Source organism: Arvicola amphibius, chromosome 5, assembly GCF_903992535.2.
Source record: "Arvicola amphibius chromosome 5, mArvAmp1.2, whole genome shotgun sequence".
NCBI lineage: Eukaryota > Metazoa > Chordata > Mammalia > Rodentia > Cricetidae > Arvicola > Arvicola amphibius.
The window spans coordinates 101,686,781-101,816,551 of NC_052051.1; the positions used below are offsets into that span (position 1 = coordinate 101,686,781).

The window sequence follows — 129,771 nt, forward strand, 5'->3', positions numbered from 1 at the left end:
CTATTCATGAAAAATAACAGACGCCCTTAACATATACAAGATATTTCACAAAGTAAAGTACCCTAAGTTGTCAAAAGAGACAAGCTGGGGCTGGAGAAACGGCTCAGCAGTTAAGACCATTTGCAGTCTTCCAGAGAACCAGTCTATTCCCAGCACCCACATGGAGGCTCACATCACCTGAAACTCCAGTTCCAAGGGACCCAACGCCCTCTCTGATCTCTGTGGGCACTGCACACACATGCCATATAAACAAAGACACACATGCACATACATAAAAATAACAAAGATAAATATTTTAAAATGAGGACAGAGGGGCCTGGAAAAATGGCTCAGAGGTGAGGAACACTTGCTGCTTTTGCAGAGCCAGGGTTGTGTTCCCACGCACAACCACTATCACTCCAGTCCCAGGGGCCCCAACGCCCTCCTCTGGCCTCTGCCCTCAATGCATGGTACCAATAAATGCGCAGGGAAAACATTTATAAACATAAACAATAAACATTAAAAAAAGAGGAAACCCCGACTTTGAACCGGAGTCTGTTTGAAGCAGACAGGAGCGCCCAAGGCACCGCAGCTTGGCTTTGTGCAGTGACTAGGGCTACAGAGGGGACGAGGCGTGGACTGTTACTGCTTGCTGGTGCATTCATTAATAAGTTCACTCTTGTCAGAGATCACGAAAAGCCGCTGTCATGGCAGGAAAACATGAATAGGGAACTGGGAAACCGGGAGAAAGAGAAGGAACTGACGGGACAATGCAGCTGGCCGGTGGAGGCGGGAGAAAGACCCCCGTGTGGGAGGGGCCTGCGAGCGAGCGGAAGGGGCGGGACGGACGGAGGCAGCCACGCGCGAGCGGAAGGGGCGGGTACGCGCCGCGGGTCTTTGTGGCTGCTGTGCGCCTCCGAGGCTGCTCCCGCACGGGTGCCAGGTCGGAGCAGAGGCGGTGGCCCGTCCCGTCGAGGCCCTCGACCGCCGCTTTCCGCGGGACAGCCCGGTGGTGCCCCTAAGGCCCGCGCTGACGCTGTGCTGTAACCCGGAAGCGAAAAGCAGGGTGAGAGCCGCGGGCTGCCGAGGAAGCCAGGTTTGTGGCGGGTGTTTGCTTAGCCTGGACGGCGATCGGCGGTGTCTTCGGCGCCTGGGGTCCCTGCCCACGGAACCGAGGTGCAGTGAGAGAGCCCCGGGCTACCGGGCGCGGCAGACAGTGAGGGGCGAAGGGAGTTTCAGGCTGAGTTTATGGGTGGCCCGTGCTCCGTTACCCACAGGGAACGGCAGTGGTGTGACTTAGGATACTTGTCAGGGGTTGGGTTCTCTGTTAGGCATGGGGCTGGGTTGATGTGTAAGCTGGGACACAGGACGGTGCGCTCGCCGCCTCCGTCCGGGTGGGGAGGGGGCTCAGGGCCGGGTTTTAACAATTAAAGGACATACAGGTCTCTGCATATGCCCGGTCCAAACACCATGTCCCCAAATCTAGAACGTGGTTACTACCATATTTTGATTGAATTTAGAATACTCAGCTTTTGAGAACTTAAATTGACTTTTTGCATCCATAATAGCATGTTTTTTTTAACCCAAGCCAAGTATTTTACAGTTACTGAATTTCTCACTAAATTCATTCATAAGCCAAACCTTTCCATAATACTAGTTCAAAACAAAGCCCACACACAGTAAGTGCCTCCTATTCGCTGAAAACTTAAAACGGCAAGTGTACAGCAATATTTATTTAAACAAACTCATGTTTGGTGCAAATTTTTAAATGTTTCTACCTTAAACGTAGACCAACACTACGTGCTATAAAAAACAATAAAAAGAAAATTAAGCTAGCATTATATTCTGCCAAACGCTGGGCATATTGTTACATGCCTTTAGTCATAGCACTGCAGAGACAGGAGGATCTGTGAGTTCAAGACCACCCCAATGTACATAGCAGGTTCCAGGACTACATAGACCCTGTCTCAAAAAAGGGGGGAAATTTTTCCCAAGTATTATTATGCATGTATTTATTAAAATTTTCTGTGGCTGGGGATGTAGCCCTGTGATAGAATGCTGTCTCGCATGACAAAGGGCCTGAGTTCAAGTCCCAGCACTGTCAAAGGGGGGGACAAGGATGCGGCTTAGTAGCAAAGTGTTTGTCTGCTATTCATAAGACTGTGAGTTCATTCCCAGCACTGAAAAAAGTTCTGTTCTGCTTTATATATGGAGTAAAGTATTTAATCAGGACTGAAACATGACTGAAAAGGAAGTAATCTCACAATGTAATTCATATTAATATTGCATTCTTACACTTCTAAGCATTTTTTTCTGTAATTAGGAGTTCTACACAGTAGTGGTATGATCTTAATTCTTTGTCGAGTTATTTAGTTTAAGCCTGTTTCCTTTCAATATTACAAGTTTTTAGAGATTTTTCTTTCTATGCTATTAAGTTAATAGTGTTTTCATATCTTGTAGGATCCTCCCCCAAGCACAAAGCTCAGTTATACTAAGGTTTCTATAAGCTATTTCAGCCCAGAATGGCTATGGAATCCGGAGCAATTTCAACTTTAAAACCTCAGAATCATCAAGAAGAAGAATTAATACTAGTAAAAATAGAAGATAGCTTTTCTTGGAGTCAGAACTGTAAACAGAATGGAAGCACCCAATCTTGCCAAGAATTGTTTCGCCAGCAGTTCAGGAAGTTTTGCTATCATGAAACACCCGGGCCCCGAGAGGCACTATGCCGACTCCAGGAACTCTGCCATCAGTGGCTGATGCCAGAGCTGCACACGAAGGAGCAGATCCTCGAGCTGCTGGTGCTGGAGCAGTTCCTGAGCATCTTACCTGAGGAGCTGAGGGGATGGGTCCAACAGCACGGCCCAGAAAGTGCTGAGGAAGCTGTGAGTCTGCTGGAGGATCTGGAGAAAGAGTTCGATGATCCAGGGCAGCAGGTGGGAACAGAGATACGATGCTTTGTTGGGGTGGGGGGATATACAACCTCCATTCTGTAGTATCTTATCTGGTTAAAATGTCTCTCAGGAACCACAACCTTAATATAACAATAGCACATAACTAGTTCTATCACCAATCCCTTCATCTGTGACAGTGACCTCATTAACCTGTTTGAGGTTTTTACTAATCATATTTTACTGGTTTCAGGTCCCAGATAGTCCACAAGGACCATCAGTGTCATGGAAAGATATGACATATCTCAGAGAATCCCAGGATTCAACAAGCATCCAAGTCCGGCCTTTGAAGACACAGCTAAAATCCTGGAAACCTTGCCCTTCCTCTAAAAGTGGTAAGAATAGAAAATCCTTAGATTTATGTAAGTGAGGTCTCTGGTTTTGAAAATGCAGACTTGCATTTATAAACTTGTTGCATGTGAATATCACTTGTATTAATCAAAACCAGAAGTGCTCACTTCAGCAGCTGTGACCCTCATGAATTGCAGTCATCTTCCTTGTATGACCCTGTCATTGATTTACTTAATTGTTTTATAACTTTGAAGACTGCTAAAAATGTCAAATACTGTGGTAGATCAGTTTCTATCTTCAGGTAACTTTGAGGTCTTCGTGAGTGGTTCCCACAGAGAAGAGCAGATGCAGCCTAGTGCAGCAAATGATGGAATGCACGTAGGCACTGTGTGGGTACTGTGGCAGCACATAAAGTGACTCCACACCTAATGTGAGATTCAAGGAGGGCTGGAGAGTTGGCTGCTCTTGCAGGGGACATGGATTCATGGCAGCTTACAACCATCTGTAACTCCAGATCCGACACCCTTTACTGACCCCTCTGGCACCGTATGTACACTTGGTACATAACATACATACCAGCAAAACACCCATACACATAAAATAATAAATCTTTTAAAAAATTAAATATTCAAGGAATACTTTCTGGAGGAAGAAACATCTAAGCTGTAATTTGAACTAGAGTAAAGAAATCCAGGTAAATAGGTAATTAAAGCCATCAAAGTGAGAATACAAACCATTATGGAAATTATAAGTACTTTAATTTGATTGGAGAATTAATAAGGGAAGGTATAATGAAAGACACTCTGAAGGAGAAAATGAGGCACAGTTGTTACAGTCTTTATGTCACACTGGTCCAGATCCTACGTGTAAAGGGGTGCAGCTGAAGGGTAGTGGATAAAGAAGCATAGTTTATGCTCAGCTGTGGAGTATAGAAATGATTTGAGAAAGGCAAGACTAGAAGCTTATTAGACACTTGGCATCCAAGAGGCTATAGTGAATGAGGAAACCTATGCTACTCTGAGGCATAGAGAAGATTAAAGCTGAATCGTATTCCTCAGCATTGAAAGTGCATTACAGTAGATGAGCATCATTAAAAGCCAATCATGAATGAGAATAATCTGAATGTGATAAAGTTTCAGTCTTGGATGACTTGGTTAATAATGGTACTGTTTGTAAAAAAAAAAAAAAAAAAAACTGATGTATTTGATATGGTATGTTTGGGTATAAATATAAGCAAAATTTCAATATGACAGTCTCCAGGTAAAATTGAAGATCTGAGAAGACATAAGCTTAAGTGCAAGTACTAATTGAAATCTAGGGTAAAGTTTCAATAGTAAAGCTACAGAAAACCCAGGGTAGACTCTGAAGGAGTGTAGTTTTTAAGTCACTAGCCCTGAAATCTAAAACAATAGGGAGAGAAGGAAGGCACTCACATTTCTACTTCCAGCCTTTAGATGTCTGTAGGGTTGCCCTTGGTTTGAGGCCAGCCTGCTCTGGAGAGTGAAACCCTATCTTAAGAAGAAAAATAGAACAATGGGAGGTATGGCTCTCAGTATCGTGCTACAAAAAGACTAAGATCCAGAAGTACCCATTCAATTTATCCAGTTATAAAAGTGGTGACCTTGACAAGAGTACTGCCTAGGAGCAGTAGAGCTCAAGAGAAAGGCAGACTAGAAAGGCGGGGTGGGAATGATTCTAGACAAACTGTTTCAGGAAATCTTACTGTAGATGTGAGGCTGCCCAACAGATACATAGGCAGAGAGCTTGGTTTTTGAGGAGGGCGGGAGTGACTTGCGCTTAAGCTGGTAAGGGGATTGTGTTAGGTTCTTTTGGGTTTCTATGGTAAGATATCCTGGCTAAAGCAACTTAAGGGGAAAATGGTTTGTTTTACCTCATTACAGATTATATTGCATTGTTGAAGGACAGTTAAGACAGCAAGAACTTGAAGCAGCTAGTTACATCCACAGTAAAGAGCAGAGGAAGGACGAAAACATGCGTGCCTGCTACTATACTCTTTCTCCCCTCTTACACAGTCCAGGACCCATATCCAGAATTGATATAGTCCACATGTGCTGGGCCTTTTCACATCAATTAACATAAGACAGTTTCCCCTCTCCCAGACACGCCCACAAGCCAACCTGATCCAGACAGCCTCACTGAGACATTCTTCCCAGGTGACCCAAGATTGTGTTGGGTTGACAATTAAAAACTAATCATTACAGGAAGTCAATTTAGAAAGAGACTGAAAATAGTAGAAAAGTAATGAACAACTGTCCAGCTGATGTCTTAACAGAAAGAAAAGGTGAAAGTTAAAGGAAGATGTCGGCTTTAGCAATGGGAAAGAAAAGATCCTAGGGGACAGTGACATCTTTCTAAGTGGACCCTTAGAAGGCTCTATTTTCCCTTACATAAAAAGTAACTTAAGTTAGCCATAGTGAGATGACATATGATCCCAACGACTTGGAAAGTTGGGTAGGAAGAATCCTTTGAGACCAGAAGTATCAGGCTAACCTGCGGAACACAGAAGGACTTGAGAGTAGCTGAAGCAATGTAAATTCTGGAGTTTTACTAATTTTATTTTGTTTTGTTTTGCTTTTACCATGTCAGATTCTAAGAATAATGAAACAACAGCAAAAGAGGACATTTCAGAAGAAAAATCACCGGAACTTTCTTGGGATCCTTCATTTAGAGGTGTTAGTGAGCACAAAAGCAATTTAGAGTGGCAGCAAAGAAGTTCCCCTCTCCATAGGGGTAGTTTTAGTCAAGTGATCTTCACACACAAATCCTTAGCAAAGAGAGACCATGATGAATCTCAAAGATGCTTAATTCTAAGTACCAACTCTGTAACGTGTCAGAAAGTGTCTCCAGAAGAGAGACCTTACAGATGTGATGTATGTGGGCACAGCTTTAAACAGCATTTCTCTCTGACACAGCATCAGAGAATCCATACTGGAGAAAAGCCCTATAAATGCAACCAGTGTGGGAAGGCCTTTAGTTTGAGGTCATATCTCATTATTCATCAGAAAATCCATAGTGGTGAAAAAGCATATGAATGTAATGAATGTGGAAAAGCCTTCAATCAGAGCTCAGCCCTCACTAGACATCGGAAAATTCATACAGGTGAGAAAGCTTGTAAATGTAATGAGTGCGGCAAAGCATTCAGTCAAAGCTCTTATCTAATTATACATCAGAGAATTCACACTGGTGAGAAACCCTATGAGTGTAATGAGTGTGGGAAAACCTTCAGCCAGAGCTCAAAGCTTATTAGACACCAGCGAATTCATACAGGAGAGAGACCCTACGAGTGCAATGAATGTGGAAAAGCTTTCAAACAGAGCTCAGAGCTGATCACCCATCAGAGGATACACAGCGGAGAGAAACCCTATGAATGTAGGGAGTGTGGAAAAGCCTTCAGTCTGAACTCAAACCTCATCAGACACCAGAGAATTCACAGTGGAGAGGAACCCTATCAGTGTAATGACTGTGGCAAGACCTTCAAAAGGAGCTCAGCCCTTGTTCAGCACCAGAGAATCCATTCTGGGGATGAAGCTTATATATGTAATGAATGTGGGAAGGCTTTTAGGCACAGATCAGTGTTGATGCGCCATCAGAGAGTCCACGCTGTTAAGTAACTTAATACAATGATTTATAAATAGTATATTTTTCTCTATATTAGCCAGAACGTTGACTTTGGAGCAGGATTCCACAAAGATAGTTTTAAAAAAACAAACGGTCTTTAGTCAGTCTAACTTGCTGTGTGTAGCACTTCCCGATGCCACTGCGAATTTTCTTTGAGACTTCCTGTGATTGACCAGAGCAAGATAAAGGACCATTCCTTTGAGCTTTGCTCTTAACATTAGGAATACTCAGGAAAATAAAAAAAAAGTAATGTAATATTGAGACCTCATTTTCTATGAGAACATCATGGGAAAAGGCTTCATCCTGTCTGTCACTACATCTGATTGTCTGTATCAGATAATGTGGATGGCATGAGAGACTGCTTAAGAAATCCAAAAGTTTTTTACTCAACAGTAGCCAGTCAACAAGAAAGTGAGCAGTTTCATTGATGATTTGTTGATCCCAAGACAGGCCCAAAATAAACTGAGCTTGAGAAGAAAAAGATACAAATTAGTTTAGACAACCTGAGGGCCCTGTCCATTCCCCACCCATGTGCTGGGTATTGAACTTAGGGCCTCACATGCTAGGCAAGTGGTCAGTTCTGTTATTTTTTTATACCTGCTTTGTGCCAGTGACTAGAAATAAAATGAAAAAACATATTTCTACAGTTTAATGGCCATTACCAGTCAGGTAATGACACTTTAGTATGGTCACTCTATTACAGCTTTTGGGGGTGGAGTTCGGTTTTCTCTGTGTAGCCTTGGCTGTCCTGGAACTCACTCCGTAGACCATGCTGACTGGCCTTGAACTCAGAAATCTGCCTGCCACTGCCACTGCACACCAAGTGCTAGGAGTAAAAGGAGTAAAGGCGTGTGCCACCACTGCCCTGCACCTTCCCCATTTCCCTCTTGTGAAGAACTCTGGATAAAGGATATTGAAATGGCATGAAAAATGAGTTAACTAGGAAGGAAGGAAGGCCAGGTTACAATGAAAGAGATTGTTTTGTTTATCACCAGGAACAAAATATGGAACATTACCTATTGAATTCAAGATTGGCATCCTTTCTGTGAGATAGGATTCCAGCCAGACTCTCAAGCACTGCATATGAGCCTATGAAGTTTCTATTAATAAATTAGTAAAAACTTAGAGTCCTTGGTCAGTGTGGCCTAATGGTAAGGGCTAATCAGTAGTTTCCCAGAACAACCTGAGACAATGTTTAAACTTCTACAGAGAGTGGGAGGAGTCCAATATATAAGAGAACAGCCTAGAGCAGACTCTTTGGGTTCTTTAGACAATATTGGAGTTGCTGTATTAAAAGATGCCATAGCAGCTGTTTGCAATGCTGCCATTTCTCCACCTGAGCACAATCTGCCTTGTGCAGGTGCTTAGAAATTCTCCTTCTGGGTCTTTGGCTTTTTCTCTAGTTACCCTGCACATACTTTGTCTTATGTCAGCAATATTTAGCAGTATCCTGAACATTTTAAGGGCAATGTTAGAGCAGTGAAGACGCTGATTTTGTTGGGCCTTGTCCTCTTCTGAGGAGCCCTGCAGGAAGAGTATCCTATTGCTGGTGCACGGTGCATCGTGGAAAGCTGATCAACTCCTGTCATCCCTGCGGTCTCAACAGTGAGACAAAAGGCATACATGGTCGGTTTAAGCTACATGATGGGACCATCTCAAAAACACTGGGTAGAAAAAGTCAATTCAAAGACATAGTTTGGAGGAATAATATACCTTAACAAAAATCAAATCTATGTAGAAGCAGAAAAATAATTTTTACAAGGATACAAAAGTAATGCTGTCTTGAACATTTATAGGTGAGTATGTACTAACCAATAAAAATAACAAACTAAATGCCTGATGTAGATGTTCAGTAGATAATATTAAAAAAGGGAAATACCCTAGAGCTCTTACATAAGATCAGAAGGAAATGTAATGGGTATTTGTCAAGGGTTTTGCGTATGTTAGTCATTAGTACAAATCATATTGTACACATAGGAAATGGAGGTTATCATAGCTAAAAGGTCCAGAGTTTTAGCTCAGAACTACAATTTTATATGCACTTTATACGATCCATGAAAAAGTCCCACTAACATTTAAATCACAGATGTGCTAGTGAACAATACACATATGTCCAGTCATAGAAGTTACAGTCATGTTGGAATAGGAGTGAAGGTGGTATTTATTGAACATATTAGGACTCTTGCTGCTAATGAGCTGTGAATACATTACCTCTGGCAATCAGTACCAAAACCCTTCAGCACTGCATTGGACTTTGACATTCTACCCAGAAACATACTTAAGGAACCATGAATATGCAGCCTTACAAGCTGTTAAAACATGTTAAAACATTCATGATATATTAAATACACATTATATACAACATGAACCTATGTAAAACATTACGCATTAAAAATAACAGACATACAATGTCAAGATGGTTACTTCTGGGCGGTGAAGTTACAGGTAATGTGCTATTTTTGTATTTAAAGTTTTACTGCAAAATCTAGCACTGCTTATAGAGGGAGGAGCAAGAGAATATAGTTCAGCTGTAAAGCATAAATTTACCATGTTTAAGGCCCCAGGCTTAATCCCTAGATCCCTAGCCCTAGGCAGAGCAGGTAGTGAACAAAAGCCCAAAATAGTGAAAATAAGTACTTGCCTTCTAAGACATCCCTGTCTCATGTTTTAATTAACTCTGATCTTTCATTGTTGACCAAATCAGTGCAGAGATACTTTCATAATATTCAAATTCTAAATTCCTGTGCAAGTTAACTTTCATGCATGAAGATTTATGGCTCAGAGAAGCAAGTGGTAAGTATTTCAGAGCTCCTGTCATTAGTGCTTCCCCATGAGTTCAGCAGGCATAAACAAGTGAGCTCATCTGTGTTCTCATGTTGGAGGAGCTGAAGATGACCTTACAGTCAGTGTCAGTCTTTATGAAACGGAGTGGACACCCACAGCAGCTGAAAGGAAAACAGCCAGTGCCCCTCTCTCCGCTCTGCTCTTCCTCTTGCTCCAGGGACAGTCTGTAAAGCAGTGCTTGCCTCACATGGAACCTACCTTCCTCCCTCATGCCACAGCCTGCAACTAGATCTGAGAGGACAGAGTTTCCAAGTCATTTGACAGTGACCTAATAACCTACTTCTGTTTGTGAACCGCTGAAGAGGAAGTCACACCTCGGCCATAAGCTTCATATGAAACCGTCTCAAAATTACCCAAAACATGGGTCTAGAGAGATGGCTTAGAGCAGGAACTGCTTTTGTAGGAGACCAGAGTTCCATGCCCAGCACCCACACTGGGTGGTTTACCTCCTGTAACTCCACTCCAAGGGGATCCAGTGCCCGTTTCTGGCCTCTGGGCATTTGCATTCACATGCACATAATTTGATGTCATACCAAAGGTCTTTCTCAGCATTTGGCACTGCTGAGGGAGGCTATCTTGGTGGATTTAGTAATGTATGAATTTAAAAGGGTCTTGATTTTTCACTCCAGTACTCCAGCAACTCAAAAGTCTAGCTATCTCAGCTTCGTGCTGTTCCACTTAATTCAGGAACTAGAAATTAAGTGTGCTACTTCCCTTTTGTCTACACTCCTTCCTACCCTCCAGCCTAACTCCACTCATACTGTGTTTTTACCTGAATGATTTAAAAGCAAAATTTTAAAATTTCAGTTTTATTACAATACATTCCATTACATGCTGATACTAAGCAACTGGAGTGCATATTGAACATAAAAATATTATAAAATTAGACTAGAGATGTTTACCAAAAATATTAGAATTACAGAAAAACAGGAAGTAGTTCAAAAATTAATTTTGCTATGGGTAACACAATTATGGATGAGTTATATTTCTCAATGCTCACAATTAGAAAAAGGGTTAAATGATACTTAAAACATTGACTCATTCACTTGTCACCTATAGGAAAGGCAATTCACTGCCCATTTGAATTATCCCTTCAAGTCAGATCTTACATAATTGCACATCCTTTGGAGTGAGAACCATATCCGTTTTTATCTCCTCTACTCACAATAGCTATTACCAAGTCTTCCAAAATGGTGCATTTTCCTAAGTAAGAATTACCATCAGCAATCGTGGGTTAATTAAAACTGCCAAATTAAAGTTTTGAAGAGTCTGAGAGATTGACTCAATATGTACTTCCCTCAAGTGGCTTATCATCTGCAAGCATAATGCTGAGACTCCAGACTCCAGTGTCCCTCAGCTTCCAGGGTATGCTGTTTCCTTGGTATACACGTCTGACTTTACGTTAGAAACACTAGTTACCACGCTAACTGAATACTTCCAGATCATAAAAGTCTTGTGATCTGAAACAGGCTATCCAACTCAGGCTACTACAAATAGCAAAAGAAATGAACCTGGCTTCTGAACTGGAATCAAAGAAAATTCCAGCAGGAATTGAAGAAACAGGAATGTCTCCAGATCCTCTCTTCTCATCATTCCATGTATGTATTATATAAACTCTGCCTCTGTTCTGCCATTAGCTTGGCTAACTTCTGTATTTTAGGTCTCAAATGAGATATCACACCCAAGGAAATATTTAGTTAATTTGTAAATCAGGTAAAGCATCTCTGAATATCTTCCAACAGAACCCTATATCTGGCAGTTATTGCCACACTCTTACCAGAATTACTTGATTAATAAATTTGTATATTCCATTAGCCCTAAATTTTGAGGGGGCAGTGATCAAGTCTGTTCTCCCAATGGTTAGGCCCAGGAGGTACCAATAAGGAAGTAGACTACATCAGGAAGCTCAGGGTTGAAAGAACTGGCAATGGGGCAGACAGCTTCCATTCCTCAGATATTAAACTGATCCAGGACATGACATTTCATAGCCTCAATTCAACATTTCAGACTTCAGTAACTTAAAAAATGCACTCCTTCCAGACAAAAACACTTTGGCAGGACAGTGATCTTTGCATTTTATAAGGAGATCTTGCAGGATCCATGGTCATGGACTCATATGAAGGTGCTCAATGACAGTTCTATCTGTAGTGGGGAATGGATGAAGAACATACTGGTGAGAGTCCTCACTCAGAAGTGGGTCAGTCTCTTTACCAGTCTTTGTAGACAAGGTTCAGATAAAACTCTTCCAATATGTAAGCTGTTTGTGTGAGTCTCTTAAGAGAACTGAACTATCATGGAAAGAAAAAGTCTTGCTGTCAGGAAACTTCTAATTTTTGTGGAATCTCCCCTTCAAAGTGAATTCCTTGAATTTCACAATTACACAACTCTTACCCACAGAGCTGAACTCTGGTGTGTGCTCTCTGATGCTGCATAAGGCCTGACCTATGCCTAAATATTTTCCTACATTCATAGCATTCATAAGGTTTTTCCCCAGAGTGGGTTCTCTGGTGTTGGGTGAGGGCTGAGCTTTGATTAAAGGATTTTTCACATTCATTACATTCATAAGGTTTCTCACCAGTATGGATTCTTTCGTGTTCCCTAAGAACAGAACTTCTCCTAAAAGCCTTACCACATTCAGTACATGCATAGCCTTTGTCTCCACTGTGAATCTTCTTATGCTGAATAAGAGTGGAGCTCTGGCTGAAGGCTTTCCCACATTCTTCACAACCATAAGGTTTCTCTCCAGTATGAATCCTCCTATGCCTAATGAGCCCTGAGCTGCCCCTGAAAGCTTTCCCACAGTCACAACATTTATAGGGTTTTTCACCACTGTGAATTCTCTGATGTCTAACAAGATCTGTTCTGAAACCAAAGGCTTTTCCACATTCTTTACATGCATAAGGTCTCTCCCCAGTATGACTTCTTTGATGTCTAATCAGCTTTGACCTATGGCAAAAAGCTTTCCCACAATCCAAACACTCATAGAGCAGTTTCCCTGTGTGAGTTCGGGACTGTGCAGTACCGTGTAAGTTCAGACTGAGAATTCCTTCACCTTCATTACACTTGAAGGTATTCTGTTCTGTGGGGGGTTTCTTGTTAAAGCTTGCCAGACTGAAACAGCTTTCCTGGGAAGAAAGTGGACTCATTTTGTTGCTTGCATCATCACTTCCTCTTTGCTTATAGTTGTCCAGACATCCCATAGTTTCTTCAACTGTCTGTACTGGTGAAGATTCCCTAGGAAGTCTTCCTGGAGCTGCCATGGCCACTGATGTAACACATTCAATAATTTCTTGCTTTGCTGTTAGTACTTTGTCAGTCACCATCTTGCTATCTAAAAATGTGAATAGGGTGTGTCATTCTTTTATGTTAAAAATGCTATAGGAGGAAGAATAAATAAACCAAAGGAAAAGGGTAAGTGCTGGTTCTCAAGAGATGGCTTGGTGATTTTTTCTTCGAGACAGGGTTTCTCTGTGTAACAGTCCTAGCTGTCCTAGAACTAACTCTGTAGACCAGGCTGGCCTTGAACTCACAAAATCCTGGCTGGTTTGGTGATTTAAGAGGGCATACTCTTGCAGAGGACCCTGGTTCAGTTCCCAGCACCCACCTGGTGGTTCATAACCATCTCTAACTCCAGTTCCAGGAGATACAGCACCCTCTTCTGGCCTCTGTGGGGACCAGGCATGCAGGTAGTGCATATGCAAACATGCAGGCAAACACTCATACGTTTAAAAAAAAAAAATACCAGGGCTGGACATACAGTAGCCCAGTGACTTTAGAGTGCTTGCAAACACAAGGCTCTGGGTTTAATCTCCAGGATTGGGGAAGGGATACAAGTGGAAAAATGAGAATTCCCTATACAGAACTTGAGAGTAAAATGGACAAAGACATTGACAATTGAACAAGAAAACAATACTTAGAGGTGACAAACAGTAATACCAGTCATAAACCAGAAAGGGAAGAGATGATTCTAGGTTAGATAACATGAAAAAGGAGAAGAGGTTATACAGAATCAGGAATAAGATGTCTTAAGAGTTGTAGATCAGCAGTACATCTAACAAAGTAGGAGAGCATGTGATACTATAAAATGTTTGGGGGATAGATAAGTATTGGACACAGGGAGGTGGGCGGAGAATAGTAGGCAAGATAGCATTTGCAAATTCTGGCAGGTTCCAAATAGAGCAAATCAATATAAACAGTAGAAAAAGACAAAGCATTTAGGAAGAAATACAGTTATAGTAACACTTAGTCAAAGTGGTGCTTATTTTAATGGAAAAAAGGCTATGTGGTGGCACACACCTTAAATCCCAGTGCTCAGGAGACAAAGACAAATAGATCTTTGAGTCTGAGGCCAGCCTCGTTTACATACTGAGTTCCAGGCCAGCCAGAGTTATATACTGAGACCCTATCTCAAAAAAATACATAAATAAAATGCCCAACAAAGCACTAGTATATAATAAAGACATAAAAATAGTGCACTCATTGGGCATAGTGGTGCACGCCTTTAGTCCCAGTAATCAAGAAGCAGAGACGGGTGGATTTCTGTGAGTTTCAGGCCATTCTGGTTGGTTGACACAGAATGTAGCCAGAGCTACTTAGTGAGACCCTGTCTTGAAAACAATAAAAATAAGTATTATATTAAGTGAAATGATATGACCAGAGAAAGTTTGCATAAATCAGAAAAACAATTTTTCCCCTGTTCCCAAAAAGACAGCAGGCACAATGGATAAGGAACACAGTAACCTCATGTCCAAAAAGTACAGTCATATCCTAAGGTACTAAGAGCTAGAACTTCAACCAATGATACAATAAAGGAAATCAGAATCTGTCAAGACCGTAATAAAACTAAGGAGAGGACCAAGTGTGGCACACACCTTTTAATTCCAACACTCAGGAGGCAGAGGCACAGGCCTTGTCTACAGGTTGAGTATCAGGTTCAGGACAGTCAAGGCCAAGACAGCGATGGAAAGGGAGGTGGGGGAGAGATAGATATATCTGTCCTAAAAGATTTAGACATTGTTAGGGTTTGCATGCTGTTTGTTCTCTAAGGCTTCTCTGTTGGAGTAGTATAGTGATGTAGCAATTGATGGAGCCTTAAGAGGGCAGACCTACTAGGATATTCCAATCAACTGTAATGCTCTCAAAAAGGATTAAGATGTTTCTCATGGAAACTGAGAACTGGTTAGTTCTTGCAAGGACTGTTCTAAAAACCTGAACCTAACCTTGAGTTGGTGTCTCTGCTGTCGCTTTTATGTGATCACATGTTTGTCTGTACTCTCATAACCAACATCATGATGTGATATTACAGAAAGGACGAGCCAATGAAGGTAAAACAGCCCTAAATCTCCAGATGTATGAACAAATAAACCGTTTTTCTTTATAATGTTAACTGCTTCAGGTATCTCATTATACTGATTAAAAATGAATACAGATGCCGGGCTAAGTTGATACACATCTTTAATCCCAGCACTTGGGAGGCAGAGGCAGGTGAATCTGAGTTTGAGGCCAGCCTATTCTACAGAGTGAGTTACAGGACAGCCAGGGCTACACAGAGAAACCACATCTCAAAAAAACAAATAAAATCTTTATCAAGCAACAACAAAAAACTAATACAGACAATTAGGTATTATTAGCTTTTAGTAGATAGTTCCCTGTAAGGCAAGATGAGAAGATCATTTTTTAAAATGCATTTGAATGTGTAAGGTTGAGTGACTGTTTCTAAAGTAACCTCAGTAGATAACTTACATGATTACTTTGGTGAACTGCCAAGGTCTAAGGTCAGGCCTTCAGGCTTCTGTCCTCTTATATCTAATTCTATCAACATACAACAGATTTACCTCCTACGGCGGACTCATACTAGCCAAGCTCTTGTAACTTTATAGTATAACTGTAAAAAGAACAATGTAAATTACATAGATTTGATTGAATAAGACATTCTCTTAATAGTTAAGCTTCATGGGACTGTGACAAGATTGCTTGGTGAAAATGAAATCAGAAGCAGATGTAACAGGCATTAGCCACCTGCGATGGCTGATGTCTATATAGATGTTGTCAATAACTTCAAAGTCCTTTTGGCTCTAATCCTTGGCATCTATGATACTTTGATTTATTGCCTCCTTATTTCAAATCTATCATTGTCCTGTCTATAATACTGGCATTATGCTAGCATGTGTGTTTTATCAGTTGAGGGAGTTAGAACAGTGGGGAAGATCTTTCTCTTCATTCCTACAGCATTTAAGACACCCAACAACAAACACTTGAATAAATTTCAAAGAAGCTGTCCACCTTGGCAGTTTCCCAGCAAATTTTATGCTAAGTCAAATTTCCTGGCAGACTTTTAGTACCCTAAAGGTGGCTTCTACTGGATCTAGCCTGCTGAGCATTTCAGAGCACATCTTTTCCTCCGTCTGTGACTGTACCTTTCTAACAAGATCAGATGTCAGCCCTAGCAGGAGCAGATGGCACACGGCACCTCTCACATATGTGTTCTTCTGAGGACTTCCCACCTTAGTCCTGTACGTTCTATAGTGTGACTTTTAGTGAGATGACATAGTGACCAATGCTCTGCTACTTTTCCTCTCGAGTCCATCTCGTTGTATAGTCCAGGCTGGCCTGGGTCACGCAGCCCTCCTCCCTCTCAGCCTTTCAAGTCGGTACTGGTATTACAGGTGTATGCCACAACATCTGGCTTGCAGCTGACAATTTTTAATATTACATTTTCCCTTTTCCAAGTTATTATGAGACAAGAATACTGTGTCACTGAGACAGTATTCTTGTCCTTCTTAGAAACTTCCTTATAAGTGTGACAAAAAATACTTTTGAAAACAGCATTAGTCTCAGAATATGGCATCAGAAAATCTTATGAAAGACTTTAATTATTAATCCAAGTTTTAAAAATTATATTGAAATTTCAGATTCTAGGCTGAGCCAACAGAAGACTATTTCAAAGTCAGCAGGATTTTCCACAATACTTAGTGACAGTACAGATGACAGTCATTAAGAAGTCTTGGCACATTTGATAGTCCTCACCTTCATCCTCAACCCTAAATGGTAGGGCTGCCTCATCTCTCTCATGGAAAACCTGAGGCTCCTGGGGTTCACTCCTGCAATGGTCCTCCAAGGACTGCAGTGGGCTACTCAGAGGCTTCTGTGTTCCCATGTGTGTCATTTCTTGGCCAAGAGCTGTGTCCTAAAATAACAAATACCAGCACTGTGACTAACGATATACAGGAGAATCACCCAACAGCGATGGACAAGGCAGAAGAGCCAGAAAACTCTTGAGATGACTAGAAAAAAAAAACAAAAAAACACTACAGACCCCATGACTTGAACTAATGGGTGAATAATTAATTTACCAAGAGACAGAAACTGGCTAAGTTCCCGAGAGCTGAGTCAGTGCTATTCATAATGGCTTCTCTAATAACCACAATAGATCAAAACCAACAACAACAACAACAACAACAAAAAAAAACCTTACCTCTTACCTGTTGTTTAGGTTCATCAAATTCTCTCTCCAGCTCCTCCAGCAGAGTGACAGCCTCCTCTCCATTTCCAGGCCTGTGCTCCTGCACCCAGGCCTGCAGCTCCATAGGCAGGATGGCCACAAACTGCTCCAGCACCAGCAGCTCCAGGATCTGCTCCTTGGAGCGCTCCTCTGGCCTCAGCCACTGCTGACAAAGCTTCTGCAGCTGGTTCAGAGCCTCCCGAGGCCCAGTGAAGTCAGAGTAGCCAAACTGTCTAAACTGCTGGCGGAAAACCTCCTGGCTCTGGGGGTTTCCCTGAAGACTGAAGTCCTGCCTCCAAACATTTTCTTCTTCAACTTTCACAAAGCTGAGTCCATTTTGTCCTTTTGGAGCAGGACAGGCCAAGGCTGTGGCCTCTCTGAACATCCTGAAAAGACTACCTAGCTGAGGCAGAGAGGAGGTGGACAGCGTTCACGTTACACAGGGAAAGCATGTGCTCAGAATGTAACTACATGTTTATGGAGGACAGCCACTTGGGTGCACACCACTGGCGGGGAGAGACTGGCCTGCAGAGCTAAGGAATGCAACTCGCTGGTTACTGTGCCTGTGTAGAAAACGGCTAAAAGGGTACTTCCATCCAAATGATAACCTATAGATTATTCAAGATTGTTTTCAGAACATGAGACAAAATTTTAGTATAGCTACAATCATGTGACCTTCCGTAATAACATTAGGGATAATAGTGCTCCTTAAGGACAATCATGTTTTTGTCCATTCTCCGAATGAGGCTTCCGAGGATCATAAGATGACCAAGGCGCACAGCTAACGAACAGCAGAGGCGGACTTTGCACGCAAAGTATTTAGCCCTGTCACAGTCTCCCAAAAGACAGGAACTCAAAATGTAGCACTGGTCATGGGCCAGGCAGCTTAGAAGAGCTATTTTATTGGATTTCAACAATGCCACTGTGCAGTAAATACCATCTCCATGTTTGACAGATGACGAAGTCAAACATCCTGAATTTGCCTGATGTTCACGTTCAATCACTAGCTGTTCTTACTCTGGAATGGGCTGCCCGGACCAGTCTTGGTTGTTCTTGCAAATTAGTAATGACGGCAAAAATGTTTGGATGGGGTCACAGGAAATGTCCGTGAATGCACAAAGAAGGGAAGATTATTCCTTACTGAAAGTCACAGCAGAAAATTCCCTTCATCATCTCACAAATACTTTAAAACAATCTACTGTGTGCTATGCAGACTGCTAAACAAGTCTCACACTAAAGTTTTCTTCCAAAGGCCTCTTAGTTCAGTGTGGAATAACAACAGGAAAACAGCATGATAAATCAGAGGAACGTAAACACAAGGAAAACACCAACGACTAAGACCAGAGAGAGGGGGCCAGAAGAGGCAGGGATTGCAGCCTGCAAGATAAATCTCAGAGGAATGTGATCTGAGTGTCACAAATGGGTGTGAGAGGACATGGCCCACTGCAGAAGCTGGCGGTGGTTAGGGCTAGCAGACCAATGGCTGTCACCTCCAGGTATAGCTCAGTTAGCCACGGAAGATGAACCCTATGACAGATCCAGTCATATCTCCAGGAATATGGCTTTAGTAAATGCCCCAGGTATTTCCATGCACCCACATTTAAAAGTCTATGCCAGACCCTGCAACACTAATGGATACTAAGAGAAAACATACCTATAGCAGAACAGCCAAACCACCCATGGTCTGAGCCAAAGCCACAGCATGGCTGGAAGGTCTGTCTCCCAGGCAGAGTGGTATGCAGAAGAGATGGGTCCACAGTCATTCAGGTGAGAGACTGTAATGGCTTGAGGAATAGGATTCAAGATACAGAAGCTGAAAAAGACTTAGAGACCTATTTGATAAAGGTTTGGAAGACAGAGGAGTCAAGACCAGGTATAGTGTCTCAAGCCTGTAATCCCAACATTTACTAGCCTGAGGCAAGAAGACTGAATTCCAGGCTACACACTGAGTTCTAACCTACTGATAATCTAAAGAAAGAGAATTCAGGTTTCTGGGCACTTCTAGTGGCTGGAAGATGATTGTGCCATATATTGAACTATTCAGTAAGAAAGTTAGGTCTGAGATACCTTCAAAGCAGCATTTCCTCTGTGCTGTGACAGATATTAACAGATGCTTCAGATATAGCCAGGGATAAAGAACATGAACACATACATATAAACCCATGGATAAATAACATGTACGTGTATACCATATAAATAAATATATACATATATACAGTGTGAGTGTATATATGTGTGTGTATATATATACACATACACACAAATATAAATACACACATATATTTTTATATATTTTAGTTTTGAGACAGGGTTTTACTATGTAGCTAGGGCTATTCTCAAAACTCACAATCCTCCTTACCTCTGCCTCTTAAACGCCTCCCAAACTCTTAAATTTTAGTATGAGAGAAATAATAACTATTTGTGTTCTTACTAAGTCAGTAAGGATTTAAGAAATTTCAGAGCTACATAGTGATACCTTGTCTCAAAAAGGGTGGAAGGACAAGATGTCACAGTAGACACTTGCCACCAAGTCTGATGACCCAAGTTTGATATCTGGAACACAAAGAGTAAGAAAAGAACCCCCGAATGTTTTCCTCTGATCTATACACACACCCCAGATAAACTCAAATGTAAGCAGAAATGTGTGTGCCATGATGTCAGATCTGTCTATGCCAGGGCTGCACGCTGATGCATGCTCTTCACTTGGTGATCGTGAGTCTTGATTCCAGTGTTTGGGATATTACTCAGTTTTTGAAATGTCATGATTTACTTTTAATTATATATATGGGTGTGTATGTATGGGTTTGTGCTCATGTGTGCAGTGCCCACAGACGCTAGAAAAGGATATCTGATTCCCTGGAGCTAGAGTTACAGAAAGTTGTCCACCAGCCAACATACATGCTAGAAACTTAACTCAAGTCCTCTGCAAGAGGAATATAAGCCCTGAGCCACCTCGTCAGCCCTCACACAATTTTACTGTAACACCTTGTCCTTCAGGTGCATGTGGCTGAGGGGCGTTTATAATCATAAAGAATATGTTATGATTATCCTCCAGGTCCTTTCCAGTGTTCCCCATAAAATCAGTCCTAGCATCTCCCTTTACTGTCTCTCTTCACATCCACACAGCCCAGGATTCCATACCCTCACTTTCTGCTAATATCCATCACTTAGTCTACAGCTTTTACCAGACCCCGAGGCCTCGTTGCCTACAGTGGCTCATTCTCATCATGAATTCTCCTGATACTCTCGAAAGGACTTTAGATGCAGCATAAGTCATAGATTTATGCCTCATAAAGTCATGGGGTAACCACCAAGCTGATTCTTGCCAGCTTAAACCTGGATTCAGGTCAGGCAGTGGTGGCGCACGCCTTTAAACCAGTACTCAGGAGGCAGAGGCAGGTGGATCTCTGTGAGTTTGAAGCCAGCCTGGTCTACAGAGAGAGTTCAAGAACAGCCAGGGCTATGCAGAGAAACCCTGTCTTGGGGAAAAGCCAAACAAAATAACAGAAAACCCTGTGTTCAGGAGACAGGAACGTCCACCTGGCTGTGTGGCCAGTAGCTGATACTTCAGCAGCCCTCTTGAACTCTTTCCTGCTGTTTTATTTCCTACTTCTGAGTCTGCCCTTCCAAATCTAGTCATCACCCTAATGGTATTCCATGTGTGAAAACCACACAACTTACCACCTGCTGGGCCCAAACTCACTCAGTCCCCACCAGCCTGTTATCCACACTGTAACCAGAGTGGTCTTTGCAAACTGAAAATATTATATTCCTCTGACCAGCTTTTGTTCACAGCAGTGTTTACTGATCAGGGTCAGCTGTCGGTTTTGACTTTTAATACCTAATGTGATATCAAGACTGTTCTTGGTATCAAGGCAGGAGAAATGGCTCAGCAGTTAAGAGCACTAACTGCTCCCCCAAAGGACCTGGGATCAAATCCAGCACCTGCAGGGCAGCTGAGAGCAGTCTGTAACTTCAGTTCCAGAGGATTCAATGTCCACTTCTGGCTTCCAAGGGCTCTGCAAACACTTAGTACACAGAACACGTACATGAATGAAAAATAAAAGAATCTAAAAGACAAAATCAAACAAACAAACAAACAAAAAGACCATTATAGGACAGACTGGTTTCCACGGTGCATCACTAACTAGCTAGCAATCGGTTCTGGCTGGCAGCCAGATATACTACTAGTAAGACTAGATATACTACTAGTAAGACTAGATATACTACTAGTAAGACTAGATATACTACTAGTAAGACTAGATATACTACTAGTAAGACTAGATATACTATTAGTAAGACTAGATATACTATTAGTAAGACTAGATATACTACTAGTAAGAATGCTACATATGTTCCCTCCATGTGCCTTGGGAGAGTTTTTAATGTCCTCATCTCACTCACTGGGGATGTGAATGGGGTGACTTCTAGCTTAGTCAGATGCACCTAAATCAGGTCCCAGTAACTACATCTGTGACACCATCTACAAAGGATCCTGAGATGTCGGTGCTGAGAACTCTGACTCTGTCAAGGAGTTGTAAGAGACAAGGTTAAAGGGAACTACATTTCCCTCAAACTACTTCACTTTTTGGGAAAAAAAAAAACCCACTTTATTGGGGTGGGGAGAGTTTGCTGGAGATGGTTCAGCACATTTACTACTCATACAGAGAACCCAGGTTCAGTTCCCAGTACCCACACAGGAGCTCATAATCACTTTAACTCCAGTTCCAGGGACTCACCTACACATGGTATACATAATGCACACAGATACACACAATACAAACACTTTAATGGGACCACTGGTCTTATCCATGACTATACAACAATCTATATTGTTCTGGCTCACCACTGTGAGCCAAAAAAAAATCACTCAACCCAAAAATAACATGAAACTATACACCACAAATACATATATAACTGAACATACATATGTGTGTGTGCACGCGCATGTCTGTATGTGTACGCGCTCACGTGAATGTCAGCATGATCAAAAAAGAATTTCAAAGAAGCATTGGTCAACACTGTCAGGTACCTATACAAACTGGAAAACATTTCCAGAGCATTTGGCAGATTGCAGGTAAGTGATTTAGCTCACAAAAGCACCAATGTTGGAGTCAGACAATCATACTCTGTCTAGTAATCATGGTGAGATTTTACTCAGCAGCTGACCTTTTCTGAGATTCCATTCCCTCTCCTGGAAAGAGCAAGGTGCTATAGGAGCTCAGGCTGCTGGTATGTTAAACACACGTTATTTCGATGCTTTCACACAAATAGTCCCCCTCAGAGCTACCCAGTTCCCACAACTCAGTGTGAGCATCCTTTCGCTGGGAACCAACAGACCCAGAATCCCCTCATCCCAAGGTCTCACGAAGGCTCTCACCCTCAGGACCACTTTCCTAACCACTTCAAGGTCAGCAGCAAACAAGCATGAAAATCTCCATCTCTCAGGGTGCACTGAAGTGACTCAAACAAGCAAACAGCAGCTTCTGCTCCTCCGCCACTGCCATGGTAAGCCAAGATTCTTACCATTTCCCCTTGCTTTTCCTGCCTGCTGACTGGGGGCTTTCCTGTCAGGGCAGGGCCCATCTCCGAGGACTGTAGGAACAAATCTAGCCTTTCCAACTCAGTCACCTCCTGCTCTCTTGTCTCACCACACCTGAACAACAATAAAACCACATTTTAAAACTGGCCTGAAAAAAAGATACTCAAGGCAAGAGGCAAATCCCATTCCACAAGGAATGAGTTGCAAAATAGGCCTCACTGGGAAATCTACCAAAAGGACATCCATAAAATCAAGCCCAGGTTCTTGATTCTCCCATCCTCTCACAGAGGGCAAGTCTAGAGAGGCACTGCAGTGTTTCAGGGCCATACCCCCACTTCTTAGCATACAAACTGGGGAAGCAAGCTTGTCCACGAGGATATAAAGTAACCATTCTGATCAGAAAACCTGGATTGTCACCCAGGAAATGGCAAAGGGGGTGGGAGGCACTGAGCTTGGGTGCAAGCCCTGCCTGGAAGGCAAATCCAGGCTCCCAACTAGCCATCAGTCTAACCAAGAGGAAACCCCCAGAACCCTTCTGGGCAATCCTCTCCTGGCAGGGAAGGCTGTTACTAACTATTAAGGCATCTGTCCTGAAAGTAACATGTCAGAATGTTCCTGCTTGATCATTTAATACTTAACAACACACTGGGCCTTTGTAGTAGATCCCAGCTTTATCAGCCCATTTTAAATGTCTCAACACACTTTGTCTCCACAGCATGCTATAGTGTCAGTTCAACTGTGCTAAGAGAAACAGTATATCCATGCTGCCCCACCAATGGGGCTTGGGAGGTAATCCGGACTGCTCTTTTGTTGAGTTTGCTTTTGTTGAGTTTGGTTTTTGTTGTTGTTTTGTTTTTGAGTTTGAACTGGCCTTTAACAATGTGGTCCCCCTGCCTCCACCACAGGCGAGCTGGGATTCTAGGCCTGCCTCTGGTGTCCACCCTCTTGATGAGCCTCTGCTGAATGCTGCTCACATCAGCATTACTAAGTCAGGGTGCTCACCAGAGGGCCTGGCTTTCACACATTTGTTGATATTTATTGTGTGCAGACACTATATTAGGGGTTGGACGGTTATCAGGACATTACCCTGCCTTACAGAACTCAACAGCGGGGGGAGGGGGAGCGGCATGTGCTAAACAGAAGTACACTTGTATCTAATAGTGAATACAATTACAGAAAGCCAGACCTGGTAGCACAGGGCTGTGAGCTCTGTGGGAGGCTGAGGCAGGACTTCGTCAAATTCAAGGTCAACCTGGGCTAGAGTGAGCTCAGGGCCAGCCTGGGCAACAAGTGAGACCCTGTCACCGATTTTAAAGTAATAACCTACAGAGAAGCTGGTGCTCTCAGAGTGTTTAATAAAGGAAAGCCAAGAGCATGACTGAGACCTGGCCCTGGAACGAGCTTTGTTCTCAGGCAAAGAGCGTGGCCCGACAAGCAAGCAGGAGGCGCCGGTAAGTGGGAGAGCAATCGGTGTAAAAGAACCGCAACTGGGAGCGCGCGGCAAGCAGAGGCGCCAGATGAGAGACGGGCGACCCGCGGACCTACGAAGAGGCCTGGCACAGCTCCATGCTCTCCCTGAGACGGGCGCGGGGCGAGGGATAAAAGGGAGGGTGTACGGGAGGATGGCGGCCCGACCAGAAGGGTCTGGAAGGCATCGAAGCCGAGGGGCTGCACCCTGGCACTCACCTCGCTCCGCAGGTAGCCCGAAACGCCCGGGGAAGCGGGGAAGCCACTAGAAGCACTCCCCCCGGAAGTGGGGACGAGAGGGTCCCTCTAGGAACCCCGGAAGACTACTATTCTGTGGCCGCCGTGCTCTTTGGGGAGTCTGCTAGGGAGGGGTATACTGGGAAAAGAGTGAGTGAATACATGATAAAAATTGCAAACAAATTTTACAGTGAACCAGTGCGAGGAAGGGAATATCAGGTTTTCAAGAAGTGTTCAATATCCATACTATCCAGTATGGACAATATTGGCCACATGAAGCTACTGATGATTAAATTATGTGTACTTTCCCCTCAAGTTGGTCTGGCCGCAAAGGACTCCCTGTTGATGACTATTCTTTCCCAAATTTATTAAGATCATTGTTTAAAGACAAAGCTTTCCTGAGAGCCAAAAAAGGTGTAACTCAAAGGTGTTGAGCCTGCTAGAATACCCAAGTTATGCAGGTTCTGAAACGCCCTTCACAAACCAGCACTCATCTTCTTTCTGGACTCTATGGTGAAAGACATACAGTCTTCCAACAAAGCTAGTCATTTATATGCACGCATGGTTTATGTTTTCTTAAAATCAAGATTACAGTCAAGCAGTGGTGGTGCATGACTTTAATCCCAGGAGGTAGAATCCGATGGATCTTGAGTTTGAGGCCAGTCTGGTCTACAAGGCGAGTTCCAGGACAGCCAGGACTGTTACACAGAGAAACCATGTCTCTGTACAAATAAATCAGCAGGGGTGGGGCGGGGGGATGACCACGATTACAAACATCAAAAGAAGAATGTTTTTGCTGTTTTCTCTGGCCCCAGTTCTGTTACCCAGTTCTGCTATTCTCTGAGCTTTGTACAGTACATAATTCTATGGTCATGACACAAGACTCTGCATGCATCTCCTCCCTTCTCCATGAATCTTCAAGCTGAGAGGGCTCAGGTTTTTGAAGACCATTCTAGATCCTGTGTGTCTGTTGTAGAGCAGTGTCTGATATAGTAATAGTTACTGAATAGTAAATTCACATAGCCCTAAAAAAGTCCAAGGCATTGTGGGCACATACCTTTAATCTCAGCACTTAGAAGGCAGACTCAGGGGGAATCTTTGTGAGTTCTGATTTATAACAGTGATTTCCAGAAGAGTCAAAGGTACATAATAGAGACTCTGTCTCAAAAATAAAACCCAGTAATAATAATATTAACCCAAGGCTTCATTCCATGACTATGAGTCTCAGCTTACACCTGTGGCTCCTAGCTTGACTCTGCTTTCTTACACTTCAGTCCTGCTCCTTTCTGCTTTGTCAATATCAAATTCCAGCATTAGACTCATAGCTGCATGAGCACTGCAAGACTACCTGACCAGTTCCTTTGTTTGTGTAAGACAATTTCCCTTAAGGATATACATACAACACACACACTACTACTATTGTGCTTCTCTGGCTGGACAATGGTGCTATATCAATAAAGAAAGTCATTTCACGATGAAAAACGGGGGGGGGGAGTGCATAACTAAAATCTCATCACTCAGGAACCTAAGGCAGGAAGACAGCCAGGAGTCCCAGGTCAGCCAGAACTGTATAGCAAGACCCTATTTCAAAACAGCACGACCACACCAGAGGACTGCAAGATGCCTCTGTGGATAAAGCACTTGCTGGCACAGCTAATGACCTGAGTTCCAGTCCTGCAACTCAACGGAATGGGAAGGAAACAACCAAGTAATGCAATATTTCCTCTGACCTCCATGTTATGTTACGGCATGTGCAAAGACAGATACACACTAAATAAATAATGTCATTTTTATAGAGAGAGAAAAAAAGAAGTGACATGTCTGTAATCCCAGCAACACAGTAGGCTCAGGCAGAAGGATTGAAAATCCAAGGCCTGCACCTTGGCTTCATAAAGGGGTGGAGTGTAGTGGCTAGGCGTATGTCAATAACCTAGCGTTATCTGAAAGAAGGAAACTTAACGGAGAAAAAAGCCTCCGCAAGACCAGTTGTAGGGCGTTTTCTTAATTAGTTATTGACGGGGGAGCACCCAGTCATTGCGGGTGGTTCCATGGGTTCTATAAGAACAATCCCTGGGCTGGTGGTCCTGGGTTCTATAAGAAAGCAGGTTGAGCAAGTCATGGACAGCAAGCCAGTAAGTAAGCAGAACCCTTCCAAGACCTCAGAATCAGCTTCTGCCTCCAGGATCCTGCCCTGTTTGAGTTCCTGTCCCAACTTCCTTCAATAATGAACAGTAATATGAAGTTTAAGCCAATTAAACCCGTTCCTCCCCAACTTGCTTTTTGGTCATGGTGTTTTATTACAGCAATAGAAACTCTAACTAAAGCAGGCCGGGTGGGGAGTATGCAAATGACAGCTGAGGATACTGTCCAGTAGTAGAATGTTTAGCTAGCATGTTCAATCCCCTTTATGGATGGATGGATGGCAGGGAGGAAAAAGGAGGAATAAATTTAGGAAAGGGATTAAGGTGGGGGACGGGGGGGGGGGAGCGGGGCAGAGGCAGATGCAGAAGAGAAATGGATCACGAGAGTTAATTATCTGGTCAGAAAAATACCTGACTTTATAAAGTTTTTATGAAAGATGACATTCACCTAAAGAATCACTAAACCACAGCAAAGGACAAGCCAGTGCCTTAGGCTAAAGCTGGGAGCAGCAGTCCTGAACTGCAAGTACTCCTAATTCACGCTGCTGTGCGAATGAGGATGCACCATAGAGTTGTGATCCTCCCAGATTCCTAGAGCGGCCGGCTGAGGGAGCATCAGGAACTTGGCGAGATTGTAGGGGTGGTTGACAGGCTGTCTCTCCAGCACTGGAGAGCCAGAGTGGCGTCTTGGAGATGGGGACCGAGTGGGTTTATGGCCTACTGTTCTGGATAGCTAGTCTGTGCTCACTGAGCCTTCTATTCAACCGCATGAACGTCCGAAATGTTAGGGTGCTAGTGGAATCACGAAGTGGATGAACCCCCAGTAATCAGCCTGCGGAGCTGGAAAAGAGATAACTGACTTGTGAGTGCTGGGCGCGAATACTAAACCCCTCCCTGCACTATTATTCCAGTTACACCCCTAGTTTAGTATTTTTAATTTCCAGTCTTGTTTGAGCACCTCATCTTGTAAGGGGGATTGAATCAAAGAGGGTTAATTCCCGCTTCCTGCACGATCGGAAAGGAAGCCTTCTCTAAGAGGAAAGGCGCATGGAAGCTAAATACGATTTTTTTTCTCCTTCACTTTGTTCCGTATCTAGAAACCCTAGTCTCAGAAGTGACATCTCCTCTGTACAGTGGTTCCAATCTGAACTCAGGGCTACCACATCGCCCACAGGCTTCAGAAGATCTTACAGAAGAAATGGTAATTCTCCACTCGTTTCCTGAGGTGTCCAGTTGTGCCCATGGAGATCCAGTTCAGTTATGACTCTCAAGAGCGTCACCCTCTGTCAGGTGAGGAGCGGTGCCTTGCATGTTCCTTCCGTGGTACCAGTGTCTCCATTGTCTACACTCTCTCTGGCAAGCCATACCATGCCTTTGGTACTCCAAGCCAAGTCAAACGGTGCTCCTAACCAAGTCACACGGCTTTGTTTTGAATTCTAGAGATACAGCTTTTATTCAGTTGCCTCTTCTTTTAAAAAAAAATAGATTTTTATTAATTCTTTCACAATGTCATGCATGTAAACAATGCATTTTGATCACATTCACTCCCAACCCCCCTACCAATTACCCACAGCCCCTTCCCCCTTCATGTGTGCCCCCCCCCAAAGCTGCCTGTAGGAATGTTGAGATACCTTACTGTCCTGATCTTGTGCAGATAATCATAACTGCAATGAGTTCAGTGTCGTATCTGAAAAATAGACGTCCACAGAATCCTTCCCCATCTTCAGCTCATTCAGCCTTTCTGTGCTCTCTTCTGGGGTGTCCCCTGCCTAGGGAGAAGGCTGGTTACAATAGATGTCCCATTTAGGACTTGTACTTACTAGTCACTTGTGCTCAGTACTTTGACCAGCTATCAGTCTCTGCATTGACTGCTGACCACTACAGAGAGAAAGAAGCTTCTCTGGCCAAGGTTGAGGGCAGCACTATCGTAGGTGTATAAACTTAAATATTTAGAAGGCGGTTTGACAGTGTTTCCATTTAGCGAGACACCAGCAGTGAGTTCTCCACTAGGACTTGTGGCTTTTAACCAGATTTACAGTGCTGGGAATGAATTACCTCCTGTGGATCAGGCTCAAATCCAATCCAAAGCAGTTATTACTCCCTGTGGTGATTTGATGAAGAATGGCCCTGATGGGCTCATATATTTGAATGCTTAGTCATTAGGAAGTGGCACTACTTGAGAAGGATCAAGAGGTATGGTCTTGTTGGAGAAAATGTGTCACTGGGTGGGCTTTGATGTTTCAAAAGCCTAAACCAGTGTTACTCTCCCCCTGCTCCCTGTGAATCTGTATGTAGAACTCTGTGCTACGCCTCCAGCACCATGTCTGCCATGATGATAGTGGACTAACCCTCTGAAACTGTAAACCAGCCCCAATTAAATGCTTTCTTCTATAAGAGTTGTCATGTCATGGAGTGTGTAGCATTAGAACATATTCTCAGGTCAGCTCCAGCTTGATTTCTCTATGTTCTGCAACTGGAATGTGTTGTGTTTAATAGAGTCTTACCATTGGGTTCTGGTGGGCAGCCAGGAGCAACAGCAATGGCCTGTGTTGTTTTAGAACCTGACACTAATTCAGGAGGCTTGTCATTTCCTAGCCCATGTCTTCTTGAGAAAACATTGTCTACCCACGCAGGGTTCTTGTGTTCAGGATAGTGGGGTATTGCTGTGACAGACCTCACTATGTTTTGGGGAGGGTTGTGTAAAGAAAGCCATTCGGTGTTCAGTGCTTGGTGAGCTATTTCGTAGGGTCTTGGAAGATACGAATGTTGAGGGCAGATGGAGGCCTGGCTTGTGTAGTTTCACGGGGAAGTTTAAGAACTCTATCATGCCCATTTGCTATTTTGAATTAAGATTCTGTCATTCTGAGCAGCTGGGGCTGAAGAGTCAGCCACAAAGCTGGATGGCAGTGGTGCAGGCCCTTAAACCCAGCCCTCGGGAGGCAAAGGCAGTTGGATATCTGTGAGTCTGAGGCCAGCCTGGTCTACAGGGCGAGTTTCAGGAAACCCAGACCTGTTACACAAGGAAGCCCTGTTTCAGAAAACCGAGAGAGAGAGAGAAGGAGAGAGTGAACATGTTAAAAGACTGGCACTTCTGAAATGTACCTGTCATTAGGGTTTCTTTCTTCCTTTTTTTTAAAAAAATTATTTATTATGTATACGGTATTCTGCCTGCATGTATGCCTGCACGCCAGAAGAGGGCAAAAGATCTTATTACAGATAGCTGTGAGCTACCATGTGGTTGCTGGGAATTGAACTCAGGACCTCTGGAAGAGTAGCTAGTGCTCTTAACCTCAGAGCCATTTCTCCAGCCCTGTCATTAAGGTTTCTATTGCTGTGAAGAGACACCATGACCATGGCAATTCTTATAAAGGAAAACATTTATTTTGGTGGCTGGCTTACAGTTCAGAGGTTCAGTCCATTATCATCATGGCGGGGAGTATGTCAGCATGCAGGCAGACATGGTTCTGGAGCTGAGAGTCCTGCATCTTGATCAGAAGGCAACAGGAACTGGTCTCCAACAGTGGGTGGTATCTTGAGCATAGGAAATCTCAAAGCCTGCCCTCACAGTGACACACTTCCTCCAGCAAGGTCATACCTGTTCCAACAAAGCCACACCTCCCAATAGTGCCCCTCCCTAGGAGCTTATGGGGCCAATTACATTCAAACTACCACAGAAACCTTTGCTTTGTTGGGACAATTGATGTTGGTTAGCTGGAGCTAAGAAATTGATGGTGATTAAGAAAAGACTAGCATCATTGAGATGAAATCTTCTGGAAAGTGTTTCCTCAGGGTCAGCACACAGAGGCTGTGTTTCAGAGGCAGTCAAAGCTGTGCCTTGTGCTGGCAGCTGGACTTGGCGTCAGAATCACCCAGGAGGTTCTGGTTTTGAAGGCATGAAGAGCAGCTGAGGCTTGGCACTGGGAGAGGTCGAGAGGCCATTGGCGCAGGTGCACACCTCAGTGTCAGTTGAAGGTTCGGAATTGAAGGGGTCATGCAGAGAAGTTGAGACTTCACAAAGAGAGCCTGAGAGGCTGTTGGTGAGCACATAGCCCAGTTGCAGCAGAAAAATAACCACCAAGAAGCGCAGCAAGAGTGGAGTGGAGCCAGCCAGGACACAACACTCCACCTCCCCACAGCCTCTGCATCAGCTCCTGCCTCCTGGTTCCTGCCCTCACTACTTTTGATGATGGCTGTTTTATGGAACTGCGAGTGGAATAAACCCTTTCCTCCACAAGTTGCTTTGGTTATGGTGTTTCCTCAAAGCCAAGGTAACCCTAGCTAAGACAAGTGGACACTATTTGTAACGGAATAAATTCAGTAGTTTGTTTTTCCCATGGCTGTGACAAAGTACCCTGACAAAGGCGACTTAAGGGAGAATGGACTTATCCCAGCTCACAGCTCAGCACTGCAGCCTACCATGGTGAAAATCTCACCAACAGGAACCCGAGGCATTGGTCACATCAGTGTGCCACCCAGAAGCAGAGAAGGGTGAATCCTCGTCTTCAGCTCCCTTGCTGCTTTTTATATACTGATTAATCAAGGTGATCCCCTTCATGTGGTAATGTAATGTTATTAAAATCTCTTACATTCTAAGTGATTAGAACTTTTGCGGGACCTCACAGCCAGAGTTAATGAGTGATCTCACACCTTGAGGTCACTTAAGACTGCTATTGTACTGTGTATTCAGCCTGTCCAACCTGTCTTTAAAAGAACACTATAACAACTTTACTTGTCTTGGATTTCCCGTGTTATCAACTTTTACAATTAGGTGAATGCATAGCTGTAATCTTAAATCCTTAATTATAGCTCAGAATTCTTTATCTAGTTCATATTATAAACTCAATTTCTTACATTATTTAAGTCTTTAGCAGGGCTTTATCCTACAGGCTCTTCAGAGTACCATTGTGTGGGCCTAAAATTAAACTTGAGAGAAGAGGTACCCCCAAAGAATTCTCTAGAGTCCTTGCTCATGGCATACAGCAGCAACATATTGCTTCTGAAACACAGCAACATATTCCTTGGAATTGCGACCAGTCATTATGACCACAGTTTCTATAGTATGAAGAGCCTGAAATGACCAAGAGGCAAATTTACTGGCAATCCTGACCATGTTCCATAGTAGAAGCATCTCTCCATTGAGCGCTATAACTTCAAACTTACCAGGCCCAGGATTGGGGATAGGAAGCAAAAATAGCCCAAGTGGATGGCCAGGTGTGTAATGGGGGCAGTGAGACGGCTTGGCAGTAAATGGTTAAGGTATTGACTGAGTTCAAGCCCCAGGACCCACATGTGTGGAAGAAGAGAACTGGCTCCCATAGGCTGTTCTCTGGCCTCCACAATCACAAAATACACCATTGCATACACACACTGTGTGTGTGTGTGTGTGTGTGTGTGTGTGTGTGTAACATATTTCTCATATAGAGGAGGAATTTTTTTTTGTTCTTTGGCATAGGGCACATAGTATGTCCTCTATGACAACTTTCCTAGTGTAGCCTTTAGAACATTCCACCATAATCCCAAGTCTGCATTCTTCTCAATGATGGAACATACATTAGACCCATGAGCTCCGTGTATTTGAGGTACTGCTCTACTTCCTTTCTTAGAAGATTACTTTTTTCGAGGTTGTATTATATAGGATAGCATGGTAACAAACAGAATTGCCATAAACAAATACAGCTTTGTATCTGCAGTGTGGAAACAAATTTCCTGACAAAACTGGCCCTGTACAGTGACTCTGCCTCCAGGAACCTGACTGATCCCTCTCCAGGAAGTGTTCCTGTAGTTGGTGTGCACTGTTCACGCGGGTGCTTGAATATTCAGGCATACATAATTGACAATAGGCATGCCTCCTTGGAGAGAGGCGATCCATATGTTTGTAGCTATGTATAGCCGTCATCCTTGCTGCTGTGACCGTTCTGTACATCAGTCAACCATGCTAGCTGGAATAGAGCTGACTGACACAGTGCTGTGGATGTTCTTGTCTTTCAGGTTGAGAGGCTTCTTTGCTGGATACCTTTTGCTGAAAATGTACAAAGAGCACAATATATGTGCATACTGAGCCCATTCTGGAAGGTCTATCCCAATGTTTCTCCCAGGGTTCTTCTTTCTTTCTAGCATTCCAGACTTGTTCTTTCCATGTATTTGATAAGTGATTTGTCATTAGCCATGAATCAATCTAGGCTTATATCCTAGACTATTTCCTTTCATAAATAGTAGACAGACAGTAGTTTTATTTCTAAAGTTCTGCCTGTGGGATAATTTGTTTTGACCAGTGTCTGAGACCATCCCGAGCGGGAAGATGAGTGAACGTTTTCAGACCCATCTGTAAACCTGTTCTGAAACCATCTAGTACATACTAAGAAGTTTGTAATTTGTAGCCATTTAGTATTCTGTAATCAAGAAGTCTCCATTGGTGTCTATTAACTAGTAACCTGGGATTTGCTTCTCACTTAGAAAACTCCTACTGGCAGAAGCATTTATGGCACTGAGCCACTGTAGTCCTCTTACAAATCTCCCAGGGAGTATCCTTGACTATCACCTCTACTGCCGTGGTTGTCCTTGGAATAAAGTCAAGTTTCACTCAAAAGTGTTGTGAAGAGAGGGGGCGGGCCCTTTGTTTGTTCTGGCCACCTGGCTAGCTTACACCTGAAATAACCACACAGAAACTGTATTAATTATAACACTGCTTGGCCATTAGCTCTAACTCTTATTGGCTAACTCTTATATATTAGTTTAACCCATCTCCATTAATCTATGTATCGCCACGTGTCATGGCTTACCCGCAAGATTCTAACCAGCGTCTGTCTCGGGCAGAAGATCTATGGTGTCTCCCACTCTGCCCTTCTTCTCAGCATTCAGTTCTGTCTTTTCTGCCTACCTAAGTTCTGCCCTATCAGGCCCAAAGCAGTTTCTTAATTCATTAACCAATGAAAGCAACACATGAACAGAAGAACCTCCTACACCACAAAAGTAGCAACCCAGCTAGGTATGGTAGCATGCGCCTGTAATCCCAGCACTGGTGAGCCAGAGGCAGGTGGACTACCCTGAGTCCAAAGCCATCTTGAGCTACAAAGTGACTTCAAAGCCATCCAAGGCTACACTACAAACAAAAATAAAGGAGGTGGGGGTAGAGCCAGGTGCAGTAGCCAGTATCTGTCTTCTCAGCACTCAAGAGTTGAGACAGAAGGATTACCATGAGTTGCAGGCCAACCTGGGCTACAGCGTATCTCAAACAAAAACAAAAATAGCAAACCTGTAATTTATTTAGTTATTCTAGGGGGCAGGGAGATGACTCAGAGGGTGAAAACACTCAGCACCCAGCCTGCCAACTAAGTGTGAGCCCCAGGAGAACCAGCTACCTTCCACAATTTATCCTTTAATCCCAGCACTAGGGAGCTGGAGACAGGAGTGATATGGCTGGGCAGAGAGAGGAACATATAGGGAATGGATGGGAACTCAGTGGTGTGGAATCTGAGGATTCATGGAGACAGGATCCCACCATTGTGGTCTGAAGATTTGGTAGAAGTAAAAGGTCTCTGTAGTGGTTGGATGTTTTGCTTTTCTGATCTCCATGTTGAACCCCAGTATCTGTCCCTGGGTTTTTATTATTCATGCTACACATGGCATAAAGAACCACACAAAACATACATAATTTTTAAGTGTACTGGCACACACAATTAAAAAAATGAAATCAGTCTTTAAATCAAAATTGATTGTTACTCTCTCATTAAGGCATGCAGATTGACAAAGTAGAAACAACCCGACCATCTAACCGCTCTGGCCCTCTTGTTTGTGATGCCAAATGTAGTTCCAGCTGGAGATCATAATAAAAAGTACCAGAGTTATTTTGCAATAGATGTTGTTGTATGAAAATTCAATCTTAAACTGCTGTCTTGAACTGATCCTGCTTGTGACTTTTTTGTAGAAAGTGTTTAGAATACAGTGCATTTATGTGTGTAATAACTTTTTTTTTTTTTTACTGTTTCTTAAGGGTAGATGCAAAGGAATTGAAGAGTTTTTATTTTCTCTCATTATTTTTCTTTACTACCTTACTTTTAGCCTAAATACCTGAGCATTGCTAGGTAAAACCCAACCCACTTCTGTTTTCTACGCTTTTTATACTGCTTGCTTTAAGTATATTAGCAAGTTATTAGCTCTAACCTATTCACACTTTTATTATCAGAGTGAATCAATTTCGGTTTTCCCAGGTCATCTGTGAAAATCATACTTTTGTATCTGAGAAGTCCATTCTACAAAACGTAATCCGTATCGATTCTTCCAGTTTCCCCCAGTCTTTTTCAGGGTTGGAAGCCTCTCAGATCATTTGCAGCCCCCCACCTTAACCGCGAGGATTCCCTTGTCCCACGTCCTCCCCTCTCCTGGTAACATCTGTAGACAAACACTCATTTGCTGCATCTGCAACTTATCTGCAACATGGAGCACATTTTCCATTGGGATTTTGTTTACTGTTCCAGATGGTGAGAGCAAGGTCAAGATTGGAGAGCCAGCTTCAGAGGAGGAAATGACAGGAAAGATTGAGACGTTGACTGAAGGACCGGGTAGCCTCCAGGAGGATGTTCTCCCGAATTCCAGAGACAAAGAATTCTGTGAATTGGGGGATGAATTGAATGATCAACCCCTCTTAAGAACACAGTATACCTGTGATGAATGTGGCCAACACTTTGCTTGGAACACGGGTCTTATTAGACACCAAAGAACTCACTGGGACAGACCTTACGAATGCGACGAATGTGGGAAGGCCTTTCGTATGCGCTCAGCCCTGGCTCTGCATCAGAGAATTCATACTGGAGAGAAACCCTATCCGTGCAATTGGTGTATTAAAAGCTTTAGTCGGAGCTCAGACCTTATCAAACATCAAAGAGTCCACACTGGGGAAAAGCCTTACAAATGTAACGAGTGTGGGAAGGCCTTCAGTCAGAGCTCAGATCTCATCATCCACCAGAGGATCCACACAGGAGAAAAACCCTACCCATGCAGTCACTGTAGTAAAAGCTTTAGCCAGCGCTCAGACATGGTGAAACATCAGAGGATCCACACTGGAGAGAAGCCTTATATGTGTAGCCAGTGTAATAAACATTTCAGCCAGAGCTCCGATCTTATAAAACATCAGCGAATCCACACTGGGGAGAAACCATACAAGTGTGACGCTTGTGCGAAGGCCTTTAGTCAGAGCTCCGATCTCATTCTCCATCAGCGAATCCACACTGGGGAGAAACCATATCCATGTGATCAGTGTAGCAAAAGTTTCAGTCAGAATTCAGACCTTATTAAACACAGAAGGATTCACACCGGAGAGAAGCCATATAAATGTAGTGAATGTGGAAAGGCTTTTAATCAGAGCTCGGTCCTTATTCTGCATCAGAGAATCCATACCGGAGAGAAACCCTACCTATGTAACCAGTGTACCAAAACCTTCAGTAGGCTTTCAGATCTCATTAACCACCAGCGAATTCACACCGGAGAGAAGCCGTACCCATGTGGTCAATGCAGCAAAATGTTCAGTAGGAGGTCAGATCTTGTTAAACATTACAGAGTCCACACTGGGGAGAAGCCCTACGAATGTGAGTGTGGGAAGGCCTTCAGTCAGAGCTCTAACCTGATTCTCCACCAGAGAATCCACACCGGGGAAAAACCCTATGCCTGCAGTGCCTGTGCCAAGAGTTTCAGCCGCCGGTCAGACCTCATAAAGCATCAAAGAATACATACTGGCGAGAAGCCATATACATGTGATCTGTGCAATAAAAGCTTCAGTCAAAGCTCAGACCTCACGAAACATCAGAGAATGCATTCTGGTGAAAAGCCCTACCGCTGTGATAGTTGCGGCAAAGCCTTTAGTCAGAGCTCTGACCTCATTCTTCACCGTAGAATCCACACAGGAGAAAAACCCTATGCATGCTCGCTGTGCACCCGAAGTTTCAATCAGAATTCAGACCGTCTCAAACACCAGAGAATCCACACTGGAGAGAAGCCGTACAATTGTAATGTGTGTGGGAAGGCATTCAGTCAGTGCTCAGCTCTTACCCTTCACCAGAGAATCCACACGGGAGAGAAACCCTACTCATGTGCTCAGTGCGGCAGAAGCTTTAGTAGGCGCGCTGATCTCTTTAACCATCAGAGAGTACACGTTGGGGAAAAACTGCAAGTATGATACCTGTTGGAAACTGCTGGGAACGACTCTTCTGTACACTGTATGTGTACTCTCTCTGGCTAATAAAAAGCTGACAGCCGGGAGCCAGACTGGAAGTTAGGCAGGAAAGCCAAACTGAGAATGATGGGAAGAACGGGGGTGGAGTCAGGCAGACGTCAGCTGGCTGCCTAGGAAGTAAGACATGCTAGAGGACAGGTAAAGCCGTGAGCCATGTGGCAATACACAGATTAATAGTAATGGGTTAATTTAAGTGTAAGAGCTAGTAGCGAGCCTGAGTTTTCGGCCAAGCATTTATAATTCATATTCAGCCTCTGAGTCGGTTATTTAGGACCCAGCAGTTGGGACAGGAAACATCTGTCTACAGGAAACCTTTTGGCACTGTGACCAGTCTCAGTGAATATCAAAGGATGCACATAGAAGGGAAACTCTACCCTCTGTTCGGGTTAGAAGGCATTTTAACAAACCTGATTGTGGTAACTTTAAGAAAACCCATTCTAGCCAGGTGGTGATAGCACGTCTTTAATTTCAGCATTCAGGAGGCAAAGGCAGGCAGATCTACATAGCAAACTTCAGGACAGCAAGGGCTACACAGAGAAACCCTGCCTTGGATGGAAAAAGAAGAAGTAGATAGGAAGGAAAAGAAGGGAGGAAAGAATAAAAAGATTCTTTCTGAGGAGGAAGAATTGCATGAATGTGACAGTTATGGGAAAGTCTGGTGCACAGATTCTGATCCCACGCGTGAAAAGGGTTTTAAACAATGTCCAGCCCATGCTCCATTTAAAAAAATAGAAATTCTTACCTTTACTATAATCTAAGAAAATCTCTTACAATTCACAGCAATATCATTATAAAATATAAGACATTAATGCAGAACTTACCATATTTAAAACTAAATGTGGAAAGTCTCAATCAAAATTATGAGGAAAATATATTTATCTTAGAATCTCAAACCTTTATTGAGTCTAAATTACCAACTGCATATCAGAAGTTATTTCAGAGAATGCAGTGAAACCTTAAATCCTGTAATTAAAGTGGTAGCAACGCTGACGTCACACATATCCTCTAGAGATGGAGAGTTGGGTCCTATGCACAGCTGAGTATAAATTCACTGCGTAACTCCATGCCGCTTTGTCTCAGTGATCTGTTGGTAGTGGTCTAATTTTGGTTTCCTAGTGAGCATGAATCCCTATGGTGCACACAGCAAGGCTAGTTTAATTTTCAGTAATGCAGACCAATATTGAACAAAATGGAACCGTGGTACTGTGGTCCTGTAAATACTGTAGTTCCATGATATCCACGGGGGCTATGCCCCAAGGCATAGAACTTCGCCAGTCAGCTGACAGTCTTGCTAAGTCCAGACAGACTATGAATAGGCAAAGTAATGACCCTTTGTGTTAGTGATAGAGGTTCTCAGTTCCTAACTAACAGTTCCAAACTTTGTGCGCCAGTGACTCAAACCCTACCTAGTGTTAGTGTCTTTGCTGATCTTCTTCCAGCAGAACCATCAGCTACCAGAAGTTCTTACAATTTTTCTTTTCCGAGAGACGGAGCTAGCTGGTCCCAGCACTGGTTACCAGCCATTCTCAGTGGTAACAGTTCTAAGGAAACCAGCCAGCGTACACTACCCTGAAATCATAAATATGCAAAACCATCCAGAAGAGATGCTGCAGCAATGCATGGCTGACAAGATGGAATGAGAGGGGGGCAGATTATATGGGCAAAAGAAATAGACGCATGTGTATTTGTGGTGTCCTGCTGATGAACTGCAGACTTTATGCAACTTTAGGTTGTGAGCAGGAGAAGGGTCTGGTGCAGGACAGTTGTATTCTGTCAATTATGTTTTAAATAAACGCTGATTGGCCAGTAGCCAGGAAGTATAGATGGGACAACCAGAAAGGAAGTAGAGGCAGGTCAAAGAGAACAGGAGAATTCTGGGAAGGAGGAAGCCCATCTCTCCCGAGTCCTGTCCAGACACTGAAGAAGCAAGATGTGACCTGCCCCACTGAAAAAGGTACTGAGCCATGTGGCTAACACAGATAAGAATAATGGGCTAACATAAGTTATAAGAGCTAATAAGAAGCCTGAGCTAATGGGCCAATCAGTTTATAACTAATGTAGACTCTGTGTGTGATTTTCTTTGGTACCTAAAGACTGTGGGAACCGGGCAGGACAGAAACCCCAACAAGCAGGCCCTCATGTTACAAGGGTCCTTTATGGATATGGAGACAACTAAAGCATCAGCTGGTACCAACCAGCTACATAGCTAGAGTGTATATAGTTCCTCGCTGTGGTTGCTTGCACTTTGGAGGATCTGAGCCTCTGTATCACGTGAACGGTACTGCATTCTTAACACCATTTCCTGATTTAAGCACTCACTGTGCACTATGTCTACAACTTGCATTTTGAGATGTTAGAATAATAATAAAATTTCCCTTTACAATTTCACAAAAGATTCATTCTTACTGTAGACTGTAACATCCTCAGACTTTTTTTCTTTCCTTAAATGAAAACCTTCCACTTTTTCACTTACAGCTGGTAAAACTGTCTTCTCTTCAACTTCTCTAACTGCCAGCACCACTTCATCCCGGGGCCATTGTTGAGTGAAGTAAGGATTACTTGAACAGAAGCAATGAGAGTACAGAGACGGAACCTGATGGCCCAGATGGCAGCCAGTGACTAAGGGGAGAATAATACATGGAGAATTGGCATCCTAGACAAGGCAGTGATTCGCATGCTGGAGCGTGTGCAAAGCAGTTCAGGGTTTCACTTCTGAATGTACAGAGACTATGGGAGGTTCCGGCAAAGGAGAACATGATGGCGAGGACTAATGTGGAAAACAAAGACCATTCAGTTTCTTAAATGCTTCTTTAGAGTCTGAGGACTTTTGTTGTTTGAAACAGGGTCTATGTAGAACAAGCTGGCTTGAAACTCAAAAGATCTGCTGGATTAAAGGCATTCACCAGCACCACATCTTTATGTATTATCTTATGGAGGATATACAGTAGAAAATATATAAAAATAAAAAACTACCCCAAATTTGAGTCCACAAGTAGTATGCCAGCACTATAGACTTCATCTGCATGAAGCCACACACACACACACACACACACACACACTCATATAGTCTTAGAATTTCTATTCAGACACCATGACCATACCAACTCTTATAAAGGAAAAGAGGAAAATATTTAATTGGGGTGGCTTACAGTCCAGAGGTTTAGTCCATTATTATGGCAGGACATGGCAGCATGCAGGCAGACATGGTGCTGGAGAAGGAGCAAAGAGTTCTATAACTTGATCCACAGGCAACAGGAAGAGGACTGAACTGTTGCATTGGGTGTAGCTTGAGCATTGAAGACCTCAGTCTCCCCCCAACACACACAGTGACACACTTCCTCCAAGGCCACACATTCTAATAGTACCACTCTCTATGAAGGCCTTTTCTTTCAAACCACCACATACAGTGTGTAAACCACACACACACACACACACACACACAATGTATCTTAGGGTTTCTATTGCTGTGATAAAACACCATGACCAAAAGCAACTTGGGAGTAAACAGTCTACTCCATTTAGTCTTCCACATCATAGTTCATCAAGGGAAGAACTCAAGCTGGTGCAGAGACCATGGAGGAATGCTTACTGGTGCTCAGTGCTTGCTCAGCCCACATTCTTACATCACCCAGGACCACCTGATGAGGGGTGACGCTACCCACAATGAGCAGGGCCCTTCAACATCAATCAAGAAAATGTCCTATACACTTACAAAAGATTCTTTCCGTCATACTAGGTATTGGGCTCACAGAGCTTCAAGACAATGGACCTAAAATAAAGTACGCCTCTCCCAAAAACCCATGCTGGGTTAAGGTAATTGTGAAGGGCTCCGAGGACCACGGGCAGTAAGTGTGAAGGCAGTGCTCTGAGCAGTGTTTGCTAGGTACAGCAGTGTGCTGGTGTCAACGTGACACAAGCTGATCCTTTCAGACGAGGGGCTCTCAGCTGAAAAAGTGCCCCCACCAAGCTGGCTGTGGAGCATGCGGTGCGTCTTCTGGATTGGTGACTGATGGGGAGGGCCCAGTTCACTGCAGGTTGCGTCACTCTGAGGCGGGTGGTCCTGGGTGCTGTAAGAAAGCAGCTTCAAGACGCTATTAGGCACGAGCCCAAACAGCATTCCTCCATGGCCTCTACACCAGTTCTTCACGTTTCTGTCTGGAGTTCCTGCCCTGACTGAACTCAGAGACAGAAGTCAGTCCGGGCAGAACTCAAGTAACCCAAGAGTGGTAAGATGAAGTAAACTCTTTCCTCCCCAAGCTGCTTTCAGTCATGGTGTCTATCACGGCAATAGACACCTAGCAGATTCAGCAGCTTTAACATGCCTGGACCCAATCAATCTGCTGGCGATAATGTATGAAAAGTTGTTCAGACTTAATGAAAGCCAGCATTAAGTCACTGTTAGAATGTCAAGTATGGGAATGGTGTGTAAATTGGGGATGGGGGGAGAGTAAAGTAACACATGGCGGAGGTTGACAGAGTCCAAATTATAAAAGGCCATTGCTAATTTTATTAACTTATATAATGTGTGAATCTAGAATTAAAACTACAAGTTTTCTACAAATCAACAAGAAAATACAAATACCCTATATTAATCAGGACAAATACAATTATCTTTAACAAGAAAGGGACTTTATTGGCTCACAAACTTTAAAGTCCAGAGGTAGGGCAGGCTTTAGGCACAACTGGATCTAGGGCCTCCAGAAAAATGACATCAAAGCTTAGTCTTTCACCATCTCTGCTAGCCCCGAGTTTCTCCTCAGAGTCTTTCTCCACATAGGAAAAATGCAGGCTCCCATCGTCCTTGGGTCTCCAGTGTCTCCAAAGCCTTCTTTCCAGGAGTTACTGTTCTGCTGAGCACTCTCCTTAGCCTGCTTCAGATTGATGCCTGCTCTCTAATCACTGTGGCTAGCGTGGCTCAGGAGACGAGCCTGGTCATGTGCTCACCAAAGCCATATGGAATGGGTTAACCACAATAAATAGGGATACTGTTGCCATAAATGAGGGAAGAGATGCTGAACAAACACACACCCACATAACCCAGTACAAAGGCAATAGAAGCATGAATGAACAATCCTCCGGAAATTAGAAATGACCAACTTCACTATTCATCAGGGAAATGCAAACAGGAAGGTTTCTTCTCTCTCCTTTTCCCAAACAGGTAAGGGCTGTCCCGTGTGGGTAAAGCGGCTTCTGTGGGCAATGAGTACTCTACAGGGTGAAGACGCTACAGCTATCTGTCAGAAGATGGAGAATGTCAGGCAGCAAGTGCCTTACAACCGGCCATCCACCTTCCAGGAGTTTGAATACCAGAATATATAAGACAAAGATGTCTTAAAATTCATAATAATCCCGTTTATTTAAAGGGTGTCCACATTTCATATATTCACGTGGAAATGTGTACAAATTGTACCAGGATGTACAGTAAACTGGAAAACGGAACTGACCTGGGAAAATGGTCTTACATTTGTCTCTCTTAAGTTTATGATGTCAACTGTAGTCATTTATACTTTCATAATTAGAACAAAGAAAGAAAAGAACAAGGCCGGAACAGGACATAAAACAGCCAATGAACCAAAAAATGTTCCTTCTTACTAATAAAGGTGCACATGCAGGCGTGCACACACACACACACACACACACACACAAAGAAAAAGAAAATGAAAAAAGACCTGGTCTGTAAGACAAGCACAACTTTTTCAGGCTGCAGTACTGTCAGGAGAGCAGGCAAACAGGCATTCTTACTATTAATGGAGTTATTAGTCCAACTTTTAAAGTTGTATTTCCTCAAAAATGTCAAATATGTATTTCCTGACCCAATGAACCCATTTCTAGTTATTTGTGTTATAGGGACAACTACATAGGTAGTAGAATCTATGTTTATGGATAGCAACTGTATGTGTTATGCATAAAGAACCTACAAGCCCATCAGTAGGCGTGAGAGAGACGGACTGAGTGTAATAATGCAGAGGAATATGGTAACTATGGTAACTACGGAAAAAGTCCACAGCAGTGGGGGGAAGCCAGTCTCTACGGTAGATGGAGCTATGTAACGACCTCAGGTCTGCTGAGGACTAAAGCAGAGGAAGGCACTGTAGTTGGTGCCTGTACTCAATCCAAGACTGTTATTTTAAAGGTGTTTGCTTAAACATGTATAGAGCTAAATCTGGAAGGACAATAAACCAGATTACCACCATTTCTGGCTAAATCTGATGTCTTTTTTCATCTTTTGTTTCTGCATTGTGGAAAATTTAAATGGGTATATATAATAACTTTCAAGTTTATTAAACTTGTACTGCCATCTTTTTTTTTAATTTGGTTTTTTTGAGACAGGGTTTCTCTGTGTAGTCCTAGCCCTCGCTGTCCTGGAACTCACTCTGTAGACCAAGTTTGCCTTGAACTCACAAACATCCACCTACCTCTGCCTCTGGAGTGCTGGAATTAAAGGTGTGCGCCACCACCGCCTGGCTAACACCATCACTCTTGACAGAGTAAGCAAGCAAACAAACAAACAAACTGGCCTGTGGAATCCACAGAACTAGGTTTATGTTGCAGTTCTAAGTGGCCATTTCCAAGTCACAAGTTCTGAGATCACTGGGTCTTGTTTTGCTAGTCCACAAATCTAGATGATTAAGTACTCCAAGAATGCTTAGCATGCACATTCTCTCAGAACAGGCACCCTCCCCGAAGCTCACACGAATCTAAGACAGGCTGCTAATGGTCAAACATCTGTGACTATAAAATCACCAGACAGCCTGTTGGGCCCGTTAGTGTGCATGCCTTCACAGAAGTGCTCACATGCTAACCAGGTATTGGCTAGGCTACTGCTTGCCACCTGCTCATGTCTGCTTCATTAGACTGGGTACCCCCAAATCATGATGATCTGTGTGGGGACAGTTATGAAGACAGCAATCGCTGTTACTGTGAATCTGTCTAGTGGAGACTTACGCCTAGCCAGAGTCAGTTAAATATACACCCCACTGCTTTCCTTTTCCTGTATACCATGAGGGGTTTTAGACCAGTCCCTTGTCTGAGCTTCCTTCCCAACAGATACACAGGGGTCAGAGCTGGCAAGACAACACCTATTTGCCAACTCTAATACCGCCTTTTCTGTGCTTCCACATTACCAAATCTACCCCTAAAATTGGTAAGTCTGGCATTCCACCCTGACAGGTTACTCCCTATCACCTCCTCTGTCATCCCAGCAGCCATCAAATGTGCCACCTCAAAACCTACCGGGAAAGAACCAGCCATAAACAAGTAAGGAACGCGCGCGATTCCAGGTTACGCTACCTGAGAGCAGAGGCGTTTACAACCTTATTGGACACTAACTTGTTTGCTCTCAGCCACAGAGAAAAGACCCAAACAGAAGTCCCTACATTTTCTTGTATAACTTAAAAATACATTATAGCATTACTACATATTTATACTTCAATAAATCTTAATCTATAAAGCACGTTTCTTAGAATTGTTATCAGAAATCTATGACAAGCTTCATTCTGCCTCATTTCACCAGCTGCATTGCATTTAGAACTGTTTTCAACTGACTCACGCAAAAATCTCACTTTTCAGTTTAAAATTCAACCAAGTACCAGATATAACCCAAATTGCTGCAAATATTTGTACTCCCATGGATCATTTTCCATGTAATGACGCCTGTCTTACATTAAAAAAAAAAAAAGGAACCCAAACAAAAACCCCACATTTTCTTATACACAATGCTTTAACTTCCAGAGTTTGCTACTCAACAGCAGAACCGCAGAACCTGGATTCTTAGCCAGGGCATACAGAATCCTACTACTAAAATGTATTACTTTTAATATGCTTTTAAGAAAAATGTGTTAAGACTGTAAATTAAAAAATTTAATCAATTCTGCCAGTTAATAAAACTAGTTATTCATAGCCTAGTTATTTATTTTTAAAGTAGAACGGTCCATTCAACTTAACATGTAGTTATAACTACAATACTACTAGAAATTACATTTGGATTTTTAAGATTCAAAACTGTTTAAACTAACAGAGGGTATCCTTGAGCTCACCTCTGAAAAGTGCGAAGAGCTGACTAGCTAGCGTTCTGAGCTGACGTCTCTCCCTCCAAAAACAACACACTGCTAAGAGAACTACACTCTGGGAATCTCAGAGGTGACCTGGGAATGCTGACGGGAACCCTATGACTTACAGGGGAACAAACACCTACCACTTACAGTAGGATTACAGTACCTAGCACAGTGCATTGTCGGTAAAATGTTTAGTAACAAATGCATGGCTGTTTTAGCCTGGTGTTCAACCCTTTTGTACCAAAGGAATAAAAAGAGCAAACCTGATATTGCTGCCCTCCCATCAAGGAGTTTTCTATATCCTTAACTAGGATGAGAGCAAAATGAGTTAGATTTGAGATTTTTCTAAAAGCCACATCATCTAAGTGCCTTAATTTTTACATCTGCTTTCCAACACCAGCATTCTTCCTAGTGTTCTGTTCACCTTCACTTCCCAAGTGCTGTTTTTATACAGGGAATCTCTTCAGTAGTAAGATGCCCACAACTTAGATGAAATCAGTTTTTTGGATTTTTTTGTTGTTGTTGAAGTTTTCCTAAGGAAAGATGACTGTATGTAACTGATACACTTCAGTGTGTAACTCTTCCAGCTTTTCCCTTCACTCCTTAAAATTCTGCCACCATCACTCGTCTGAGATCTTAAGGCGCATTCAACACTGAGGCTTTGACTAGTCTCTATCTTCTAGTTTCCCCAAATATACTCAAACCGAACAAAAGGAAACTAAATGTTCAAAGATGTTTTTAAATGATGGGCTTTTAGATTTTACAATTCTTATGTTGCCTTTTAAAATAGAAAGGTATGTATCCTTATAAAACAACATTCCAATGACCAACACAGAAATAAACTCTTTGTCTGAAAAAGGAAATTGTTAAGAAAGTGACAAAGAATCAGGTAGCTCATTACTTGGGAGAAAAGAGAATATAAATATCACATGGAAATTTTAGGTATTAATACCTGAATTATTTAAAATTTCAGTTTTTAGGCATAACACCATTTCTTCAAAGATAATAATGGTGAATGAAGATTTTCTTTTGTAACTCCCAGTGGATTTTCTCAGTCGACAGGGAAAAAATCTTTTCTTTATCACTTCATGTTTTTAATTGTCTTCATTTCTGAAGAAAAAGACCTGAGTGCTCATTGTTTCCCCTTAATTTCTTAAACTTTCACAACATTCAAAAGTTTTTCCGCATTGTGTCGTCTCTGATGTCTAAAAAGGTTTGAGCTCTGACTATAGGACTTTCCACACTGAACACATTCGTAAGGTTTCTCCCCAGTGTGGATTCGCTGATGATTAATAAGCCCAGAATTCTGGCTAAAGGCTTTCCCACACTCAAGACACTTGTAAGGTTTTTCACCAGTGTGGACTCGCTGGTGCTGCACAAGGATGGAGCTTCTGCTAAAGGCTTTTCCGCACTCGACACATCCATAAGGCTTCTCCCCACTGTGGATTCTCTGGTGAAGAATAAGGGCTGAGCCCTGGCTGAAGTGTTTTCCACATTCGTCACATATGTGCTGTTTCTTTCGAGAGGGATTTCTCTTTCTTTCAAATCTGCCCTTGGGTAAACAGGTTTCTCCATATTTAAAAATCTGAGGAACACCTATATTAAGAGTGCCAGGAACTTCCTGAGATTCCACAGCGGAAGCAATCTCCTCCTTTGGAGCCAGCGCTCCATTTTCTGTCCTAACATCATCATCTGAAATAAAAGAGAATACAAGTATCACTCAGTTCCTACTTGAAGAGAAAAGAATTTGAAGGGGAAAATAATGGTTACTTGTTGTGGAGACAAGGTCTCACTATGTAGCCACAGCCAGCCTGGAACTTGCTGTGTATAGACTAATTCAACCTACCTCTGCCTCCTAATGTTGGCATTAAAATTATGCACCACCACGCCTGGCAAACAAACAAACAAAACTAAACAAAAAGTTGTTCATGAATTAAAACAAAAGCAAGCAAACAAAAGCCCTGTACACATCTATGAATATATTAGGTTGACAATTCTCAAACAAGGAAAAAGGGTGTGTTGGGGTGTGACGAGGCCAATGAGCTAATGGCATGACAGCAAAACGACACAGAAGGTTTTATTTTATCTATTTTGTTTGTTTTCTGATTTTTCAAGACAGGGTTTCTCTGTGCATCCCTGACTGTCCTGAAATTCATTCTGTAGACCAGGGTGGCCTCAAACTCAGATCCAACTGCCCCTGTCTCCCAAGTGCTGGGATTAAAGGTATGCGCTGGTTTTATCTAAACTTAACACAGGGGCTAGAGAGATTGCTCAGTCATGAAGAGCACAGGATCCTTCAGAGGACCCAAGGTCAGTCCCAGCACCCACACTGGGAGGCTCACAACCACCATCACAACTCCAGGTCTAGAGGATCCAACTTCCTCTTCTGATCTCTTTGGGCAACTCAACAAATGACATACATATACATACATACATACATACACATATACATGTAATACACACAAAATTTTCTAAATAGAACATAGTCAAAAAGTGACAGATTATAAAACAAAAGTGAAAAATCAAACCGATATGTCTAGGTCTGAAGGAAACTTCGGGAGGAAAAATGATGGCCACTAGGAAACAGTTTTTACAAGATTATATCAAAATGAAGGAATAACAAAAGGAAGGTGTCAAACAACAGCTGCTGCTGAAATTAGTTAATGTGTCACAGTCAATACTGAACTCAAAGCAGAACACGAGTCCTGATAAGAAAGAGTGCAGAGCTGGGTGTGGGGGCACATTCCTTAGACTCCAGCACCCACAGGAGCAGAAGAGGCAAGTGCCTGGGAATTCAAGGCCAGATTCAGACCAGGCAGAGACCAACTCTCAAACAAACTTCCTATAAACAAAATGCCAACACAGCAATTAGTATCCTAGGTCATATAAACAAGTACACAGCGTTAAATTCTAATATGCTGGAAACAAAAAAATCTGAATTATTACAATTATACTTTGATATTTCTGCATTTAAGCCATATTATAGCTTGGGAGCCTAGTTTGAATACTTAGGAAAAAGTAAAGAGTTTACCCTCGTGTCATTTCCGAGTTTTTTATTTTTTAAGTTCTAGAGGGCTGTAGAGATGATTCGGTGGTTAAAAGCACATATATACAGTTCTTGCGAAAAAGCCGAGTTCAGCTCCCTGCACCCTTACTGTGTGGCTCATTACCCACCGACAACTGGAGGGAATCCAGTGCTCTCCCTGTCCAAGTACCTGCACTCACAACCTCACGCACAAGCACACAGACTTTTTATTTAAAAGATCTTTTTAAAAAGCTTCTGAAGGGGTCTGCAGAGATGGCCCAGTGGTTGAGCACTGTCTGCTCCTCCAGAGGACCCAGGTTTAATCCCCCGCACCCACATGGCAGCTCACAGCCATCTGTAACTCCAGCTCCAGGGGGTTTGACTTCCTCTTCTGAGTTCAAAGGACACCTAGCATGCACATGCTACAGACACACATGACGGCAAAACACCCACACACATAAAATAAATTAAAATATGGGGGAAAGTTTCTTAATTAAAAAGAGGTAAAATATTGAAGCAAAAAGAAAAACAGAAACAGCTGAAATTTTAGGAATACTTCAAGTAATAAAATAAAAGGTTGAAGGAGACTTCAAGTAAGTTCACCGTGTTAATACAGTTAGGCAGGAGACCGAGAACAAGAGCGCACACAGCAGACGGCAGGTAAGCGGTGCCATGTGTGGGTCTGCTCTACAGGCACTGGCACAGTCAGGCACACCAAAGCCCATGTATGGGCAGTCGTCATGAAAGAAAAGCTAGAGATGCTAAAGCCGAGGAGTAAAAACTCCCGAGGCCAGTGAGTCGGCCACCAGGAAAGCCAGGCTCTTCACAGCATGGCAATTTCTAAACAGCAGCTAAAAGTGTTTCTCAAAAAAAACAAGCAAAGCACTCTGGGAAAGGCCGGCCCCGTAGAGTTCTGGTCCTCACCACAGTGCCTCAGAGAGCTGAGTTCCCAGGATGCCCACTTGAGCTGGTTCTCTACAGCATCGAGCTCCGAACTTGGTAACCCCTGAGCATCTTCTGGAGACGTCTCCTCTACAAGCACTTCCCGTTTCCGCCGGCGGAGAGAAACCTGAAACCAAGGTTTTAGTTTGGCTGAGAAGGAATTTTGATACTGAGCACATAAGAGATGCCACAAAAAATGCAATACAAAGTCCTAGACAGCAGAACAGTGTTGCAGAATATTTGTTTAACTATGTAAAGATGTGCAGCATCTGTTTGTATCATGTAGAGATGTGCAGCATCTGTTTGTATCATGTAGAGATGTGCAGCATCTGTTTGTATCATGTAGAGATGTGCAGCATCTGTTTGTATCATGTAGAGATGTGCAGCATCTGTTTGTATCATGTAGAGATGTGCAGCATCTGTTTGTATCATGTAGAGATGTGCAGCATCTGTTTATATCATGTAGAGATGTGCAGCATCTGTTTATATCATGTAGAGATGTGCAGCATCTGTTTATGTCATGTAAAGATGTGCAGCATCTGTTTATATCATGTAGAGATGTTGCAGCATCTGTTTATGTCATGTAAAGATGTGCAGCATCTGTTTATATCATGTAAAGATGTTGCAGCATCTGTTTATATCATGTAGAGATGTGCAGTATCTGTTTATGTCATGTAAAGATGTGCAGCATCTGTTTGTATCATGAAAAGATGTGCAGCATCTGTTTATATCATGTAGAGATGTGCAGCATCTGTTTGTATCATGTAAAGATGTGTTGCTGTTTTACTTTGCCTGCTTAAGGCACCTGATTGGTTTAATAAAAAGCTGAATGGCCAACAGCAAGGGAGAAGGTATAGGTGGAAGGAACTTCTGGGCAGGAGAGTAAGTAGGAGGAGGGATTTAGGCTCAGAGAAGAAAAGGAAACGATAGGGGAACACCAAGGGCCAGTCAGCCAGACAGGAAGGAAGCAGGAAAGTAGGACATACAGAATGAAAAGTAAAAAGCCCCGCGGCACAACGTAGATGAACAGAAACAGGTTAAGTTAAAAGAGTTAGTGGAACACTCATAATTAATAATGTCTCCGTGTCTTCATTTGGGAGCTGTTTGGCGGCACAAAGAAAATTCCAACTACAGAGCAGCACAGGTATTGCAGAGTGGCAAATGAACAGGAGGGAGGCACAGACATAATTTAGCTTAGTCAGATGAAGTTAATCGCAGTTTGCCCACTGCTGTATGAGTGTTTCTGACTTGGGAAAAATGAGGCAAGCATGCTCACCGGCTGTGCAGGATCATCGAGCTCACTCTCCAAGTCCTCCAGAACGGCCACTGCCTCCTCTCCATTCTCTGGGTGATGTTCTCGAACCCAAGTCTGTAGCTCCTTAGGTAGGATGGCAACAAACTGCTCCAACACTACCAGCTCCAGTATCTGCTCCTTAGTGTGTGTCTCTGGTCTGAGCCACAGGCGGCAAAGTTCTCGGAGCTGGCTCACAGCCTCTCGGGGACCTGGTGAGTCCTGGTATCCAAACTGTCTGAACCGCTGTCGAAAAACCTCTGGGTCACGGAGGTGATTCCAGGAAACGCTCGACCCCTCTTCACCATCAGGGTCCTCCTCCAGTTTCACTCTCAGAATCTTTTCTTCTTCATCTGGATTTGGGATTATAAGTATCGAATCTTCTTCCACCGACTGTGCAGACATCCTGTTACAATCCTTCCAGAAAAGGCAGCCGAGGCAGGATATAGACCGTACTCACAGAAATACTCTGCTTTCCTCAAAGGTACTCCTAAGGGATAAGAAATAAAAGACACATAAATTACCGAATACCCCAAGATATTTGAAAGCAGCAGAAAGAATTGTTTTTACTGGATTAAAAATTTCAGTCAATAGTTTATGTTGACTGAAATGCTACCATACGTAGTAGACTACAGCCAAATCTAGCCTGCTGCCTATAGTAAGAGTAGTGTAAAAACTTACACTAGCCATAGTAGTAGTGTAAAAATCTACACTAGCCATAGTAAGAGTAGTGTAAAAATTTAAATTGCTAAAAGGCATAGAAACATTTTATGCTAGGAAAATATGATGTATCTGTCTAGGGCCAGCAAGGCCACTCCGTTAGCAAAGGCACCTGCTGCCAAGCCTGGTGACTTGACTGACAACCAGCATTCCATAGGAGAGAACTTACTTCTTCTGTTACTCTCTGGCCTCCACCAGTGTGACATGACATGTGCAGGCCTACACACACATATATATACACCACATAAAATTTAAAAAATACTTTAAATTAAAAAAATGGTTTATTTTATGTGCACTGTTTTTTGCCTATATGTGTATCTGTGTAAGGGTGTTGGATTCCCTGGAACTGGAGTTACAGACAGCTGGGAACTACCATGTGGGTGCTGGGAATTGAACTTGGGAACTCTTAAAGAGCAGTCCGTGCTCTTAACTACTGAGCCTTCTCTCCAGCCCCATATTTTTTAAATTTGTATCTATAAATCATTACATTTAATCATAGTTCAGGCAATAATGGAAGAGTTGACAGAGTTCGACAATTTCAGCTAAGATCTAAAATAACTTAATATTTACTATCTGGCCTTTTTCCAGAAAAAGATTGCCAGTCTGTGACATGAAGTCAACAGAAGGTAATTTAATAACCCAAAGAACCCACGTAAGACTGCATCAACTGCAGTGTTCTCCAGATGTTCTGAACCCTTGGGGTTGAAGAATTGGTTCAGCAAGTAAGAAGGCTTATTGCTCTTGGAGAGGACCCAGATTTGATTCCAGCACCCCAGAACTCTCTTCTGGCCTTAGACACTAGGCAGACACATGGTGCACATATACATAAAATAAAAGCTAAATATTCAGAACTGTAGAACACTTAAAACATTTTTTGACATTGATTTTGTGTTTGTACATCTCAGCCAGGTATGGAAGTCAGAGGACAGCATGCAAGGTTCGTTCCCCTTCTGTGTAGAATCTGGGATCCAGCACGGGCTGCCAGGCTGGAGCAAGCCCCATACCCACTTTTCCTTTTGTCTTTACGAATCTGGATTAGGAAACAGGTCAACTGTCCCCACCCACCCCATGGTTAGAGACTGTATACAAGTACCATGCAAATCTGCTCTACTGCTGAGCTACTGCTCAGAGTGTGAACACAAGCGCACGCACACACACACACTATTTCTTTAAAGTTAAAAAAAATATTGTTTAGGAACCCCTTAAATGAAATATATGTGAAAATGCTCTGTTCCCTTGTAGCTGGTTCTGGTGTCATCAACCTGTAAGCCCAGCACCTAGGTGAAGCAAGACTGTCCTCATTTACATAGCAAAGCTAACTGGGCTACTGGCTTTTGCAACAGATTCACTTTTACACAGGTTCAGTAACGGATCACGTAACACTGGGGAAGAAACTATTTCACATAACATGTGAATGGCATTTAGGCCATTCACCACACCATACATGCATTTAAACTTACAGCGACGGCTCATCCCCCGAAGCAAATGCTATGGGGAAGAAACACAACTTCTCACAGTGGCCTGGAATCTTTTTCCTTAAATAGCTTCCCCTAGCTTTTCCTTTTTGGGGGGAAATCTGTGAGCTACTTTCTCATCCTTTTAGTATTTGCAAAATCCTACCAGTGTCACGGTTCACAGCACATTACGAATAAACTTAACTAGGCAGTGGTGGCGCACGCCGTTAATCCCAGCACTAAGGATGCAAAGGCAGGTGGATCTCCTGGTTCGAAGCCACCCTGGTCTACAGAGCAAGTTCCAGGACAGCCAGGGTTACACAGAGAAACCTTGTCTTGAGAAAAAAAAAAAAAAAAAAAAAAAAAAACAGCAGAAGAATAAGCTTTACAGCCACTATTTTATTTATCTGAGTCAAGAATATACAAAACAGAAACTTAAGAAAACCTTACTGAAACCTGTCAAGGTGAAGACAAAGAATCAGAAAACACCGTATCAAACAGACAGACCATATGGATCCGTTAAATATTCTTGAGAGGAATGAAGACCTGATAGCAAAATCCAAGTTATTTGTTCCTATTCCTGGACCCGACCCTATCAACGGCTCAAGCATTTCTACGTAATAGAAATTGCTTTTTCTCCTATTTTGTACTGCACCAGGCTCGTGGGACGAGGAGGAACGCAGTCGAGCACCTGGCGGGATCCTGGTCTTCAACGACCTCCCGCCTCACTGCGCCGAGCCCAGCCAGCCCCAGTAACTCTGGCCGACGTCCTCTTCCCAGCAACCACCGCGAAGGGCCGCAGAGGCCCCACAACACCCCACCACCCAGGACTGGCACTTCCGTCCTGCACCGGCGGGACTACAAATCCCAGAAGGCCGTGCGCGAGAACCACCGGATCCCACCTCGGCTTGTGCGATTCCCAGAACCCTCCGCGAGCCGATTGAGCCTCGAAATAGAACAAAACCGGTCGGTGGGGGAGGGGAGGACATGACGGCGAGGACGCGGGCACTGGGGGCTCTGCGGACACCCGAACTACGGCAAGCCGCCGCCGCCCTTCCGCCGCGGCCTTCTCCGCGCACGCCCGAGACGCCGAACGACGCCGGTCGCTGTCCGGCCGCCCCGAGCCCCTGCTCGAACCCTGCCCCGCACGCCGCTGACCTCTGGCTCCGGACCCACCACAGCCTCGCCGTCCCCGGCAGACGCTGCGCCGTCGCTCACAGCCTCTTCCCACAAGCCCCCGGCGCGCCCGGCTTCCGGTCCGCAGGACGGGGGGCGGGGGTATGGGGGGGCAGGCGAAGCCCCGAGTTGCCATGGGGACGCGCGGCAAGCGGGGGAGGTGCGGCTTGATGACAATGGCCGCATTGAAGCCGAGCTTGGCCTTGCGCCTCTGCCGGAGTGGGCTCTGCTCTCTGTTCCACTCGACAAGAAGGAAAGGGGAGCAAGAAGAAGGTGGGGGGCAGTTTCCCGAGTGTCCCATACTCCTCGTAGGAGCCCTCTGAAGTAACTAAGGAAAGTGAACATTTCTGAAAGCCTGTCACAGTCGTGCCAGGCACAGTCGCTCTCTCTAGTGTAAACCATCTTCTTTACCCCCACATCCTATAGTGCAGGAACTTTGACTATTCCCGCTTCAGGGCCGAAAGTAGGAAGGTTTGCACCTAAACATGGCTCAAACTGTTGTCTCCCACTAGCTGTGTTACCAAAATTGCGTCAAGTTATCAAAGAAAACAGATGAGACTAGCTGCGAACTTTGGCTAGTAGTCACGGGGAATTTGCAGAATCTACGCATGCTTTTTATTTCATGCCCCAAAGCAGCTGCAGGTGTAACCAATCGGAGCACCTCCTTCCCCAATTTAAAAGTCCAGTGGATCTCAGCTACCTTAACTATGACACCAAAATGTGTTACTCTGCCCGGCAGGTCGACTATGGTCTGTTGCTTGCTTTTTCCCCTCTGACTCTGGGCTTATTGTGGAGCCTCAGCCTCTCTGGCCAATGTTCGTTTCTCCAGGTGGTCCCCACATGCTTAGGGGCATTCTTAGAAGTGATCGCATTACTTAGTTTTGCTTTGAAAGTACCGTAAAGGTTGGGTCGTCTCTGTTCTGGTTTCCACAGCATCCCCACCTAGTCTCAGGATGCCGGCTGGTACACAGAAAACTCAGTAAGTACATTTTCTTTTAATAAGTGAATGAATTGCGGGCTGGTCACATTGTGGCCTTTGCTAGGTCACATGTCAAGTCTCAGAAATGGTACAAAAGAGCCCTGTTTTGGAAAGCCTTGCCGAACATTTAAAAGATCCTCAAGCTTTGCCTTATTGTCTCATTCGGGAAAGGGCCTCTGTGAAGTGTCCTGGCCTCTGCTGGGGTAGTGAATGGGAGCAGTAAACAAGCAGTCGGCCACACAGTAAGCGCTCACCTTCCCACAGCCCCTGCTAACGCCTTCCTTCACTGTGAGGCTTTAGTCCAGCAGTTCACTCCCTTTTGCCTCCAGCCAGAATCCAGCTTGGCTGCTCCCTGCTGCCTTTCGAGCATACTGTTTTGTTTCTTTAAGAGATTTCATAGCAAATTAATCTTGAAAAACAAAAAGAATAAACATACTCAAGTAAAAATGTGGCATTGTGTAATCTGCTTCGCCTCTTGACACCATTCTCAGTTTTAAAGTGGGGACTGGTGGGAATTGCCTCGCAGCGCCTCTTCTTTGAAGGCACTCACTTTAGAAAACTGTCATTTCAAGCCCTAGTATGAGGGCTTCTTTCTAGAATCATATCCCTGGTCTTCTTAAAGATCTAGTCAAACTGGGGCAGACTGAAGCTGGAGAGCCCATAGCTCAGTTCCCAAATCACAACCAAGTGTAACGCAGCTCTAGGGGATCCAACAACCTCCTGTCTCCACCACACTTGCAAACACATAGCATCTTTCTGGACAGTGGTGGCTCACACCTTTAATCTCTCCTCTTTTCCTCCTCCCCCCTCTCTCTCCCTCCCTCCCTCTCCCTCACTGCCTCTTGTTTGTGGGTCAAATGTAAGCACTCAGCCACTGCTCCACCATCATGGCTGCCTGCCAAATTCCTTACCATGATGGCCACAGACTCTACTGCCCCCTGGAACCCTAAGCCCCAAATGAAATGTTTTCTTTTATAAATGAAGTGGTGTGCACGCCTTTAATCCCAGCACTCAGGAGACTCAGGAGACAGAGGCAGGTGGATCTGTAAGTTCGAAGCCAGCCTGGTCTACAGAGCTAGATCTAGGACAGAGAAACACTATCTCAAAAAAACAAAGTTAGCTTGGTCATGTTGTTTTGCCACAGCAGTAGAAAAGTAACTAAAGCAAGCTAGCAAGACAAAAGTTCCAGGGGCGTTGCAGAGCCTCCTGGACTCAGGTGAATCTCAGTAGTCAAATCGTGGGCAGAGCTGCACCAGTGAAGGTTCAGGTCCTGACCACAGGCCCACTCCTCTGTCTTTTCTGTGAGAAGCCCAGCAGGCTCTTCAGGGCTTGGAGAAGGCATGTTGATGACTCTTTTAACTTTGCAGACATTTTGCCTGGCAATAGCTCAGGGCTGTAAGGCTTCTTCCTGAGGATATGAGAATCTCCTTACAGATTCTCCGAAAACAAACTAAAGATAGAAATGGAAACAAGACACCACAATTTCCTCTTCCAACCAAACAACTAAGATCAGAAACAAGACTACAGAAGTACTGTCCCTGTCCTTAATATCAGTCACTTTCAAAGATGCCTTTCTTCTTTTTTTTTTTTTTTTGGTTTTTCGAGACAGGGTTTCTCTGCAGCTTTTTTAGAGCCTGTCCTGGAACTAGCTCTTGTAGACCAGGCTGGCCTCGAACTCACAGAGATCTGCCTGCCTCTGCCTCCCAAGCAAAGATGCCTTTCTTAAGACAGCCAAGGAGCTAAGACTCATTAACTCATGGGTGTGAGTGATTTCCAACTTCTAGAAAAGCCTTGCCCAAAAGGGTGATGATATGGCAATAGGAGATCAGCCAGGACTGCAAAGGATCTTTCAGAGAACAGGAACAAGAGAAGACTGAGAAAAGCGCTCTCCCTGAGCAGGTTCAAAGAGACCAAAGAAATGGCCTCATGGGAAAAGACTTTGGGTGGATTTTTCAACTTCTGGTAACTGTTAAAACTTATTTATGGGGTATACAATCCAGGCCTTGTGCATGATAGGCAACGTTCTACCTCGGAGCTCTCTCCAGCCCCAACAATATTATTGTGATGCTAGATGAACCATTTTAAAAGCAATCACATATTCTTCATCTTAATGTATTCTGAATTGTATAGTCTTTTATTTCTCATTTTGAGCAATAATATTTACTTGACTATTACTCTACTGTCGAATACTCAATTTCTATCTGATTTTCTTGATTACAAATACTGCCTGCAGGCACATCTTCATGAAAACACACTTTTTCTCCTTTAAGATTATGGCTTCAAATATATACCAGTGCAACTGCATATTGGGATCAAAAGAGAGTGGCAAACCCTGTCTTGTATATTATCAAACAAATTATAAAACAGAGCACCAATCATAGTGTTACTAGCAACACAGTAATTTGTCAGGGCAACAGTTTCTGTATGCATTCCTTTGCGAATAATAAAAATGAAGACCATTTTAGTTTAGGAATCACTAGTAATCAAATATTAAAAACTGGACAGTGTAACAGAGACTGCTTTTTTTTCCAGCTGCCCAGACCCAAATACTCACACAGAAACTATATTAATTACAACATTGTTTGGCCTACTAGCTCAGGCTTCTTATAACTAACTCTTACATCTTAAATTAACCCATTTCTATTATTTTGTGTATCACCACGAGGCTGTGGCCTAACAGTAAGGTTCCCATGCATCTTTCTGCTTTGGCAGCTACAAGGTATCTCTTTGACTACACCTACTTTCTATATGTATCTCTTCCAGCCTGGCTACATTCTGCCCTGCTGTAGGTCGAAGCAACTTCTTTATTAACCAATGGTAATAAAACATATTCATAGCAAACAGAGGGGAGTCCCACATCTCCCCATTTCTGTCTAAATAAAAAGTTCTAACTTTAATATAGTAAAATTACATACAAAACAGTTGTCAAGCAAGAATTATAGTTACAATATTTAGTTCATTTATATTCAGCAAATTAAGGAAAATAATATCCTATTTTTGTAAGTCTAGAGTTTTACATCTAATCATATTTTGTTATAAATAAAGAAAACTATAGCTATAACTATTTGTTCTTCAACTCTGTCAAGACATCTTGCTGCCTGGACAGTCACACAAAGTTCTTCTGTAACACTGAGGCATTCATCTTCAGCTTACAGGCCTATAGTATCTTGCAGACTTTTTAGTGGAGCAGAAAAGTTGAAGACCTATTTTTCCTTGTATTGGAAAAGTTCATCAGTTGCTTTCTTTTGTGTCCTGCAGAATGTCTGGCAGTTTCTTCTGTGAAGCAGGAACCCTGAAAGACCATTTTGTCTTTTGGAAAGTTCAACAGTCACTTTTCCGTGGGTCCTGCATGTCTAGTTCATACAGCATCCCATCAAGCAGTCCAGGCAAGAGCAGTTTCTTGCCCAAATAGCTAGCCTTGTCACATTAAAGTCAAATTTCATAATGAGTTTCTTCGATGCCCATCAACCTCTGTGAAGTAATTGGTCCTGCCAGAAGCAGACATGTCTCACTGTCAAGAAAAGTCTAAGTTCTTAAAACATTTTAAATGCCATATTCTTCAGGTCTTTGAAGGGGTTGAAGAATACTTATACATTTGGAATACATCTCTGTACATCTAGAAAACCTAACTAACATGGCTACAAGTTTGACTATTATAAATGACATTATTAATCTGTAATTTTAATTATAATCACACTTTTAAATGAGCTATGTAAACAATATCTTAAATAAGAGTAGAAATACATATATACAGTGTAACAAAATCAACCTGAAATCTGTAACAACAGACCAAGATCCATGCCAATGCAAAGTATTCATCTCTATATCATATCCCCCTTATTATTTTTTTAAAGAAATTGACCATTAATCACTTGTAATAAGCCCCCTTTAAATGAAAACAAACATTTGTAAACAATTATTTTAGGAATTTGGACGTAGTTTTCTCTAAATTTCTTGCTGTTTGTGTGGGCAAAATATTTTTAGGGTTCATAGAGACCTTTCAGGGAGTCTTATTCTGTTCTATCAAACCATATTAGCCTGGAAGGGACCCACGGGTTCTCATTCTCTGGAAACAAAAGCAGAACTTATTGCTGTGGTCTTTTATCCTGTCACTTGTATTATTTTTAATAAAATGCTGATTGGCCAATAGCCAGGCAGCAAGTAGAGGTGGGGTGAAGGTGAGCAAGCAGGAAGTAGAGGCGGGGCAATGAGAATTATAGGAAGAGGAAAGTCTCAGTCTGCAGTGGTCTCCCAGACACAGAGAAGCAAGATATGACTGCCTTGCCGGAAAATGGCTAACACAGACAAGTATTATGGGCTAATATAAGTTATAAGAGTTAATAATAAGCCTGAGCTACTAGGCCAATCATTTTATGATTACTGTAGACCTCTGTGTTTCTTTGGGACTGAATGACTGTGGGACCTTGTGGGACAGAAATTTCTGTCAACAACCTCTTTTAAAACCAACATATTCTTAGACCCTGTGTCTCTATTTAAGGTCTTTTATATCTGAATCTGTCCTATTGTGTATCTGAAATCCTTTTCTGACAAGGAGCATTTTAAAATGATAAGCAGTATGGTTGTGTCAGCCCTGGATGCTGGCTTCACCTCTCTTGGCCTTTCAATATGGTGGAGGTACATTTACCGCAAGCCCTGGGACTGCTGGGTAGAAGCTGTGCTCTCCACCTCAATTCTGGGACGCACCATGCAGCACATAAACCTTTTTTGTCTGAGTAAAAGCTAAATCTGCCATGCAGCATGCTGTGTGGCCTGGAAATATCTCTGTGTATGGGGAATCTGCCATGCTCTCCTGCCTGTGCATGCTTAGCAGACATGATCCAGCCAGTTGTCCAGACAGAGAGTGCTGAGCTGCTGGTGTGCTCTCAACTGTTTTCCTCCTAACCCCAAGTGGGTGTACAAGGACCCGGATCTGAAGTGGGTGGCAGACCATGAGTGTTAGCTCAAGCCATTTGGGTGCCATTTTTAAATGGAGACTGCTCGTTCATTTCCTGGCTGCTCAGACCCAAATAATCACACAGAAACTATATTACAACACCGTGTGGCCTATTAGCTCAGGCTTCTTATTAACTAACTCTTACATCTTAACCTTTATTATTTTGTGTATCACCACACACTGTGACCTACCAATAAGGTTCCCAGGCATCTCTCTGCTTTGGCAGCTACATGGCATCTCTTTAACTCCACCTATTGTCTCTCTTATATCTCTGGTAATAAAACAGATTCATAGCATACAGAGGGGAATCCCACATCAGGACAGTGTACACAACAGTGTAAGTTCGGCCACAACTGATAGTAGTAATCTTACCAGTGTCCTTGTTTTCCCTCATTATGGAGCCTGTGGCTTTATCGCGCTATGGTTACAGCACGCCAGGTACTTTACAAGACAGTAACAATGTAGCTGTGACGTGAGTGAGGCCTGAGGTTTTACAAAGCTTATGTTACCAAATAAATAAATACCTTTAGACAGCCACACGGCAGAGTGCAAACACTAGCGGGGAGGTCACAGGCTTTGCACTTAGTAAAGCTTGCTTAAGTCCTCATAAAACCTTAGGAGGTTATTTTTATCACCATCTTGTAAAAGAGGAATCTATCACAGCCAGATAACGTTCCCAGGGACTAAGGGGGAAGGGTGGGGTCCTGACCTGACTCCTACTTAGAGGCCCACCACAGAGTGAGAGGCCTGAGGCCTCAACAGCACACCCTGATAATCGCAGGCCAGAACAAGACTATGGGACTACATCTCTATGGGTGGCTCAGAAAGGCTTCTGGAAGTCACAGGAAGGAAGCCTTCAAAATACACTGCCAATTCAGCATTTCAGAAGGAATCAATGCTTCCACAACTGCTCCCAGCTCTCCGCCTGAGATGGTGGACCAGATAGCCCAACAGACCCAGTGGCCTGACGGAGCAGGGTCCCAGGACTTGAGGCTACCCCACTCCTAGACAGGACCTGGGCGTTCCATGGTGCCTCTTGGGTACCATCTCAGCAGGCAGCAGGGGTTCAGTGTAGGTTCAGAGAACAAGGGACAGACAAGTGCAGGGTGTGCATGGGAAACAAAAGGGGTAATGTTCACAGCAGGGCCTTGCCAGGTTTGTGGGAGAATTCCAGAGAAAGCCGACTCATGCTGTTTAGAGTCTTGGGGTCCCTGATTGAAGGCAGTCTCCAGATGTAAGAGCAGTTGCCATGGAGACCAGGCACCTCTGGCTTGGGCTTTGCTGCAGCCAGGAGATAGGCAGAGTGAACTTGACTTCTATGAGTTTAGGGCGCCGTGACTCTCCAACAAAACCATCATCATTTCTCAGAATTCTGTCGACAACTAGGTAAAGTTACAAAAAAAAAAAAAAAAAACCAAAAACAAAACAAAACAACAACAACAAAAAACAAAAAACAAAAAACCAAAGTCCTGGGCTCGTGTAGTCACAGAAACCGGGAGGCTGCTGGGGCTTTGTCACAGTTTGCTGGTCCCATCTGTACACTAAATGTAGCTATGCTCCAAATATCAATGTTTTAACCAAGAAGTCTGACACACATCCAAATGCCCACCCCTTTTTGTCCACAGAACAAAGTGGCCTTAGAAAAAGGTAAGTACCACCCCACACCGTGTGCTTTGCCACCAGTAATTTGTTTCTATGTCCTCAAATATCTTCAAGTGCAGTGGGAAAATAAGGATGGGGCCAAATGTGGCCCAGACTTCAGATTCCTCCTCCACCAGCCTGCTGCAGAGGCCGCGGACAGTTCCACGATCGCTCTCAGCTTACGACTGTGGAGACAGTTCCACGAGCCTCTAAGTTTACAACTGTGGAGACAGTTCCACGAGCCTCTCAGCTTAAGATTGTGGAGACAGTTCCACGAGCCTCTCAGTTTACGATTGTGGAGACAGTTCCACGAGCCTCTCAGTTTACGATTGAGTTGGCGAATGAGTTCCTGAACAATTCGACGATGCTTCAGGGGCTCGGAGCTGAGGCTTTATAGATGTCTGGAAAACACACATGCAGAGAGGGAAATAAGGAATTAGACAAGAGAATAAGGAATTAGTCAAATGCTTGAAAACCATTAGCTAATCCGTAAACGACCAGAGGCTGTGTGGTTCCACACTGGCCGTGGGCACATTGGAAAAATAGAGAACCTGGTACCCGCTGAGCCTTAGCAAGCCTCAGAGCAAAGGGGATCCATGACCATCTGGAAACTCCTAGCTGTCACCGGTTGAGTCTCCGTTGAAAGACTGGATGAGCTGTATCTGATGTTCCCCATAACAGCAGCCGCAACAGGCACACACACCCAGGAAGAACAGAGCCTGTGCGTGCTGGGTGGCCTTCTCTTTTCCACCTCTATTCCATCTGGGTCCCCAGCCTGCTGGATGGAGCCGTATGCATTCAGGCCGTTCCTCCTCAGTTGCCATCCCACCTGTCAATCCTCTCTAGAAATACCCCAGAGATGCACTTAGAGGCGTACACTTACTTCATGCATGCTGGGCCACTCTTCTGCCTGAGACGCATTCCCGAGCCCTGGCGCCCTGGTCTGCATTTCTCCACTCTCATTTGGCTGACCACTCCGACCAGCTGATTCTCTTAGTCTACAGTCCCTCAGGCTACCAATGTTATCCACCGCACCTTCGGTTCCTGCACCTCCCACGCAGTGGGGTCCCTGTGAGCCAGCTCATCAATTCCACCACGACTCTCCAACTACTAATGAAGTCCAATGTGAACCTCGAGTCTGACCTTTTCCTTGACTTCTCTGTGGAACTGACTACCACCGAATGCCATTACTTCTTTCATAGGCATCTTTACCAGACTGTAAATTATTACCCCTCACCTCTGACTCTCCATTTCTGGGCTAACTAACCGCATCGTCCGTCCATTCATTCTCTCCAAGAGAAATATGGCCTCTCTTAAGAAGCCTTTCACTCATATATGCATGTGGCAGGATGAGCCTATGTGGCACTCACCATTGTGCTTGCTATGCCTTTTGTTCCCTGATGTGGGAGGTTCTTCTGTATATGTGTTGCTCCTATTGGCTAATGAATAAAGCTGCTTTGGCCTACTAAAGGGCAGCATATAGCCAGGCTGGAAGAGAGAGTAGGCAGAATCAATGAGACGCCATGTAGGTGCTCGGAAACTTTCCAGTAAGCCACAGCCTCGTGGCAATACAGAGACTGATAGAAATGGGTTAATTTAAAATGTAAGAGTTAGTTAATAAGAAACCTGAGCTAATAGGCCAAACAGTGTTGTAATTAATATAGTTTCTGTGTGATTATTTGGGTCTGGGTGGCCAGGAAGTAAAAGAGCAGTCTCTGTTTACAGTCCCCTGTGTGGTGGCTGGCACATTAATCTCTATTGAAATTCACGCAGATACAAAATCCACACGGATATGGATAGAAACGTGAGGAATAAATGGGGAAGAAGAGTCAGTTTCCCGTTAGTCATGGCATCAAGAGCATGGACACCAGTGAGCGAGAAATTTTGTTTTATTGGTGATGGGAGCCCACAGTAATACCAAAAGGAGGTACAGAATGAAGCCAAAGTGTTAAATCTGAAACTGACCAGAGACTGTTGGGTATTTAATAGCTGTCAGCGAAGACGATAATCCACGAGGGGGGGGCTCATGACTCAGAGAAGGGCTGCAATTAGACACGTTATAATAAAAGCATAATGGCTTCGTGACTCTTCGAAAGCAAAGAGATGAAGATTATACATTTTTTTCCAATACTAAAAATACACATCTAGAAGATGGTGACGTGCAGGGAGCTGAAGACAGGGATTAGCATTTTAGGGTCATCTAGCACCGTGTGTTTTTAGCACAGCTCTCTAGAGAGTCTTGCTTCTTGCCCGTCATGGGTTTGATGAGATGATTGTCCACAGACTGCAACTAGACATTTTTGTGAGGTGATAGTGATGTATGTGTGCATTGTATGTGTGTGTGCACGCACATCAACATGCACTTCATATCTCCTTCCATTCCTGTCTTATTTTGAGACAGGGTCTCTCTCTGAACCAGGAGCTCACCATTTCCGCTGGATCGGCTGCCCGTAGAGCCCCTGGGATCAGACTGCATCCACCCCTCCAGCGCTGGGGTTAAGTGGGCGTTGGTGATCAGAACCCAGGTCCTGGTGCCTGTGTGAACACTTTGCCCACTGACTTTCTCTCCCCAGCCCCTGCAGCTAAATACTTAATGATGCCATAATTGGGGTATATTAATTACCACAACAAATTACCAGAAAGTCAGGTGGCTTAAAACACTGCAGGGATGTTAACCTCTTGATTTGGAGGCTCACCAGGAGACTATAATCAAGATGTTAAAGGCTACACTGGGTTGAAAACTGAAGGAACTCACTTCCGGTCCCCCTTGCTCACTGCTGGTCATTGCTAGCAATCCTCTCCATCCCTTGGCTTGTAGCAGCACTGTCCCAGGCTCTGCCTGCGTTCTCACATGGGCTGCTCTCCTCGCTGGACACAAATGAGTTTCTCATGTTCTCTTAAAGGGCACCACACAATCAGATGTCATTTTAACACATTCCAAAAGCAAAAGAGGTACATTTGCAAATAAAATCGCATTATGAGGTCCCACATAGGCCAGAAGTGGGAGGACGGTGCTAGCATTCCACGGAAATTCGAATTTATTTGGCTCTTTAAGTGAAATGGGCCCCCAAAGTTCTTCTGTAACAAAAGTCAATGTTCTAGTGTGCCACTAGAGGGCGCAAGAGAACCGCCCGTTGAGTGGCCGCATGGGCCGGCTGAGTAACTGCGGTCAGGTCCTTGGCAAGTCATGCCTGTATATTCTAGGCAGTTTTGCGGCACAGTGCCTCCCTGAGCTATCTGGCAGCGTTTGGTTTACCCTTGCACCTTAGAGGTTTCTGGAAGTTCCAGGGGGCGAGTTTCAACACCATGGCATTACCCTGGCTTTTCTGCCATCAGTGTACCAAGACGGTGTGCCGAGGGGCAGCTAAGAGTCGCTGGGACTGCAAGTGTGTGCCCTTGCACCTTGCTGTTCGGCTGTATGGGAAGTTACCAGCAGGAATAATCTGAGGTTAGGATGACGGTACCAACTAGGAAAGATTTTCCCGTGCTACTAACCAGACACCAAGGAGTACTACCAGCCCAAGCCTCTTTAACACCCCCTCACCCCCATCCGCCCTCCCCCGGCAAGCCTTGAAACTTCCCGACCATGCAGGTTGTTCAAAACTAGCCTGCAATTCTGTACAAAGACCGTGTCTCTTCCCTATCTGAGGGAGCGTTTCCACTGACTCCTAACATTTCAGGTATCTATTTTTCTGGCTTTATTAGGCCGCTGTAAAGGGAAACTTTAAATGTTCCCTAGTGGGCAATCTTTTGGAAAGTGAATCGATCTACCTACCTTCCTTTTCTTTCTTTTTCTTTTTTTTCTTTTCTCTTTCTCTCTCTCTTCTCCCCAGTTTGGTCTTCTGAGTGAGTTTCAGGCTAGCAAGAGTTACATGGAGAGAGCCTGTCTTAAAAAAACAAAACTAACCTTTAATCCCAGCACTTGGAAGGCAGAGGCAGGTGGATCTCTGTGACTTCGAGGTCAGCCTGGTCTACAGGGCGAGTGCCAGGACAGGCTCCAAAGCTACAGAGAAGCCAGCAAGAAACACAAAGTCAGGAGTGTCGCTCAGGGGAAGAATAAAAAAGCCTCATGTGCAGAAGTCCCTGGGACACACACACACACACACACACACACACAAGAGCGTGCCGGGGGGAGGGAGGGAGAGAGAGAGAGAGAGAGAGAGAGAGAGAGAGAGAGAGAGAGAGAGAGAGAGAGAGAAAGAGAGAGAGGAGTTAAACACGTAAATAATGTAAGTAGACAAAACCCCAGTGCCCTGGCAGGTATGAGCATCTCTGAGAAAGACGGGGGTCTTGAGACTTTTCAGCCTCCCCATTTCCTTCTTGTAGCGTAGCACCAGATAAGGCCCTTCTCCGTGCGTTTTGGTCTCCAGCCCAGTTGGCAAGGGTTTGGGAAGGAGGCTCGGGTCTGTGGAAGAGCCAGAGAAAGCTGGATCGCTAATTTTCCTGGAATATTTTAGAAAGATCCGTGGCCGCTGGCAGTGGCTTTGCTCAAGCAGAGCAGGCAGTGTTCCTGCTCAGCTACTGTCTTCTGTTCCTGTGTTTGTTCTTCTGTGGTTTGCTGCCCAGAGAACCCGTAGAGGAGTGATTTCCCTGAATCCCTCATACATCCTGCCTGTGGCGTGAAGGACGACAGTTACTACTTTAAGCTTTCAGTTCCCACAATCGTTCAGAAGGGCAAAATGTAAATTTTCATCGGGACAAATGTCGCCTATGGCGGGCAGCCTTTGATAACATTTTTGTTTATTCGTTTGTGTGTAAACATGTTTTGTAGAGGAGCATGCACACGTGTGTGCACGTGAATGGGCTTGTGGCGGCCAGTGTCTCCCTCAGTCACTTCCCACCTTATTTTTTGGAAGCTGAAACAGGGTCCCTCACTGAACCTGGAGCTCAGAGGCTGGTCCACAGACCCCATGTGTCCTTTTGTCTCCATCCTCCCAGACTGTAATTACAGAGGCAAACTGCCTGTGTGGCTTTTCACATTAGTGCTGGGGCAAGCATTTTGCTGGCGAGCCATCCTCCAAGGCCCCTAATCAAATAAGTTTATCAATGGAAATAGAGTTTAGCATCTCCAGTAACTTAAAGAGCTGGCGTGACGCTACGATGCATGCAATCGACGCTTTTCTTTCCCAGGAAGTACTACTATGTTAAGAACTTGCTACAGCCTGGGAGAAGGACACTGAACACCTAAGAACATTAAGATGTGGCTCTAATCACAGTATGAGACACTCACCTTGCCAAAACTGGCTTCCTTGTTGTGACATGGGAGTGCTTGTGACCTGAATAGAGTCTCTTCTCAGAATTTACACATGGATGAAGAAAGAGACAAACTTCCTCTAGGAAAATGAAGCCTACTGTGGAATTATTCTAAATTTTCCAAATTCTCTTTTCCATAGTAGCCAGCCAAGGATCCCACATGTGAGATTTCCCTTTCCTGTCTGGGCAGTCCGTTCAGGAACTCCAGCTACATCATCCAACGCTGTGCACTCATCACCCCTCTGCGCACCAGAAGGGGTCGTGGCCACTGGGCAAGGTCTGACGTCCTTTCAGGAACCTGGTCCTTTTGTACTTCAGAGAACCCCTGCAGGATGAAGGGACTGGGGACAAAGGTTGCTCAGGTGTCCCAGGAGCCTGGAACGGTTTCACCAGGGCCACTCTGCCTGCGCCGTCTTTATTACATGAGCTATGAATGATGGTTTGTTTGCCTTCCCACGCTTTGGTTTTCCTCAGCTAGAATCCCAGCTCCTTGCCTTCTAGCCCATAGCTCTCTGCTTTGCCACGCTGCCCTGGTCTAGAGGCAATGCAGGCAATGCAGGCAATACGTTTGCCCTGCTGGAACCGCTCCGCCAGCAGACTGCTGGTTTGGGCTTCTGTTCCCTTTCATCGTATTTCTTTTGAATTTCCTTTGATAGTTTTCTTGTTTAGCTTGGTTCCCTTTTTGCGGCCCAGGCGCAGTGCATTGTGGGACTCGCACACTGGTGGTGTGGTATGCTGTCAACAAGCAAGCAGTTCTTCACCAGGATCTTGGCACAGACCAGCTCATTACTGGATGCACTATAGACAACATCAGTGAACCTCGTTTTGCGATTATAACACTCAGAGCCCCAGGAAAAGTTCCCCACATCCAGTCTTAGGGCTCGGTACTTCTTATTGCTTCCTCGCACTCGGACTGTGTATACGACGAGGGCCAATCTTAGCATTGGAGCAGGCTGTCCCAGCTCACACTTCATACTTGCACTTCTTATGGTAGGGCTTTCTCTTACGTCCGTCTTGTGTTTCTTGTGCCAGTTGTCCCAAGATGTCTATCGCTTGGCACTGGCTGGAAAAAGCCAGATCCGTGTCGCAGTGAGTTCTAACGCTGAGAAGAGATACCATGTCTGTGGCAGCTCTTGCTAAAGAAAGCATTTAATCGAAGCTACTTTCAGAGGTTTAGTTCATTATCATCATGGTGGGGAGCATGGCAGCATTGGGGAGCATGGAGGCATGCGGGCAGACATGGTGCTGGAGAAGTAGCCGAGAGTTCTACATCTGGATTCACAGGCAGCCGGAAAGGAGACACGGGGCCTGGAATGGGCCTTTGAAACCTCAAAACCCACCCCCAGTGACACACTTTCTCCAACAAGGTTACACCTCCTAATCCTTTCAAATAGTGCCACCACCTTAGCATTCAAGTGTATGAGTCTATGGGGGCCATTCTTATTCAAACTACCATAAAATCCTTATCGAAGACCCTCATCGACTAGGGTACACACTCCTGGTCCCTCTTTCCGGAGCTGGGGTGTGTGTGTGTGTGTGTGTGTGTGTGTGTATGCGCGCGCGTGCGCGTGTATGTGTGTACACATGCATTCATGTGCACACAAGCGTGGAAGCCAGAGGTTAGTTACTTCAGTGCTGCTCCTCAGAGTCTGGAACTTTCCAAGTCACCTAGACCAACCGGTTAGCAAGCTCCAGGACCACCCAGCCCCACATCCCAAAGCTGGGGTTGCAGTACACATTACCACGTCCGGTTTTGAAAGTGAAGGTCAAACTTAGGGTCTTGTGCTTCTGTGGCAAGTAGTTTGCTGACTGAGCTGTTTCCCTAAGCAGAAATAAGTCCTCAATTGGATAAGTCCTCAGAGCAGAGAGTGGACACTGTCCCAAGAGGCTGGGACTGCAAAACCTGCTGCCACACCCTTCCTACCACTGAGGTCGATGACCTGAGGGACTGTTTCAGAAGACAGAAAGATCCAGAGTTTCTCCAAATTACTTTTTGTAACCCAAGAGCATAAATAATCTTTAAAGCCAAGACGTTTTATTACTGAAACATTTTTTTTCCATTGAAAAAGAAGATGAGGAGGAAGGCTTTTTGAGAAATGTCCTCATTCTTTTTCTTTTTTTTTTCTTGAGTTATAAAAATTGTCTTTGCCAGGCAGTGGTGGCACAGGCCTTTGATCCCAGTACTCAGGAGACAGAGACAAGTGGATCTCTGAGTTCGAGACCAGCTTGGTTCACAAGCGAGTTCTAAGACAGTCAGGACTGTTACACAGAGAAACCCTGTCTCAAAAAAAAAAAAAAGAAAGAAAAAAAAAGAAAACAAAACCAAATAAAATTGTCTTTGACATGAATGTTGAAGTGGAAATATTTGAGGAGATGGAATCTCCCAATGAGATCCACCTGCCTCTGCCTCTCAAATGCTAGGTTTACAAGGTGCACCATCACCACCACCACTGCCTCCACCGCCACCTCTGCTGTTGCCTGGCTAACTCCTCCCCCAAGCTCCTCCCCCCCCACACACCTTTTATTCCTTACTTGAAGGAAGTTTCAGGTTGTACTGGCTCTGTGGAGTCAAACTGAAAGATGAAATCCAAACCACTGAAGACGGGAAGTGTGGTGAACAAGATATTCTCCCTGGTTGGAGGCTTAGCCACAGGTACCTGGGGGTGTGGCGATTTAAGTTCACAAACAGAATAAAGCTTGCTAATCAACTGACTTTAAGATAAGGATACCTGCAGTTATGGGGGGACTCAGTGAAGTCACAAGGGCCCTTGGAAGCGGAAATACGAATTGTGAAGAAGAGCAGACTAACAGAATGCAGGCGTGGAACTTGTTCTGAAGATGCAGGGCAGCCTTGGCAGAAGTGAAACTTACATGGTGAACTTGTGAAGAATATTTGTAGACCTTTAGTGAATACTCATTCTTGTGGTTAAAAGGGAAGGAGGAAAAACTAACCTCATCTTCTAAGACAAGCAATGGAGTTGTCCTTTTGTCCACTAGAGGGCAGAAACCGAATGAAAGTTTCCAACTGGATTTTTTTTTTCTTTTTTTCTTTTCTCTTATTTTTTTATTAAAAAATTTCTGCCTCCTCCCCGCCTCCCATTTCCTTTTCCCTTCTCCCCTCCCCCCTCCCTCTACAGTCCAAAGAGCAGTCAGGGTTCCCTGTTTTGTTGGGAGTCCAAGGTCCTCCCCCCCTCCCCCCAGGTCTAGGAAGATGAACATCCAAACAGGCTAGGCTCCCACAAAGCCAGTACATGCAGTAGAATCAAAACCCAGTGCCATTGTCCTTGGCTTCTCAGCAGCCCTCATTGTCCGCCATGTTCAGGGAGTCTGGTTTTATCCCATGCTTTTTCAGACCCAGTCCAGCTGGCCTTGGTAAGCTCCCATTAGATCAGCCCCACCATCTCTGTGGGTGGGAGCACTCCTCGCAGTCCAGACTTTCTTGTTCATGTTCTCCCTCCTTCTGCTCCTCATTAGAACCTTGGGAGCTCAGTCCAGTGCTCCAGTGTGGGTCTCTGTCTCTATCTCCATCCATCACCAGATGAAGGCTCTATGGTAATATGCAAGATATTCATCAGTATGGCTATTGGATCTGGCCATTTCAGGTTCCCTCTCCTCAGCTGTCCAAGGAACTAGCTGGGGACATCTCCCTGGACACTTGGGAATCCCTCTAGGGTCAAGTTTCTTGCCAACCCTAAAATGGCTCCCTTAATTAAGATATAAACTTCCCTGCTCCCATATCTACCCTTCCTTTATCCTAACCATCTCATTCCCCCAAGCTCTTCCCATCCTCCCCTTCTCACTTTTCTCTCCCCATCTCCCCTTACCCCCATTCCACCCCACCCCCAAGTTCCCAATTTTTGCCCGGCAAGTAACCCAGACCCAAAAAGATGAGTATGGGATGTACTCGCTCATAATTGGTTTCTAGCCATAAATAAAGGACATTGAGCCTATAACTCGTGATCCTAGAGAGGCTAATTAAGAAGATGAACCCAAAGAAAAACATATAGTTATCCTCCTGGATATTGGAAGTAGCCAACTGGATTTCTTAATTGGCTGTCTACCTACCTCCTGCTTTCATTTTGGTGGACTTAACAAATTGTTGTTTTGTGTGAATTTATTTTGCTTTATTTATTGTGACAGGGTCTTACTGTATTACAATATTACAATGTAGACCTGACTAGCCGGGAACTCACTATGTAGACCAGGCTGGCCTCGAACTTACAGGGATCCACTTGCCTCTGCCTACTGAGTGCTGGGATTAAAGGCATGTATCTCCATAATCTGTTCTGAACATGGTGCTTTAACGTTAGGGCTCAGAAAAATGCCATTTCTAAATATCACATGATCTAGCTACAACACTTCAAAGTATTTGCCCGAAAGGATTCAAAGGTAAGGGCAACAGAGATATCTGTACACATGTTTATCGTGGCTGTTTTCACACTCGTGCAGCTATGGAATTCAATGATGTGCCCGTGGCGGTAACGACGTGTAGACTACCACTGTCTAGTGCCAGCTCTGTTTTGTCGAGCTCCAGCTGAAGAAGTAAGTGTCGAGGACTTTATACCATGACTTGAATAAAGCAAACTGCCCTTGGGGAGAAAGATGAGAATGAGGGAGTCCAGATGTGGGATGCCCCTCTGTAAGCTGTGAATACCATTGGCTAATAAAGAACCTGTTTGGGGCTTGTGATAGGGTAGAGCAGAACTAGGCCGGGGAAACTAAACTGAATGCTGGGAGGAAGGAGGCAGAGTCAGGAGAAGTCATGTGGCCCCACTGGAGACAGATACAGGAACTTCACCCGGTAAGCCACAGCCTTGTAGCGATACACAGATTAATGGATATGGGTGAATTTAAGATATGAGTTAGCCATAAATACGCTTAAGCTATTGGCCAAAGAGTATTGCAAATAATATCGTTTCTGTGTGATTATTTCAGGGCTGAACAGCTGGGAACAAAACAAGCCACCTTCTATTACAGAGCACTCTGCTGTAAAGAAACCGTGTTGCCTGTAGGAAAATGGGTTGATCTAGAGACCACCATGTTAAGTAAATAAACCGACAAAAAAAGCAAATATCACGTTTTCACTCACATGTGGAGTTTCTGGAGGTTTGAGTGGAGACAGGGAAGTACACAGGAGGCTGCGAGGGAAGGGGAGGGGATGGTAGGGCAGGAAAGAGTAGTGGAGGGTGCGTGTGATCAAAGGGCGTTATATGTATGGACTAAAATATTACAATGGTGCCCTTTCTTATGCGTAACTAATATACACTGATAAAACTCATTTCAGTGAAAGAAAAAGACAACATATATTGGATGCCAATAAATGCATTATTTTTAGCCTCCCCAGCTCTGGTGGCCACCACTGTGCTGTGTACAAGTCTGACTTCACCTCACTAAAGTAGAGTCACCCAGCGTTGGACTTCGGGACTGGCTTACTATAGTTCACATGATAACTTAATATCCATGCATGTTATAGCACATGGCTGGATTTCCATCCAGCGTGCAAAGACTACACTTCCTTCATCCTTTCGCCTGTTACTGCACATTTAGGTTGCTTTCGAGACCATTTCTGCAGTGGCTATGGAAATCTATTCCAAACCCCATTTCTGTTTGTTTAGTTCCACACCCAGATGTGGGATCACAAATTAATTAATTAAAGCTTTATAGGCTGTGCCACCACGAGCAGTCTTGGTATCTAGCCTTCGCTATGACTATAAAAGCTAACGGTGGGCCCCGGGAGATGGCTCAGTTGGCAAAGTGCTTGCCACACAAGCATGTAGACCTGCAGGCCTGTAGAATGGCAGAGGGGTGAAGGCACGGGGATCTCTGGGGCATTGTAAATGAACCTCTGGGAGTCTAGCTGAGCTACTGGGTTCCAGGTTCAAAGAAGGAGTGTTTGTGTGTGTGTGTGTGTGTGTGTGTGTGTGTGGTGTGTGTGTGTGTGTGTGTGTGAGAGAGAGAGAGAGAGAGAGAGAGAGAGAGAGAGAGAGAGAGAGAGAGAGCATCATAAACTAAGGTGGGGAGCAACTGAGAAAGAGTTATCGTCAGTATTTGGCCTCCACTTTCAAGGGTGCATGCAGGCTTGCACACACACGTGCGTGCACACACACACACAGCCACATACACAGGTGTTATCTCATTGGTGTCATCTGTATTTGGTTAAAGCCTACTGCTGAGCACATGTGCACAGCCCACTGGTATCTAGTCTCTTTCCAGTAACTGTTCACTATCTCTGTGTCACAGTAAAGTGGTTTTTGTGTCGTTTTTTTTGTTGTTTGTTTTTCGATGCAGGGCTGCCCTGTGGAGCCCTGGCTGTCCTGGAACTCACGATGTAAACCAGGCTGGTTTTTAACTCAGAGATCCTCTTGCCTGTCTCCCATATGCTAGGATTAAAGGCATGTGCCACCACCAGTGGCTTATAGCGATTTTAAAGACATTGCTGCACACATGAACCAGCATTTGTCACATATTTTGAGAGTCTTTATTTGTATTTTGACATGTTTGAAAACCGTGACCAAATTGTTATCTACACTGCAGAGCAAGGCAGCAAAGGAAAAGCTGACTGGCAAAATAATTACGTTTTAATTTTTTAAAAAAAATTTAAATTAGCTGTATTCATTTTATTTTATGTGTGAGTGTTTTTGCCTGCATGTGCATCTGTGTACATCACATACATACTTGGTGCCTGTGGGGGCCAGAAGAGGGTGCCATATCCTCTGGGACTGGAATTACAGTGGTCCTGAACCATCATGTACACTTTAAATATGTATTACTCTCATTGGTTAATAAAGAGCTGACTGGCCTAGAGCTTGGCAGAAAGAGACTGAGCAGGAGAGCCAGGCTAGGAGGATGCTGGGAAGAAAGGCCAAGTCTCGGGAGTCATGAACCTGGAGCAAAGGAGGCAGGAGATGAACAAGCCATACTGAGATAAGGTTCCGAGCCACATGGTAGATCAAGGATAAAAATATAGGTTAACTTAAGCTGTAAGAGCTAGTTAGTAACAAGCCTAAGCTATTGGCCAAGAATTTATAATTAATATTAAGTCTCTGTGTGATTATTTGAAAGCTGGCTGGCAGGACAGAGCTGACTAGTGGTCCTGATGAAAACTTCTGCCTACATCTGTGTCTATTTGTCTTTCCCTTTATAGTTTCTAGTTTACTTGGGGTTCCTTGAAATATTTTCCCCCTATGCATAATTAAAATATAATTGCAAAATATTTCTGCATTTTATAATTACTTGTAATATTCTTTGAGATAAAGAACAAAACAAGAATCCATCCTTTTTATTTATTTTTGATCTTGTTCATGTATTTATTTATCTATTTATTTATTGTAGGATGGAGACTGGACCCAGAACTTCTTGCATGCTAGGCAAACTGACCCTAGACACCATGGTTGTTTTACAGACCATTCTTGACACTAGTGTTGGACAATCACCTCCTTCTTTCCCCTGACTTGAAATACCATTCTCATGCCACTCACAATTGTCCTATCTGTTTGGGTGGCTGCTTTTCTCCTTCAGTGTTAGATACCCGTTCTTTCAGTTCCTGTAACTTGGTCTGTTTTAAATCTCAGCTGTACCACATTCCTAGACTTCTTCCCTGGACATTTTCTTGTCATTCTAAGCATCTTTTTTTCAAGTTTAAAATAAATCTCTTCACTTTTGTATTAAAGGGCAGAGAAATTAATGCCACTCAAGGAAGGGAACTTTAGACACTTTGGGCTAACGGGGTTTGGAAGCTATCAGAAGCAATGTCCCTGACCCTCTGCCCTCCTATTGACTGCATCCTTGAAACTAGGGTTCCTCTTTCCCAAGGTGAGTGTAGGAATTGGGAGTCCTTTTCTCAAATGCCAGGGATGAAACCTGGAAAGGCTACTCCCTTCCTTCCCCCTTGAGCCGTCATCCCAGAAGGTCCTGGCTTAAGCCCCAGCAGAGATAACACTGCACCGAGAGGGTAGGAAGAATTGCAAAAGGGGCTTTTCTGGGCTTTTCCATCCTCTATCACATTAGCTCCCTCCAGCAAGGCGTGGTGGTACCCATCCACAATCCAGCACTTAGAAGGTAGAGTTAGGAACATCAAGGCCAGTCTCAGCTACTTGGCAAGTTTGAGGTCAGCCTAGGCTAAATGAGACCCTGTCTCAACCAAAAACCAGAAACACAGTGTCATGCTAAAGTAGCCACATACCACACACACACAATTAAAAATACTAATAAAAAACAGTTCTCTGTGTCCCTGGTCTTCATTTCTGAGGGCTTTGGGGTCCTGTAAAACTTTGATCAAACAAAATGTATCATGCTTGGCTCTTGCTAACCACAGCCTTAGCTACTTTCTTGCTATGGCGATAAAACGCCCTAACGAAAGGAACTTCAAGGGAGAAAGAGCTTATTTTGGCTTACAACTCTGGAGGGATGCAGTCCATCATGACAGGGAAGCCATGACAGCAAGCAGGGCAGGCTTGATGATAGGAGCAGAAGGCTGGCTGGCCACACTGCATCTACATAGGAAGAGGAGAGCCGGAACAGGAAGTGGAGTGGAGCTATGAAAACTCAATGCCTGCTTCTAGTGACCCACTCTCTCCACCAAGAATCCACTTCCTAAAGGTTCTACAGTCTTCCTAGACAGCACCACCTACTGGGGACCAACGGTTCAAACACTTGAGCCTCTGGAGAACGTTTCATATCCAGACCACACCTGTCCAACCCATCTTGTGGAGGAAGCGTTGATTGTCTCCCTTAGGACAGATATAGAGAGGGCTCACCTCTTCCCACCCCTACACAAACAGTTGACACGCAAAGAGTACCTGAATGAATTAAGACAGTTCAAAGCACTATCCACAGTAATCAGACCTGAGAAGGGTATAGGGGCCGGGGGTGTAGTTCAGCGGTCAAGTACTTGCCTAGCATACACGAGACATCAGAATAAAGAATTTTAAAGGACACACTTGAAGGACATGTCTCAAGGGCAATGGGCTGAAGGAATCTACTGGAGGGGGACAAGGAGCTACGGAAGGATGTGTCCATAGCGACATCGGCAGTGTGTTTAGACAAGGTAGCGAGGAAGAGTTGGTTGCACAGAGAAAGCCAGTTTGGGGAACATTGAGGGCCCAGGGTGGCTGAGAATGTGGGCAGTCCCTCACTAGGCTTTTGGGCAGCGGATGCAAGAGTTGGGTTTCTTCGCCAAGACTGCCAAGACTTGGGCAGACTGAGATTTATTTCTTCAAGTCCTTCAACACCCCTTCCCAGTTCACCTAACACAGAACGGAACATTCTTTAAGCCCACATGGCTATTCTGTTCCCATACACCCTGTGATCTTCACACACCCCTCCCTGCCTGTCCTCCCTCCACCCTCCCTTAGCGTATGGCCGTCTGCGGGCTTCATTCTACCCTCCTCTCCACAGTGGTTATTTTCTGGGCTCAGAAAAATTTCTGCTTGAGACATCTGTTTGTTTCTCATGTCTTCCCCTATGATCTCTCTCCCTCTCCCTCTCTGTCTCTGTGTGTGCATGCGCATGCGCACACTCATGCATGTATGTTGTCAGAGTGACTCTCAAATATCAAGCCAGGCTTTCTCTAGTTCAGGACCTGCAAACTCTCCCAGCAAAGGCCTCTTCAGGTCTTGGGTATTTCTTCCCTGAAGCCTCCTTGCTCTCTAAGCCTCTTTTTGTTTTGTTATTTTAAGATAGGGTCTCACTGTGTAGCCTTGGCTTGAACTCAGTTCACTTTGTAGACCAGGCTGGTCTCAAATTTAAAAAAAAAAAAAATCTGCCTACCTCTGCCTCCCAAGTTCTGGGATTAAAAGCTGGCGACATCATCACCCTCTAAGGTTTTTATTTCCTGCTCCAGGATTGATGTCATTCCTCCCTCAGTGTCTCATCTGTCAGATGGTGAGAGGATCCCAAAGCAATCTGTCCCTTGGGTCCCAGGAAGCCCTCATGGACACGGTCTTTTTTGCCTCCGTCCTCTCTTTGGTGGCCTGGTCTTCACGCTCCATTCCTGTATGTCAATCTGATACCACAAAGCAACGGAAAGTGTAGCCACATAGCCCTGTCTCTCAGATTCCCAACATGCTTCTAGAAGACTACTCCCTTTAAACTTGTCTGCAGGGCAGAATCAATGCACAAGGGAGCAGGCATCACAGAGGCTGTGGTTTCCCCCGGGGCTGCCCCTTTCTGGCAAGGCCACCTGAGGCACGAGAACCTGCTGGCGTCAGCTCTGCAGGCTGTCCTGAGAAACCCCTGGTGCCTATGCATCTCACCCTCACAGAGAACGTGTGGCTGTCGCTAGAGTTATCAGTATTTCCTCATCGGTGAAACTCAGGTGAGACTTCTCAGGGAAAGGAATGTTCTCCCAGGGCCTCCTCTGTGGTATCTTGTTAAACTTGTTGATTTACAGACCGCAATCTGAATAACTTGCAGAAAGCAGGGAAGGGAGACAGAGGAGAAGGGGCACACTGTCCTTGGCTCTGTGCCAGTGACTTCTGCAGCCTGAGGTTCCTACACTCCCCTTCCCTGCGGGCTTTGTACTGTCAGCTGCTCATACTGTACAGGGCTGGGCCGGGCGCTGCCAGCAGTTTGGCAGATGGCCATGGGCCCTCTGCAGCGCCAGTCCCTGACGCCCCAGGCAGCATGGGGCAACTAGGGGGCAAGAGCTCTGACCCCAAGCTGGCTCTGGCTTTCAATTTCTTGGGAGTCCCTACCTTGAATCCTCCTTTGGGGAGCCCCATCATTGCAATACCTTGGCCCTTAATCCTTCTCTGTTGAAAGACAGAGCGACTCCTATTCTGTGCATGGGTTGTATGGCAGCCATCGTCTGGGGAGACAGCCACAGGCAACTGGTGCACAGCCATATGATAGGTGTCTCTGTCACCTGCTCACATTTGGATTTCTGGTTATTAACAGGATCTGACGACAGCCTGCTGGTTGCTGCAAGCTACCTGCTCCATGCTGATACACTCATTTCTACTCAGTAGTAAAACCTCTCATAGCCTGAGAAGCTTTGGGGGCCTGAGCGAAAGGCTGGTCCCTCACCGATGCCAAGGTCTGATCAGATAGCCCGCTTCCTTTCTGCCAGTTCTGTGTCCTGGCCTGTCACTGCCTTCCTGCTTTAAAACGGCAGCAAGCAGGAAGCAGCCAACCTCACTGGGCATGTGCCAAGGCTGGCAACATTTGCAACAGCAGCAACACTTGACTCAGTGAGCTGATATCTAGCCAGTACTGCACCATAAAATAGAGGGTCATGGGTTCAAGGCCAGCCTGGGCTCCACAGAAGGACATGAGGTTTTTAAAAGAAGGAAGGGAGGAAGTGAAAAAATAAAGAGTATCTTTTTATTACAGAGGACACTGTCAGGGCTGGGGATTTCACTCAGTGGTAGACTGCTTCCCTCAAATGCACAAGGCCCATGAGGTCCTGGGTTTGGCTCCCAGTACTGTAACAAAATAAAAGATGCTTTTAAAAACTGTCTTGTGACCCAGCTAACCTATAAACACTGACCTAGAAAAGAACTGGGCATGGCTGAGAAAGGAATTTACGGAAAATGGTTGTTGTACTGATAAACAGAGGGCAGGTGCATATGTTGCTGTGGGACAAGGGGATGAGCAGACTCGGGCACAGGATGGGGTGTGGCCACAGAAGTTTCCAGAAACTCTCGTGGGAGGAAGGAGAAGCAGATTTGAAGGGATCTGGATGGCTGGAATGATCAGAATGTTAAGCCTGAGATGCCTCCTCCCTACGCCCTGAGTTGGCCTGGGCCTGGGCCATTACTTGGTCTGTGTGAACTGACTTCCCGCTTCTCCTGGCTGTCACATCACTGCTGCCCTCCCGTCTGGTGGTAGAATGTGGTGCAGTACGGGACAGGGACGGCCTGGACTGGTCTTCTGGTGGCCTCTTCTCGTCACTCAGGAAAGTGGTCACACTAAGCCTCTCTGGTGGTACTTCCTGACTGGCAGGCGTGGGTGAGCTGCCCCAAGTCTTGTCATCCATTGGCAACTTCCTCAGGAATCCCCAGGCTTTTCTGTCAGATGCACTTGCTCAGTGGTCAGAGAAGAAGTGCTTCGCTGACTGCTGTGAGGGACCAGACGTGCCTTCAAGAAGCCTACGGAGTGGGAGGGGAAAGGATTGCTCAGGAGCCACTAGAGCCACAGGAAAATGACAGGGAGTCCTCAGACGGTCATACATGGGACTGTGGATCAGCTGAGAAGAACTATGAAGTCTTTGCAGGACAGAGAACTCCCAGGCTGAGATTGTTTAGAACAGCAGCCAAAGAAAGGCAGCTTAATGTTCACATAGATGCATGCAAAGCCAGTGGCAACACACATCCGAATGCTCTCAGCAACTTGAGACAGTGGGATCTCACTCAGTTCCCTGATCGGATGGATTACTCTGCACTTGCGTTAAATATCAGATGTATACTATTCTTAGCATGGGAACCTGCCTTGCATATTCCAGATACTCAAGTCACTATGACCAAGCTTGTCAGCATTCAGATGCCACACCTAGGAGCAACAGGCGTGTCCTTATGCCATTCTTGTTCAGCTGGCTTGATTCTCTGCCACAAAAATCCTCTCGGGGTCTAAGACAAGACCTGTTATACTCCCTTGACTACAAACTTGTCTCATTCTTTGATGTATACCTTCATCAAAGCCACTGGAGCTGGTGGTTCCCTTGCAAAAGATCAGCCCTAAGGACTAAGACCCGAGCAGGGAGAGGTCAGATAGAATGGAGGAGGTTCGGGAGAGGACAGGACAGGGTGGGTGACTCTTCATCCACAAGCAAGATGAGACTTGGCGGGCTGAAAGACACAGTGGGAGGCTGAGAGGGGCCTGCTGAAGCCAGATCAACATGGGGTCAGGCGAGAGGTTGTGAAGAAAGCAAGCACAGACCGTGCCTGTAGAAGTCTGGCTGAGAAAGGGCAGGGAGCAGTTCCTGCAGGGAGGGCGTCTTTCTCATGGGTGAGGTTTGAGCAGGACTGAAAGTCTGCTTTTTCTTTAGCTGCTTCTTGGTTTTAGTACGCCAAAGCCAATGTGACATCCAGTTGACCTATGGGCAGGGACTCACACAAGTGTGTACCTACAATGCCATTGATGACACTGGCCATATGTATCCTAGTGTCCACAGGGGAGAGTTTACACCCAAATGAGTGTGGGCTGGGCAGCAAGGAAAGCTGGAGGAGCCTGAGGAAGCACTACTGACCAGGGGATGGAAATAGAGAAAGGGGAGAAAAATGGTCAGAAATATCTTAGGGCAAATGGAGACTGATTTCAGAAATCTACAAACATCCAAAAGATAAATGGGCTGGGTTTTAAAACTTATGTCAAAATCTTCTAGAGCCCCAAGGTTTCCACAGAACCCAGGGCTTCTGTGGAAGGTTAGGTGGACATGGCCGATGTGACCATACCTGCTTCAGGGGAAGCCAGCTATGGTCACAGCATCTGACGACTAAAGACAGCAGCAACAGCTATCCCCGGCTACTGGGAAAGAGGCTCTGACTGGCACAGACTGCAGACAAAGAAAGGGAACGTAGAAGAAATGGACATATCTTGTACAGTATAATCTACTAAGGAGACGAGGTTGGTTGCTGTCTTAGTTAAAATATAATGAAATATCCATGTCTCTAAGAAAGTGGAAATGAGAATTTGAGCTAGCTAAAATTAGAACAGAGTATATATAGTTCTTTAAGCTAATACACGCAGTGTGTGTGTGTGTGTGTGTGTGTGTGTGTGAGAGAGAGAGAGAGAGAGAGAGAGAGAGAGAGAGAGAGAGAGAGAGAGAGAGCTTGTGGAGTCCAGAGGACATTGGTTATTGTTTCTTAGGCTCAGTTTACCTTGTTGATTCTTTGGTTTTTTTGTTTTGGTTTTGAGACAAGGTCTCTCTGCGTAATCCTGGCTGTCCTGGAACTCCCACTGTAGACCAGGCTGGCCTCAAACTCACAGAGATCTGCCTTCCTCAGTCTTCCTCAGTGCCGGATTGCTGGGATCAAAGGCATACATCACTAAACCCTACCTACTAGTTTGTTTTGTTTTTGAGACAGGGTCTTTCACCTTTACCATGAGCTCACCAAGTAGGCCAGGCTGGCTGGGGTCTTCCCCATGCCTTTACCTTGTGCTCACCAAGTAGGCCAGGCTGGCTAATGAGCCCCAGAGGTCTTCCCAGCTCCACCTCTCCAGCCTGAGGTCACAAGTGACCCTCTACACCTGACTTCCTTTTGGAACAGGTTCTGGGTCCAAACTCAGGTCCTCATGCCTGAACTGCAGACATTCTATTGATTGTTCCATCTCCCCAGTCCATATAACCTACGTTTCAAATGAATAGTAGGGGTTTGCTCTTAACCAAGGTAAAATAAGAGACTATATTTACCCTCCCATAGGAAGCAACCCCCACCCATGAGGCTTGGAGAACGGACAAAACACAGAAAACAATGGTCCTCAGGAGCCTGGACAGAAGCAACAAAAGCATTGACCTTGGGATGAGGGAAGCAAATTGTTTCCTCCAGTTCATTCATAGCCCCTAAAACCCAGCAGGAAATCCAGAGACTAAAGCTGACTCTAAAATAATTGCTTGTTATGATCTTTGAAAAATGAAAGATGAGATGATTTTTTTAAAAAAAATCAAAGACAAATTCGATAACTGTGAATCTGGAATAGACGTTCGAGGAAGAAATTAATGAGCATCTGATGAGTCAGAAGAGAATCTCAAATACAGCAGCGAAAGTAACAACCAAGGAACCATGGGAAGGAAGCTGAGAGGAGAAGAAGGTACGTGGAGCGGAAGCCCTAGCTCAAGAATTTAGAGTTCATTTAAAGTTAGCGAAAACACTGAAGCTCTGTGTAAGCATTGGGTGGAGCACGGCTGCCCACCTGTAATCCCAGCGCTTGGAAGGAGGAGGTGGGGATCCCTGGAATTGTATTAGTGAGCTCTAGGTTCGGTTTGCAACACCTTGCCTGGCATAAGATGGCGAGAGTGAGGGAAACTATGGACACGGACCTCAAGTATGCACACATGAGCACCTGTGCACGTGGATGCCGCTGAACACACACTGTGAATGCGCACCACGCACAATGCACACAAAAAGATTTTATTTAAACGTAGGCCAGCAAGATGGCTCAGAAGGCAAAAGCACTTACCGTAGTACAAACATGACAACCTGCATCCCGCAAGGGAAGGCAAGAACTGACTCCTGAATGCTGTTCTCAGACCTCTGACCTCTACAGTGCACCACAGCACACACAATAATAAAAAATAAACAAATAAATATTTTAAATTAAGCCATTAACTCAGAGCTGACTTCTCAGCAGAAACAACAGGATCTGGGAGACAATAGGACACCTGTAAAAATGGAAACACAAGGTGATGAACACTGTGGACATGTGCCACAGCAGGTCGGAAGCAGGATTCACTCACGAAGGAGCAGACAGTATGAAAAGATCTCAGGAGGTGGGAGGGCATTGAGCAGGTGCCTAAGGAAGTTTAGGGACATGCTTCTTAGCAGGAGAGAGGAAACCTGCCTAGGATTGGAACGCACAAGTGAGTCAGCTAGGAGGAGGCGGAGCTTCTGGTACTGGGAGCAGGATGGATGCCCAGATTGGAAAGGAGGCAAAATGGAGAAAGGTCTCTCTGCAAGGACAGGCAGTGGGGTACTGGGAGCTTTCACAGGATTTCCATCTTGTTTCTTGATGAATTTCCTAATCAGAGACAGTCCCGCTTTCCTCATACAAGCATTGCTCGGTCCTGCAAGGTCTTCTTTCCTTACTCAGAGTGCTTCCAGCCGTAGACAGACATCAGGTCAGCCGAGACTGGGCTTTTGCTCCCTAGAGAGGAAGTATTACTAAGTTGCCATTTTGAAGGAATCCAATCACAGGAGCCTCATTTCCACTTTCACTTGTGCCTCTGGGGCAAGCGAGAGACTTCCAGAGAGAAGAGAAAGCCAGTTAGTTCCCCTTCAGATCCCTTCCACACGCTGACCTTTAATTCTCTCTCTAAGCATGAGTTCTGTTCATCACACCCCTCCTCTGTCTCCACAAGGGAAGATGTTCCTCATGCAGCCACACACTGGCATCAGCAGCCACACAACCTCTGAGCCTCATCTCTGAGAGGCCCTTCTTTTTGTTTGCTCCTCGGCAGCACCGCCCTGATGTGTCTGCTGTCCGCCCTTATGTAATTTATGAGTCTTTAAAAAAAATCCATGGTGTTCTTTAGAGGGCGTTTCATGTTTTATCAATAGCATTGTGCTTTTAGATCCTATAATCTGGCCCACTAGACCGAAACCCATATTCCTAATCTTTTCTATTTTGTTCGCATCTCTATTAGTTTCTTTAGAAATCTCAGCTTTAGTGTTTGGTGATTTAACATGTCAGTCATAAACTGGGCAGTGATGCATGCGTATGAAGGCAGAATGACCGGACGCTTAACAAAAAAGGAATCTCACACTAGCTCAGAACTAAGAAAACAGATCGGTGTTTATTAAGGGGTAGACTTACAAAGTTAGGATGTCCTGCTTGAACGATGGACGAAGATCAGATCCAAAGCAAACCGAACAGCCAAAACGGGGCCCAGGGGCAAGAGGAGAGAGGAAGGAAGGGGCTGGACATGCTTCCACATCCGGGTAAATAGTCCATGAGGCCACGCCCCAGTAGGCGGGTAAGTATTAGCTGTAACCTTCCTGCAGCATGCGTATAATTCCCGCAACTAAGAAGATGAGGCGACGGATCATCATGAGTTTAAGAAAAGCTTAGGCTATCCAGTGACTATAAGGCAAGCTAGGGTTGTTTAGTGAGACATTATCTCAAAACTAAAAATTGTACAATGGTTAGGTAGACCCCAGAGGCCTCCAAAACCATACAGACTTCTGCCATTGCTCTTGGCTCCCACCTGAACTAGATGGGAAAGACTTTTGCAGAAAACTCTGTCTCACAGGACAGAGAAGTCAAGCGGAAATGAGCTAGAGGCTTCTCTCCTGCCTACTGTATAGTTTTCACACTATCAGAAGGTGCTGTACAGGATGCTATGGGGGAAAATATCATTAACAGCCTCACCCAGCTGCAAATCCTGCAGCTACAATACCAAACTGCCAGGCCCACTGTACAGTATGGTGCAATAGTGGCATGATTGTTATGGAAGTAAACAAATGCTTTACGAATGCATCTGAGCTCCACTCCACAGGAGGGAACTCATGCTTAATTCTATTACAATAGTCTTGAGCCTGTGGTTGGGAGATCATAGGTCCTGGGGAGGAAATCTAATACTATTGCTTTGTTACATAGTCATGGTACCAAACTGCCTTCTAAATATTTCTGTTTATACCTATAGATCAGTGCTACATAGCCTTCATCAGAAAAACTTCTTATTGCAGGGGGTGATGCTTAATACAGAAACCCGCAACTGGCCAGAATGTCAACAATAAGTAGTGGTGGAATGTTCATCACTAAATGGGACATCTATGTGACCTTCCCAGGGCTCAGGGTGTAAAGAATATAAAAGTCAGGGGATGAGGAGATGTGGACGTGCTATAGCCAGTGCTCGTTGCACCTCACCCCACTGGGGCCATCCACACAAGACCTGCATGGGACTGCACAACATCAGTACTTCACCATGAGTGGAGAGGAGCTGTGAATTCCCGCCCCACCCCAAGGGTCTATTTACAACTGATGGTTTCTTGGGTTGTGGGGGCTGCCTGGCAATGGGGGGAGGTCACTTTATTCACTGGTGTAACCACTGTCATGTTCCCTATGCTGTAAATACAATTAGCGTATCACATACAAAAGGAAGACATGAAAGTGGGAGAGGAACCTGCTGGGAAGAAGAAAGGTCCCAGTGTGGAAAGAAGGAGATGAGAGTGAGGGATGAATGAATAAACTTCACATAAACGTAAGAAACTGTCAAACATGTTTAAAAAGCAAGAAAACAAACAAAATACACATAAGCATAAACAAAAAGCTTTCTTGCTATAAATTTGGTAAGTGCTCTTCTGATGGCTGTATGTAATAAGAAAGGAATTCACAAAAAGAGACCAGAGCCATGGGTGCACACATCCACTTAGTTCAAGTAGACAGTGACGGGTGTTTCTATGACAGCCACACCACTCCACATTGCTATTGTCAACATAGGAAGCCTCCAGTTTTACAGTTGACCATTGGATATTACCCAGCTTTCAGCGTGAGTCTGTATTACAGGTGCATTTCTAACTACTTGGGTTCTCTTTTGTCCGTTGTCCATTTTCTAATGAGTTTCTTAACATTTCTTCTTGTTCTATAAAACATGCCTGTATGTCTCAGAACACTTCTGTTACATACCGCTGACAGTTATGGAGCTGTGTTTGTTCATGTAAACGTGACAATCACTGCTGCGAGCAGATTAGCATTCTGGAAATGTGGACGATGTGGCTGAGGAACTGAGTTTTTAAATAGTGTTTAATTTTCAGCAGTTTAAATGTAGACGTAGCTAGCAATAGGTGTCTAGCTGCTGTCACGTTGGGCAGCTCAGGGTCTATATATCGATCCTTTGTCAGGTTGTTATCATTGTGAAGATCTTCACCCCAAATATCTCTGTCAACTGTCCAGTGACTTGGTTTATTGGATCTTCTGGAGAGCAGAGACCCTTAACTTTGATCTTGACTCTTGCTTCATGATTGGCATTTTAGGGGTCATTGTTTTCTCTAGAACGGACTCTCTACCAAGTTCACTTTGACCAGACTGCTCCCCAGCAGGCTGATGAAGTGGCTTAGTGGGTGAAAGTATGAATGGCACACGCATGAGGAGCTAAGCTTAGCTCCCCAGCACCCACATAAAAACTGGGTGTGGCCATGGACACCTGTAGCACCGGTGCCAGGTGCCAGAGGACAGAGACAGGGAGATTTCTGAGATCAGGCCTCTCAGCAGAGCTGAAAAACAGTGGACTCTGGATTCAGCGAGAGACCCTGTGTCAAGGGCAGAGCATGACAGAGAAGGACCCCAATGCCATCTGGCCTCTGCACACACACAAATGGGTGCACAGGCACAAATGGGACCATGCTCATGCACACATGCGCTCACAACTTACCCCAAATCTTCTATGATTTTTAAAGTGTTGCCTTCAATTTTTAGTTCTTTAATCTGATCAATGTTCCCGTTTATACAAAGTGTCAAGCAGAACTTACTTCACTTTTACCCAGATGGGAGGCAGTCTTCTCAACACTGCTTATGAAACAATGCCTGCTTTCCTTCCAGAGGGTGAGAGCACTTTAGCAAAGCCGTAAAGCTCCAGTCACACCAATGCCCATTTTGGTTCTGTATTTGTGTGCGCGTCTCCATTTGCCTGCTCCTGCGCAGGTCACCCTGCATTGACACCACTCTTCTGGAGCGTTTATGGGTAATTGTTAGGACAGCTTGGCCTCCTTTGCTTCGTTATCAAATTGGCTCAGCTGTCTGGTAATAGATAGTTATACATGTCTTACTGCACATGTTTACACTGAAGTTGCATTTTTTTAGTAGGCGGCATTTAACCAAGTGCTGCTTTTTAAACCCCACTGATAACCTGGGCGCTCTCGCTGACTGTGACTACGGATGCAGTTGTGTTGGAAGCTTTCATCCTGACACTTATTTCCCGTGTGTATCCTGGTTTTTTCTGCCCTCCTTTTCTGCTTTATTTGCTGCTGATTATATTTTATGACCCCGTCTTATCTCATTTGTTGCTTCATTGGCGGTCACTCTTCGTCATATTATTTTTGTCTTGCTTTAGGGTTACAGTACTCATCTTTAATGAACCAAATTATGTTATATTACCCATATATATTGCAAGAGTCTTACAAGAGCGTGTTCCCGTCTCTCCCTCCAGGCCTTTGTAGTATTGTGGTCATTTGTTTTACCTCTAAACCCAACGATATATGGTTATTGTTTTTCCTCTAAACCCGACAACATATGGTTATTGTTTTTGCTTTAAGCAGCCTATTATCTTCATGTGAGATTTAAAAAATAAAAACCATCTTTCTATATCCTCCTGGAATTGTTATTCCTAACTCATTTCTACGAGGACATCTAACTCTCTGTCGGATGTCATTGTGCTGTCTGCAGGACTTCTCTCAAATGCTTCTTGTAATATGAGTTTTCTGGTGATGGATTCCTTCTATTTTTGTTTGAAAAACAGCTTTACTTTGTCTTCCGTTTTGAAAGACAGTTTGTTGAACAAGGGACTTTAGATTGACTGATGTTAATACCTCTGTACATTAAAGATATTGCTTCATGGTATTTTTTTTGCTTACATTGTTTCAAGAAAAGAGTCTGTTGTTCATGCCTGTGTGTGTTCATATGTAACACTCCCCCAGAGACAGACAGAACACTGTACTGCTGCACTTAAGATGTTTGTGACTGGGCCTCTTGATGCAGACCCAAGTCGGGCCTCCCCAGTTTTCCCTGCCTCCCCTTCCATCCTGTCCTCCGAGACCATCTTTATTCCTTTGTGACTCCCTGCCAAACCACAGCATAGCTCAGGGGACCCCACAGCTGCCATCCTTGGCTAGGACCCAGAGTGGGCAACCAAAGAACCAGAGAACATTCACCCAAAAAGACAAGACCAGATTTATATACCTAGAAACACTTAAAATGTCATAACTCCAGATGCCTAGATCCCAGTGCAAAAACAAACATGAACGACCAAGACAAGGTGCCTCCTCCGGGATAGAGGAAGCTCAGTGCAGCAGGAGAAAACAGATTAACTGATCCAGAAGGCAAGGACTTGACAATTGCAACTATGAAAAGAGGATTAGAATAAACACTTTCAGGAAGATCATGAAAATACAAAGAGTTGAATTGAATAATAAAGACAATTCAAGATATTAAAGTAGAATTTAACAATAAATAGAATCACTAAAGAAAACCCAAATTGAAATAAAGCTGGAAATGAAAACCTTAGAAAGTCAAACAAAAGACCTCCAAGGTAAGCCTTACCCACAGACTAAATACCAGGAAGAAAGGATTTTAGTTCTTGAAAACATGGTAGAAGAAATGGATATCTCAGTCAAAGACTTGAGGTCTGGACTGTCACCTGTGGCCGTGTTGGTGTCTAAGAGCCTGCCACTGTTGGGGCCATGCAGATCTGGGTGGCAGTGCTGCCACCTAGGGCCATGGTATCCAGTGCTGAAATGCTGAGGGCCATGTCTGGGTCCGTGGCCCTACCATAGCCAGGGGCTACATCAATGTCTGTGTCTCCTGCTACCATCAAAGGTCATGCAGATGCCTGGGGAATGGGCTGCCACCTGAGGCCATGTTGGTGTCAGAGGGTCATGCTGTCACTTGGGCCATACTGATCTGAATGGCTTGCACTGCCGCCCAGAACCATGGTGACATCCAACTGAAAAACCGAAAAGAAAAGGATAACCCATTTTGAAATAGAAGCAGTAATTTCCCAAGCAGGGGCTGGTTAAGAACACATACTGCTGTCCTGCCGGGTCTGGAGTTCAAGTCCCAGAACTGTAGCTCACAGCTGTCTATACCTCCAGTTCCATGGAATCTGATGTCCTGATCTACCAAACATGGGCACCAATGTCATACATGCTTACACACATGCAAGATAAATACTCATACATATAAAATAAAGATAATAAATTTAAAAAATCTTCTAATCAATAATAGCCGATAATTATTTTAATACCAAAATACCAAATAATAACAATAAATAAAAAATATAGACCAATATCCCTTATAAGTACAAAATTTCCCAATAAAATATTCACAAACCTAATTCAAGAACACATCAAAAACATTATCACCATGATCAAGTTGGCTTCATCCCAGTGATGCAGGGTTGGCTCAACATACATAAATTGATAAATGTAATCCATCACATAAACAGACTTAAAGACAAAAACCACACAATTATCTTGTTATATGTGGAAAAGGCCTTTGGCAAAATCCAGCATCCCTTCATGAAAAAAGTTCTAGAGAGACTAAGGATTTATGGAACATAATGAAGACACTTTGCAAGCCCAACATCCACCCAGAGGAAAAAAAACTCCACCATTTCCACTAAAATCAGGAACAGGACAAAGATGGCCACTCTCTCCCAACTTCCTCAATATAGTCCTTGAGTCTTAGCTAGAGCAATAAGACAACAGAAGGAGATCGAGGGGATACTGGCAGGAAAGGAAGAAATCAAAGAACCTTTATTTGCAGATAATATGATTTTACACACAAAAGAGCCTCCAGTTTCCATTAGGAAACTTCTACAGCTGCCAAACATTTTCAGCACAGCATCAGGATACACAACACAAAAAGTAAATACTGAAAGAGAAATCAGGAAAACAGTACTTTTCACAATAGCCTCCAAAAATTATCTCAGGATAACTTTAACCAAGCAAGAAAAAAAAAAAAACAAAAAAACAAAACAAAAAAAAAAACCTGAACAAGATGCTAGAAGATAGGAAGGATTAATTTTTTGAAAATGGCCATCCTGCCTAAAGCAATCTACAGATTCAATGCAATCCCCATCAAAACCCCAACACAACTCTTCACAGATCTTGAAAGGATAGTTTTGTTTCACATGAAAATACAAAATATCTAGACTAGCTAAAACAATCCTGACTAATAAAAGAACAGTTGGAGGTATCACCATTTCAGATTTCAATCCTATTACCGAGCTATAGCAATAAAAACAGCGTGATACTGGCATAAAAACACATGCACAGATCTGCGGTTTCAAATAAAAAACCCAGATATAATTCCATCCACCTATGATATTTGACAAAGAAGCCAAAATTTTATACTGGGAAAAAAAAAAAACAAAACAAAACAGCTTCTTCAACAAATGGTGTTGGTCAAACTGAATGGCTGCATGTAGAAGTATGTAAATCAATCCACAACTGTCATTCTGCACAAAATTCAACCTCAGATGGATCAAGGACCTCAACATAAGATAAGATACCCTGACTTCGATAGAAAAGAAAATGGGGAATAGTCTTGAACTCATTAGCACAAGACAGTTCTTTCTAAACAGAGCACCATTAGCACAGGCACCAAGACCAACAATCAGTATATGGAATGTCTGTCACAAAGCTAAAAAACTTCTGTATGACAAAGAACACCATCATTTGAGCAAAGCAGCAGCCTACAGGATGGGAAAATCTTTATCAATTATGCAGCTGATAGAGGGTTAGTTTCTAGAATATATAAAGAAGAAGAAGACGCAGGAAAAACCCCCTGAACATCAAGAAAGCAAATAACCCAATTTAAAAAAGAACGTGGTGAAGAACCAAACAAAGTTCTCAAAAGATGAAACATGAGTGGCTGGGAAACACTTGTAAAACGTTCAACAGCTTCAGAAATCAAGGAAATGCAAATTAAAACTGCTTCGAGATTTCATCTTACCCCAGAATGACTAAGATCAATGAAAGAAATGACAGCACCTGCTGGGGAAGTTTTGGGGGGAGGGGACCACTTATTCACTGCTGGTGGGTGCAAACTGGTACAGATACTATGGAGATTAGTGTGGAGGTTCCTCAAAAAGTTGAAAATCAAGAAAATTCAGCTATACCACTCTTGGGCAAATACCCAAAGGACTCCACATGTCCTTTTCACAACAGCCAGAAATTGGAAACAGTCTAGATGTCCATCAGCTGATGGAAAAAAAAGTTGTATATTTACTCAATGCAATATTATTCAGCTGTTAAAAATGAAATTTACATATAAATGGATAGAGTTAGAAACAGCCATCCTGAGTGAAGTAACCCAGACCCCAAAGATGAATATTTCATGTATTACTTTTAAGGTTTAGGTATCTGTGCTTCAATCAGAATAACCACTAAGATTAGGTAGCTGATAAAGGACCAGGTGTATGGGGGGGGTGTGGAGGAGGAATCTTCCAAGCAAGGGGAAAGAATATAGCGCTATAGAGAGACCAAGAAGAAACTCAAATGTGAAGATTAAATAAGGAAGTGGATGGGTGAGAAGAATAAAGGAAAGAACATGGGGAAAGCAATCAGTACTAAAGACCTTTGGAACCAATATGGAAGCCAGGCATGGTGGTTATGACTTTCATCCAAGCATTTGTAGGCAGAGGTGGGCAGGTCTCTGTAAGCTCAAGGCCAGCCTGGTCTATGTAGTGAATTCCTGTCTCAAAAACAAACAAAGAGGAAGGGAGGAAGGAAGGAAGGAAGGAAGGAAGGAAGGAAGGAAGGAAGGAAGGAAGGAAGGAAGGCACCCATATGGAAACCTACTACTGTAGGAGTTTCTCAAAATACAAACTTATAAGAAAAAAAGTTAAATGGAGCCATCATATAAAGAGGACGGGGAATGTACCATTGGACATATTACGCCACCAAGTAACTTTCAGAACCAAGAATGGGTTACATCTTGTTGACTCTTTGGTCATAGGTTCTCATAAACACCCCCCCCCCCACCAGAAACAGTATAGGCTATTTCCAAGCCTATTGGCTGTTCTCCACAGTCTGATGGTGAGGCCCTACTGTTAAGGATATTACTTTCTTATGTCATCAAAAAAAAAAAAATGGAGAAACAAGCTGGTGCCCATCTAGAAGCTTCATTCATACTGACTAGCTTTCATGTTGCTGGAAGGTACTGTACACACTACCAGAAGAGAAAGGTAATCACCAATATCACCCAGCTGCAAACCCTTCAACCTATAACAGTGAATGGCCTGCAAGATGCACAGTGCAATAGTGGCACAAATGCTGTGGGAGTAACCAACCTTCGGCTTAGATTTAAGGCCCACTCCATATCATGATATCCATGCCTAACTCTGCCACTAAAACCTGAGACTAAACAGATCATGGATATAGGGAAAAACCTACTACTATTCTTCTGCTAAAGGAACATAGCAATAAAATGACTCCTTAATGACATACTGCTGTACCCATAGATGAGAGCATTGTTTAATCCAGATCAGAGGAGTGTCTTCTTATAGCAGATGGCCATTAACACAGAGATCTACTACTGGGTCATTGCAAAGAGTGAGAGACTTTGGAGCAATTAGCATGATACCTTCTTCAAACCCTCCCCTGAAGACCCAAGGACCTGTATGGAAGAAGAAGCGGAAAGATTGTGAGAGCCAGAGGTGGTAGATGAGTCTAAGGAAACAGGATTGATGCACAGAGCTCACAGAGACATAAGTTAAAATCAGACAAAACCCTAGCACTAGATCGGGGAGTTGACACAAAGCTGAATAAAGTCACACTCCTAACTAAGAAGCTGTTTGTAACTGACCTAGTGAAGAAGGGAAAGTAAGTTTTTTTTTTTCCAGTGGAGTGTCACTGGGCATAACAACCACTCTCTAGGTTAAGTCCTGTGCCTGGGACTAGTTGGCCAACAAAAACGAACTCACATTGAGTGTGTGTGTGTGTGTGTGTGTGTGTGTGTGTGTACTTTGTTTTGCTTTGTTTTCTTTCTTCCTTTCTTTTTTCATCTTATTGGGGTTTTTGTTTGCTTTGATTTTCTTTTTTATAGAGAGAAAAGATTATGGAGTTGGGCAGATAGGGAGTTAGGGAGTATCTGGGAAGAGGTGGGGGAAAGAATATGATCAAAAATATATGAGAAAATTTTTAAAAAGATATTTTTATTCATGGAATAATTTCCCTTGGTTTGGTTTTCTTTTCTTTATGTATCTAATGCCTAGGGTTCAGTGAGTTTCTTAGATATTTATCATTTTCAAAACACATGGAAACTTTGGTCAAATTTCTTCATCGCCTGCCTCCTTTAAGATTTCTTTACACAGATATTGGTGGCCAGCTGCTGTCACTGAGTGCTGCCACCTTCCATCTGCCTTCCTTCTTACCCTTCCTCCCTCTCCCTTTTTCCTTTTCTTCCTCTCTTCCTCCCTCCCTTTCATTCTTCCTCTCCATCTGCATCTTCATTTTTGATTATCCCCTCTTTCTGTTTTTCTCGAATGTTAGGTTTTCTGAACTAATCTCTTATTTTCTTCTTTTCTTTTAAAAATTACACTTATTAATTTATACTCTCTCTGTGTGTGTGCACGTGCGTGTGTGCGTGTGTGCGTGTGTGTGTGTGCTCATGTTGGGTTTGTCCACCACACGTGTCCAGGTCAGAGGACAACTTGTGGGAGTTGGTTTTCTCCTTCCACTGAGTGAGTCCTAGGGTCGAAACTCAGGTCATCAGTTATTGGCCAGCACCTTTTTCTCCCCAGCCCACAGCTGCTAACTTTGTACTTCTTTTCCTTCCTCCTGGTGTCTGTCAGACTGTCAGTTTCTGTTGTACTTCCTGAAGACCTTTTTGATCTTACTTTGTAAATCGTCTGTTGAATCATTAGTTTTTCCTGATATAATTTTAATTCACTAGAGAATTCTATCTTTTTTCAATGCTTCTTTCTATGACCCCGTGTTCTTATTTAATACATGTAATATCTCATCTGCCTAAAATATGTATCTATTTGTAAGCATTTCTTCTGTCTACACAGTTTTATCTTTCTCAGACCCCTTCCAAATCCTTTATTTGATTTCTAAATTTTATGTTACATGTTTTGTTTTGCAATAAGCTAATCCTTGCTTTCCTATTCACATTTGAGAAGAAATGCTTAAAAGCTAATTGGAAATTCTATCCCATCTATAAAACAGTAAAAGTTGTGTTTATAGAGTAAACTTAACTAAGTTGTAAAATCATCATTGTATCTCTCATTCTAAGAACCTTTTTATTGTCCTTATTGAAAGATTTATTTTCCAAGTTTATCATTAAAGGGACTTTGAGGGTCTAGGCCTGCAGCTCAGATGGCAGAGGACTTGGATGGCATGCATGAAACCCTGGCTTCCTACAGCACCACAGTCGCTGTGGTTCCCAGACATAGAGACAGGGAGATCAGTTCAGAGTTATCCTTGGTTACACAGTAAATTCAAGGAGAGCCTTGGATGTATCAGACTCTCAAAAACAACAAGAACAAAGGAGACATTATTTAATTTTTGTAAGGCTAAAGGCACCTTTATTTCTTTTTTTGCAAAGAATGCAGATAGAAATGTCGAGCTCAAATATTGTTCTGTAATATTTATACACCATCACATGCCCCTCACCCGTCAACAGTAGCTGTTCACTGATGTAATATCTGCCTTGCTCTAGGATGTCTGTAGGTGCTCAAATAGTGTCCTTTTGCTTTTCTGCAGCATATTTCTAATAAAGCCAAACTACCAGATCTTTCTCCAGAGAAGGATGAGGATTCCACCTGCTTCTGTCCTGCAGCCATGGCTGAGGAGGACTCCACGCACTTCTGCCCTGTCTGCAGCCATGGCTTAGGAGGATTCCACGTGCTTCTCTTCTGCCTGCAGTCATGGCTGAGGAGAGCTTTACGCGCTTCTGACTCTGCAGTCATAACTGAGGAAGACTCCACGCTTTTCTGCTCTTTCTGCAGTCATGTCTGAGGAGATCTCCACGCGCTTCTGCCCCTGCCTGCAGTCATGGCTGAGGAGGACTCCACGCGCTTCTGCCCCTGCCTGCAGTCATGGCGAAGGCCTTCCACGGGGTTCATGAGGCTGGTCACTGACCTTCATAACACACCCAACAGCTAAGAAACACCCAACCGCAGAATCAAGGCCTTCATTTCTGCAGTGCTGAGGATTGAATCAAGGGCCTGTACATGCGCATCATCTCTACCATTGCGCTAATCCCCAGCTCTTTCTCCTAGTACTGGAAAACACAGAGTTCTTCAGCAGTTTGCTCCAGGGAATGATATGAAGCACTGGGTCCCCAGAGGCAAGGCTCAAGGGAGATGGAAAAAGAGACAGGCTCACTCTGGGTTCTGTGTGTGGGGTTCCATGTCTGTCTCTTCCCTAAGGGCTCTACACAAGCCTGTTGGCGAAAACGGATGTCTTGTGTTGGTAAGGGAGGAGCTGAAGTGTGTTTGGGTTCAGGAGTAACAACATGCTGGTGACGTCCTGGAGCAGGGTGATCTTACAGTAGAGAAAACTTTGAAGAAGGGATAGAGGAACAAACACAAGTGGTAGCCTCCAGTCTATTTTCCTACAGCCCTTTTATGGTTTCAACATGAAATGTCCCCCGTAGGCTCACGTGTTCAAACATTTGGTCTCTAATTGATGGCTCTATTCTGGAAGGTTGTGGAAACTCTAGGGCATGAAGCATGGCCGAAGGAAACAGGTTATTTTGGCTAAGGCATTGAGGTTTACAACTAAGCCCTATTTCCCACCCCAATATCCCCTTCCTTCCTGACTGGCATCCCAGTCTGACCAGTTGCTTCATACTCTTGTATTGTCATGGAGTTGCTGCCACCATGCCTCCCTTGCCTCTAAAGTCTGTCCTGTCATCACGGACTGTAGTTCCTTAAAGCGTGAGCCAAAATAAAGATGTTCTTTCTTAAGTGGCTTTTGTCCTATATTTTACCAGTGCAACAAGAAAAAGGCAAACACTAATACAGTATCATGTTCCAAAGATTGGGCTGTGGATATCTTTTTTAAACTTTTTTTAGATTTATTTATTTGTTATGCTTGCAGTGTCTGTCTGCATGTATGTCTGCAGGCCAGAAGAGGGCACCAGATCTCATTACAGATGGTTGTGAGCCACCATGTGTTTGTGGGAATTGAACTCAGGACCTTTGAAAGAGTAGCTAGTGCTCTGAACCGCTGAGCTATCTCTCCAGCCCAGGTTGTGAATATCTTTAGGATTCTCTCTGCCATAGCCCCTTCCCTTGCTTATCTGTAGGTTATAGGCATATGGTTGGGGTACAGAAGCCAGAAAATCTATGTAACAACAGGATATGGAACACGAGGAGAAAAAGGACTTGAGCTCTGTAGAGCTGCAAGGGGTCCTTGTGTCTTGGCTTCATTTTTATGGCCATGGTAAAAATACTCTGACAAGGGGCTGGAGAGATGGCTCGGAGGTTAAGAGCACTGACTGCTCTTCCAGAGGTCCTGAGTTCAAGTCCCAGCAACCACATGGTGGCTCACAACCATCTGTAATGAGATATGGTGCCCTCTTCTGGCCAGCAAGCATACAGATAGACAGAACACTGTATACATAATAAATAAATAAAACTTAAAAAAAAAAAACTTTGACAAAATGCAACCTAGGGAAGAAAGAACTTATTTGAGTTCACAGTTCCAGGTGACTGTCATGGCAGGTAAGTCACAGTGTAAGTAACTTAAAACAACTGGTCACATCACATCCACAGTCAAGAGCAGAGAGAAATAAATGCATGCTTGCCTGCTGCTTGGCTGGCTTCCTATACTCTATGTAATTCAGGACCCAGGGAATGGTGCCACCCACAGTAGCCTGGGCCTTGCTATATCAATTGTCATAATTATGACAGTACCTCACAGGTAAGCCCACAGGTCAACACAATCCATACAATTCTTCCTTGAGATTCTTCCCAGGTGTTCTAGGTTGTGTCCAGCTAACAATTAGAACTATCACATTAATCAAGTGTGGTGGAGCACATCTTTAATCCCAGCACTCAGGAGGCAGAGGCAAGAGGATTTCTGAGGTAGAAGACATCCTGGTTTACATAGAGTTCCAGGACAGTCAGGAGAGACGCTTTCTCAAAAAATTCCAAACAAATAACTAAAACTAACAATCACACCCACCATGAAGAAAGGAAATATAAAGTCCTATGAGAAAGGTACAAAGAGACACCTTTGCACTGTGCCCTGCCAGGCTGTAAGACCTGAGACACCTTTGTGCTGTGCCCAGCCAGGCTGTAAGAACTGAGACACCTTTGTGCTGTGCCCAGCCAGGCTGTAAGAACTGAGACACCTTTGCACTGTGCCCAGCCAGGCTATAAGGAACTGAGACAACTTTGCACTGTGCCCAGCCAGGCTGCACACTAAGGATATGATTGGAGAGGGGAGATCTGGGGTCCTTCCTTCCTTCTAAAGAGACTCACATCCATGGGACCCAAATGGTGGCAAATTATCAACTATCAACCAGTGATGACAAGCCTTTGCCCATCCGTGCATGTCTGGTACTCATTGCTAGAGGGCTATGGCATGGAATGTCCACAGGGCCAGAGGTGCTGTTGCACAACGGAACAGACTAGCATCTCCTCTCCTGTGGTCAGCTGACAAGGGCTGCACTGATGAGTGTGTGTCACATGCACTCTATCCAAGAGCATGTACCCAGGAGAAAATGCTGGAGAAAGTATCCCATCACTTCATTTCCTCTTTCAAAACACTGGACTGTAGCAAGTTTTTCTCTGTCTCACCAGCCAGCTCCCAAATAATGACATGGAGATTTCTTATTAATTATGAAAGCTTGGCCTTTAGCTTAGGTTTGCCCTCAACTAGTTTTTACAACTTAAATTAATCCATTTATATTAATCTACATTCTACCTAGTGTTTTTGCTTCTCCATTTCTGGAAGTCTGATTTGTCCATGTCTCCTGGTGTCTCCTGCACTCCTAGATTCTCTTTCTTTCTCCTCAGAAATCCTGCCTATGTCTCCTGCCTAGCTATTGGCCATTCAGTTTTTATTACACCAATCACAGCAATCAATCTTTACATAGTGTACAAATATGCCACAATATTTCCCCCTTTTGTCTAAATACAAAGGAAAAGTTTTTTAACTCCAACATAGTAAAACTGTATTCAATAAGAACAATTATCAGGTAAGAATTACATTTACATTGTTCGGTCCATTAATATTGGTAAATTCAAAGAAAATGCTCCATTATCTATCCTATCTTGGTGAGTTCAAAGTTTTGAACCTAATTATTTTTTATCCTAACCTGTATTATCAACCCAAAACTATGTTTTCAGACCTCAAAACATTTTCTTAGATAAATAACTTAAGTTCTTATATGTCTTTCAACCTTATATACTTTATACCTCTTTGTGAGTTTCTTTTTTTTTAATTTGGTAACAAGAAAAACAACTATCTAGTCTTTAAACCCGTCAAAGACTTGAGAAGGATATAATACTACCAAATTAAACAGAAAGTGGAGAGCAAACAATTTCCAAAACTATAGAAATGACAAAGACAGTTGGCTGCCTAGACAGTCACCCAAGGGTTTCTCAGCAATGTTGGAGCATCCATCTTTGGCCTACAAGCCTAGAATATCTGACAAACTTTTTGTAAAGCAGATATTTTTGAAGGATTGTCCTGCATTGTCTTGACAAAGTTTGGGGGTCTTTCAAAGCATGGAATGTGCAGTGTACACAAGTCAGTTAAAGATGACTTTTTGTTTTATGCTTGAGCAGGTAAAAGGCATCTGTTAACTTTATGTTTGTTTGAACTGTATAACCAAACTGTAATATAAATCTCTATTCATACCATATGAAAATATGGCATGTAATAATAAGTCATCAGGACTCTGAAGCCAACAAGATTTATCATGTCTCATTCAGTCTCGGAGGTTTTCCCAGGTTAGGGTCAGCTTATACAATACATCATCTGTCTTGTAGTCCTTCTTGGCTTTGTCCCTCATGTCTGCAACCAAGATCCTCAGGGGGTCTCTCCTAATCAAATCTGATCTCGATTAATTTTGAAGGAATCCATAGCTTTCCATTTCCTATGGAAACAAAAGCACAACCTCTCTCCTAACACAACACATTGTCCGGCTTCCATTCTGAAGCCAAGATAACCCTACAATATCTAGGCTAGTTTAACTCGGCAGTCCTTCCCAAAATCAAGTATCTCTCTGGAGCTGTCATTCTCTGTTCATTGGCATTCAAAAAATTCAAACTTAACACAGCACCATACAAGGTATGAACTCCCTGTGTTATAATATTTTCCATTCTTATGTGACTTTTTATATTTCTTAATTCTCTTTTAAAATATTTACTGATTTATTGATTGGTTGATTATGTATACAATATTCTGTCTGTGTGTATGCCTGCAGGCCAGAAGAGGGCACCAGACCTCATTACAGATGGTTGTGAGCCACCATGTGGTTGCTGGGAATTGAACTCAGGACCTTTGGAAAAGCAGGCAGTGCTCTTAACCGCTGAGCCATCTCTCCAGCCCGTAACTCTCTTTTTAAAGACTTTATTATTTTTATATTATTTTTCTATGACTGTTTATATTCATTTTCTTTTCTTTCTTTAGAATCTAAACACATCTTTCAAGCATACTCTACCTGTTCAGAGATTTTCATGGTCTGGACCTGACTTTCTGTGCATCTGCAATGTTCTCTGACTTTGAGACAAACCTTAAAGTGCTAAGCAGAGGCTAGGCCCTCAGCTGCATGGCTCAACTTAGCACGTGGCCTGGTGGCTGGCTCCTCCCACTTCAGGCTGGTGAGAGTGGAGCCTCGGACCTGCAGGAACCAGCTCAGGTAGATGCTTCCACCAATCTCTTACCACTGAGCAGTGTGCCTTATCCCAAATCTACCTGAGAAACCGCTTTCTCAGGCTCTATGTGGATATCCAAGCATCCACATCCAGTGCCATAGGGAGTTGGACTTTCCTTTGGACTGCCAGTTCACAAATAACGACACTTGGTCTATAACTTAGGCTTGTTCCTAACTAGCTCTTTTTTTTTATTTTTTGGTTTTGTTTGAGACAGGGTTTCTCTGCAGCTTTTTTTTTAGAGCCTGTCCTGGAACTAGCTCTTGTAGACCAGGCTGGCCTCGAACTCACAGAGATCCGCCTGCCTCTGCCTCCCAAGTGCTGGGATTAAAGGCGTGCGCCACCACCGCCCAGCTCCTAACTAGCTCTTATAACTTAAATTAACCAGTTTATATGAATCTGCATTTTACCATGTGGCTTTTTACCTTTCTTTCATTCTGAATGCCTGTAAGCCCATATTTCTACACTGAATGGTGGCCGGACTTCCAGGCCATAGTTTGCACCTGCCACACAGAGGAGACCACCTCCCTAACAAAGGGTCAGGATATGCTAATGTGCTGCTCCTTGTTTGTAATTTGGAGGATGCCTGAAAAGAGATGTTAATTCGGCCTACATACAGAGCTGGCATAGGTAGATGTGGACGTGACCACAGCCATTCACCTGGTTACCTAGGAAACAGAATGCTAATAAATTTCCCCCTCAGTTCACGTTTTTTGTATAAAGGCTGGAGAATAAACACAGAGGAATTTTCAGGATGTGAACTCAGGATTTCATGAGGGATCACTGAGAATCTCCCTCCTGAAAAAGTCAAGTGAGTTGTGTCTTTAATCCCATACCTCCCCTCTGATCTGGAGAAATAATTTAGTTTCTGGGCTGGCACGGGACCCCGACAAGTGCCCATCTCCTTCCATGTCTCATTGGCATTGCCTGTGTTCCTAGATTCTCCTCCTCTTCCTTCCTCTCCCTGGAAGCCCTGCCTATATCTCCTGCCTAACTATTGGACATTCAACCTTTTATTATGCCAGTCACAGCAAATGCATCTTCACACAGCGCTGGGGAATGTCAAACCTCATGTGTTCGGATTTATTAGGAAGAAGGACAAGCCAAACGACAAAGCGACATCAGACACATTTGCTGGAAGGATCACGCATAGATCTCAGGAATCATTCCTAAGCATGAAATGCCTTTGTGTAAGCCAGGGTTTGTGGCCAAGCTCGCCTTGCTCAAAGCAGCCTGTCTGCAGTCATAACCGACACACACTCACAGTCGTCCACACTTGCTGATGCTTCTCCATTTGCTGGAGCTTCTTGATTTCATGGCTGATTCTTGGAAATCATTTCCAGATACTACCCTTTTGATATTCCTCATGCATGTATTTTCTATAGCATACAATAGGTGTGTTATTTATGCGACACAATTGTGATTAAATATCAAGGGCTGGTGAAGTGACTCAGTGGGTAAAGGCACTTGCTGCTAAGTCTTGAGCATCTGAGTTTGGTTCCCAGTACCCACATGGTAGAAAGAGAGAACTGGCTCCTACAAGCTGCCCTCTGATCTACACACATACACACATGCACATGCACACACACATGAATGCACACACGCATGTGAACGCACACATACATGTGCGCATGCACACACACAAACATACCAAATAAATGCAAAAAATATAAATCTTGATATTTTATTTAGCTACCTAGGAACGCTTTGCTGTCTGTGTCTTGCCGTGTAGGCGGGTGTCCATGAGTGCTTCACACTTTTATTTCCATAAAGGAATCAACTAAATGGTGTTCTATTTCCATACTGTGGTGGCCGGTTTTAAATATCAACTCGCCACAACCTAGAATCATGCGGAAGAGAGTTTGAATGAGGGACAGCCTAGATGAGGTTGCCCTATAGGTGGTCTGTGGGGGTGGTCGATAAACCTACCCTGACGGTGGGGTCACCATTCCAGGAGCTGGGCTCTGAACTGTGTAAGAGCTACAGCAGGAAGACATGTGCTTCTCTCTCTTCCCCGAATGAGGATGTGCCATGAATGACTGCCTGGGATCCTGCCTTGAATTCCTCGAAAGGGTGGACTGTAATCTGGAACTGGAACCAAACGGCCCGTTCCCTCCTTGATGCTGCTGTTTGTTAGAGTCTGTTGCAGCAAGAATTGAAACCAGAACATGAGCCAAGATGACTTCTTTTAGAATTGTGGAACTAGAGCGAGTGTGGAGAAGACACGTGATTGGAGGTGAATCAAAGCCAGACTAACGCTGGGGTGCTTTCCTCCTTTGTCGGAATTCTTATTTATACTGGGAGTTGTGGCTGCAATGCAGAGTGTGCGCCTCTGTTTATCCTCTTGCCTTCCAAAGAAAAGCCAGCTCAGAACTTGCTCTGTGTAGGCAGTTTTCGGGGAGTCCAGAGACAGGAACCTCACGGGTGTCGGTCCCTGGTCCCTACACCACTTCTCTGTCTCTCTTAATGAACTCCATCTCTCCTTCATATTGCTCACTCTGAAATTCTTTTGTTGGGTGACGCCAAGGACGTGGGTCTTATCTGGGTCAAAGTCTCTGAGTCAAGGTCCCAGGCTGCAGTAATTGACGTGCGGAACTGTTGCGTCTCCATCCTTGCTGTCCCTGACAAGAAGAAAGCCAAGGGATGGGGCTCCAGCGAAGTTCAGCTACAGGGTCTCAGCTGTGCTGTTGGGCTTCACGGGAGCCTGTGTCCTGATTCGAAGCACTTTTCGAGATTCATGACTGATCCTGAGCCTGGAGCTCTAGACAGGCTGGGGATCCAGCCACTCTGAGTGCTGAACAGTACAGAAACGGAGAGCAGTGTGCACTCTGGACCCTACTCTCATTCACCATGAGGCTCCTGTCCCTGTTTCTTTGTTCGGGGAGAGGTTGGAAAATAGAAAATTGCTATGTGCCCTAGCAGGATAAACGTAACAAGCAAGGAGAGAAATGGAAAGGCCAGAGACACACAGAGAGATAGGTGGGTTCATCTGCATTTGGGTGAAAATTTTAGGGCTGTGACAACAAGCAGCAATTGTGGCTTGTGACCATGGCCCTGCTGAAGGAAATCTGCACCAGGCTGAAACCCAGGGACTCTGAAATGGAGCTTTGTAGTGGCTTGCAGGTTTCCACTGGTCGTTTCTTAAGCTGAAGAGTTACAATTAGAGGAGAAATGTGTCCAATTATTTCTGGGTCCTGTCTAAAAGGCTGAAGCTGGTAATGAGAATCACATGTCTCGGCTGAGCCTCTCTCTAGTTCCAAGCAAGCTGCCCCACAAGAGAAAATCCCTTCTATTCAGCAAAGCTCAGAAAACCACAGTTCCCTCTCCTTCTGGCTCCCGCTGCTGTGTGCTCCCGCTGCCTTTTACCCGTCCCAGTTATGAACTGCTCGTAAATGTCGTGGACAACGTTTTCACTTCTCTCTTCATTCTTTCCTTTATAAGACATGACAGGGTGACAGGGCACAGCTCTCTGTTCCAAAGAACTCCATCAGAAGAGTGGAAATATTTAGTTCCAACCAGCTATGACACAGTTGGCCAGGAGTGCCAGGCAAGGAGCTGGACCACTGCCACTCAGGGTATGGTTAGGCTATGAGAGGGAAGTGAAGACGCAATCAGGTGACCAGGAACATGTTTATCCACTGTGTGAATGAGGTCCCCGTGGCATGGTGACAACGTGCTCTGGAAATGCAGGATTTTGAGACAGAACTTCATGGCTACCAGCAATGAAGGCATTCCAGGCTTGCGCTGTTCTTACCATATTGGCTACTCAGAGATTTGATTCCGGCATCACTTATTCTAGGACAACAAAACAGCCCTACCCCAACTCCTGCCGCCGGCAGAGCCAGCCCCTAGATGTTTGGAACACTCACACTTGCCAGCAGTGTGTTGCCATGCACTTCTCTGGTCATTTGAGTATCACCGTTAATGAAATTCCTATGAAAACCTTTGACTTATTCTCAGATTGAGTTATTTGACTTAAAACTGATAGATTGTAAGAGATCTTTTAAAGAGATTTATTTTTTTATGTGTATGAATGTGTGCTTTCATGCATACGTGTGCGCCATGTGCATTCAGTGTCTGTGCAGGCCAGAAGAAGGCATTAGATTCCTGTAGCTGGGATTCCAGGTTGTTGAGAGTCACCTTGTGGGTGCTGGGGACCAAGCTCAGGTCCTCTACAAGAGCAGCAGCTGCCCTTCGTTACTAAGGCACCTCTCCAGATCTTTATCTATTCTGGGTACAAATCCCTTATGAGATAAATTTACAAATATCTCACACAGTTTGTAGTTTGCCTTCATCTGTTTTTAAAGTTAGTTTGTTTTGTTTTTAGACAGAGTCTCACGATGAGGATGACCTTGGCATTCTGATCTTCCTGCCTCTCCTTCACCGGTGATTTGCTTATAGGCGTGAAGCACCACGCCCGATTTATGTGGTACGAGGGATTAAACTCTTGCCCTTGCTACAACGACTCTATACTAGTTAACTAAGCTATATCTCCAGAACCTTTCTTGAACCGATCAACTAACTAAAAAGCAAAAGTTTAAATTTTGGTGGCCTAATTTAAATATATTTGCTTATTTATTATTGCTTGTGCTGTCTTGTGCTTTTCAAATGCTACTGAAGAATTCTATACCCAACCCCAAATTGCAAAGATTTTCTGCAATGTTTTTTTCCTAGATATTTCACACTTTTTTTTTTTTTGGTTTTTTCGAGACAGGGTTTCTCTGTAGCTTTGGAGCCTGTCCTGGAACTAGCTCTTGTAGACCAGGCTGGTCTCGAACTCACAGAGATCCGCCTGCCTCTGCCTCCCAAGTGCTGGGATTAAAGGCGTGCGCCACCACTGCCCGGCTTATTTCACACTTTTTACTCTTAAATCCTTGGAGTATTTATGGTCAATTTTTTATATATATCTCGAAGGGTCTAATTGAAATTTTCAACTTAAGGATATTCAATTTTCCCAGCAATATTTGTGGAAGGCTAATCTTTATCCAGTAATTAGCTGATAATAAATATACAGGTCAATTTCTTTCTTAATTAAAAAAATTAACTGTGTATGTGTGAGAGAGAGATGGTGGGCATGCACACGCCACAGCAAATGAATGAGGTCTGAGAACCAGTGATGGGGGTCAGTTCCCTCCTTCCACCTTGTGAGTCCAAGGATTGAACCCAGCTTGGTGCCAAGCTCTCAATCATCTTGCCTTTCCAATTTCTGAACTATCAGTGTGGGCCAGTATGCTTAGCTGTATGCATGATCTGTGTCTGTCTTTCTGCTCACACTCCCATTGTCTCCATTACTACAGCTTTGGAGTTTATTTCCTTTTGTTTTTATGAGGAAAGGAAATTTTTTTCTTTTTTTCTTTTTTTGGTTTTTCGAGACAGGGTTTCTCTGCAGCTTTTTTTAGAGCCTGTTCTGGAACTAGCTCTTGTAGACCAGGCTGGCCTCGAACTCACAGAGATCCGCCTGCCTCTGCCTCCCGAGTGATGGGATTAAAGGCGTGCGCCACCACCGCCCGGCTTGAGGAAAGGAAATTTTAAGAAAACATTTTGCTATCTAGTTCTCTATATGACAGGCTTAGAACTCACTATTCAACACAGAATAACTCTCCTGCCTTTGCCTCCCAAGCGCTGTAGTTACAGGCGTGCATCACCACGTGTAGCTGTGGTTACAGGCGTGCACCACCACGTGCAGCTGTAGTTGCAGGTGTGCACCACCCCATGCAGCTGTGGTTACAGGCGTGCACCACCGCGTGCAGCTGTGGTTACAGGCACACACCACGTGCAGCTATGGTACTTGAGTGCCTACAGTGAGTCTTCCCAAGTTGCTTTCCTTTATAGTATTCTAGGTCCTTTACATTTCATATGTATTTGGGATAGTGTTGTCAATAGAAACAAGAAACACTGCTAGGAATTTGGTTAGGACTATTGGATATTTTAGTGAGAACTGCATTTTTGCCTTGAAACAGGGTCTCTCCACGTAGCCCATGCTTGCCTCAAATTCACATCTTGAGGTTTCAGCCCCACGAGCAGGTGTATGCTGCCACCACTGCCAGCGAACTAAATCCACAGCGCTTTCTAAATCCACAAAGACAAAATGTTTCTATGCTTCAGACCTGTAAGTTTTCTCACGACATTTTATACATTTTAGCAGACAAGTCTCATACTTATTTTGGTCTTTTTTGTGTCTTTGTGCATGTACACACACGCGTGTGATATGTGCAAAGGCGTGTTCATGTGCATTTGTTCATGCATGAATGCATGTGTGCAGGCCAAAGGTTGATGTCAGGTGTCCTCGTCTATCACTCCCCACCTTAGTTTTTAAGGCAGGGTCTTCCATGGAATCTGACCCAAATCAGCGCTACACATACAGATTCACACTGGGGTTCATAACTCAGGCCCTCATGCTTGCATGGCAAGTACTTGATCCACTGAGTCATCTTGCATCAGTTGGACTCTTCTTCAGTTAACCTTCCACCTCCCCGCCACTCTAGAGCCCCCCAAGATCATGTGCAGCAGAGTGGGGGGCAGGAAGAGGTGTATGGCTGGACTCTCAAGATAAGGTCTGGTAGTCCCCACCTTCTAAAAGAGAGTGATAATAGCCCATCACCAGCAGCATGGACCTTGCCATCACTGCATTGCTATGCATGTCTTGTTGCCATAACTGTAAGATCAAAGGTTACCACAGCAACCTGTGCTCCAGTGATGGCCAATGGTCATGGCAGGCCTAGAAGAAATTGCCACATCACTACACCTTATTTCCTTGTAAGCTGATCACCTGAAGTGCTCTGTCATAGGGACAGCCAGCTGACTATGACACCGAAAGACTTCTTTTAGCATTTTTTCTTAAGAGGGATTAACTCGGGACTGTTATAGTATTTCATTCCTTGTTTATCTGAGAATGTGTCTGAACGTTAGTTTTGCTGGCTATAAATTTATTTGGCTAACAACTGTTTCTTTCACCACTTGAGATTGCTCTTCCTCTGTCTTCCACCATCGCTGACTAGAATGCAGCCTTTTAAAATGACACTGTGGTGGATCGCTCTGCCACCATTTTAAAATGATGCTATGGTAGATTGCTCTGCCACCATTTTAAACAGAAAAGAAAACTTTTTCAGATTACAGATCCTCCCCCTCCAAACAAATTTGTTTTCTTTTTTTTTAAATCAGTTTTCTAAGTGAGCTGAGGTGACACATATTCTGTGATCAGTTGTGTCTTGGTGCCAGTGTACCATGGCCACCGGGATTGAAAAGAAAGCCCAACTTTGGGTTCTTGAACCTCAAGTTAATGCTTTATGTTCAAATTAGGGGAGTGCTCAGCCAATATGTCTTGGCATTCCTTCCTCCCTTTCTCTCTTCTTGAGCTCATTTTCAGCTGGTGGGGTCGATCTGCCCCACAGACTCTATTTTCTTTCTTTCCCCTTTGTTTTTCAGATAGGATAACAGTTTATCTACCGGCAGACTCACTAAGTTTATCTACGGGCAAACTCACTTAAGGCTGCTCCTGGCCCCCTGCAATCAGTGTTTCTCTTTGCTGTGAAATTTTTCAACTCCAGACTTTTCCATGTGGTTTTTCAAAAAATCTTCTTTATTGATATTTCTACTCCTCAAGTAATTTTCATAATATTTTTCTTAAATTCTTTAAACATGTGTTTTCTTTAATTTTCTCAACATATTTTAAATAGCAGTTTTCAAATGTTTGCTGAATCCAACATCTGGACCACTCTGTGAGTGGTGACAGTTTCCGTGGACTCCCCAGGAAGGTTCACTGTTTGCACATCTGGACCAGTCCCAGACAGTTTCCGTGGACTCCCCAGGAAGGTTCACTGTTTGCACATCTGAACCACTCCCAGACAGTTTCTGTGGACTCCCCAGGAAGGTTCACTGTTTGCACATCTGGACCATTCACAAACAGTATCCGTGGACTCCCCAGGAAGGTTCACTGTTTGCACATCTGGACCATTCACAGACAGTTTCCGTGGACTCCCCAGGAAGGTTCACTGTTTGCACATCTGGACCATTCACAGACAGTTTCCGTGGACTCCCCAGGAAGGTTCACTGTTTGCACATCTGGACCATTCACAGACAGTTTCCGTGGACTCCCCAGGAAGGTTCACTGTTTGCACATCTGGACCACTCCCAGACAGTTTTCGTGGACTCCCCAGGAAGGTTCACTGTTTGCACATCTGAACCACTCCCAGACAGTTTCCGTGGACTCCCCAGGAAGGTTCACTGTTTGCACATCTGAACCACTCCCAGACAGTTTCTGTGGACTCCCCAGGAAGGTTCACTGTTTGCACATCTGGACCATTCACAGACAGTTTCTGTGGACTCCCCAGGAAGGCTCATAGTGTGCACATCTGGGCCACTCCCAGACAGTTTCCGTGGACTCCCCAGGAAGGCTCGCAGTGAGCTCTCTTCTTGTATGATTCACAGTGTTTTTAAAATGTGGATATCTTCAGAAATATATAGAATTAAGTTTGGATTCTCTTTTCTTTTTCTCCTCTGAAAAATCTTATTACCACTGTGTGTGTGTGTGAGTGTGAGTGTGCGCACATGCATATAGTTTTTCAAGTTATAGTTATTTTTATTTTATTTTATGTGTATGAATATTTGCCTGTATGTATATAGGTTTACCACGTGTGTGCCTGGTGCCCATGGATCCCAGAAGAGAGCATCAGATCCTGTTGGACAGGAATTATAGACAGTTGTGAGCTACCACATGGGTGCTGGGAATCTAACACAGGTCCTCTGGAAGAACAAGTGTTTTAACTGCTGAGCTATCTCTCCAGTCCACATAAATACACGCTGTGACTTGATTTTCAGGATTGTCCTGCAGTATGTATCTCCTAAGATTTCTGCTTAATTTTTAAGACAATCTCACTTATACCTGGGTTTGGTGGGATGTCTTAGTCACTGTTTTCTTGCTGTGAAGAGACACTGTGACCACCATAACTCTTATAAAAAGAAAGCATTTAATTGGTGGCTTGCTTACCATTTCAGAGGCTTAGTCAATCATCATGGCATTAGTCAATCAGCATGACCCTGGAGCTAGAGCTGAGAGCTGCAACCTGATCAGCAGGCCGAAAGAGACAGAGAGAACCTGGGCCTGACATGGGCTTTTGAAACCTCAAAGCACACACACACACACACACACACAGGGACGCCCTTCCTCCCACAATGCCACACTTTGTCATCCTTCTAATCCTATCAAAGAGTTCCAACCCCTGGTGACTAAGCACTCAAGTATATAAGCCTATGGGGGTCACTCTTGCTCCAGCCACCACATGGAAGTATGGGACTGGTTTTTCATGAGTCACCTCTGTCTTTGTAGCTCAGTGGTCACTCAGGGACTGGTCAGAGGCTGCATTCTGTTGCTGGTGGATCTTTGCTTGAGTTAGGAAACATAGTAAAATTGGGGCCATTTTCAATTCTGACTCAACGTTGCTTTAAGACCCTCTTGGGTCTTCTCTGAGTGTGTTCACAGGCAGGACAGCCAAGCATACACGGAACATCATCAATCAAGCCCATCATCCTGCCTCAGTGTCAGGCTCGTCCTGTAAAACTTCTGTCCAGTCCAGCATTGCTCACCCCAACCAGAAGTGCAAAGTCAGGAGAGATCTGTAAATTTTCCCCTCTTGTTGCTGGCTGCGGGTTTCCAGACTTCCACTCTAAGTCAAGTGAAGGCCGTCCCTCCCCTGACAGTGTAAAGCGCACTGACCCGGGAGTATGGGAGGCACAGGAGGGCCAGGAAAACCACCACAAAACACCTACAATTTCACCTGGGCTGGCATGGTTTTGGCTTATTTGAGTTTCGACAATTCTGCTCTATTTGCTTTGAGAGGTGAAGTTCTGCCAGCTTCACGTCCGCGACTGTTGGTTTCAGCTCCATGAATTCCCAAGGGAAAACAGCTACTTTGCAGCATCCGCCTGTGAAGAGGAATGAAAGGTGAGACTGAGCAGACCGCGGTGGCGTGTCCTTGTTGGTTCACCCTCAGAAACCCAAAGTGTCCCTTTTCATTTTTTTTTTAAGATAAGATTTCTCTGTGTAACAGTCCTAGCTGTCCTGGATCTTGTTTTGTAGACCAGGCTGGCTTCAACCTCACAAAAATCTACCTGCTTCTGCCTACCAAGTGCTGGGATTAAAGGCGTGTGCCACCACCACCCAGCCCAATGTTCTTCTCTAGGCATTCTGAGCTTATTCTGAAGATATGAACCTTTGGTTTGAAATATCTACTGTCCAAATATCAAGAGCTTCATATTTGCCCAGCAGGAAAATTATTCCAAGTGTTCAATTTATCAACAAGCATATACATTAATTTCAAATTTATTTTTGACCTTGCTTGTTACTGAGGCCACATAAATGTGTGTCTTGGGAGAGGTGGAAAGCCTTTTGAGGTCATGATTTATTTATTTTCTATCCTTACCAAGAGGGGAAAGCTGCTGAGGTCAATGAGCAGTTACAGTTCTTAGCCTGACCACTTCCCCTGGGTACTTCCCAGTCCATGTCTCCTTGCCTGAGCATCCATTCTGCAGATGGCACAACACGGGAAGAGGATGAAGAGAACATCTAAGCCTGGTCTAGGATCCTCAAGGCAGCATGAAGAGGCACCTGCAGAGGAAGGCCTTCCTACCGGAGGCACCAAACACTTTGTCCCTTTGTCCCCTTCTGCTTGGAACACTTATTTGTTTGTCCTGCAGATTCTGGATTTTAGGCCAGAGTCACCCACTGTACCCTGGCCTCTCCATCTCCTGGAAGGGCTCCATGACTCTGTCTGACTCTCCAAGACCCCTGAGTTTTCATGATCTGACCTAGCCTTATCCATCTACTTCTCAACTGGAGGACTTAGGGAAAGGGGTAAAGAAAGACAAGTCACTTAGACCTGCTTGACTGCCAAAAATGCACTTGTCCTTAGTAACATATTTTTTATGCTAAAAAGCAGCTATAATATATCTGTTATATATAGCAAATCAGACTATCCCACTTGGGCTGACAATACTTACCCCAAAAGTCATAGACTATTCTAACAAAACCCCCTATACCAGACATGAAAAGCTACCGTTTGAGTTGTTGGTCAGTGCCATAGACTCCCAACAGGCTATCACTCTGTTGCCCCTCAGAGGTTGAAGGTAAGTTCCTATTGTGAAGACAGCATGCATTTCTGACACAGGACCTGGAAGGCCTGAGCTGGATCTTCCTTGAAGACTGACTCTCCTAGAACTAGAAGGTGCCGTGCAAGCTTTCAAGGAAAGACAGCAACCAGAGGTCCTACACAGCTGCAATGCCCGTGAGCCATGAAAACCCTAGGGTGCAGTAGCAGCTCCATTATCTTGATCATAACCAGCAGCTCTCTAATTGGACCTAAGATCCACTCAGCAGGAGGGCGATCATGCCTGATACTGGAACCAGCTAACGACCCCAGGCTAGGGAGGTTCTGGATATTAGAGGGGGAACTTTAACCACTACTTTACTAAGCCAGCCAGATCCCTAACTTTGTTCTAAATATCTATCCTTATATCCACACATAGTGCAACTCTCACCCCTCACCAAAAAACTTCTCTTTGCAACAGAAGGAGATTGTTACAGAAAACCACAACCAGTCAAAATATAGAGGACAGGGATTATGGAGTGCCCCATAATTGATATATCACAATATAACTCCTCTAGCCTCAGCTCAAGGAGCATGGCAGAAGAAGCAGGGCGGGGGACAGATTGTAAGAGTAAATGACCAGCCAATCTGCTGTGAGATTGTCTCCTAGAAATGACAGGGAAATTCATCCACAATCCACAACAATATGGCTGCCTAAACGAGACCCGAAGAAGTACAGCACCAATAGATAGGCTACCATAAAAGAGAGAAATCTCACTAGCCCCCAAGTACAAACAACAGGCAACTGCAGAATTCTGGGAGTAGGAGGAATAATCCTGCTTAGGGATGAGCCCCCTAATTGGTTATCCAATATCAAATGGTCAGCCTTGAAGACATATACACCAAGTAACACTAAATGGACTGAGCAGTTTGTGTGTGTGTGTGTGTGTGTGTGTGTGTGTGTGCATAAATATGTTAACAATAACAAAGAAAAAGAGACCATTATTTCAAGAGTGAATAAGAGGAGTACATGGAAGAGGTTGTAGGGAGGAAAGAGAAGGAGAAATGATGTAATCATATTTTAAGTTTTAAAATAAATAGCAATATTATACTCATTTTCACACTAATAAATATATCTGGTGATGAGCAACATTCCCGAAGTCATACCCACTGTAAGTTGGAAAGGTCCAAAAGAAAAAAAAACAGTTTTCTGTGAGAAAAAAAAATCGTTACAGAAACAGTTGCAATAAATGTTTCCAAGGTGTCAGTGAAAGTGACTCAGAGTCAGCCGAGCCAGGGCGTGGACGCGTGTTCAGAGACTGCTCTGGCCCAACATTTGCGGCTTTAGTCTCATGGAGCAAGGGCTGCCCCTCCCATTACTGCTTCTTTCCGAGCATGGCCTGCCTGTGGGCTGAACTGTGTCACCCAAAAGCATCTATTGAAGTCCTAATCCTCAGGTTGTGCTCCTGTGTGGACATGGGGCCTTTGCAGAAGTAGTTAAATGAGCTCGTTAGGGTTGGTCTTAATCCAGCGTGACTGGCGTCATAGGAAGAGGGAATGGCTTGAAGACAAAGGCACGAAGACACGAAGACGGAGCATTGGTGAGTGAGGCCGATGGAAGCCAAGGAACCGCAGAACTTCCCGAAATCTTGAAGAAGCAACAGCTGAGGGCAGTGAGAGGATGCTGTATCGCTCCAGTGGTGAACAACCTCAGCTCCCAACTGCAGCATCGTGTAAAAGTACAACGAGGATACGGACATTTACAGTGGAGCGAGCGCGAAGGGTCCTGTGAGAGCCAAAGTCACATTTTAAGTTTTAATTACTGTGCCTTAGAGATCCATCAGGGCGGGCAGGGCTCTTATCTGCAAGCCCCTATTCAAGGACAGACAGTTCCTGAAGTGCTGGAGGCTGTTGTTTACGGAAGATAATGACTCCTGTGTTTTCACTCCCCTAACAAGTTTGTTTGACCCATCTGCACCAAATGTGCTTGATCACATGTGGGTGGGAAATTCACAGGCAGGAAATATGTCAGGATGTATGCTTGCCCTTGATTGGACCTCAGGGGAAATGCAATGAATTATAGGTTTTCCTTCTTAAACCCTTGCCATATTTGATTCTGGGTCATTTCTCAGGAATCTAGGTATGGACCTGGGCAAAGCTCATTCATATGGTCAGTATTTAATTAAAGTTTGCTTCGGATTTGGCTTTAAACTGTGGTAGTGGTCTTATACACAATTGGTGGGATTAACATGCCCAACTTAACACCCCTTCAAATCACCCTTTTAATAGCCATACACATTTCTTCCCTGTGGAATATTCCTTTACACTGTGAATATACGGCACTGTGATTGGTTTAATAAAGAACCTGACTGGCCAGTAGCGGAACAGGATAAAGTTAGGTGGTAAAGCCGAACTGAGAATGATGGGAAGAAGAAGAGCAGGGTCAGAGGAGTCGCCAGCCAGACACAGAGGAAGCAGGACGTGTAGAAAATGAGGTAACAAACCATGAACCACGTGGCAAAGCATAGATAAGAAATATGGGCTAATTTAAAATGTAAGATGTAGTTAGTAACAAGCCTGAGCTATTGACTAAGCATTTGTAACTAATATAAGCCTCAGTGTATTTATTCGGGAGCTGCTGGTGGGACAGAAACATCTGCCAACACTTGCCCTTACTTCCTCCATAGCCCCTAGAAGCTCCTCATCTGTTCTCCATTTCTATGGCCTTGTCCCTTCAAGAATGCCATGTACAGGGAAGCCACAGTAAGTAACCTTTGGGGGGGGGTTGGTTTTTATCCACTAAGGACAATTCTCGAGTGAGTCACTAGGTGACTATGTATATCAATAGTTTGTTCTCCTGTTAGTTGTTGAGTGCACCACATGCGTGTGCACCACAGTGTGTTCAACCATTTTTGATCCCATAGGCCAGGAAGACCACTACCATGATTTAAAGCCAAATTCGAAGCAAGTTTTAATTAAACACAGGCCAGGTGGATGGGCTCTGGCCAGATCCATCTCTGGATTCCCAGAAAATGGGCACGAGTCACATTTTGCAGGGGCTTAAAAAGGCAAACCCACACCAGGTGGTGGAGGCACAGCTGGGCAGTGGTGGCGCACGCCTCTAATCCCAGCACATGGGAGTCAGAGGCAGATGGATCTCTGTGATTTCAAAGCCTGCCTGTTCTACAGAGCGAGTTCCAGGACAGTCAAAGCTACAGGGAAACCTCTCCCTGCCCCTTCCTGCCTGCTCCCTGCCAGCTCCTTCCCACCCTGAATACCTTTTCGGATCACTGATGCAGATCTGAGGCCAATCCTCTACCAGCCTGCACAAAGGCCTCAGCACCCACAGTTGTAGACTTAGGTCATGATGTGGGGACAGGCCTGGGCATGTGATCTCCAGACAGAGCATCCCAACAGGCTATTTAAAAAAAAAATCACAATAGTTCAAAAGGAAAAGTGGTACTAGCCCCACATAAATCTTATTACGACAGAGGAGTTGAGCAAATGTTCCTGATAGATAAGATGTCCAAACAAAGCTGTGTTCTCAGCAGAACCTGTCTCTCTGGTGAAGTTTCCTGGCACCCAGTAGTCCCAAGGGAAGCCTTCTCCTTTCAAATGAGCAGAAAGACTTTAGTTAAAAAACATTTGCACATCCCCAGACGTGGGGGAATCAAGAAAGGTCTGTATTTCATGCTGGAAAGTGAAAACCAAATAAATAAAACTCCCTGTCACGGCAACAGGCCAGTCAACTGTGGGAGTAAACGTCCAAAACATGCCTGGCTTCTGCAGAAGCTTCTGGAACAAATTCAGAATCTTATGTACTCAGCTGGCCTAAGCCTGGGCTGGAGAAGGGTATTATTCTTACCTAAATTAATCTCTTACTGTCTTATTATATCAATTTCCTTCACCTTGGACATTTGTTTGGCATGTGTACTTATTCAGGAACTGCTGAGAGAAATGATTTGATAATATTGTAAAATAACGCTTTGGCCTGACTTAAAACGGAAACATTTATAGCATTCCCGCCAATGCCAGATGGTGTCAGTCCGACTACTGAGCTGCTGCTTCAAAAACACATGGAGGTGAAGGAAACTTTGTTGTTTGGAGGCCGCTAGTTAGTTTCCGGCTGCTTAGTCCCGAAATAATCACACAGAAACCGTATTAATTAAATCACTGCTTGGCCCATTAGCTCTAGCTTCTTATTGGCTAACTCTTACATATTAATTTAACCAATTTCTATTAATCTGTGTATTGTCACGAGGCTGTGGCTTACCAGATAAAGTTCCGGCGTCTGTCTCCGGCAGGGCTACATGGCTTCTCTCTGATTCTACCTCCTTTCTCCCAGCATTCAGCTTAGTTTTCCCCGCCTAACTAAGTTCTACCTTGCTATAGGTCAAGTCAGTTTCTTTGTTCACCAATGGTATTCACAGCATACAGAGGGGAATCCAGCATCAAAACTTCAACAAGCCCCAGTGAGCCAGAGCTCTCAGATTTTTTCTGTATACATACCCTGTGGCAGGACTCGATTTAGAGTTGCTATGGAAACCACTGGGGTGTTTGCAGAAAGCTTTAACTGGATGTGGTATCAGCATCCCATAGGTTGAAAACCTGGACTGAATAGAAAGGAAAAAGAGAGCTGAGCATCAAAGATCATTTCTTTCTGCTTCCTGGGTGTGGTGGGTGAAATGTGACTGGCTGTTTGCCCCTTGTCCCACCATGCTTTCCCCCATGGGACGGGCAGTGTCCCCTCAAATTGTGAGCCAAAACAAATTCTTTCTTAAGTTAGCTTAGTCACAGCAAGAGGGAAAGTAACTGATATACATATTCTTCCCCCCTGCCACCTGACCCTGACGTAAAGCTCATGACAGCCATGTACATGGGCATCCAGGTGTGCCAACTGACCCTGAGGTAAAGTTCATGGCAACCATCTATGGGGTGGCTCTGACCCTTAGGAACTGCTGTGTCTCTGCATCTAAGATAGAGATGAGCAACTCTGGAGATGGCCCAGATACTGCTGGGTACAAGTGTCCGTGTCCCCTCCCAGCGTAGGTGCAACTTATAACTGCAATCAGTCATCCATGGCTTTGTTCCCACTTTTATTCCCTACCCATTTTTCTCCTTTTTTTTCAGAGCCGAGGACTGAACCCAGGGCCTTGCTATTGCTAGCCAAGCGCTCTACCACTGAGCTATGTCCCCAGCCCCTTCCTCCTGACTTCATCCTTCTATCTTTTCACCCTCTTCTGCTATACTAAGCCCACACCCATTAAACTACTTCATTATGTTCTAGTCTTATCCTGAAAGCCTCAGCAGTGGAGATGGGTAAGACATCGCAAGCTCCATGCAGTAAGCCACCACGTTCAACAGAATCCTATAACTCCCCAACCCAGAGGCTTCCAGCCCAGGGCAACTGGAGGGTGACATAGGCCAGGGTGCAGTTATTGCTGCCCGATCTGCTTTATACCACATGCAACCTGACCCCAGCCTGAGTTCCACAGCTCACCTAGGGCATCATGAGAGCTACGGGAACTGGGGTGAATGTGAGGGTCAGAGGAAAGAGGTTTCACTTCATGCTTTAGTGCCATCTCTGAGAAAGACATCAGTTTGTGGGAACAGGGCAGAGCCAATTGCAGGAATCTTCAAAGACTAAGCTACGAAGTGTAATGGGCACTGTGGGCCATGGGTAGGGGGAAAGGCAGGTGCCTGTCCAGACTTACAGTTCTAGACAGACAGCCATATCCTCAGCATCCATCAGAGGCTCCAGAACTTGAGTTAATGAGCCAGGAAATACTGGGCCTGTTTCATGGAACTCCTATATTAGTCTGCTCGGACTGTCAAAACAGAATACTGTAAAATGAGTTGTATGGACAAGGATTTTAGCTTTCATAGTTTTTGAGTCTAGAAAATTAGGATGAAGGTCTATGGCCAATTAGGTTTCTGTAAGGGCCCTCTTCCTATCTAGGGGACAGACAGACAGACAGACAGACAGACACACACACACACACACACACACACAGAGAGAGAGAGAGAGAGAGAGAGACAGAGAGAGAGAGAGAGAGAGCGCTCCTGATGTCTCAATTGTTGGATCCGTTTGGAGTGAAACTGTGCCCTCCATGTGATGGTGTTGAAGTGTTAAACCTGTAATGGAGTGGCCTACAGAGAGGTGGTTAGGTCATCGGGTGATGCCTGTGGTGGTTTCAGTGAGAATGCTCCCTATCCGCTCATATATCTGAATACACCACCAGAAGTTGGTAAAACTGTTTGGGAAAGAATAGGAGGTGGCATTATTGGAGATGTATCTATGGAGATGGACTTTGAGGTTTCAAATACCAGAGCCATTCCCAGTATCTTTCTCCTTCTGCCCAGTGATTGTGGATCGAGATGTAAGCTCCTTACTGCTTCAGTGCTCTGCCTGGTGTCATGCTCCCCACCATGACAGTCCTGGACTCAAATCCTTCTGGGATTATGAGCCCCAAATGAAAGACTTTTATAAGCTGAGTCTTAGTTGTGATGTTTGACATAGCAATTGAAAGATAACTAAAGCACGGACCTTAGAAGGTATTGATGTAGTTCTTCTAGAATCCTGTGTAACTTCTGGGAAAATACATTGTACAAGAGAGCAAGGTTGGCCCATCCTCCTGCTCTCTAGCTTCCTGTCTCTCATGTAGTTTCTCTCTTTGCTTGCTTTCACTTGAACCATGATGTCATCCACCATGATGTGTCTTCCAGGGGCTCCTCATCAAAGGTTGAGCAAATTCTTAGAGCTCCAACCTCCCAAACTGTGACCTAGATAATCCACTTTCACTATAAAGTATCCAGATTCAGGTGTTTGGTTACATCAGTGGGAAAGTGACTGTACTAATCCTATTGCATCAGGACTCCACCCCCTATGACATCACTAAGCCTTAACTGTATTATTTCCAAATATATTATGATTTTAGGCTTCAATGTATGGATTTTTGGTAGATCCCCAGGACATGGTGTTCCGTTCCATCCCCCTAATCAGAAAAGGACATTTTAGACATCGCTTTGGTCATGGTTTGCTTATGGAGCATGTTGAATGTCAGTCACTGTTCTGGGAGGAGGCTGGGGCAGGAAGAAGGCAGAGTACCTTGCCTTAGCAAAAGTCCCACTGAAGATGTGAACACTATATTACACAAGACACACTGACCTCATGTGTCTGGCTTCAGTCTTGAGAGCTGAACTGAAAAGAAAAAGGAGGGGTCAGCTGCTGGTGACCGTCTGCATGTGTCTTCCCTTCCCACACTCACACAATGGAGCTAACATGATGAACCCTGTGTATGGGACCCCAAACATTTCCTCTTCCTCTCCTTTACTCCTCAGTCAAAAGGTGAGAAGTTTGGGCCCCAACATGCGTTGGTCATGTGCTGCCTCACCCAGGGCCAATCCGTCATGGATGGGAACCTCCAAAGCTACAAGCCAAAATAAACCTTTCTGTAAATTCAGAATCTCAGGTATTTGTTATAGTAACAGACATCTGACTAATACAAACCCAATCCAGAACCAGACAATGATATTACGAGAAAAGAAAACCACAGACCAATATTCCTCATGGATACAGACATAAAAATTCTTAACAAAATAATACCAAATTGAACACAGTATTTTTTAAAACGACAATAACACAGCATGACCCAGTGGATCTGTTCCCAGGAATGCAAGATTGTTTTATTATTTCAATATCAGTCATTTAGACTATCCATCACATTATCAGAATTAATGAGGAAAAAAACCATACAAACAACCATCACAGTAAATATAAGGACAACATTTAACAAAATGTAATACTTTTGTCGTGATATAGATCCTCAGAATAGTGGAAGGAAGGAGTGTCCTCAGTCAGACACGGGGAGTTAAAAACAAAACATTCCAGTTAACACCATGCAATGCAGAAGATTTCTTCTGAAGATGGACAGCGTAGCAAGAATGTCCACTCCAACTACCACAGCCCACATTTTCTGGAAACCACTGTTCCCTGGAACAACAGAGCAAAGAAGGCAAACTAAAGGCTGACAAAGACTGGAAAGAACTAAAATGAACCTTTGAGTGAACGTCTACCTCTCTGAATGCAAGAGCATTTGACAAACTTTAGCTGTATTTCTAGGTACCAATAACAAGTAATTGAAAAATAAAATTATCAACAATCCCACTTGACTACAAAGATTGAGGGACTACTCAACAGTTGATCGATATTCACAACCCCCTATACATGTGCATATTCTCTCTCTCTCTCTCTCTCTCTCTCTCTCTCAAACACACACACACATACACATACACATACACATACACACACACACGTTAAAGTCTTGTGTGTCAAATCACATGACCACAAGAGGGAAAGGCTAACTTACAGAATAAAACAAAACATCCTTGGGGCATGTATTTAATAAGAGCCTAGAATCCAGAATATCGAAAGATCTTTCTAATTCCACAGTAAGAAAGATACAGACACAATAGCAAAACAGCCACAGGACTGTCAATACACACTTCTCCCCCAAACACTAAGGGACAATATGCACCCAGAAAGAGACTCACATCATGAGTGCAACACAAACAGCAATGGCAGAACACTTCATACCAACTAGGATGACCATAAAGAAAATGGACACACACAAGTGCTGGTGAGTATATGGAGGAGCGGGAACCTTTGCACATTGCTGGTAGGGTGTGAACAGGGCCACCACTCCGGAAAATAGCTCAGTAGTTCCTAGCAAAGCTAAACAAAGAGTTATTTTATGACTCAGAAATTCTATTCCTAGATATACACTCAAAAAAATAAAAAAACTATTATTTAAACAAAAACATGTACATAAAAGTCCATAGAAACAGTATTCACGAGACACACAGACAGGTGTTCATGGATGTGATCATCACAAGACTCAAGCATGGGTGCTCACAGGCACAGGGTTCATGAGATGCATGCATTGGAGTCCACGGGCAGGAGGGCCACCAGACAAGTGCATAGGTGTTCACAGGTACAGTATCCACAAGATACATTGTCTTGGGGTTTCTATTACGTGTGACATCTGATCAAAGGCAACTTGAGGCGGAAAGGGTTTACTTCATCCACTTCCTTATCACAGTTCATCATCAAAGGCAGTCATGGCAGGAACTCAAACAGGGCGGGAACCTGGAAGCAGAAGCTGACGCAGAGGCGGTGGATGAGTGCTACTTACTGGCGTGCTCCTTAAGGCTGCCTCAGCCTGCTTTCTCATAGAACCTAGACAGGTGGTTCCACCCACAAGGGGCTGGGCCCTCCAAAAATCCATCACTAGTTAAGGAAATGCCTTCCAGGCTTGCCCACAGCCTGATTTTAGGGAGGCATTCTCTCTATTGAGATTTCCTCCTCTCAGAGCCTCTAGCTTGTGCCAAGTTGACATAAAAATTAGCCAGCACACGTGTACATAGGTGCTCTTGGGCACAGTGCTCACAAGACACATGCTCCACTTCCACAGAACACCCAGAGTAGAGTCTATAGGGACAGGAAGTAGTTATTTGTCGAAATGGAAAGGTCGGAAAGTGTGGCTACTAACCAATGTAGTTTCCTGGGGGGCTGGAGGACACAGGGGAGTGAGTTGCACAGCCTTGTAAGTGTACTAAAATTATTCATTTGTATATTTTAGGTGATTTTTTAAAAAGTATTTTTTAATTTTCTGTGTATGAGTGTTTCATCTTGATACTTGTATGTGTATTACATGTGTCCCTGATGCCTACAGAGATCAGAAGAGGGCATCGGAGCTCCCAAACAATAGAGTTCTGGGAAGCAAACCCAGGTCCTCTGCCAGAGCAACAGTGTTCTTAACTGCTGGGCCATCTCTCCAGTCCCTACAATTCTTTTTACCACATGTAAATTATCTTTCAACTTTTCTCAAAACAAGAACCTAGAAATATAAAAACATTTAAAATGTGGGGGTTGAGAGATGGCTCAGTAGTAACTAAGAGCACTGGTTGCTCTTCCAGAGGACCTGAGTTTGATTCCCAGTATCCACATGGTGCCTCACAACCATCTGTAACTCTAATGCCAGGGGATCCAGTCCCCTTTTCCCTTCTCTACACGCATCAGGCACCTACGTGGTGCTCAGATGGACATGCACACGCACAAAAAAGCCACTGGTATACATAAAAAATAATTTTAAAAAATATACAAAGTATATACTACTGTGTAAATAGTTAAATATCACTTATAATAACAATTAAAAACTACAAGTATTAGGAATAAATTTAACGAAATATATGAAAAAAATTGGTATACTAAAAGCTATGAGAAACCGTTAGGAGCAGTTAAGAAGGACTTATATTACTGGCCAGACAGGTCAAGCTTATATTTAGAGTACTCAGTACTGTTAAGATACTCAGTCTTCTCAAAAGGATCTGTAGACTCAAATCAAAATCCTAGCATGCTGTGATTAAACAAAACAAAACAAAACAAAACACAATAGTCTGGCCAGGTGATGATGGCACATGCCTTTAAAATCCCAGCATTCAGAAGGCAGAAGCAGAGGCAGGAGGATCTCTTGAGTTCAAGACCAGTCTGGTCTACAGAGTGAATTCCTGGACAGCCACGGTAGAACAGAGAAACCCTATCTCAAAAAGCAGAGGAGGAGGAAGAGGAGAAGACAATAGTCTGATCTACCTGCTATGTGGAGAACAACACAGCCCTAAAGTCCCTGGGGCAATCTTGATAAAGACAGAACTGGAGCCTCACGGGACCTGGTCTCAAGACTTGAGTACATCTGTGGTGAGGCTGGTGAGGTGGTTCCGTGGGTAAGAGCATGAATGGTTCTCGCAGAGGACTGGAGAGTGGTTCCCAGCTCTGTGTCAAGTGGCTAACAACCGCCTGGGAAGAGCTGTGGGGATTCGACAGGCACCTTCCACCTTCGTGCACAGACCTCCATAGGCACCTTATAGTCACATGTGCTTACCCTTACACATACACACACACACACACACACACACACACAATTTTAAAATGAAATAAATCTATAGTAAATATGATGACTCATCGTTGTGGAGAGAGGCCAATGGGCTAGAAGATAAAAGAGAAAGAAAGAATGGGTCCTCACACGGATGTCCAACTGGCTATCAAGACAGGTAACTACTGTCTTCCACTGGGGAAGGAAAAATCTCTTCAGCAGACGGCACTTGAACAACAGGATGCCGATAGGAGTAGATAAAAATAACTTTGCTCCCCACTTCACATCCTACACAAAATAATCTGAATTAGGTCACAAGTCTTTTAGACAGATAAAGCTATAATGGCTCTTGAGGTAAGCAGGGAAGAATATCTTCATGATTTTGAGGGGTAGGGGCAATGCTTTCTTAGCACACACACACAAAGAAGGGAAAAGGAAAAGCCCTAGACATACAAGAAAGACACAAAAAGGACATCTACATAAAAATTCAGCTTTTCAGAATGAAAAGAGTGAACACCATGGAGCCTCATGCAGCCCCAGCACCTAGGCGGCCTCCACCTCCCGGCTCCAGAAGTTCGGATCATGTAAAAGCCCTGCTAACTCCTACCCGCCTGTCTGTCACACAGACTGACAGGGTTGACAGGTTGTGAAAAATGAATGCAGCTCTACCCAATCAAGAGATTCCCCGTCTAACAACGATGCCCACACTTGGAATGTCACTTTGGCAGAATCTTCTGGGCTGTGGTTTTCTCCTCATTCCCTTGGCTCTGAACTGATCGCCAATTTCCAGGCACGTAAGGCATTCAAAACAACATTTTGAACATCATGGTGAAACTGGCATTTCTGGCACATCCGTGCAATACCTAGGCTTGAGGAGGGGCTTATACTGAAGACACTAAAGAACTTCAGTGAGAGTGAGTGTGTGTGTGTGTGTGTGTGTGTGTGTGGTGTGTGTGCGTGCGTGCATGTGTGTGTTTGTTTAGTCCTTCAGGACTATGCAGACCAAGTAGGCCTCATGGCAATCCTCCTGCCTCAGCCATGAGCACTAGGATCATAGGCATGAACAAACCAGCAGCATAGCTTCATGTCAGTAGCACATTGCAAAGCACTTCCGTGTAAAGTCTCAGAAGGACCCTGCAGCGTGGAACCATGCCTTCTGAAGGTGGGTGCATCAAGGCCTCTGACGTTCTTAGCTGACCCTGGTGTACTGATGTCAGTCCTAGAGCTCCAGACTCTAAGTCCAGTGCTTCTGCCTTTTTCTCAGGCCAAGGCCTAAGAGAACAGGGGGTCAGCCCGATTGATGCATCAGCTTGACGGGGAGGTAAATCTGCACGGAAGTAACCTTTACTGTAGTTACAGAATAGTGAGGGAACCAGCCAGGCATTTTTGTCTATGTCTGCATAACGCTGTGCTTAGCGACGGGCCATCCTGCTGCCCCAGAAGGCCCTGGGAGCTCGGGAGCTCCAGCTTGTCTTGCGGTATTCAGCGCCTCAGAAAACCCAAAGCTAGAAGACCAGATGATTCTGCATAATTTTGCTTCACTGGGAAGCATTAAAACTCTTATTAATTAAATGGCACAAATTATGACGTTCATTTGACAAAGGACTGAGCCTTCAGGGGACTTGATCAAAGTCTGATGGCTAGTCTCCCTGCTGCTGGCCATTTAGGGTTTGATTTTCTGTATGGGCTCATACATAGGTACAGGTTTCATGCTAGACAGTAAAACACATGAAGGCAGGAAGAGGCCAGCAAAGGGCAGGAAACAGGAGGCCAAGACACTGTGCGAAGCCTAGGAGAGAGCTGGAGAGAGGCAAGGCGAAACAACACGGTAGTCCCTGCAGGATCAGGCTTTTGGAGCTGAACCAAACTTGTTGAGGCTTCATGGTGTGTGGCGTATTTCAGTCTTTCAACTCTGTGTTTGCCTGCTTCTTTCTTCTGTGACTTTAATTATCTTGTGTGTGATGTACCACAAATAGGCAAATCAAGACTATAGTTTCTGAGTGTAGTGTACACGCCCGTAATTTGAGACAGGTGGGAGATGGGAATCAGGCGTTCAAGGTCATTCTTGGCCACTTAGCAAGTTCGTGGCCAGCCTAGGTTACAGAAGTTTATTCCAAAACAAAGAGCCCAGGGCTTGAGAGCAGGCTCAGGGTCCAAGAGCACTGACTGCTCTTCCAGAGGACCTGGGTTCAATTCCTAGCACCCACACAGTGGCTCACAACAGTCTGTAAATCTAGTTCCCAGGGATCACCCCCATGCACTCTTCTGGCCTCTGTGGACACAAAGTATGCAAAACAAGGACGACAACAAAGGCCTAACATGAAGGCTGTTGCAGACTACATGCTTAGCAGGGGTGAAATCCAGGGCTCCACCCCAGACCAGCATTTATTTCATAAACTGTGCACGGCAGTGCACGCCTGTAATTCTAGCAGACAGGAACTGGAAGCAGGAAGATTGGAAGTTCAAGGACATCTTCCGCCACAGAGCAAGTTCATGGCTAGCCTGGAATACATGGGTCCTTGTCTCAAATATAAATAATAAAAGTTAAATAAATTACAAATTTTAAAAGGACTCTAGTGTTCTATTTAAGTCATTTCTCCTGGAGACAAGGAAACTTTTCTTCGCATTCACCCCTTGGTTAGCTTCTCTCTCCCAGTGAAGCAAGCGCAGCCTGAGAGACTCACACTGGGTGAAAATCAGAGAGCCGTGAATTCATAACCTCACAAATCGCTGCAGGAAGGGATGGATGGGACTCTGCACTGCAGCCAGGTAGGGGGTTGATGTTTGCCACAGCTGGCTACCACTGGAAGCAACTATTTTCTTTCCATCTCTACTGGGCAGAATGTAGTGCAGTGATTAGGCATTCAGACTCGTTTCTAAAACATCTCTTAAGGGAAGCTCAGCAATACACCATTTCTTTTCTTTCTTTCTTTTTTTTTCTTTCTTTCTTTTTTTTTTTTTTTTTTTTTTTGTTTTTTCGAGACAGGGTTTCTCTGTAGCTTTGGAGCCTGTCCTGGAACTAGCTCTTGTAGACCAGGCTGGTCTTGAACTCACAGAGATCTGCCTGCCTCTGCCTCCCGAGTGCTGGGATTAAAGGCGTGCACCACCACCGCCCTAATACACCATTTCTTAAGGCAGGCAACACTTTGACAATAATTTCTTGCTTTTTCAAGTCCTATTCAACACAGTAAACAAATAAGGAGTTGCCTTTTGAATCAGAAATAAGTTAATCTAGGATTTTAAAGTACAAATTCACAGTTCCTGTGGGTTACATAACAGATATCAGAGAGGCTGATCAAGAGCCAAGACGGATGAGTGCTTGCTCAGTAGCAGCGGCTCCTTAGCATTCCTGTGGGCTGGAAGGCTGTGTGAAGATTCACCAGTGTGATGGATAAACTCTATAGCCTTTGGGATCACCTAGGATACTTACTTCTGCTCGTGTCTTTGAGGGCTCTTCTAAAGAGGTTTAAATAAAAACATTCACCCTAAATACGGGTAACACATTTTGATGAACTGGGGACCTGGACTGAATAAAAAGGAAAAAGTGAGGTGAACACTTGCATTCTGCTCTCTGTGCTGCCTGATTCTGGATGCAATATCGCATGCTCCTGACACCATGCATGTCACCAACCTAAAGGCCTCATGCTCCTGACACCAGGGATGCTGCCAACTTGTCCTGCCATGGTGGACTGTACTCTCCAACTGTGAACTAAAATGAGTCTTTCTTTCCTTAACTGACTTTTTAAAAAAAAATATATATGAAATATATTTTAATCATTTGCTTTCCCCTCTCCATGTGCTCCCATCCTTATCACGTTCCTCGCCATAAGCTTCATCTCTCTTTTGACCTCTCGCTCTCAGAACAAAGAAATCAACATAAAACAGAGGTCAAACAACAAAACACCTAAAATCAATAAGACAAAAATTACAAAAACAAATAAAAAGTTAAAATGTTTATTATTTGTAATTCAATAGTGAATTATTTATTTACTTTTAATCTCCATTTTAAATTAAAGTGTTATATAAACATAGTAACACATAGTTCTCCTTTTATTAATTCCTTGTGTATTTCATACAATGTGGTTTTATTACATTCACCTCCTCTCCCAACTTATCACAGGCCCATAGCTCTATCTTTAATCAGCCAACTTTGTGTCTACATTTTTTTCTTTGAATCCCCACACGTCAGTTTTTGCTGGCCCTAAATTATTAGGTGTGTAGCCTTCTGCTCAAGCTCAATCCGTCTACCAGGGGTACAGTTCTTATAGACAAACGAATCTCCCTCTCTCCTCAGCTATCAATTCCCGATGGCTCTACAGCTCGGGGTGGGGCTTTGTTCTAGCTCTCTTCTCTCTGCCTACATTTGTCTGGCTTTAGTTTTGTTATCTCATTTTCTACACGTTCTGCTCATTCAGCAACTGTTTAGCTTCTCACCTGATACCCTTCTTCTCCCCATCATTCTCAGTCTGGCTTTTCTGCCTAACCCTACCCTTCCTTGCTATTGGTCAGTCAACTTCTTTATTAAACCAATCAGAGAATAATTTGCATAGTGTAGAGGAATATTCCACAGTAGATTTTGTCCAGTGACGAACAGGAGATAGCTTTATTTATTTCTTCTGATTAATTTTAGTTTGAAGTTTATTTTGTTAGATATTAGACTAGTTCTACCAGCTTGCTTCTTTAAGTCTGTTTGATTAGAAAGTATTTTCCCAACCCTTTATTCTGAGCTAATGTCTTTCTCTGAAGCTGTGGTATGTTTCCTGCACACAGAAGAAGGTTGACTACTGTTTTCATATCCATTCTGCTAGACTGTGTCTTTTTATAGGCAATGTCCATTATATTATATAAATGCCCAGTAATTGCCTTAACTGACTTTTATGGGGTATTTTACCAGTGTAGTGAGAAAAGCAAACAATGAGTAAAATTCTGCTTCATGATATCTGACAGAGCTGTGGCTCCCCCACAGCAAGTAGGGGCGAAGATGGCTTTCAAGTCTTCATTATTCTTCATCTAAGTTTTCAAATAGTTCAGATTTTCAGAATAGGTGCAAAAGTCCTATACACCCTTCCTAAAACCCCCATACCTAGGTTTTCTTGTTGTATCCTGACCCTTTGTATGGTGTATATGTTAGAATTACTAAATCAATATGATGCATCGTTAACTAAGGTGCATAGTTGACTCAGATTTCCTTGGTTTATACCCAGCGCTCTCTCCCATCTCATGACCCCATACTACATTAGTTGCTAGTCTCCTGGGGCTCCTCTTGACCATCACATTTTTCAGACCTTCCTGTTTCGACAGCCTTGCCAGTTCCAAGGAGTACTCATTAAGCATTTTGTAGCACGTCCTTCCAGAAGAATTTGTCTCATGTTCTCATGATGAGTCTGGGGTTACTGGGCCAGGAAGGAAGACCGTAAAAGGGGACGTGCCATCTCATTGTGTCTTACCAGGGGCACATGCTATCCAGGTGACTTGGTACTGTGGGAGGCAATAGGTTGCTTTCTGGATTCAGCAGCGGAGAAACGGGGAGAAACCTGACCAAACAGGATCCCTGCCTCACTTGCCTCCCAGGGAGTTCCAGTGACACACACCACTGAGTGAAGGTGACTGCTTCAAAGAAGGGAGGAGTTACCCTGCCTTCTGGACTCCCTGGGTGTCCAGTGAGTAGATGCCCAGCAGACACAGACTGGGACACAGGAAGCGAGCCCAGGAGTCCTGCGGGTGATGGGAGCAGCAGCAGTTCAGGTTGGGCAATCATCAGTGTGGCCATTTGCTTAGGATGCACGAATCAGGCCTTTTGAAAAGAGCACCCCACTTCTTCAGATCATGGCTGTCGTATTTTAGTACTGAGGGTTAAGCTTAAGACCCTGAATATTCTAGGCAAATGCTCCCCCATGGAGTCAGAGCACCCTAAGTGCATTTAGACATAGGCATGGAACATGTATGACACAAACTGGAGTGGAAGCAGAAACATCCTGCAATTTGAAACATGGCTTCAGAGCTACAGGGCCTGGGAGCACCCAGAGTAGCCTTGGGGAGTATTCAGCAGCACTGCATGGGCCGGAGTCCGCAGGATCCATAACGCAGCCACCCAGGGGACACTGGATTGCAGCAGCACCCGGCCTCAGTGGGCAGGATCTGTAACGCAGCCAGGCAGGCCCACTGGACGGCAGCAGCTCCCGGCCTCAGGGTTGGAGAGGCACTCCCCCAGTTTCTTCTTGCTCTTCCTCAAGCACTGCGCTTGGCATGCAGGCCAGAGTTCTTGGGAGCTGTGGGTTGTTCCCACATGGAAAGTCCCAAAGCCTCTGCAGGATGTCCTCCTCAGTGCCCCATCCTGTCCTTATCACAGCTGCAGGCTGCCTGGGCCACATTCCTCCTTCCTGAGTCACTGCTGCAGGCTTGGGCTCCTTGCTGGAAACCAGGCCACTGCCTCTTCCATCTCTGGCTTCTCCTTGACTTCTCTACACACGTTACAAGCTTTTTAATTGCTGTAGGAATGACCACCATCCAAGGAAAGTTTTCTGTTTTTAATTTACCCTCTCGCCTTTTCTGTGTCCTCAAAACTCTAGCCTATTCCTTCCCTGCTTTGATTAAAACATGACAATGCACCTCTTATTTATATTCCCCCGAATATTCCAGCACCATTTTTGATGGAGAGAGCCTACTCTGGTCGGTTCAGTCCAGGTCCCATCATCTTTCTGGTGCATCTGACCATGCTTATCAGTGTCTCTTCCTGGCCACCCCTAGCACCTTACAATAGCACCCTACAGTGCTCCCACTGTACCGTCTTCCCCCTACCCCCTTTGGAGACAACCTCCTGTGTGACTCAGGCCGGCTTGAATTTGCTGTATTGCTCGGGCTAGCCTCACAATCCTCCTGCCTCAGGCTTCCAGGTGCAAGGATTACAGGTGTGTGTTACCACGTCCAGCTACCTTGATCATCATTTAAATGCTCATGTGGTGGGACGTGTCTCACCATTCCCAGGTGAATAGAGAAAGAAATGAAAGAGGGCGAGGTAGCTGGCTCAGCAGGTTAGTGCACTTGGTGCATAAGCATAAAGAACAGAGTGTAAAATTCCAGCACCCTGTAAAAGGCCAGGTGTGGCTGTGTGCACCTGTAATCCCAGCCGGGGCGGGCGGGGTGGGGGAAGACAGGAAGATCACTGGGGTTTGCTAGCCACCAGCCTAGCTCCAGGTTCAGCAAGAGATCTGCCTCAAGGTCTTTTAGGATGGAGAATGATAGAGCAGGATCACTTGATGCCCTTCTCTGGCCTACATATGTCCCACATGCATACATACCACACACACACACACACACACACACACACACACACACACACATACATAAAAGGGAGGAAGGGAGGGAGGGAGATCGAAAGGAAGAAAGAAAGAGAGAAAAAAGAGAACGAGGGAAGAAGAAAGGAAGGAAGAAAAGAAGGAAGCAAACTGCCAAACTTCTAAACCAATTATTTTGAACTTGTATCAACCAGCAATTTTGAAATCAGGTAGATTTTAGTCTCCTAAAACCACAGTCATAGCATGTCAAATTTCAAATTCACTGTAAGTATAGCATACATTTGGGGCTAAATTTGGTTTTAATTCCTAGATTCTAGAGAAGCAACAGGATGGCAGTGGGTTTAGCAAGTGTATGGGAAGAAGACAAAGTTGCAGGCATTCTCTCTATGGGCACTGGCAACTTCACCCAAAAGAGCGGTGCTGCCCAGCTTGCCCTTGGGTTAGAGCATTGCCCCCAGAATACTCACACTTTCAGTCATTGTGTGGGGCGGGGGCATCTTGCAGGAGTCAATTCTCCTTCCTCCACATAGAATCAGGTGTCGATCACGAGACTTGGTCTCGAGACCCTTTACCCCCACCCATCTCACCTACCCCACCCCCCACCACTTTGAAGAACTATTTATTATTCTGCAAATTGCGCGTGAAGTGCCAAGAAGTTTCTAGTTATTTTTCCTCCATTGAACACCTCCCCCTCTTCCTACGTAAGCAATACCTAATGGTTACTAACACGCATTCTAGACTGGCCCGGGAATCACTACGTAGCCAAGGCTGACCTTGAACTTCTGATCTTCCTGCCTTCACCTCCTAAATGCACCGGTGATCAGGCTTGGTTTCGTGTGGTTCTGTGGATTGAGTTTGGGGTTTCATGAATGCTAAACAAGTACTCTACTAGATGAGCTACATCCCCTGCCCCCTGTGGGTTTTTCTTTGTCTTTTTTTTTTTTTTTTTTTTTTTTTTTGAGACAGTGTCTTATGAAGTCCAGACTGGTCTCAAACCCAAATATATCTGAGAATAAACGCCTCCTCCTGCCTCTACCCTCTACATTCCAAGTGCTGGGAAGACAGTTGTGCACCACCACAACTGGGAGGTGTTTTTTTTTAAGAAGATTTTTTTATTTTTTTATATATACAGTGTTCTACCTGCATGTATACCTGCAGGCCAGAAGAGGACACCAGATCTCATTACAGGTGGTTGTGAGCCACCATGTGGCTGCTGGGAATTGAACTCAGGACTTTTGGAAGAACAGCCAGTGCTCTTAACCTCTGAGCCATCTCTCCAGCCCACGGGAGATGTTTCTAGAGCTCCGCTGCATTCAGAGTGTACATGGAGTCAGTCTCCCAGACCACAGGGGTCTCAGTGAACACGGCAACTATGGAGCAGAGATCCATGGGAAGATGGCAGGAGGAAGGGGTATGCAAGTTTTCCAGGTCTCAGTGAACACGGCAACTATGGAGCAGATATCCATGGGAAGATGGCAGGAGGAAGGGGTATGCAAGTTTTCCAGGTCTCAGTGAGCACAGCAACTATGGAGCAGATATCCACAGGAGGATGGCAGGAGGGAGGGGTACGGAAGTTCTCCAGAAAAGGCAGCTGCTGAACTGAATGCTGAGGGACAATTGGTGACAGGGACTGAGAATGAGCTTGCTATGATGTGGGAAAAGAAATGGGATATTGGATACAACTTATTTCAGGAGACTCTAGCCCAGAATCGCCAGTGGGACGTAAGAAGCACGTTTCTACACGCAGAATGCAGTTCTGAGAACCGTGAAGCAAAGATGCAAAGCCGTGCGAGTCTTCATCAGGATGAGGATGGTGGGGTGGGGAGGCCAGGGAGCCAGCACACTCCTCCCTGACATCCCTCCCTTCCCAGAGGCTGTAGCACAGGCTTGGGCCATGACTCTCATGTAGCTTAGGTGAATGGACCACTGTCCCCAAGACTGTTTCCTTC

At 44.3% G+C, this 129,771-nt stretch overlaps 4 protein-coding genes and 1 pseudogene across 17 annotated transcripts; 2 read left to right on the top strand and 3 right to left on the bottom strand.

Moving 5' to 3' along the window:
- The first annotated feature begins 860 nt into the window (after window positions 1-860).
- Window positions 861-7,498, top strand: Znf397 (zinc finger protein 397). Of its 3 annotated transcripts, none has more exons than XM_038329733.1 (4): window positions 861-1,155; window positions 2,440-2,915; window positions 3,124-3,265; window positions 5,829-7,498. In XM_038329733.1, the coding sequence occupies exons 2-4, from the start codon at window positions 2,502-2,504 to the stop codon at window positions 6,851-6,853; spliced, it is 1,581 nt and encodes a 526-aa protein (XP_038185661.1). In that variant the 5' UTR covers window positions 861-1,155; window positions 2,440-2,501; the 3' UTR covers window positions 6,854-7,498. The 3 variants fall into 3 exon arrangements, with proteins under 3 accessions (XP_038185661.1, XP_038185662.1, XP_038185663.1); XM_038329734.1 differs by having other exon boundaries at window positions 861-1,075; XM_038329735.1 differs by having other exon boundaries at window positions 861-1,045.
- A 1,505-nt stretch (window positions 7,499-9,003) lies between these two features.
- On the bottom strand, window positions 9,004-24,486 carry Zscan30 (zinc finger and SCAN domain containing 30). 6 transcript variants are annotated; one of them, XM_038329739.1, is made up of 5 exons: window positions 24,434-24,478; window positions 21,151-21,275; window positions 17,186-17,608; window positions 16,731-16,890; window positions 9,004-13,035 (listed from the first exon to the last, which is right to left on the bottom strand). In XM_038329739.1, the coding sequence occupies exons 3-5, from the start codon at window positions 17,588-17,590 to the stop codon at window positions 12,092-12,094; spliced, it is 1,509 nt and encodes a 502-aa protein (XP_038185667.1). In that variant the 5' UTR covers window positions 17,591-17,608; window positions 21,151-21,275; window positions 24,434-24,478; the 3' UTR covers window positions 9,004-12,091. The 6 variants fall into 6 exon arrangements, with proteins under 6 accessions (XP_038185667.1, XP_038185666.1, XP_038185665.1 ...); XM_038329738.1 differs by having other exon boundaries at window positions 17,186-18,989; XM_038329737.1 differs by having other exon boundaries at window positions 17,186-19,037.
- Window positions 24,487-27,225: 2,739 nt separating this feature from the next.
- LOC119814232 (zinc finger protein 271-like) lies at window positions 27,226-38,700 on the top strand. 2 transcript variants are annotated; one of them, XM_038329731.1, is made up of 3 exons: window positions 27,226-27,454; window positions 27,690-27,882; window positions 35,067-38,700. In XM_038329731.1, exons 2-3 carry the CDS (start codon window positions 27,834-27,836, stop codon window positions 36,758-36,760), a joined length of 1,743 nt encoding a protein of 580 aa, XP_038185659.1. In that variant the 5' UTR covers window positions 27,226-27,454; window positions 27,690-27,833; the 3' UTR covers window positions 36,761-38,700. The 2 variants fall into 2 exon arrangements, with proteins under 2 accessions (XP_038185659.1, XP_038185660.1); XM_038329732.1 differs by having other exon boundaries at window positions 27,767-27,882.
- Window positions 38,701-43,203: 4,503 nt separating this feature from the next.
- On the bottom strand, window positions 43,204-53,556 carry Znf24 (zinc finger protein 24). Of its 6 annotated transcripts, none has more exons than XM_038329744.1 (4): window positions 53,462-53,556; window positions 50,115-50,619; window positions 48,821-48,965; window positions 43,204-46,563 (listed from the first exon to the last, which is right to left on the bottom strand). In XM_038329744.1, exons 2-4 carry the CDS (start codon window positions 50,532-50,534, stop codon window positions 46,025-46,027), a joined length of 1,104 nt encoding a protein of 367 aa, XP_038185672.1. In that variant the 5' UTR covers window positions 50,535-50,619; window positions 53,462-53,556; the 3' UTR covers window positions 43,204-46,024. The 6 variants fall into 6 exon arrangements, with proteins under 6 accessions (XP_038185672.1, XP_038185673.1, XP_038185671.1 ...); XM_038329745.1 differs by having other exon boundaries at window positions 50,115-50,626; window positions 53,462-53,530; XM_038329743.1 differs by lacking the exon at window positions 53,462-53,556 and adding an exon at window positions 52,995-53,132.
- A 12,984-nt stretch (window positions 53,557-66,540) lies between these two features.
- LOC119815306 lies at window positions 66,541-68,745 on the bottom strand (annotated as a pseudogene).
- Between the last annotated feature and the right edge of the window lie 61,026 nt (window positions 68,746-129,771).

Excerpts from the sequence above, each read along its gene's own strand:
- Znf24 (XM_038329744.1), bottom strand. The coding sequence starts at position 50,534 with ATGTCTGCACAGTCGGTGGAAGAAGATTCGATACTTATAATCCCAAAT. Across the intron at positions 48,966-50,114 it reads TCGATGATCCTGCACAGCCG|GTTTCTCTCCGCCGGCGGAA; the intron begins GTGAGCATGCTT and ends CCTTGGTTTCAG. Across the intron at positions 46,564-48,820 it reads CAGCTCTCTGAGGCACTGTG|ATGATGATGTTAGGACAGAA; the intron begins GTGAGGACCAGA and ends CTTTTATTTCAG.
- LOC119814232 (XM_038329731.1), top strand. The coding sequence starts at position 27,834 with ATGGAGATCCAGTTCAGTTATGACTCTCAAGAGCGTCACCCTCTGTCA. Across the intron at positions 27,883-35,066 it reads AGAGCGTCACCCTCTGTCAG|ATGGTGAGAGCAAGGTCAAG; the intron begins GTGAGGAGCGGT and ends TTACTGTTCCAG.
- Znf397 (XM_038329733.1), top strand. The coding sequence starts at position 2,502 with ATGGCTATGGAATCCGGAGCAATTTCAACTTTAAAACCTCAGAATCAT. Across the intron at positions 2,916-3,123 it reads TCGATGATCCAGGGCAGCAG|GTCCCAGATAGTCCACAAGG; the intron begins GTGGGAACAGAG and ends TACTGGTTTCAG. Across the intron at positions 3,266-5,828 it reads TTGCCCTTCCTCTAAAAGTG|ATTCTAAGAATAATGAAACA; the intron begins GTAAGAATAGAA and ends TTACCATGTCAG.
- Zscan30 (XM_038329741.1), bottom strand. The coding sequence starts at position 17,590 with ATGTTCAGAGAGGCCACAGCCTTGGCCTGTCCTGCTCCAAAAGGACAA. Across the intron at positions 16,891-17,185 it reads TTGATGAACCTAAACAACAG|GACACAGCTCTTGGCCAAGA; the intron begins GTAAGAGGTAAG and ends TTGTTATTTTAG. Across the intron at positions 13,036-16,730 it reads ATTTAGGGTTGAGGATGAAG|ATAGCAAGATGGTGACTGAC; the intron begins GTGAGGACTATC and ends TCACATTTTTAG.